The following is a 143,051-nucleotide window of genomic DNA, read 5'->3' as shown; positions in this document are numbered from 1 at the left end:
ATAGTAATGATATTTGTAAGTGCAGGAAGTGCATTTCGAGTGCAGAACCATCCAAGGAAAAATCTAGGCAAGGAAGAGTCTTGTTTAGATCTTTCATTGCCCATATATTTGGATGCAGGGTTAACAGAAGCAATTTTGTGAACCAACCTCCCTGGTCGAATACTCTGCTGCATGAGGGAGGAGCTGATGATGATTTCAAATGAGCCGTAAATAAACTGAAGGACATCAAACACGCAAGTCACACAGAATCACAGAATAGTTTGGGTTGGGAGGGACCTTTAAAAGTCATCTAGTCCAACCACCCTGCAATGGCCAGCAATATCTTCAATTAGATCAGGTTGCTCACAGTCACTTACAATCTGACCTTGAATATTTCCAGGAATGGGGCATCCACCACCTCTCTGGGCAACCTGTTCCACTATTTCACCACCCTCACTGTAAAGAGTCTTCCTCATATCTAATCTAAATCTACCTTCTTTTAATTCAAAACCACTACCTCTTGTCCTGTTCACAGCAGACCCTGCTAAAAAGTCCCTCTCCAGTCTTCTTGTAGGGCATTTTTAGTTACTGGAAGGCTACTATAAGGTCTCCCCAGAGCCTTCTCTTCTCCAGGCTGAACAACCCCAACTCCCTCAGCCTTTATCCATAGCAGAGGTGTCCCATCTCTCTGATTGTTTTTGTGGCCCTCCCCTGGACCTGTTCCAGCAGGTCCATGTCCTTGTTGTGTAGAGGATCCCAGACCTGGATGCAGTACTCCAGGTGGGGCTTCATGAGAATGGAGCAGAGGGGCAGAATCACCTCCTTCAACCTGCTGGCCACACTCCTTTTGATGCAACCCAGGATATGACTGGCTTTCTGGAGTGCAACCACACATTGCTGTGTGATGTCCAGCCTCTCACCCACCAGCACCTTCAAGTCCCTCATGGATGTGATTGAGTTTAGCAATGCTGAGGAACAATAAAAAGTCCTTGTGGAGAAAAAGTAGAGCCCACACAATAATGATTTTGCCAACAGGCCAGGCTTTGTATCAGGTGCAGAGAGCAGATGGCAACAGAAGGAAATCTGAGCTACATGTAGCTGTTGCCACAGGCACACTCTGAATGCAACAAGCCAAAACTGCCATAAGAGATAGGCCAAAAGCTGTTTACATAACTACATGGAGAAGAAGAAGGAAGCAAAATATGATCCAAACAGGATGTTGCATTTCAGGACATAAGGTGGGAAGTGTTAGTCACAGCATTAGGCATGCATGTCTTTAATCCAACAAGAGGAACTGTCTGTGTGAAGGCATTGGCTCTACTTTCCAAAACTGTCTGGTACAGTGTGTTTTGAAAGGGTGCAGCGAAAGTTCATGAAATGAGACTTTGAATGGTGGAGCATATCGTGTCAAATGGAAATGTTAATCTTCGCCTTTGCTATTGAATCACAATGAGCAATCTCTCTGAAGTTCTGAAGTCCATAAATTTCTACCCTCTTATGAAAGCAACATTCCATTCAATTCCATTCACCCAAAGTTAAGAAGCCACAGCTTTTCCTGGAAGCAATGTTACCAGAAGCTTGGAAACTGATGAGATTTCTAAGCACACAATAATAAAAGAAAAAAATCAGGTGACATGTAAATTCAGACAATCAAAGTAAGAGATTCATGGCTTTAAGCTATCTATTTCAAATATTTTATTTCCCAAAGTTCAGTATCATATCAAGATTTGCAGGCAAGAGCTACAGAAATTATTTGTAATCTGACAACTCTTACTACTCCTATTGCTAACAGAAATTTCAGCCCCAGGTGTATTTATAGATCAGTATTCTGAATCCAGTTACGACTGACTGATTATTCAGCTTTGTTTAGCTGATTTGGTAGAACTGGCAATGGTATATTAACAACCACTGTAAGCCATATTAAAAATATGACTTTGACCAGGATATCAGAACTCAAAAAGAAAATATTTTCTTCATCACACAAGGACAAACCTGATGTTTTTTGACTTCAAATTGTTGCAGAAGGATTCTTTGAGAATGCAAAAAGAGAGAAAAGCTCAGCACCTCTTCAGCTTCAGAAGTCCTGCTTAGGAAAAGTATGGCTTTAGTGAGTTTGTTTGTGGCTCGACTGATTTCCTCTGTTTTTAATAAAACTGAGATATAACTGCCTCTTCCAAAGCCAGTATGTCTTTTATATGTTTATATAACCCATGGTGCTAGGTTTGGCCGGGGTAGAATTAATTTTCTTCACAGTGTCTAGTACGGGGCTGTGTTTGGATTTGTGCTGAACACAGGGATGATAATATAGTGATGTTTTTATTATTGCTGAGCAGCGCTCACACAGAGGCAAGGCCTTTTCTGCTCCTTGAACTGCCACACTGGCAAGGATGTTGGAGGTGCATGGGAGGCTGGGAGGCAGCACAGCCAGGACAGGTGACCCAAACTGACCAAAGAGATGTTCCATGCCATAAGAAATCATGCTCACAATATAAAGTGGGGGGAAGAAGGAAGAAGTGGGGAGTATTTGGAATGATGCCTTTTGACTTCTCAAGTAACAGTCACACATGATGGGGCCCTGCTTTCCTGGGGATGGCTGAACTCCTGCCTGCCCTTGGGAAGCAGTGAATTAATTCCTTGTTTTGCTTTGCTTGCATGCACAGCTTTGGCTTTCCCTATCAAACTGTCATTATCTCAACCCAGGAGTTTTCTGGCTTTTACCCTTCCATTTCTCTCCCTGATCCTGCTGGTAGGGGAGGGACTGAGCGGCTGCATGGGACTTGGTGGCTGGCTGGGGTTAAACCACAGCATCAATAAACACTTCAGAGAAGTGAGGACTAGCCCCTAAAACCTTTGTGGCTTATCTCTGAGTTGTGTGCCTTGGACTGGTCCATCGGGCACTCTGTTCACTGGAAATGAGGTCTGAGTCTGTCATATGTTGTTTGGTTTCCTCAGAGGGTGCTGAAGCTAAGGGATGTCAGCAGCGTTTACAGAAGCAGGAATGATCCGTCTTTCACAACTAACCATGAGTGGGCATGAAGGATGAGCACAAGCCTCAGTGAACTTAGGCATACTGATGGCTGAGGAAAGGGATGGAGAGGCTCAGGGTAGGGTGACAGTTTTTACACAATTCATCCTTCTATACAGGAGACATGGGACCTGAGCCATTGACAGGTAAAGTCAGAAAGCACTTTTGGAGCACTGGTCTCAAAGCACAAAGGAACAGTCATCCTGTGAAGTTAACATTCAAAGCCTGGCTGCCTCCTCACCCAAAGACATGCCACTGCATTTGCAGCTCCCAACACTGCCTACAGCTGCCTCTTGCAAGGATCTGAATACCTGTAGAGGTTTAGTCTCTCCTCTTCATTACTGGCAAAGCTGCTCAACTTTGCTCTTTGCAGTTTCAGAAAAACAGATCTGATATACTGCACTGTCTTGCAAAATTGAGTTGTCACATCTCATCACAGAAACAGTGGTCTCTTAAAATGGATAGATCGCTTAATGAGGCTGAGGTTTCCAAGGACAGAGAACTGCTACTTAGGTTAAAGAAGCAGGTAGGGTTTTTTATTTGCTTATGTCAATAGCAACATATATAATAATCCATTAAAAAGGCTCTTCTGGACAGACTTGGTTTGTAAGATGCCATTCTGGAACTTACTGTTCCAGATGGTGAACATCAGAGAAAGCTTTCCTGGGGTTTCTTTTCTGTTATTGAGTATTTGGCTGGCTTTAAAAAAAAAAAAAAAAAAAAAAAGGATCTATTTGTGGCAGTCACCCAGCAAGGCATGTTTCATCCTAAGCAGCTAAAGAGTTATATAATTACAGTCAACAGAAAGCAGTCTTATCTGGAAAGTGTCAGGCAGGCTTACTTACAGGCTGTGATAGGAACTCAGTCCCTGCCACAATATGATCTTTCATGTTTCTTCTTCTTTTTATTGTTTCTTGTGTGTAACTTTTTGCCCTGATTTTACCTGGATTGTACTGGTTCAGTATTAGTAAAATCAATGGAGGCTCTGAATCAAAAAAATATAGACTAAAAGGGAAAAGAAAGGGTTTGCCAACATAATATTAATGACTTGTCAAGACAGCTAAGCTTGGCATATGAAAGCAGCTTTCTTTGGCTATCCAAAAACATTTCTACAGTAATTGGCTTCTTTCTCACATTTTTGAAGGTTGTATCCCTGGTACAGTAGTTTACAACTGATGGTTTATGCTTCTTATCAAAGTGAGGAAACTACAGGAAAAATAGTGCCTAAACCACACTTGGGAAAAAAAAAAATGGCTATAACACATCTACTAGAGCTTGCTTAAGCCACTTCATTAAAAATAAAGAGGTGAGGATACTGTAACAAATCTCAAATCAGGAAAGCCTGGGCTTCTCACAAACTGCAAAGTCATTGCAATAGTCAATGAATGGAGAAGCTTTTTCCCTTGATGACTATAAAATAACAAAACAATCTTTAGCAATTGTGGAGGAGGTTTTTTTAGCAACTGAGCTGCTTTGTCCTAAAGGGACACCGAAAAGCAGCAGCTCTGGATATTGGCATGCTACACTTTGATTTGGGCCTATATGTGCATTGACTTGGAAGGTGATGCCCCGTGCCCTTGAGAAAAGTAGAAAATTATAACAACCAGAACAAGGGCTCAGATATTTCTTAAGCTCTTCCTAGTGGCTTTGTGAGGGATTAATTGACCAGACAGGGCAGAGCATAGTTTCTGTAAGTGCTTGTGCAAGCAGACTCTACACAGCCAGTGCAACCTCTGCACACCTTTACCTGTCCAGTCCTGGGTACGGAGCATCCATTCAAGGCAGAAACACCCGCACACGCAAAAGTGATGCTCCTGCTCACCTCCCATGCAAGGAGAGGACTTTTGCAGATCCTAGGAAACAGAGGAACTATAAGGCAAAAAATCATACACCCTTCCCTCTCTGTAAAATGGAATGAAGTCCAGACTATTTTCTAGTCTGGTAGTCATCTGTAGGGACTGATAGCTGATGCACAGAATCTGCATGACAGATAAGGAGACACGGGTTTTCCATCAGCAACATAGTCCATCACATAAAAGAGAACAAAAAATAGAAGAAATAGTACTGGATAGTGACATCTTGTAGTAACAAAATTATGCTAATGCAATAAAAGATATAGGTGTAAGAAAGTGCTGTATTAGCAATGAATGGATGAATAATCCCCACAGTTATGCTGTTAAAAACTTCCTATCCAGTTATTTTTCAGAAGCTTCCAAGAACATAGAAACCTGCCCTGGGTGATCCTAGGGTAGAATGACAGCTTACAACAGCCACAGGACCAAAAAACCCACCAAAACAGCAAGCCAGTCACACTTATGTTGTCTTTGAAACACTCCTTGGGCCAGCATTGCGAGCCAGCTTTGCTGAACATCTATCTGCATTTGTGCTTTGTTATTCTGATCAGAGCTGCAAGTCATTCAGCCTTAGTTTAAGGAAAGGAGAGAGTGAAAGTTGGCCATGAACTTTATCATCCAGAGATGAACAGTGCTCTCCATGAAACAGCCTCATGCTGGGATTCAGTGAGAGGTTTAAGATGTTGAGGGATGTGGTGAAAAAAAGAGACTGAGAAAGAAGAGAACAACCTTGTGTTGACACCTCAGAGTGGTATCCTCCAATGCTCTGTTGTTGGTAGAGTTCTTCCTAGCTTGTTGAGTGGCTTCTACTTTGTGCTTTCTACAGCTTAATTGCATTCTGTCAGACACTAATGGGGGTGCTAGTTAACTAATTATCATTTATTGGTAGCTGATCTTCCTGAGAATGCAAGGGAAACTATTCTTCATATATGTCACTAGGACAGTCTTTGCTCCCAGCTTAATCAGAGATTTTTGCTTTGGTTTGTTGTGGGTTTTTTGCAAAAACAAAGCTGGGAATATATATACTACACAGTCTTTCTTGCATCACAGATCCCAAGAATGTGCACCCATCAGTGGGGTAGGCAGTGGTGAGGAAAAGGAACACTTCAACCACGAGGAACACAATCAGCCACTCGAGTACAGTCATGTGTATTCCACAAATCATCCTAAGAAATTAGGTTTGATCCCTGTGGTAGCAACTTTTAGAGGAATTTCTCTTGTCTCTTGGTCACAGCAAGAATAAGGGACTCAATGCCTGATACATTAGATACGATGGACAAATCAACTGAGTGGAAAATAACATCTTCAAAAATTGATTCCAGGTTTTAGGTAAGGCATAGCTTGTGCAAGAAAGCAAAAATTGTGATGGGCATTTTCTTCAAGGGGATACTGATACTGCTGTAATAAGACCTGTTTATGAGATAGTTTGGGTGTTACAATAAAAGAGCTCTGGCCAATTCAGAAATTAAGAAACATGCACAAGATCTACCAGTGGACTGTATTTCTGCTAAGTTAAAAACCCAGCATACGGGACAGAGCTGCCAAATTCCAATGTGTGATCTGTGCTGTGGAAGAAGGTAGCAGATATGCCAACCTCCAGTTCTTGGTATGCTATTTTTGTCTATAGCTGAAATGGAAAGATTTCCCTTGGTTAAAATGGATTTTAAATCTGATCCTGTATTCACAGGATCTGTTGGAATTTCTAGGATGTTCTCCTAAGAATGTTAAAGTGGAGAACTGGAATGGAAAAGTGGAGAGAAAAGGGAGATAAAACTGTTGGAAAATGCATAAGAGAGGGGGAAAATTAGACAATTAACACATCTCAATAGGTTTATAGGCAAGAGATACACTACATAAAATGAGTGGAAAAAGGCTACAAAATGAAAGAAGAGAACATTTCTATTCAACTGTCTCTCTGATTATAATTTGTGATAATGTCAGAGGGACAATCATTAGTCCTATTAAAATTGTCTTATGGTTGTAGAATGGAAGTATGTTGTGTGTATGTTCCCACTTCAGGGGATAATCAAAGAATGAGTGACTATATGGGCTTTACACAGTTTGAACAACTAATAGTTTGATAAGAAATACTGGAGATACCTATCCAGACACGTATTAGCTTTCAGGGCAGGAGACAGCAAAAAAAAGTGATGAGTTTTGGTGTAGTTGCGACTTCTTTTGAGTGTTATGCAGTTCTGATCCTAGATAGAACTGCAATTTGTTAAAAATGTGCTCCTGTCTCCTATGTCACAGTGCCCTATCAATCATCACAGCAGTGTTGGGATTTCTGTGCGCAGGTACAATGCTGCCATGTCACAGGTTTGCCTTATGACTTTGAGGAAAGGACAGTGCCAAAACAAGGATATTTTTAAAGAGATTATATATAAACTTCAGAAACAATTACTTTAGAATCAACCCTAGTTATCCTCAAGAAGGGATGTGAATTAAAAAAAAAAAAGTAAATAATATTTTAAACAGTAAATTTCAATATTAGTAAATAAAAATTCTATTTCGTTTTTCTTTGTGATTCAATTTTTTACTGGAATAAAGTGGAGGTATGGAATTGATAAAGCTGCATGACACTAGAAATCAGTTCTCCACACTACCACTTCTTTAATGCACAGCCATAGACAGATAACATAATTTCTGTGCCTTGGTTTCCCTATCAGATAAGGAATAGGTGTTCCCATTAATAACATCATGATTTCTTTAAAGGAGTGAAGTGAGACTTAAATAACACTAAGAACTTTCAGATCTACTGAGAATAAATGCTAAAAATATTTCAAGTGTTGTTGTTACAGCAAATGGGTTTCCACAGAAGACAAAAAAGAAGCTGAGAGAAAACCGTAAATGGTAAGCCTCTTGAATGAATGACCTGACTCATCTAAATACAATTCCATCCAAATAAGGTGGCACTGTTTTTTTGGTTTCTCTTGAGTTAGTATCACTTCTCATCTTTGCTGCTGCACACATTATATGCAGAGTTCATTAGCTACATCGCCAAAAAGGGGACGGGAGTGGGGGGAGCTGCACTGCCTCATCCCGTGTCACACAAGCCAACTACATGCCAACTGAGGCAACCTGAGCAGTCGATGTCCTTTTATCTGCAGTGATAAATCTGTGTTTTCTCTCTTTGCATTGAAGCAGTGGAGAGGCAGAAATAACTGGGGCAAAGTTCTAAAGGGCAGGATTGTGTAGCTTTTATTCCCTTGTTGCGTAACACGTTATGTGAGTGTCTGAAACACCAAGTTAAGACTTATCTTGAATTTAATGATGCAATTGCCCCATTCCATAGCAAACTGCAGGAATCACTAATTGCATCTCTTAGAGGCCAAGCTATTCAGCTTACATCAAATGAGAAACTGGAAAAAATAATTACTGTTAACAAGTGAACTGAGGCTATTATGCAAACTTCCCCAGTGTGCAGAAGCTGCAAGCCATAATCTGAATGAGGTGGAGGATAATAAACAGCAAATGTTGCTAGACGACGTGGGTTTTCCTGTGTCCTGTTTTAAAAAGAAAGCTAAATAAAACAAAAATAAAGTTAAAAAAATAAAAGGTCAATGCAAAAAATGCAAGCAAGTATTTCTGCCCTAGGGTCACAAAGACAAATTGGGATGCTGATGAGACATTGCTCTCTGCAAAGCCTCTGAGTTGAAGGAACAAATTACATTATTACCATCAACCAGGCCAGTTGAAGACCAGTTCAAAGTCTGCTTTCCCTTTTCCACTCTATCTGCTTCCAGCTGGCCCTGTCAGCTCAGATGTTGCAAAGAAAATTCTCTTCCTTCTCTGTTGAGGAGTGAATGCGTGCTACAAAGGCTAGCTTGAAATAAAACTAGGCCACCTGCCAAACTCAGATTCAGGCCTCCAAGCTGTCCTAAAATAAGCACATTTACCTTCCCCCCTACATGGTGAGAGCCTACCCCATGGTTGTTTTCATTCTCTCCACCTCTCACACGTTCTCCTTACTCACCTCCAGTGCCTCACCCCACAGTATAACCTTCTTCCCAAGCTTCACCAGGGCTTTTACAGGACAGTGCTGATCCTAACACTGGCTCAGCGTTTGCACAGGGTGCTGTAGAAGAGATCTGGGAGCTGCAAACCCATCACCTCCTAAAAGAACACATCTGTTGCTCCAGCATCACTGCTAACTTGTGCTGTGGTCCACAGCAAGCTGTCTTTCCTTCAGAGGGAAAGAGGCCTTCAATTATCTTGAGCTATCCTCCACAGCAGTGGTTCCTACAGACAGCTGGCTTGATAGGATGCGGGACTGGGCAGGGTTTGGGCAAAGTCCTTATAAGCACATGATTACAACAGTCATTGGACTATTTACGCCTGAAGGTGAATCTAACTGTAAGTCGAAGTCTTGGTCTTTTGTTTTATTAATGGAGACACTAGAATTACTGTTTGGTATAAGAAGAGATTTTTTTGACACTCAGGTTGTTAGTTTGCTTTGAGGCATCTGAGTCCTTTTATCTAGGGTGAGATTTCTGTAGAGTATCTCCCAGGGATTTAACAAATATTCCTATTTTTTTAGACACTGTGAAAGACAGAATGTAGGTCCAGCTGAGCTGGCAATCAGACTTTCTGTAGCTACTGCTATCATATTAAAACTTGAATTAGAAACATTTTTAATTTACAGAGGGGACTAGAGAAAACTATTTAGGACAGGGATGTTGCAGAATGGGAGAAAGCTGGAACAGCAGAGCAGAACTGAAACTTCACCTACCATATTTTATGAGACAATGGGAGAAAATAGCAGTGAGTTTTATTTGTAGCAAGGTGACCCACAGTGCTTTCATGGTTGAACTCACAACTTGCACAAAATAGTCATGTTTTAGGGCCTGTGAGTCAGAAATAAATTTAAACCCTGTATTTTTTACACTGCCAGAAGTACTCCTTTCTTTCTTCTCCTGTCCTTGCCAAGTGTGACACTTAGAGCCTGTGATCTCAGGACTGTTAGAGGCAGGTGTGATGATAGCTTTAGTCTATTTATATCTTCTCAAAATGTACCTCAACCTTGAAAATTCTCCCAGGCTCTTTTTTCTCTTTATCAAACAATGTCATTGCTGTGGATGGCTACATACTCAGTTGGGAATCACTTAATATGGCCACGTGAAATACAGCTTAAGAGACTTCAGATGGATACAAAACCCATCAGGCAATGGAGACAGATCTAGAGGTACCTGATCAACTGGAATCAAGCTGTGAACAACAAGGGAAATAGTCATCGCAGAAAACCAGATGACTCAGCACTGCCAAGAATTTCTAAGGCAACAATTTAGGGGTGAGCTTCAGAAAGGCTTAAAAATATTACAGCCTCGTTGTTTTTCTTATGAGTCTCTCCCATAATTGAGACAGGAACTTTTCCTTCCCTTGAGTTTGATGAACTTTCTATGGCATTCCCAGATGCCCTGTAACTCTTCCAGGTTCACTTCCTGTGAACCTGGAAGTTCCATTACTTCAAACGCTTCCCACAGCACTCTTGGGCATCTTAGCAGCACCAGTACATAGGTTTACTGAGTGAGATCAGATTGCTTGGGCTCCTTCATTATCCTTCTTACTCTCTTTTTGCTCTCTTGCTCTCCTTACCTGAGATGCAAATATACTAAAACGCAAAACAGTGCTCAGTATGCTCTGGGGCTTCTTCAATGCCACAACCTTTTAAAGAAACCAATCCAGAAAACACTCTCAAAAACACCCGTCAGCCCACCCTTGGATTGCACTCTGTATCCAGGAGTTGTGAAACTCTCACCTCAGCCTGAGAAGGTCTCCTAATTTCTCCAACTGTCAATCAAATACCTATGCCCAGTCCCCTGCATGTGCTGCCAAGGATTCATCCAACTACTGAAAATCGGTTGTTGTCCATTCTGTCATTTGGCTATGGTGAAGAGAAGTGAAATAGGAACTCCAGGAAACAAGTACTGTGTCATGAGAATTACAATAAAAATCACCAGCAAGCAGCATGTGTGAGAGCACTGAGAGCAGATGACGTAAATGTTTCCCTCACACAGGCAGTCACCCCACAATGGGGTGACTCCAGGGTAGTTGTCTCTATCAGTTTACAGAAAGGCCATGTGTAATGTTGTGTGCACTCCCCAGCACGCTGCCCTCCTTTCTAGGGTGACTCTGTGTAGGTGTGGCTACACCAGGTGCTGCTGAGGTATTCTGGGAATTGTAGTTCTAAAGGCTCTGTTGCACATGCTCAGTTGAATGCTTGCATGGGATTGGCTTAGGATGTTACCTGTGTGACGTGGGACCATTTGAAACGACTATTTAAAGCTGTGACTCTTTGAATAAACACGCTTTTCGTTACCCCACCACAGTGGTGTTTACCACGGTCCCCATGAGACTTATTTATTTATTGCATTAATAACGCTACAACTCTGAGGCACCACAGCAGAAAACTCCATATATGCAGTGCCCCTCACATGAGATTTACATAATAGAACCACACATATTTGCTCAGAAGGTAGAGAAGGGCCAGTAACCTTGATTAGTAAGGGAGGAATAGTTCTTCACAGCAAAAGATATTTAGCACTCCTGCTTCTAATCGATCTCCATTGTACATCTTTTCCATATCTTACAAGAACCATATACTCAAAGGCATCAGAAAATATGAAAACACAGTTTCTGCTTTTGAAGAACTGAATCAGGCTGGGCACAATGATTTTTTTTTTTCTTTAAATAAAAAATGCTGACCACTTCATCAAGTCAAGTCCTTTTAATCTGTATAAAGAAGTCATATCTTACTTTCAGTCTTCTTCATGACAAGTTTATGCTTATTTGAGCTATTTGTGTTCTTTATTGCACAGCAATTATCATGCTGGGAAGGGATAGATTTAATGACCAATCAGGTAATTTCTATTGCTAATTTCTTTGCTTATATCTCAGGAGGATGCATGCTAAAAATTGTTTTTAATAAAAAGAACTTTCTTAACCTAGTGCATATAATTAAACCACTGGAAAAGCACAGATAGTTCCTACTTTTTTAATAAACGACTCATGATTCTGCCTGCCTTGCTTTTCAGATGCTGAATGTGATCCATCTTGTAGGGATCTGATTCATAAGAATCCTCAAGCATGGCTTTTGAATACGCAGTCCCTTTGAAATGTTAAGAGCTGTCTAAACAAAAAGCACCATAAAACTAGTAGATCGAAAATTTCACCTGCAATCTTCCCAGAGCTGAGGCCAGTGGATTCTTTTTTTCTTTTTAAAGAGGCACGTGGCTGCACAGGTGTCCTGACAAGAGCCACTTGTTAAGTTTAGATGGCAGAGGACAAGCAGAAAACAGTGGAATCAACAGAAAATATGAGCTCGTGTCTGATCATTTATTGCCATGTGTAAATTGTTTGGTAGCCTCTGACAAAGCTGGCCTAAGGATGGAATGAGGATTGAAGATCCTAGCCTTGTGGATCTGGGTTTTTTTCCCAGCTCTAACTGTGCAGCACTAGATAAAATTTTGCTTGGGCAAAATGAGAGGATCTCTCACATTTGCCTATGATTTCTAGACAGCTGGTCTTATTTCTCACTAGTTCCAACCAAGCTATTGTATTCGTGGAATGCTGGTGTATTTCCTCAGAGCATCAGCAGACCAGATTTACGGTGTTTGACCTGAAGGACCAACATACGAACATGAGGATGGTTTAGCACATGTGCTCATGGCCCCTACCCTTCTCAGAAGCACCAGCTGATTAGCACACATGCACGCTCAGGAGAATGTAATGTATCAGAGAAGCACTGAATACTCTGCATGGCTCGTAGTAATTAGCTGAATCTTACAACTTACGGAGCGTCAGAAATGTTTATTTAACAAATCCAATACAACAACAGTAAAATTTTCTTAGCAGATTAAAAAAGGTTAGTTCTCAGTGAGTAATTATGCTAACACTCACCTACCTGTGTGTTAACCAGAAACCGTAGCATAAAAAATATACTAAAAAAGAATGACACACATTATTTCTATGATTTCTTGAAACTGTCAAGATGTGCAGATTTTTTCACGATATTTGAATAAAAAGCAGAGAGCACTTTCCCTTGGCAGTGAGTCAAATTCAAGTCCTTTACCTACATGTGTATTTTTGGTGATGTGAGGGCAAATATAGCATTTCCCTATATAATTGCCTCAGAAAGATGCTTTAAATGACTTCTGAAGACCATGAATTTCTATCTTCTGAGAGTGCACATGAATCTGCAATCTGCACAGCACTTGAATTATCAACTGCCTGAACTTGGTCAAGACCTTGTGGACTTTGCCAACAGAGAAAGCCAATCAGGCACTGTATAAAAGAATGGAAAAAACCCAGACCATTCTCTTTTAAAATCACCTTGTTGCAGTACAGGAGAGCTTTCTATGGAGAGATGCCATGCCAAGTTAATGACAAGCATCTGCTCAGACACCTGCTGTCCTAAACAAGTGACATGCTTTAATCATTGAGCAGTCCTGGGGTGGAGCTGGGGAGAAGAAGGCTGACGGCTGGCTGGGGAAGCAAATGGCACCCACAGGGCAGCCACACGTCAGGGAATGGGTTCTGCCAAGGGAAGCCAGGTAGCAATGGAGTGCCTCACTGAGCTCTGCCAGCAGCAAACAGCTTTAAATCCCCTCTCAAGTGATAGGTAGCCTTTCCCTGCTGATCCTATTTACTTTTTGGGATGGCTCCCAGCACCTAGCAGTCATGAGAGATTGCCACCGTTTCATGATGCTGCTCCCACTCCCCCAGGAGAAGCTAGGATACAGAGGAAGATGGGGTGAGGAGCAGATCTTGGCTTCTTTGGCATACAGCAATAAACCTGTGGGGTTGGCAGGGACAGGATGGATCTTGCCAGGATGGGAGTAAGAAAGATTTTTCATGTCTCATTTCCACTTTGTTTCTGATCACTTGCTCTGTTACAGGCTGAAGTGCCAGTGTATACTTCAGAGCAGAAAATAGGAGGCTCAGATGAAGCCTGAACTCACTCGTTGCTAAGAGAGTAACCTAATTTACAACAGATGGTGTTTATTGTTACTTCCCATCTGCATGAGGATTAAGAATTCTTCTCAGAAGAAAATTATGCAGCCTGACAGCACCCTGGTAAGAACAGGCAAACTTAATTCCAATCAAATATGGGTTTTCTCCTAAAAGACAGGTTTTTCTGAACTTTTGGGTAAGCTTAACTTACATGAAGTTCATGATTTTTTAAAAAATAGTATCACTCAAAGTTTGTAGCCTTGTAGATTTGTTTTAAAAAACGTACAGGAATGGAGTCAAGTAAAGTGAAGGTTAAGCACATTGTCTCTGATCAAAAAGGAACCTAATGTCAGAGCTGTGATTAAAGTTTCAGCTCTCCAAGGCCCTAGACCAGGATGGAGTCTCACAAAGGAACTGACAGCACATCTTGTAAGCATCTATCCTTGGCCTTAGCACTGATAAAGGAGAGCAGATATCTCTCTCATATTCAGCTCCCGTTGACCCATGGTGCCTCATGGCTCAGCATGTCTTTTTGTACATGTTAAAAAACTAAAATTTTATTCTATTCATATAATCCATCCAAAATCATAAGAGTTATACAAAGGTGGATAGTACGTTGAACCTCATTAAAGTCTGCCTGGGTTTTTTTTGTAATGCATACCCATAAAATTGACATACACCACTGCCACTATCATTTGCAGTTGTACCTGGGCTTTAATGAGCATACAAACATTAACATGACTACGACTTGGAAACCAGGATGAAACTTAAAAATGGAAATGGAAGGAACTGACAGTGGACAAAGCAAAATACAATAGCATTCAAAGCATAGATAGCAAAAAACACCAAAGACTGAAATGACAATTTGATCAAATATGTGTTTAGAAATAAGAACAACTTGCCTTAATATCTGGGCCAGTCCCCAGACTGCAATAGTTGTTCTGTATTCATAGTGTTGCTTTACTTCTGCTCTCTGCGTTCTTGCTTACAGATTCACTTTTTGGTCAGCATGCCCTCTTCTCTTTCCTTCAGTTTATGTCCTAGAAGAAAAAGTAGAGTCTGGTTATTTTTCTCCAGTTTCTAGAAATCAGGCATCCCCTGGCATGTGGCTGGTGGTGCATGAGAAGATTGACTGGGTATGCCAGAAAATTCATGGCATTTCAGGCAGCAGGAATGTGTCTGAGGCCAGTGGACCTGACCAAACACCTGTCTGAACTGCAGCAGACGGAGTGCCTTGCACGACGGCTGCACAGTTGATCTGCACATTCACAGCAAATCTGAAGCAGCTGGGGCATGTCTGATATCTGGCATATGTGCTGCATAAATAGAAATTGCTCTCTAGGATTTTGTGAACAGAAGTCTAGAAGTCCTACACACATCTGTAGCAGGTATTCTAATGGCTGCTAATTTAATGCAAAAATCATGACAAGAGTAAGTCATTTGGTATGTTCTCATCTTGAGACTTTCAGTGTAAAAGGCACAGGAGTGGTGACACCTATATGGAGATGTTGTCCAGAAGATGCTTTGCAATTTTAAATACATTTATTAAAATCCTCAGATATGTATTTGCCTCTTAATTGCTTTATACAATGATGGCACATCTGAACCTCTTCCGTTATTTTGTCTCTTGTGCTCTTATTATGTGGACTCCATGTGTGTGAGTGCACACTTATGTACAATACCCACTATATATACACTGCAACTCACACTTAGGGTTTCACATGCAGAGTTTCTTTTCCAGCTTGGTTATGCTCATGCTTCTTAACTGAGCTGTGCAAGAAACTTTGCTGTCTTTGTTCCCCAGAATCTTATAACAGAGGATCTGTTTACTACCTGAAAAGTCATCAAGTTCAACACAACTTGGCAAGGCCAACCAGATCCATGCTTACATCACCCTACTTAAAATTTGCTCCCATTTCAGATCGAAATGCTTCATGTTTAAACCTTGTGCTCTTCAAGTAATTTTTTACCCTTTGGAAAAAGTGCACATACTTCTATGTTTCTGTGAACCATTAGTGACATCCAGTGGCTAAAATGCAAAAAATCTATAATTCCTATTGTCTAGGGACACCTTCCACCTCTTTCTCTAACAGAAACATAGTACAAAAAGGAGAAAGATGAAAAATTGTGTTTTTTGTGGCTCTTCCACAACACATTCTTACTGTGGGTTTTACTAAACCTCACTGAACTTGCAAAGTACAGCTGTTATCTTTCCTTTGTGATGACTGTAAGTAACTATAGAGCTCCCTTAAGAAACCAAGTGGCTGAAACCATGCCATCTCCAATCAAAACACAGATACACATCGCCATACAAAACAAAACAAATACATGAAAACACTGAGAAATATAAACTAGATACATATAAGGGTTTCACTAGGTAGTAAATGTAATGTAAATGGCCAGTCTCTTCGCGAACGAAGAACCGGGGAAGGTCTTTCCACCTTCCAGCCTGCCAGGGAGGGATGTGCCTGTCAGAGTGAGACGCTTAAGAAACAGTACAGAATGAAAGAAAAGCAACAGAAGGGATCTTCTGGACAGCCACAGCACTGTAGAACCAGAGAACTAAAGAATGATTTGGGTTGGAAGGGACCTTTAAAGATCACCTAGTTCAACTCCCCTGCCATAGGCAGGGACATCTTCCACTAGATCAGGTTGCACATAGCTTGACTTTCAAACACTTCCAATGAAGAGGCATCCACAACTTCTCTGGACAACCTGTTCCTCTGTCCCACCACTCTCATAGTAAAAAATTTTCTTCCTAATATCCAATCTAAATCAACCTTCTTTCAGTTTAAAACTGTTGTTTCTTGTCCTGATGCTATAAGCCTTGATAAAAAGTCACTCTCCATCCTTCTTATAAGCCCCCAAGAAAGGCTGAAATAAGGTCTCACAGATAAACTCTTCTCCAGGCTGAAAATCCTCAACTCTGTCAGCCTTTCTTCATTAGAGAGGTGTTCCAGCCCTATGATGATTTCCTTGTGAATAATGAATGTAATCCTGAATCAAAAGCTTAACAGATGTTTTGGGCTAAGCACTGGCTAAAGGAGATCCAGTTCTACAAACCAGTCTATTGTGCTGTTGTTTGAATAGTCTTGTCATAAAAATGTAGGCTTTTGTAATTACTTGTAATAAGCACATCATCAAAGAAATAAACCACTCTGCCATTTGTTTTTCCTCCTAATGGAAATAAGTCGATAATCCCTGAATTTTGGGCAAGAGTCTGCTGAATCAGATATAGGCAGTTATCTCAGTTCCAGTTTTGCCACCTCTGTAATGCCTGGGGTATCACTGGACTCCAATTAGCCAGCTAATCACTCAATAACTGAGAAGAAATTTTTGGATTAACTCAAAATAATTAAGTTCAATTTTGAGAACTTTCCTCATTGTCATTGTGAGTATGTCAGGAGGAGCTGAAGGTGGCAACCCAGAGCCTTTTTTCATTTGTTTGGGGCTTTGAGGCAGGCTTGGAGTTATAAGTTAAGCAGCTCCTTTACGCTATGATGTTTTTGGGCATGGCAGTTTGAGCAAGAGAGAGCTGAAGCCTCCTCGTTCCCACTCCTCCCACCTCTCTTTTTCCTCTTGTATTCACACTCAACAGATCTTTGTTGTAAAGTATCAGTCTGCACTTACCCCATCAGGGAAAGGGGACAATTCTGCAACATGTTAACATGATATATGCTCAAAACAGTTTCAAATTGGTGGACTTTGCTACCGCAGTTCTACATTTTACGTACATTCACTACAGATCTTGTAAGTATGTATCACAGATTCATAGAATAGCCCAGGTAGGAAGAGACCTCCAGAGATCGTCTGGTCCAACTTCCCATGCGAAAGGGAGCCTACTAGGTGAGATTATCTAGTGCCCTGTCCAATTGCTTCTTGAAAACCTCCAGTGATGGGGACTACACTATGTCCCTGGGAAGGTTATTCCAGTGAATGACTGTTACAAAAATCTCTTTTTTATATGTCAAGATGTCTGTTTATATCATACATATAAATTAATATTTTGATATAACCACAAAACAATGACATTACTACAATATTATAGTTGTCTTCCAAGACCCATCACCTGAGGAATTTTCAAACTTCTTTAGTTTGTTTATTTAGGAACAAGATTTTTTTAAGCTATTTACTGAAATTAGCATGACTAGAGCCTCAATGGCTCGGTAGGATTATTTACATCTTTGGAGTTTGGTGACTGACAGTTGCCTACAGAAATCACTGACTTCAGTGTTCAGGGCTGGAGTCAGGTATATAAACTCTTCTACCTCTATTTATGTATTTAATTCCATTTCCAAAAGAAAAGAAAATAAAGGGACTCATTAATGTCAATATTAGGAAAATACTCTTTTCTGCCTTGAACTTCTGTTTATTAATTGATGTTCATTGTTTTGAACATCTACTATGAACAGTTAAAACAGAATTTTTCTTTCACAGTTTTGGTGGAGGGCCTAAAGATACACTGATGAAGATGTCATTTTAGGAAAGCAAGGTACACAAAATAACACATCAATGCCGGCACCTTAGTTTGCCTAATGCTGTCTACATTTTTTGCAGGTTCTCAGTACCTGGTGTGTTCTACCACAAATTAATCGTAGTACATCTGTCCCTACATTTGTACATGGTCACACTTTTCCTCTTTATCATCAATTGTGATGTCTCTAGCTTTTTTAAATAATGAAACCAGAGAGGACTTTTAAGAACATTGTAGAAGGTATAACTGAGTGCTTTCCTTCCCAATCTGTTATATACTGGTATTTCCAAGATAGTGGATTAGTCATTGGCAGCCCTCAGTAAAATGATGATACAATTATACTAAACATAATTTGTCATATCATTATGCCTCCCTTGAAATGTTCTTTATTTGAGAATAAGAAAGGATGCTGGAATCTTTAAAATTCAGCACCCACTCAACAGCTAAAAGTAGCTTTTCTACTCTCATGCACCTACATCATCTCTATTCAGATAATAGCAATAATACTGAGACAGACTTTCAGATGCTCTCTCTTCATTCATCTAATGGGTCCATTAATGATATGTTATCCAAAGCCTGCAGATTAAATAGTGATTAAAAGTTTTCACAAGAAATTATTAAGTGTCATGTCTTTGTGGTTGGGAAAAAGAGTTTAAAACCATGTTTTCTAAGCTGGGAAGTGTTGGAATGACAGTGATGAGTCAGGAAAGGGACAAAGGGGATTGTAGTAGAAATGAGCTAAGTAATCTTAGCACAAAAAAAATGGAAGTAGAGGGAGTTTTGTATGACTCTTTGGAATGGCTAACTCCTCAACTGCCTGTTTCTTCTGACTTGGAAAAACTTTGCTTTGTGCACCACTGCCTCACGAGAAGATGGCTGTTCTGGGAAAGCACGTGGAAATAACCAATGAGTCCTGGTTCTAGTTTTACCATTAACTTACTGTAAGTGCTATATGGCAGTTTCCACTGGTAAATTATTAAATTCCACAAACTTCATACTTGAATTTACAATTACATCAATGAATATGGAGAGTGTAAGAGCTCATCAATAAAAAAATTCAAGTAGAAGTATACTTTCTGTTTCCTCAAATTAATTTGTAATTAGAGCTTTGTAAGCAAAAACATAAATGGCAACAGCAGTTCTTTTTAGAGCAAGATTTGTCTTGGTTAATATGTAAGACTTTAGGAAAAGTAGGTGTAGCTCCTTGTTGAGAGGTTAACATTGAAAGCTGGTTAGAATTTTAATTTCAAGCATCCAGCTCATTAAAATAAAAAGATAGTTAAGCAGTAATGGGGCTTTGTTCCTGTACCAGAATATAGACATTTAAATACCACACCATAAGAAAACCTTTTTGATCTGATACACACAGTCATAGCTATTGCAACGAATTGCCAGTGTAGATTTGTGTGGTGGGCGTATCTTTTCTGCTCTCTAGCTGACAACACATGACAGCTATAAATCACACCTGCCATCATCTGAGATCTCTGAGAGAGTTGGAAACCATGAAATATGTCAGTCTTGAAGAGCTTTCTGAAGAGATAGGGTGAAAGCAAGCAGGGGCAATTAGCCCATAAGGAGCCAGCCAGCAGGTGCACATGCCCACCACATTCATCACTGAACTGCTTGGCTCTTCATATGTCTAGTAACTCAGGGAAGTCCTGACAAACTCAGTGCCAGCCATAAATCAGTGGCACAAATCCTTGCTGTTTACAGGCCAGCTGGGCTCTGCTGCAGCGCTGAAGGAGTTAGGAGGAGGTGTACGTGTTGGCCCTGTCAAAACGTTGCCTGCCTGAGAGGTCTGGGGGTCCCCAGCCCAGTGTACCACTGAGCTCACATTCATCATGCCTGAGGAGTCTTCTCTGCCCTTACCCACAGAGCAACTGGCAGAGCTACAGTGGATGCACCTTCACAACTTTTTGTTAAGGCGCTGGGATCACTCCTCATTTGAGCTCACTGAGACAAAATTAAATCCATAAAATGCTCGTGTGAGGAACAAGACTGTTTGCTGTCTTCCCTCCTGAGGCAGCAAGCAGAAATGCAAGTGAGAGTAGGGAGGCCTTTTAGAGCTATTTTTGTCTTTGTCAAGGCATAAGTGACCTTGAACAAAAGATTTTGAAGGAAACGAGCCTAAGAGAAGAGTCTGCTCAAAAGAAGACAGGTGGGGGAGGTAAATTGAGCTCTGACTCAGTTCCTGTTACTCAGGACTATGTGGGTACAAACTACAATAAATTTAAACATGAGAAAAAGCTTTTTTCACTGTTAAAGAGTGGTCAGACCCTGGTACTCCTTGCCTATAGAGGCTAGGGGCCTCCACCTCTGGTATTACCCAAACCTCTGTGTGCCATCAGATCTGGGTGACCCTGCTCAGGGCCAGGGAGCTGCACTGTCCCATCCACTAGAGTCCCTTCCTACCTCCGCAGCCCTGGGTCTCCATGGCTTGTGCCATGGGCTCTGATGGCTGGCCCCTCCAGCTTTACATGACTTGGGTTGGTTTCATGTACTTGGTGCCCACTGTGGGGGCACCAGGCATGTACCTCAGCAGCACAGCTCAGCTACCCTGACATCTCAGGGTGACAAGAACCATAGGTTTAGGTCAGATATCAGGAAGAAGTTCTTTACTGTGAAGGTGGTGAGGCACTGGAGCAGACTGCCCGGAGAAGTTGTGGGTGCCCTGTCCCTGGAAGTGTTCAAGGCCAGGTTGGATGGAGCTCTGAGCAACCTGGTCTAGTGGAAAGTGTCCCTGCCCATGGCAGAAGGGTTGAAACTTGGGGATCTTTAAGGTCCCTTCAACCCAAACCATTCAAGGATATGAATGTTCTAGAGTGCCCAGAGAAGGACAAGGCTCATGAAGGGTCTAGAAAACATCTCTTATGAAGAAGGATGGATTAGTTTAGCTTAGAGAGGAGGATGCTGAGGGGAAACCTCATTGCTTTCTACAACTACCTGAAAGGAGTTTTTAGTCTCTCCTACCACATCTGCAGTGAGAGGAGTAGAGGAAATAGCCTCAGGCTGAGACAGGGGAGATTCAGATTAGATATTAGAAAAAGATTTTTTACTATTAGGGTAGTCAGGCATTGCCCAGCAAGGTGATGGTGACCATTCCTGGAGGCATCCGGATCTGGTCCTTGGTGACACGGTTTGGTGGTTTATGGGTTACAGGGATAGTGCTACTGGATGATCTGGATGAGGGGATCAAGCCTACCCTTAGTAAACTCATGGGACACAAAATCAGGTGTGAATGTTGATCTGCTGGAGGGTAGGAAGGCTCTGCAAGGGGATCTGGGCAGGTTGAATAAATGGGCCAAGATCAACAGCATGAGGTTCAACAAAACCAAGTGCCGGGTCCTACTGGTTATAACAATCCCGTGCAGCGCTCCAGGCTAGGGGAAGAGTGGCTGGAAAGTGGCCCAGCAGGGAAGGACCCGGGGGTCCTGTTGACAGCAGCTGAATATGAGGCAGCAGCGTGCCCAAGTGACCAAGAAGGCATTGGCATCCTGGCCTGCATCAGCAATAGTGTGGCCAGCACAATCAGGGAAGGGATTCTGCCCCTGAGCTTGGCACTGGTGAGGCTGTGCTTTGAGTACTGTGTCCAGCTCTGAGCCCCTCAACTTAGGAAGCACATTGAGGTTTGGGAGCATGGCCAGAGAAGGGCAATGAAGCTTGTGAAAGGTCTGGAGCACGAGTCCTATCGGCTGAGGGAGCTGCGGTTGTTTAGCCTGGAGCAGAAAAGGTTCAGGGGGGATCTTATCACTCCCTAAAACTACCTGAAAGGAGGGTGTAGCCAGGTGGGCGTAGGTCTCTTCTCCCAGGCAACTAGTGACAGTGTGAGAGGACATAGTCTTAAACTGTGCCAGGGAGGTTTAGGCTGGACATTAAGAAGAGTTTCTTCACAGAGAGGGTGATCAGATATTGGAATGGCCTGCCCAGGGAGTTAGCGGAGCCACAGTCAACGAAGGTGATTACAGGAAGACTGGATGCGGCGCTTAGTGCTGTGGTCTAGTTGACAAGGCGGTGTTCGGTCACAGGTTGGACTCGATGACCTCAGAGATCTTTTCCAAGCTTTAGGATTCCGTGATCCTTTAACTTCCCCCCGAGGAGACTGGCTGGGCCGGCTTTAACCCGCCGTGCCTCACACGCCGCCCGCAGTGCCGCTCGGAGCCGCGCAGGGGGCGCTGCCGGTGGCACGGCGGATCGCTGGTGCCGCGCTGGCCGAGGGGGCGGTGCTGCCGCCCTGGGCCGGGCCGGGCCGGGCCGGGCATGGAGGCGAGAAAGATGAATCTGCCGCGGGGCCCCGAGAACCTGTGTTTTGACAAGGACGAGTTCATGAAGGTGGGTGGGGGCCGCCGAGGCTGACGGGTTGCGGAGGGACGTGGAGTGGCCTGAGGAGGGGGCTGGCGGGTCCCCTCCGGGTGGAGAGGGTCTCGGAGCCTTGGTCGGGATCTTGCAGCTCCGCCACGGCTCTTCCCCCGGCCTCGGGCCTCGGGAATGCCGACTGTGTCACTGACAAGGGATCCGGGATGCGGCCGTGTCCAGGCAGGGCTGGGCTCCGAGTCTGGCGGGACCGAAAGGCCTCACTGCTTGGGGAGCTTACAGCATTTCTTAATTCTGAATTTCCAGTTTTGGTTGGTCGTTGTTTTGTGGTTTGTTTGGGTTTTTAAAAGTCTATGTAGGGAATATACGCCCTGTATTTTGGTGAGCTCGTCTCTAGGTACTCTGTCCCAAGACCTTCTGTGCTTCTTAGCTTAAAGGCCGAGAATTTGGAACTTTGGAAACTACTGGGTTAAGAAGCCTTTTGCCCCCTAGAGCTTTAGTTCGGCAAACTCACTGGCACATGGAGCTGTGTTTATTTTGGGTGTGTTCCCCGTGTGAGCTGTTTACTTACATCCTTCTCTCTTTCCTGTTTGACTTTCAGGCGGATTTCGATGTTGATCATTTTGTGTCAGATTGCAGGAAACGTGTGCAGTTGGAAGAGCTCAGGGAGGATCTGGAGCTCTATTACAAACTCCTAAAAACTGCTATGGTAGAACTCATAAATAAGGACTATGCAGATTTTGTTAATCTCTCAACAAATCTAGTAAGTGTTATTAGTTGTACTGCATAGTTCGGACTTGATGTGGTTCAGTGGGATTTTTATTTTTCACACGGAGAGTATATGGCTTTTATTTTGGCATTGTTAGATTTAAGACATCTTAAACTGTGAGCGCTTCTACTGAGAGAAACTGACTGACTGTTCCTGTAACTACTGTACAAAATTGCTCTTGGCCTGTAATAAATGTTTTATATATATGCTTTTTGTCTTGAAAAACTGATTCATTAGGAAGTTAGATTCAGGGTAAACTTTGTTTCAAACTATCAGCAGTTCTAAAATTAAAGGAAATAAATTGTTAAAATAGTATAGTGGTGATACAAGGAAGGCTGTTCTGAAGGATCCTTTAAGAACCTTTAAATTTTTTTGTATAGCCAAAATATCTTAAAAGAACCCAAATCCAACCTACTTGACTGCAAATTTTAATTGTTCCAATTGTATAGGTTCAAAGACTGAGATATAACATTTTTTGAGGAGGAAAAATTTCTGTAGGTGGAAATTTTGTTTAACTTTTGTCTTTATGTGACAAGCAGCCTGATAGTTTTATGCCTGTATTTGAGATAACATATTTTTATGTTGAATTTAAAACTGAAGATTATAGGGAGAGGTGTGTTTTCCCAGTTCTCTTTCAGCATCTGTAAAATGACAGGCTTTGTCAGTAATTCATGTATGAACTTACTGAAAAAGTCATAAATGTGTTAATGGTAATTTCTTTAGGTTGGCATGGACAAGGCACTTCATCAGCTTTCTGTACCCTTGGGACAACTGAGGGAAGAAGTTATGGTATGTTCAAAACAATCATTGTAGACAGCTTGGCAAACTTCAACTCACTTTCATATGATGTACAGAACATATTTTACTCAAGTTAATACTTGTTATGATAAACTTCTTGAAAATTGATGACTGAGAGTGGTAGTAGGAGCAGCATTGTGTTTTCAAGCAATTGTTGTAGCAATAAATTTATGTTTTCAATAGCACATTTCATCCAAGGGATAAACGATTCCTTAAACATGACAAGTGAGTGGACTCTTGCAAGACAAGTCTATGGTGATATCTCGAAACTGTTTTAATATTTGAGTAACTTGAAGATGATAATAGATAATTCAGATGCGACGCAGTCCCTTTAAGGACTTTCTTTGCTCAGTCCTGTGGTTTAACTATAAAACGTCACCCTCTTGAAGGTGAGTCTTACTCTGGCTCTTCCACCAGTGACTTGGGCTTTATAGCAGGGGGCAATTTTTGATCATCTTGCCAGCCACTTCAAAGGGATGTTTGCTGCATAAATGTACCTTCAAAATACCACAGTCATGATGACTAAAACAGAAAAAAGGGTCAGTTAGGGTAGAGAATTCCTTATTATGTGAAAAAAGACTATTTGAAACTGATTTAAGTCTTCAGTTTCAAGACGTAATGCAGTGGGTTTATTTTCTGTTTTCCTAAAGTGAAAGGTCATTTTATCTCTCTAAGGTAGTAAAAAAAAAACTTCTGGAAGAAATAATTATACTTGTGGTGGCAATACCTTAATCTGTGTTCTGTTTCAAGTTTAGGTTTTTGAGTTAAGGTTTTCTTCAAGCCTTAAGTGGGAAGGCAGCTTTACATACTGACTTTTTCTCTCACAGAGTCTTAAGTCATGTGTCAGTGAAGGAATTCAAGCAGTAGATGACCGGATGACTAAACAAGAAGATATTAGAAGAAAAAAGGTACAGCAGATAAATTATTACCTTGAAAAGGTCATCCTTAGGATGAATTTGGTTTTGCCATTAACCCACAGAAAATGAAATTTATAAAGTTTTAGGCTATCTGGGTGCACACTGTGCAGGATTGTGTACTCCTAAAAATATATTGACATTTTTGAGGACAGACTTAATTTTTAACAGCACCTAATTGATCATGAGTCTTTATTTTACTTTAGTTTCCCAAAATAACGTTTGATTTAGTTGGATATTTTTTTTTAAATTACAATTGTTCTTGTTTCTGACTGTAGTAGTATATAAACTTATTATGAGTGGAATTGAAATACATCTGTTTAATTTTTATAGGGCAGGGGACACACTAACATTTGTCTCTGTGCTTAGCTTTGAAAAAAATCAGGGATAAGAAAAGTTTTCTTAGGTCCATGACAAACATTTGTTTTTGGGGTTTTATGGACTTATGTGAGCAATACTTCAGCTGAGACATGACTCAAGTATTAAGATGAAAGGAGAAAACTTACACCAGGAAAAAAACCCCAAAGAACTAAGAAACCATCCAAGATGTCTTCTTTAGGTGATGTCAGTTGGGACTGGTGTCAGACGTGAAAAATCTTTCTTTAATTACAGATGTGTGTCCTGAGACTTATTCATGTTATCCAGTCTGTTGAGAAAATTGAGAAGATTCTGCATTCCCAAGGCACTAAAGAATTGTCCTCATTAGAGGGAAACAGGTAAAAAATATGTAATGTTCAGTTTTATTTGTAATTGATGGGACTAACTGAATTTCATGGTGTTGCTGAAGGTGACTTTGCAGGCATTAGGCTATGTCTGTAGAAATGTAACTGATGGAATAAATGACTGTAATTTTCTAGGTTTTAGTCTTCTGCCAACTCATCGTTCACAGAACATGTAACTCAGACTCCAGAGTTCCAGTTGCTTTCAGTAAGCAACCTTTTTGAAGTTGGTGCAATAATTCTAGGTTTTTTCCTTGGATGTTACTAATTTTGTCATGTCTGAAATACTCTCTGCAGTACGGTTTATTCCAATATCATTTGGAAGTGAAACAGAAAATAGCTTTTTTTGTTTTCCCTTTTTATGTATAGCCAAAAGGACTGCTGCAAGAAAGCCAAAGGCAGGCAAGGCAAACGTGTAATACTTATGGTACAAGGAAGGTTTGTGACAAATTCCAGTCAGACCTCTCCCTCTGCTTTTGCTGAGGAATGGAAGATGTCTTTCAGCCAATTTGGAACTGATGTACCAGTCATGCCCTTGAAATGCTTGACTGGGATGCAAGTGCAACTTCAGCTAGAGGGAAGAGACAGTGTAAGACTGTCACTTCAGTTTATTGTGCTGGATCACATGGTGGGGGTGAGCTGTACAGAAAAATATATTGATACCTAGAGGGACAAAGCATAAGCAGATGTTTTCGGTCACAGTGAGGCATTTTGCAGAATCGTGTTTGCAAGCAAGATGGAACTCGAATGGCTGAAAATTTGGCTCGTTATTGGGGCTGTGTAGACTGTAGGACTGTTTCTCTGGAGATAACTGTCATTAGTTTTACTGTATGACAGAAAGGGGAAATAAGAAACAAATCTGGATGGTTAAAGTCACTTAATGCAGTTTGTGAGCTCTCTTAAGGCTGAGTTTCATGTGATAAACAAAACTGCCATTTAGAAAACAGTGCTTCTTACTGCTGAGGCAAGAGCTTATGTTCCTCTGTGCTTGTGCTTCACCCACTTCATATGTTGGTAGCTGGAAAACAACTTTAGTCATGTAGTGTGTTCCAGATCATTATTGCATGATCACAGTAAGTGTAGTAGTACCTATTAGAGTTCAAAATATTTAGATTAAACCACAAAAATTGAGGGAGAGTACTATCTGTCTGCTACAGGTGAAAGTGAGTTGATTTGAAAGGATCTAACTGTGTATTCTCGTTTTGTATCATGTGTCTTCTAGTCCGCTTTTAACTGGACAAGTTTTAGAGAGAATTGCCACAGAATTTAATCAACTACAATTTCATGCAGTACAAAGCAAAGGAATGCCCCTTTTGGACAAAGTGAGACCAGTAAGTATTACACAATAGCCAAGCTTAACACTTGTAGAGTCAAGCACAACGATATAATTGGAAGACAAATGCCTGTTTCCACAGAATTTTATTGAATTAATTTATGGGGAAAACAGGTTTCATGAGGTCATTTTTATCAGTTGACTAGAACTGTTGCTTTTCTCTGAGGATTTATGCCATGTTTGCTAACTTCTTTAGGATAAATTACTTAGAACAGGAGTAGGAAATACGGCAGAGATTTCTGTCAGCCTAATGTATCTTGCAGTTCTTCTGCTTACTGATATTGAGGCCTCATTCTGGAGATTTATGTTGGTTTTGTTAGCTGCAGCATACAGACCAGAATATAAATGGAATGTGCCTACAGAATGGAATATATTCAAGCTTGTCTTTTCATTTAATTACTCTGGCCATTCAGACCAGTATACTAATCTCCACAATATCCTGTTTGTAATAATTATCTAATGTAAAAAATTAATTGATGTTTTGGTGAGGTTTTTTCTTCTATCCATTCAACAGATTAAAACTGGTTATTAAAGGCAGGTAGGAATATGGAAATGGGGTAATGCTTTAAGCTGATTAGCATAGAGGTGTCATTTTTGATGGCTTTTGAGCTAGTAAGGTAGTTCATAGTTCCAGTTTTTCCACTATGTTCCTATTGGCAGTATGAACTTGTCTCAGCTCAAGATGTCCATTGGTACCATGTTGATTCATAGACAGTTTACAGGACTGTTCTGACCATTGAGTTACCAAACTTGGATAATAACACGAGTAAGGGCGAGCAGCAGAGTAGTGTACATGGTGGGAGAATATTTGTCATGTCACTTCCTTAATGATGCTGGTCAGGACTTTTGTCCTATACCTGTTAAGGGTCATCAGGATGTAGGTTTTACGACTAGTCAGTGATTGGATTACTGACTTTGCATGTTCAGTACAAATTCTTTGGAATCATTTCAGGACGGATGGACACAATACAGCATGTAAAAAGGCAGAGAAGAAATTCTTTTGATTAAATTGATAGTTCAGCTGAGACTATATTAATTTGCGTTGCTGAATTTGCATCAAATACGGAGTTGTAAGGACCATCTTGGGCCGGAGTGTATCTGCAGGTAGTGTAGCAATGAGTTGGATCTAGTGGGAAAGATGTATCAGGAGATCAGGAAAAATGCTTAGCAAAAGGGACACTGTATGTAGATTGAACCCTTCTAGTTTTAAGGTAGTGTCACTCAGTGTCTTTGGTTTGCAGTAATTTGACAAGTAATTTTGGGAACACACTATCTTTTTAGTCTCTGACAATGAGGGATAAACGCTACAGTTGTGATCTCTGGTCACTTATTGTAAGTCTTCTGTTTATTGTCACGCACAGTGGTTCAGTTGAACAAGGAACAATTATTCACCTATTTCCTCAGAATTAAACGGACCTTAGATAAGTTACCACGTAACTTACAACATATAGAGGAAAATAATTGCCTTTAACCTTATTATAATAAACACTGTTTTTAAATAGCATCAGTAATGCATTAAGCCTGTGTTAATGCTCATTAACTGGCAGTTGTAAAAACTTTGGCACCTTTCAAATGAAAGTGGAAAGCTGAGTTAGGTATTTCTAGACAAACTTACTTCAACAATGATGACAAAGCTTTGCTTTTGTTTTTTTATTGCTGTATTTTTTTTCCCTTCATAGCGTATAGCTGGAATAACAGCTATGTTGCAGCAGTCTCTGGAAGGGCTGCTCTTGGAAGGCCTTCAAACTTCAAATGTTGACATAATACGCCACTGTCTTCGCACTTATGCAACAATTGATAAAACACGAGATGCAGAGGCATTAGTTGGTCAAGTGCTTGTAAAGCCTTATGTAGATGAGGTAAGATAAGGTAAAAAATGCCAACTGATTTGTAAATGTGCTTATTTTTTGTGTTAACCTCCAACTTTCGTTAGCAGCTTCAAAATATCTTTGTGGACAGAGCAGGAGAACTGAGACCTGACAAAATGTCAATTTGTTGTTGCTATTTAAGAAAAAAAAGATGGAATAATTCTCTTACCTTCCTGTCACCAAATTCAGGTTTTATCCAGTTGGGATTTTTCTCCTTATCTAGTTTTTTTCTTGGGCTGAGGAATAAAAAAGCCAAACCCATCCCCTTAAGGACAGGCTTCCATTGGGTGCTTGCTAATGCTGTAGCAACTGCTACAGTGGAGGATAGGTCGTTTTCCCCTTGGTTTTCTCAGTGTCCGTTCTTTCACCACTTTTGCACCATTCTGCTTGTTTATGCAGCAGGAGGCAAAAGCGTTCAGACAGGTGGAAGAATACCAAGAAACAAGCTATTGTTCTTTTCCTTTGTTGTCCAACTACTGTCTGCCTTCTCTTTATGGCAGAGATTATCCCTTTTCACTGGACATGAGGTACTGTCCAGACAAACTGCTTTGCCAGCTGCATTAAAGGCTTAGCTTTGTCACGGAAGTTTTTTTGCTTTGGCTTGCCTATATTTGGGATTGGACCAACAACCTCTGCATTTAGAAGAAATTTTTTACTTTATTCTGAGGCTTGATTAGCTTTTGCCAGTCACCTGTTTAATTTCACAGTCTGCTTCAGGTGGCATTGATGTGGCAGGGGGTTGGGAGACAGACACGGTGACTAACATTCAAAAGCAAAGAGCACATCCCCGTTCTTGGGCCTAGTCTTGGCAGTAAGAGTGCTGCATTAAAGGAAGTAATAATTCAAGCTGGCAAGTTGTACTTGGAAACTATAACATTGAAAAGTAATATACTGATTACTATCTCCAAACATTTGAGTTTATAGTATTAGGAGTTTTGAGTAAGTAACCGTGAGTCTTGCATTACAGCATTCTATATTCACTTTTCTGATGTTTAACACTGAACTCTTCCCAACAGGTGATTGTGGAACAGTATGTGCAATCTCATCCTAACGGCCTTCAGGCTATGTACAATAGACTGCTGGAGTTTGTTCCTCATCATTGCCGTCTCTTGCGTGAAGTAACAGGGGGAGCTATTTCGAGGTGAATATCTTGGGGGTTTCTCTCAGTTGCACTGAAATTACAACAAGTAATTTTGAAATGCTTTGCATTATTAGCTCTCACGCACTAATGACTTATGTGGCCTTTTCTGAAGATTCATAGTCAAGGTTGATTTCTCTGTCATGTCTGTGTTTTTCGAAACAAAACAGTGAACACTTTCTTGGTGCTGTGGCCCAGACCTTCAGAGGGAGGAAACACAATCCGTATTTCAGTAGTAGAAGTGAGTCCAGTTCATAATGCAATGTGTCAAATAACTTCTTGTTTTGAACCCATTAAATATGATTGTTCAATTCATCCAAGAAGAGCATAATAAAGCTATTAAAAATATAGGTTCAAAAGTTATTGTTACTGCACATCAGAAAAGAGGGGATGATCCCCAAAGGCTTGACTGATTTATTGCATTTACTGAAACTATAGGTTTAATTGATTTGTGCTTACACAGTCTCCTCAAAAAGTGCTTAATTCCTTATGCAATTAAATTGCCCATTTTAAGTTTAAATAATTCAGATCTACTGAATTGTATCCATTTATTCATCTGTTTGCAGGCTGGTTAAATACTAGACTGCTAAAATTAGCAGAACTATGGATGTAGCCCCTAGGGACTGCAGAATTACTTTTCTAATTAGTCATCCATTGCTGGGCTTTTTATGACTGAAGTTTTAGTAACATTTCAATTCTTTTAATCCCTCAGCAAGTTTTAATCTTTCTTTTTAATAATGGAATGTTTCTATTTTGCACTATGGTGTACTGAACTGGAATTGAATGCTTTTATCTCTTTTGCTCTCAATTTATACGTTTTCATAATCAGGGTAACTTTTAATCTTTTGCTTTGAACACAAAACCACATATAAATACAGCCTGGAACAATGAGGAAAATGTTCTGGTTCTTTTCATTGCATTAGTCACATTACTTTTACTTGGTAGTTCTTAGCTGCAATGTCCTCACTTTCCAGAACACACTTGCAAGATATGTAATTGATAAATTTTTTAAAACACTTTGAGAGTTATAAAAAAATTACCTTGGATTTGATGAGACTATGGAATTGGATAAGAAAACTCACAGGAAGAATAGTTTAAGGGAATCTGCATAACTATGTAAAAAAATTTAATTACATTTTGTCTAGTGAGTGCATGTATTTTTTTAAATATCCCTACCTCCAAATAGAAACCTGGTGATAAAATACAACCATGGAATAATTGCAATTTGTTTTCAGTGCAAAAGCAGATATTGTTCCTGGATATGATTTCTTAGTGAATTCAGTGTGGCCAGAAATAGTACGCGGTTTGGAAGAGAAATTGCCATCACTCTTTAACCCTGGAAACCCAGATGTGTTTCATGAGGTAATTAATTTTATTTTTTTCCGTTTCTGATTTCTTTGACACACACAATAACTGAATGAGTCATGTTCTCTAGTTTTTTTCCCTCTGCTTTTTTTGTGTATGTTCATGTTGTTGCATGGCTTCAAAGAAGAGGTTATCTCAAATCACTTGATTCAGTTTTTACAGGAATTAATTCTCCCCTGAAGTTTGTCAGAAAAGCTCATGGAGAGGTTATTAGAAGCCGTTTAGTCATGTGAATTAATATTTGTTTTGGGAATAGATGTTCTTTCGTAATTGTAAAACTGCAGCATAACTGAAGGTGGGAGTGGACGACTCCAGTGTTCACCCAAGTCTGGGACTTCTGTATAGCAAGGACTATCATGTTAATTAAGTACCTGGGTTACAATTTTTTCTGTACTAGGGAAAGGTTAAAACATTTCCTTGTTTCGCTTGCTTGTTTTAGCTTTTGCTCTCCTACAGTACTGCAGATTATGTGATTAGAAACACAAGTCACCTAAAAGGTAGAGGTTTACAAGGCACGTGATTCTTCCTGTGTTCATGCAAAACCACTTTTACTAAATACTTACTTTTTTTCTTGGAATTTAAGACCTGTTTTTTACAGATAGATTGAATAATTGAAAGCAGGCAGACTTGACAGTAAATGTCTGCAGAGCTGGCTCTGAATAAGAAGCAAATTAAATGGATGTTGAAGAAAGTCGCCGTGCAAATGACATTATAGTGTGTTCTCCCTCCCTCATGACAATAGTTTACCATAAAGCTTCAGTTACTATTCAAGCTTTCACGTAATGCCCTGCATGCTGCAAGTCATGAGCCTTTTGGTGTTCTGTGCTGCATGGTTTACACAGGAATGTATTTTAGCTTCAGAAAAGCTGGGTTTGCTTGTAAGTCTGTCATCTTTTATTACTCTTATGTTGATGAAAAATGGCATTGTGTTATTTTAAAAAACAACCTGCTATCCAAAAAAAACCATAAAAAACCCAACATCCACCCATGACTTTCAGGTAAATCATGTAGTAATAAATCTAAAGTACTTCCAGACTGCTTTTGACTACTTAAGTGACTCAGAGGCATTAAAATAATTAAAATATTTTACCTAAAAATCAATATGAAGTTGAAATGCTCAGTGTAAAAATGCCATTATACCTATCTGAAAACTAATAGTTCTGAGTTAAGAGGGAGAAAAAAAAACCTTTAAAATTGTTTTTGCACTGCTCATGAGCCAAGTAATGCAACACAGATTTTAGACAGTTATCTATCTCTGTTTTCTAGGTTGATAGAAATACTGTCTTTCACCAGGTTTGTTTGTATATGTTTATGTGTATAGGTTCAATGCTGAAAAGTTTGAATATGCAGTATTACCTCTTAGGTTTTTAGATGTAGAGGAGAGAGGGGAGTGGACTGGCAGTGTTAAGTATGTATGTTAAAATAACTATATGTGCAGGGTTGAGATTTGGATTTTTTTAAATTGTTTCAGGTTGATGTGCCCTTATTTCTCAGTCAGATTTGTAGATTTACAGGCATTTGAAAAGAATACTTCTTTTATCCCTAAACATTCATTTGAGATTAAGTTTGGGTTCCTGTGTTTGAATATTGCTCCACTTTGGTTCCCAGTTTAAGTAACTGTGCAGTTAACAATCCAATCCTAGAAGCTGAAATGGGAACCAATCTCGCAGATCTCCTGGACATAATAGTATCAATAGCTAGAGTTGTCTTCTATTTTGAAAGTGCTAGGTCTTTACAGAGTGTTTGATTTATATCTCTGGTTTAAGATAGCAGAGCATTAACAGATTTTTTTACCTTTTTACAGTGCTGGGTTTGTTATCTAAAAAGGAGGCCTGAAAGAGCACTAATCTTGTCATTCATTCTGGATCTAACTCCCGAACCTTTTATAGGTCCACTGTGTTATAAATACAGCCAGGTTAGCAGTAAAGTACTTACCTAAAAGCTTTTGTGTGCATTTTTCAGAGTACTACTCCTTACAATGTTCTGCTGCTTCATAAGAGGCAAAATCACATCACTCCCATAGTGCTCTGGATCATGTAAAAGCCTTGCTGCTACAGCCCTGCTGCTGCTCTTACTGCAGTGAAGTCAGAAGCACTGAGAGATTCGGTCAGACTTATTTCATTAATTCAGCGGTGGCTTAATAAGAATGTGTGATAGGTTTTATGGCTGATTCCTATATTTTTAAATAGAAGAAACTTGCACAGAAACCAAACTGGTTTTCATTCCACAGAAGTAATTTTAACTGTAGCTGTATTTTGATTTGAAATTTATTTACATGAACTTTGTGTTCTCTTAGCAAGATCTATTTTATGTGAAATAACTTTGTTTTGTACTATTTTTGCTGCTAGTTTTCAGTCAAATATTTAGCTTTCTGCTTTGTGCATGGTTTAATTAATTATTCCATTATTTTCAGTGCATTAATAAGTTACTCTTGAGAGTAAGTCCACAGTGCATTTGGGGATTAACATAATTTTTTTTTCCTTGCAACCAACTTAATACTATTTGTAAATACGTTATTAGAAGTATACACTAGATGAAGTTCGTTTGTCTGAAATTGTTTGAAGTTCTTCTGCGCATATTTGGTATTTGCAAAACATTTTTAGGGAAACAGATCTAGAAATTCTTATAATACAGGTCCTGTATTATATGGAAGAGAATGCTTCCATTCTCATGTGTGTTTGGCTGTGTGTGCTTCTGAGTTTCATTCCTGATTATTTCTGTTTGTTGTATACCTTTGTCTCCTGCACCTGACTCTGTTCTTAGTTCTGTGCAGCACTGTTGTTCCATGCCAGTGACTGAGCTCAGAAGTACTGCGGCATCTCTCGGATCTGTTCTGCTTGTTCCTTGTGCTTGGACAGTTTTATGCTTTTTCGAAGTGTTCCATGCTAGCTTTCCTTACTGGAGAGAAACACCCACTAGTTTGCTGGTTTTGGTTTTGTTGCAATCCAGGGTTTTAGCCTTGTGTGATTAGGTGATGGGCTGTCAGCCCAGTCTGAACCTCGACCTTAACCGTAGCGTGATACAAGAGTTCTGCTGAGTGGGTGGTGGCCTTCCTTGGGTTGTTAGGACCCTGTGCATGATCAGAATGCACTTCCTCTTTCTGCAGAAATACACTACAAGTATGGATTTTGTACGGAAATTTGAACGACAGTGTGGTTCCCAGGCCAGTGTGAAACGGTTAAGATCTCATCCCTCTTACCACAGCTTTAACAACAAATGGAATTTGCCTGTATATTTTCAAATAAGGTTGGTATGCATTTTTTTGTTCACTCTTTTACAGTTTAGTCACAGCAAGATGATCTGGCTTAGGGTCAGATCTCCTCACTGTTCAAAGTTTCACTTGTCAACAAATCATAGTAGAAATCAAACCTAGAATTTAATTACTAAGTCATATAACTGGGTTTTATATCTTTCTGCAATTTAGGAAAGTCACAGCCAAGTATTCTTCGATAGGTACTGTGTTGTTACACCAGATTTGATACACTACTCATAAGGCTTTATAGAACAGATCTAAATAAGTCTTGAGCTCTCGTTTCAAATTCCTTTTTGCCAGTATCCCTGGAACTAAACTGTGTGTTGAAAGATGCTACTTGTGCAAATCTAGAGGAATACTTACTATGAGGGAAGAAGTCTTTCTTCTTAGAAGTACAGAATTAAAGGACTTGATAACTTGCACATTTTCCAGATCTAGCCATATTTCTGACATCCTTTTGGTCTCACAGGATGTACTCTCTAAAATGCTGGGGTTTGTAGCATTGCCTTCCAAAAATTGCCCTACTGTTCCCTGTTCCTGACAAACTAAATAATAACTTTTAGCTTATTTTTCCAGCAGGTCTGATGTAGCTGTAGCACTACCTTTTACGGACCTTGCAACCAGAAGAGAGCAGAGAGACACAAGAAAGCCTTGGTTTAATTCTAGTAATGTTAGAATTTTAATTAACAAAATAGAATGTAAAACTGTATTTTTAGAAAGTGTAGTCTATGTGTAGTCTGGATAGCAAGCCTTCAAGCAAGGAAGAGTGTTGCAGTTTTGGTTCGGGAAAAGGACCGAACCAGCACAGGGTTCTTGCCTAGCTTGTAGGTGATATTAACAGGCTCAAGGCAATGGCTGAGGGTTGAGTTCACCCTGAAGGCGCACCCAGAAAAGAGGCACACACAACAGTACTGAACACCCAAACAACCAAGGCTGATCTACTTTATTAACATAAAATGGTGGGTTTTATAGGGCTAGGTAGAGAAGGGTCTGGAAAGAGGGTGGAGACTGGGAGGAGCATGCAAATCGTCTAACAATCATTGGTTTGGGGCACATGAATAAACATAGGGAGGTGTTAACAGGGAGGGGATTAACAAGGGGAGAACATGATTGGTCAGTACCTCAGGGTACACAGACCTATGAGGGATTGTTTCCATGCCTGACAGGCAAAAGTCCATGAGGAGGAAAAATAAGGGAATCAACCTACTAATGGGTTTTATAACTTTAACAAGGCTACCACAATAAAGTCCTCAAATGTTGGTGTTATCACAGGTAGTGGTGTGGACAGGGCTGGTCTTCCAATCATCAAATGAAACCTCTCCTCTCCCTTGATCCTTCCACAGTGCAAATGCTGTTTCTGTTTTCTCATAGTCTTCCTCACCTCCAACAGAAGAGAACCATTTATGACTTGATTGTGCCATGTGTGACCTGTCTTGGTCCAAAGCATTCTGACAGCCTCTTTAAAAAAGAAAAAAAAAAAAAAAAAAGAAAAATTAAAAAGAAGGAAGTAGAATTTCCAAAGAAGAGGGAAGAGAAATTGATGCTTATTTTTAGCCTGGATCACTTGAGTGGCCCTGTTTATTGCATGGTTCTGTAATTGGCAGTAACCATACCGTAGTCATATTTATGCTGTTTCTTTAATCGAGGTTAAATCTACATTTCTGCTGAAAAATTCCATCCAAGAATCTTATGAGTGGTGGAGTTAAAGTAAGTGACAGGAGCATGGGGCTGGGAGCAGGGTCTTGGTGGTTCGTGGTGTTTTGTAAAATGGTAGTGACAGCACCTGGTATCCTGGTTTGGTTTTTTGCTTGCACATCTGTTCCCGTGGCTGTGAACTGATGAGGATCTGTTACTCTGGGCAAAAAAAGGCTGATGTTCAGCTCTAGCCAATTTCTCCAAACCATTAAATTGTACAAATGCTCTTGCTGGCCCAAGGGAAAGGGCAGGAGTACTTGCTACAGTAGTGGTGTGGAGTGCTCAGACTAAAAGTGTCCATGGAACTGTAGCCATTATAAACCTTTTAACAGATATGTCATTAATAGGTCTGTGTGTCTGCCCCTTTTGTCTGAAAGTGCAACTTTTCTAATAAGAGACCACTTGATCCAACTTTTATACTCTTGCTCATAAAATTGAAATGGAGCCACAGCATATTCTTTCTGTTCAAAAATGATTCCCATTAGGTCTTCTGAGCTCTGATTGATTAAAAAACTTTAAAAATCATTTTCCGCTAAGAATACTGTAAATCTAAATAGTGCACTATTTCGATAAATGGTTGGATAATAGCAACTGGTTCATCTTTCACCATATTATTGCTTTTTATTGGAATAATCTGATAATCTTTGGAAGTGCCCAGGACTTCTTTAGTGCAGAAGTTTGAAAATAATGTGACATATTGATTACATATATCAGGGACACTTTTTACTTGATGTATATTAACATCCTTTAAGTCATACAAGATTTTTATTGAAATATTATCTCACAATATGATATTTATAGTTAAGATTTGGGGGTTTTCTTCTTTTTTTTCAGTTACAGAAATTACCCAGAAAAATCAGCCACCACTAAAGCCTTTACAAATGATCTTTTGAGGAATAGATGGATGTTCAGGCATTTCTTCTTTAGCAGTGCTGGCACAAACAGCCCCAGTAACTCCTTCCTGTGCCATTCTTTCAGTTTTGTCAGTACAGCTGGTTGTGGAGCTGTAGTGAACCCCACATTGGGGAATTTTTTTCCCTGTGTCAGAAACATTCAGCAAAAATTCCATCATTGTTCAAAATCTTGTTCTGTTCCCTGATCCTTTTCAACATAAGACTGAAAGACACTGCTCTGGTGGTGGAGGCAGTGCATAGGCAGAAATGAGGTTTTGAAGCTGTTTCACAAATACGTTTAGTTGCTAAACATGCATCTTAGTCCATTAGGAGTTTGAATAAGGAAAGCCAGGTGGGCTCCTGTTCTGATCTGGAAATGACAGTTAAGAAGCTGTAAGAGAAGCCCTAGAGGTTCATAATTCGTAAGTTTGATAAAAAGGTTTACAGAGTTACTATGAAACCAATGGAAATAGAGCTTTCTGTAAGGGAGCTTAAAATGATGGAGTTATTTCAGTGCTTGGAGGGAAAACCTGGTTAAAGAATGATTTTTTGCAACTCTTACTTGGCAGTTTTTAGATGAGGTAAATGCTATGTTGTTTATCCAATATGTATTAAATATGGAAAAATCTCATAGGTTTTAATAATAACTTGTCCTCTTATAATTCACATGAAAAACTGTGAAGGTGTGATTTATTGTATTTTTTTTTCTTCTTCGAAGGGTGAATTTTTTTAAAAAGGAGGGTCAGGGTATCCTGCGAGGAACTATTGATTTTTATTAGGTACAGAATTGTTTGCAGAACCTTATGCTTCTGTTCTTTAACAAACATGTGGAAAGCTGAAGCCCCCAGTATCACATGACATATCTGAAGGCCAGCTAAAGCAAGTATGAGTCAATTTGCTCAGTTTTAGTTTAAAAACAGTAACAAAACAGAAAACGTCACTCATCAAAAAAGGTGAGGGCTTGTCTCTCTGTGAGCTGTCATTTTGATAACATTTGCAACCATGACTTTACCAATTTCCCAAAAGCATAAGCTTTCTATGTGTCTGTAAAAGGTCAAAGGTTCCCCTTCAACTGTTTGAATGCTGTTGTGGTTTATATCCCAATTTAAGTTGGGCAAAAATAACTCTTTATTTAAAAACTGTGTATGTGCATTTATAGCACAATGAAATAATACTGAAGTAAGCATTGAAAAATGTCTTGGCATCAATTTAAGCAACTGTTGAATTGTAATATTCAAAACTTTCCCTTCTCTTAGATTCAGAGAAATAGCAGGGGCCTTAGAAGAAGCACTTTCAGATACACTAAAGGAAGCACCAGGTAAACTTTTATTGCAAAATATACTTTCCCTATTGTAAAGGAATCAGTGGTATAAGTAGCAGTGGTTACTGTCTCTCTGTTGAGTATTTAGTAACATGCATCCTGTGGTTCACATGAGCATTCTGATTTCTGATTAACTGATTAAGTAATATAATACATTTTTATAGAGATAGCAAGGTGGGAGTACTGTTCAGTGATCACTCTCCTTACTAAAAACACCCCCTTTTGGCAGCAGTCGTTCACATCCTTATGGAACCATCCACTCAGTGCAAGAAGGAACTAAATTAGCATTTCACATCCTCTAAGTAACAACCAAAAGGCTGTGCTCTGTTTCTGGGGCATATTTTTCTTAATTGTTGCAGCAGTATGTAGAGGGAAAAAATGGCTGTCTGTTGGCAGCATTTGGGCTTGCTTTGGTTTATAGTGTTGCTATCTGGTCCGGAAACATACAGTGATTTATGAGCAGATGAGAAGGTATGCACAGGAAGAATTAGAATGGAAGGGGATATATTCATTAGAAGTATGTTTTAATCAGAAATACTAACTTCAGAGAAGGCAGCTAAGAGCCACATAAATATCTGTGTGTGTGTGTATATGCACACACACATGCATTCTGAAGAAAACAACCCTAATGGAGACAAAATGCATAAATCTTACCACTTCAAGGCGTAGGTGTGGAACTTGCAAACACATTCCTTACCTTTTAATTGTATTCTGTAAAATGTTACTGTGAATGGCTTTTAAAGTATTTTGTTTAAATGTGGATATTCCTACTGTGTTTTAAATAAATATTTATAGCAAATATCTCGTATAACTGTGAGAGGAGCATTAGTTTAGTGCTAAAGGAATATTATGTTGTGGCTGGCAGGCATATCTAACATAACTTCTTCATAAGATTGCCAAAAATTATCCTGGAAATGTTATCTCCTGAAGTGGATTATTTGGCCAAGCTGTTTCTGCCTTTATTGCATGCAAATTCTGATTTGTTGCTTTGGCCTGCACAGCTACAGCAAGACTTAGTGGAATTTGAAATATAAAGCATTGAGGAGCTAGTATTTTAAGGGTTTGTTTCAGGCAATGCTTAATAAATTTCTGTCTTTGTGTCTCTTCGGAGACTTCTGTTTGTTTGTTCGTTTTAGTCTTATATAATGCAGTTACACTGATGTTACATCTTTTAAAAATGTGCTTAGGAACTTGACCTATGTTCCCTAATTATTTCTAGCTGGCAGCTCATACTGTCTTTTGGCCACTCACATGGTCTGGATGAGCCTTCTGAGGTGCTGGTCAGATCAAATGTTTTTACCATTATTAGCACACCGTCTGTGGAAACTCAGTCTGCAGATTTTGGCACGCTACTCTGTGTTCATCAGTGAGGTAAGAGACCAGCATGCTTTTGCTTTTCGTGATTGGGTATGTCCATCAGTAAGAGACCTTTTGAAGCAAAGTGTGTGACCTCTTTTTAAGCTTTCTTTTTTTTTCCCTGTGATCTTAATATTCTTTAACCAGAACACTTTCAACCAGTTCATGAATTTGGTTTATAAAAAGTATCACTGCAAAATACATGATTACCATAAATATTAGTACTGTTGCAGTGTTACTGTCTGATGATTGCTAAGGCTGTACTTTCATGTTGCTTAATACTGCTTCTGCCAATGAAAGAAGTAGTCACAGTCTTGATTTTCTTCTGGTTTTGTGTTTACCTGTCGATACAGTGAATGAGGTTGTGAAACAGAGCCAGGCGAAAAGTAAACATGCATATAAAAAGGAGTAAAATAATCTGAATTAGTTGTTTAGTACTGAGAATGTAAAACCAGAAATTTCCTGGGCGACTGACTCAACATCAGTGATGCCCTGCTTCTGAGCAGGAGAAATTGTGCCTTGCTCTTTTACTCCTTGCTCCTGGCCATACAAGTTTTCCCCTCTTTCTGGTGTCATAGAAAGAGAGCATGATAGAGTAATTGAAATTTGAAGAGATTTCTGGGGGTCATCTTTTCCTAATTCCTGCTCAAATCAGGGCCAGCTTAGATGATGTTATCTAAAGCCTCAAGTTGAATCTCGAGTATATCCAAAGATGATGGTTTTGCTCCTTCCTGGGAACCCTAGCCCAGTGACTGATTGCTTTTTCCTCCTATTTGATCAGAATTTCCCTTGCTACAGTTCTTATCCATGGCCTCTTACGCTGTCACTGATCTGATTCTGTCTTCTCCATATAGGCCCCTTAGGTAGTTGAAGACAGCAGTAAGATCTGCCTTTATACTTTTTTTTTGCAACTCAGTCACTTAGTTCTCTCAGCCAAATTAGCTCATGAAAAGTACTGGTAAGTACCACAGTTAGAGCAATGAAGCACTTGCCTGACAGCAGAGAGCTTGAGGAGGTGGGAGGAAGGAGTTGTATGACAGCAGTGAGTGGTTATGACTTTGTACTCCAGCATATGTAAATAAACTGTGTTTCTGCAAGGCAGGTAATGATCAAATTCTTGGTCTTGCACATTCCCCAGTGCAATAGTTCGTTTGAACATCGTGCAGGTGAAAATTGCTGTAGGACTGGACTGCTCTCTTTTTTATAGTGACAAATTTGCTCCAAATCATCCAACTCTGTAGTGCGCCAAAATGTTTTTAAAATACAGTTTTGTACATAATTTGTGAATGGCAGTATCCCTTGAAAGTGTGTAATTCTAATGCTGAGAACTAACAAATCCTTTATATACTGTTCCAGTTTGTCCAACTTCAACTGCCTTCACTGTTCCTCAGGTTCACATTTCAGTTTGATGTTTCAGGTTTCTGTAAGGCCTATTTCCAGTGAGAATACAAGGGAAAGCAAAAAATCTATGCCAGTTGGTAGAAAAGAACCTTATGTAACCGTCAACCCTACTGAGGACCAAGGGAATGGGTCTTCTCCAGAAAGTCTACCAATGTCTTACATATCTAGTACTCAACTGGTATATGTTGCTGCAGATCTGGACAAACTCCAGGATCAGGTTAGTGCTTCACTTACAAAAGAGTCTTTGTTGATGTTTGGAATCTTGTTAAGGGCGTTAAATTGTTTAAAATAATGTACCATAAAGTTCTTTTTAAATCTTACATGCTAAAATTTGGGTGGTCTGACATAGAAGATACTACCTTGAATATATGGCCTACTCTTACTCGGAATGGCAGATTGCAGGGAAACCCCCTCAGATATTTAAACACTTTTTATCAGTAGCTTCTGGACTTTGCCCCTAAAATAATTTGTTTCTGCAGTTTTTTGGTGCAAAATGTCATTCTGCCAGTTCTACCGTTTCTAGCAAAGTCTCTGTTGCAGCTTGGAGTGTAGTGCAACATTCAGCTTTAATATTATGTTCTCTTTTAAATGTCTTCTAGTTTTAGTCTTTGAAGTTGAAAAAGCTTTTATCGTCATGATTATGCTTGATTAATGATCCAGAATCTTGAAGAGAGTTGTATTAGTTTTTGTCCAGTAGGGACAAATTCTGTGTATTTTTGATCAATAAGGCTGAAATTTCTGTAGTTTGTAAAGTTGTAAGTTGCAGGTAGATTTTGTTAATTCTAAATTATCTACTCTGAGTACAATAGTAAGGTAGAGGATTTAGTGTGTAGACCTTAATTCCTGTAACTGTTGTAAACTTCTACTACTAGCTTCTCAGAACTGCAGTAAAACTATAGAAATTGAAGATGTCTTTTGATGCTCTTTAAACTTGCAGGATGTAGAAAAAGTAATTGTTTATAACGTATCTCTCTTGATTTTTGGATTTTTTTTTTTCAGATTCCTGACATATTAGACATGATTAAACCAAAGCTTGAAATGATTGGCTTCAAGAATATGTCTTGTATTGCAGGTAAAACTTAGAGGTTCTTTCCCCTTTCTCCCACATCCCCTCTGCCAAACAAATGAAATCAACTCTTACACAGTTTCATTATTACAGTGAAAATTGGAAAAGACTAATGTGTTTATTACTTAATAAAACTTGCTTTATGTTTAAATTGTTAAATAGAAACAATCTTGAACAGACATGTTGAGTCTGGAAAATATTTAATGATTAAAATTGAGTGAGTCCAAAGTGCTTTTAGGATTCTTCCTCAGAAAGTGAGGACTTTATACCAGAAGATTCATTTCATATCTTGAAACTCCTACATTTAAAAGAATTGTGGAAGAAGTAAGGAGAAGCTTTCTGTTATCCAATCGGAACTAAAATATTTTTTTTAAGATGATAGTTCTCTATCAGGCCTGATATGTAAGGCAGAGAGTTATCAAAGTATCATAGTTAAACACCTTAACTTCAGAGGACAGAAAAATTCAGTCCTTTAGCCACTTCTTTTTCTGGGTTTTTGTTTTGGTTTGGTTTTTTGTTTGGGGGGTGTGTGTTTGTTTGTCTGTTTGTTTGTTTTTGGCTTGTTTCTGGTTTTGTTTTTTCTTCTTGGTTTGTTTCTTCATCTAATCATTCTTTATGTGAAATACAGAGTTTGATTTTAATTTAGTAATTAAAGCTAGGTGTGTAGCTGCATGAGTGAATTAGTCCCTGTCTTCAAGCAAAGCCAGAAGTTCTGTGTCGTGAATTCCACTTAAATCTCTAAATTAGAATTATTGGTAGATGTCCAAGTCTATAAGAGATGTAGGAGTTTGTGCACATCTCCTATTCAGTAAATGGTCTGTTGACAGTCGCAGCTCTGAGTTAACATAATCCAGTCATTCTGTAGAGAATTTAAAGAGAAAGAATTTCACAGCCACAATTTCTTTGGAAGCTCGGAGCCTTTTGATTCAAGCCCCTTGCTTCATTGGTAATACTGAAAAAACTTTTAACCTGGAGAATGTTACTTTACCCCTCTTTTCATTCCTTCCCTTTATCCGTGTTTCTGACCGAGGAATGGTTGGTGTTACAAGTAATGTTTTATAAATGACTGGTGTGTGTTTATTTTGGTAAGCGTATCCCGTATTTGACACTAGAGAGTGAGTGAGACTGGAAGGATGGCGGGGTTCACATAATTTGTGTTGTGATTGGGCAGGGTAGCTCAGTTTAAACTTTAGCATTTTTACTTGAATAGGAGCCTTGGAAGATTCAAAGGCTTCTCTATCAGCCTGTGTGCCTACCTTGAATAACAGGATTATCCAGGATCTCAGTGAGTCCTCCTTCGCGTACCTGAAGAGTGCATTGGAAGTTCCAAGATTATATAGGAGAACCAACAAGGTCAGTGATGGTTGCAGAGGAAAAAGTAAATCTCAGAAAGACCTTTGCTAGGACTGTTGTGAGTTCTTATCATCAGATATGCCTGTCCATATCTGCTTGACAGTCAAGAGCTCTATTAAATATCTTGAGATAATTTAGTCATTTATTGTTTACTTCATGGTGAAGGGGAAAAAAAAAAAGGATATTTTCAAAATTTAAGGTTGGGGTAACAATGACGAGAGCCTGGGCCTGAGGCAGAAGGAAGGGCAAGAAGTAGAACTGTGGATGTGCAGTTGCTTTCTCTTCCTACTGTACTCTGCATAGTGATTTAGTGGACTGCCATTGTCTCTGTTGTCCATTGGCTGTTGAAGCAGATGCTGTGCCAACACAAACACATAGGATCTGGCCACCCTCAAGTCAGGCGAGGTCCTGGCTTGAGCTCTGTACTCCAAGAGTGTGACTGCATTGCTGTCTTGGCCATCAGTGTAACCGGCTTTATGTGGTGCAAAACCTGAGCTGATAAACAGGAGACATATTGCTTGGGAAGAAAAGGTACATTATTACAGTTGTGTTAAGTTCTGGCAACTTCATTTTTCAGTGTTCTAATCCTTTGATTTTTTCTTTTTAGCAGAATTCTGAATTTGGTATGAGGATAGTCTTTTGCAGAAATTGTGCAAAGACTTTTGCTTGGCCAAGTTCTAAGTAAGAGGTTACTGAGATATTTTCAGGTGTCAAAGATTTTGTGTACCCTGAATATGTTCTGTAGGTTTGCAGTGCGTGAGGTTCACCTAAGCTATTTGTGGATCATCTCTGAAGAAATGATGCATTCTGCAACCAAAACTAGCTGAGAAGATAGTGAGGGGATATTAAGCATCCTTCTAGAAAACATAATGAGGGAGCAGAATGGTATAAGAACAGAAGGAAACATGTCTTCAATTTAGTGAAGTATAGTACAAAGCAGTAGGTATTTTAACAAAGTCTGTAAATAGTCTGTTTTGGGCACTGACCGTGCTCATCTTTCTCTGGAATCAGCATGAGCGGAAAGAGCATTCATGATCCTACCCTGATAATAGGAGTGTCTGGCACATGCATCTCCCAAAAAGCTTTGGTAATTTTGAACCTTGTTGTGTATTATATCAGACTGGGTAACACTACTAAATAACTGTGATGCTGTCTTTCCTGTGTATAATGATCTCTTCATTGACTTGTCCTGATTGGAGTATGTATCTCATTGCTCAGGCACAGCCTTAGCATTTTATATATCTGCTAGAATTGGATGCTGACACTTTAAATAAATTACTGGTTCTTTTTTCCCCAACTTGTTTCCATGTCATTTACCAGGAGGTGCCAACTAAAGCCTCACCTTATGTTGACAGTGCTCTTAAGCCCTTCTTCCGACTGCAAAATGAATACAAAGATACCTTGAAGCAGGCCATGATTCATCAGTGGTTGGAAGGTGCTCTCTCTGAAAGCACACAAAAGTAAGAGAATCATACATCTATCTAATCTCTATCTAATTATCCTTTTAAAAGTTTTGCGTGCTTTCTATTACCTTCTTGTTTAAAAGTAAGCATTGGAAAGATTCTTTCAGCTTTTGTTAACTCTTAACAGTAGTAGTTTTCTTAGGCTCTTTGAAAGTTATACATTTTAGGAAATTGTAGAACATTGCTCAGTCTGATCACTTCTCTTATGGATCCTCTGATTTCCCACTGTTGCTGTATTTTTTCCTTCTAGCTATTTTTATGACTTATTCTTAACAACTCACTGTCCTGGGCATCTCTTAATTTATATGATAATATGTCCTTCCCACTAAGGCATGGGATTTCAGTCCATAAGGCTTTTTGAACTTTTGTTACTTAGTCAGTTTGTTTACCTTCTTTGATTCTATGCTTTCTTTAATCAAGTATGTGGGAAGTGGTGTTTTATTTCATCTATACCATTTCTGATTTAGAATTAGTGTTCTTCTGACTTTTTCTGCCAGCTTCTTGAATCTCCTGCTTAGAGTAGTTTCTTCATTTTAGAAATAGGTATTTCTGACTGGTGTACACGTGCATGCTCTCATATACACTCCTGTAACTTCCTTAAAAATAGGACTGTTGGGATGTTATTCTTGTCCTGTTTGTAAAAACAATTTTAGTCAGTGTCAATAGAGGCTGATTTAGACTGTTGAAAATTGAACAGTTGCATTCCTTGGTCACTACTGAGTACAAACATCTTGAGCAGGTCAAAAACGTTATGATGAGAAGAGAGCTTCAAGATGGAATAGTAATCTTGAGATTGACCTCTAGAACTAACGATGGAAATACTGATTAATTGATAATCATGAAAACATAAGCAGCTTTTTTGCAAGGAAAACTATTCCTGCCAGCACTGTTCACCAGTTTTCTCAGTGACATAGTGCTGTGTACGAAGTAGGCTTTTCTGTAAAAGTGGACATTTTTTCTTTCTCTTTAATCTTCCTTAATTTAGGTATTATGAAACTGTATCTGATGTGCTCAGTTCTGTTAAGAAAATGGAAGAGAGCCTAAAAAGGTTGAAGCAAGCCAGAAGAACTGCAACTTCAAACCCTGTTGGTACGAATGGGGGCATGAGTGATGATAACAAAATCCGACTGCAGCTGGCCCTAGATGTTGAGTATTTTGGAGAACAAGTAAGTTATGAGAAAGAAGGGGGGTTTTTATTAATTCTACTGGTTTTGGAAGGTAATGAGATGGAAGAGGAAAGGGAAGCTAGGCTCGGATTCTGGTCTTGAAAGCTTTATTGGTGTGGATTTCTGTTTTGGGATTTTGCTTTGGTTTTTTTCACACTTGTTAAATGGAGGTGATTTGAGACCTTGGTGATTGTAGATACCACTTAAGCAGTGCATGCTTTCCTGTCCTTTCTTATACAAATACAAAGCTTGTAATTCTTGCTATTCAAAATTCAGATACTGCTTAGTGCTTGGAATCTGTAAGAAGAAACACTGTGTGGACAGATCGGAGGGTAGGGGCCTCCCTTAGATCTGATAGAAACTTCTTTATGGCCCTGCTTTTGTTTGCCTTCTCCCGGGGTGTTTCCAGCCTTGACTTTCTGCACAGTCAGGGTCTGTTCCCAAGAGCTGGGAAGATGTTGGCCGCACAACTGTAACTTCTTTTCAGCCAAATATGAAACCCTAAATAACAATGCACATAAAAAAAAGAAAATATTCTAGGAAGTGTGTGCAGTAGCTGCATCAAATTGTATAAGAATACTTTTTTGTACTCATTTATTTCTGAAAATCATACGTAGAAATAAACTTCCAAGTGCAAGTCCATATCATTAGTTGCCAAGGAGTTGTCATCAGTCTTGTATATGAGCAGATGCTGTTGATGCATTGTAACAGGTAGATTAAGTCTGCTTGTTTGTGAGCAGATGCTTTTCTCAGATATGAGACTTACCACAAAGACAATTTGGGTAGAAGTAGGGATATCTTAATAACAAGAACTAATATTTGTCAGCTTTTGCCTGAGGTTGAGCTTTTGTTCTTTTATTCCTGTTATGTGCACAAACGTCACTGCACTATGAATTTGAGCTGAACTGGAATAGATCATTCATAGTTGTTTAGGAGATCTCTTGATACATGTGAATATTACAAAGGGTTCCAGCAGCAAACACCTTTTGAGAACTGTTTCATTATGGTTTTAGTTAAATCCAGATTTTTGTTTCAGTGCACTCTTATTTTTCTCTTGGCCATATTTTTCTAATTGTCAGAGCAGTAGATTTCCTGGCAAAGAAATTACTTGCAGCAACCTCTGTATTTGTAGAGTTGTTTTCATCTCCCAGGAAGTTCAAGGCTAGAACCATAGGCTCTTGCAGCCTATTGAAATGCTTTCACCATCATACTGTTGGCTGTTCTTGGATGTATTCATGTTTATCTTTAAAGTTTTGCCCAGAAACCTCATTTGGAGTTTGAAAAAAAAAATCAGTTGAAATCAATGAATTAAAACCAACTACAGCCAAGTTTCTCTTTTTAAATACTTCACTGGAAAACTTCCAGCTGGCTTTAGTTACAAGTTGCCTAGAAGATGGTGAAATATTTCCTTGTAAGACACTACACTAACTGGATAGACTTATCTGAGCAAAGCTGAAGACAAATATTTGTATACGTTGCAGTTGTGAGCTTTTGCCTCATGTAGATGCAGAAGAAAATATGCTTGGCTAAATGTTTTAAGTAGAATAATTTGTGAGTTTTTCCATGTTTTACAGAAAATCAATGCTTTTTCTCTATCTTTTTAGATACAAAAGATGGGATTGGAAACAAGCAGCATAAGAAGCTTTTCAGCCCTTACAGAGCTGGTTTTAACTGCCAAGGACCAGGCTACAGCAGAACAATCCTAGATATTTTTGAAAGACTGGGATTGAAGATAAACAATGTCCCAAAAAAAAAAAGGCAGAGAATTTAACTCTGCTCTGTTTCACCAAATAAGTAGCAATGAAGTGCTTCCTAATGTATCTCGAGCAACAAATCAGTGTATCTGCTGTCAAGATAAACTTGTTTCACCAAAAGACTGAGAATTTATCATAGTTATCCATTATATGGAAAGCAATTAAAAGTTCTAAACTTTCTACTATAGAATAAAAGTAGAAGAATATGTTTTTCTTATTTTTGTTGTACAACTTAAAATGTAGAAGGATGAAGTTATATGTTGAAAATAATATGTAATAAATTGTCTTCCTAACTTTTGATGTCCCATACGTTTTTGAATCAAATGTATTGATTGATGGCTGTGTTACAACCCACCCCTGAGGTGGGATAACTGAGGTTCTTGTTAATAGATCCCTTGGGGTCGATTGGAGTGAAATGACACTGAATGACTGGTGTGTGTGTGTGTATGTGTGTATTGCAGATTTATTTTAGAACAGTCTGGTTACAATGGAGAGGAGGTATGTAGCCATTTCAGTTATTATCTATAGAAATATAACAATATAAAAGTATAAAGTTATCACTTAAGAAAATAAATAAGGGAAAGAAGGAGAGATAGAAAGGATATGAGTACATAGTGGGTAGGGGAGACATCACCACCCATGGGCCCAGCAACGAGACTTGTTGAAGCGATGGTCACAATCTTGATCCGCCAGGGGTGGGGAAAGCCCACAAAACAAAAAATGTAATGGGTACATATACATTCAGGCTCAGGTGGGAACTCCCCTGGGGGGTGAGGGTTTTACCACTGTCTGATGCAACACACGCACAGTTCTCTGGTGGAAGGCCCCGGAAATGATGCTGGGGGCACTTTGGGGGTCTTTGGTGCTGCCTGTCCTTAACTTGAGGTCATCTTTGCTTGACTGGTGATATGTGTGCGAGCAGTTGCGGAATTTCCCCCAGTTTGCCACAGTGGGAATTTTCGTCCAGACGCATTAACCAGGATGTGCTAACCAGATTTTGCCTCTGCCAGATCAGGGCCTTGGTGTCACAAATTCCTCCCTTCTGTGCTTATCTCAAGTTTCCACTTGGTGGCTTATCGTATGGCAAGTTCCTTCTGTGGCCTTTACAGTGTTTGAGACAGGCAACTGTGCTCTTTAACTCCTTACAGAGTGTCAAAAACTTTCAAACTTTACTCCAGCTCTTCTGGAGTAGAGTGCTCACAGGAACACGATTCTGCTGTTTCTCATTACTGCTTTGCGCTTACCTGCTTTCCCTCATCATGGGACATGGTTAGCTCTTGTTTGGTTTTTGAATGTTTTCCTTTTACTGGCTTGCCTTTTTCATGGATCACGTTGTTGAGAAGGCTTAACAAAGACCTCTCTTCAACCTGGAGTGATCTGCCTATTGATGCTTCTCTTTTATAGGTGAGGGACAGGTAACACAGTGTGGGAACAGTAGGGGGTGAATTTGAGGTTTTCAAATGAATGCCCCATATGAGTGAAGGAAGGTTTTGTTTGTGTTATTTGTTCTTTCATTGGTTTTTTTGTTGATTGTTTTGTTTGTTTGGTTTTTTTTTTACCTTGCGACAAGTTTAACATTGGACTTCTAGTTCGTGTTTCTTGATTAAAAATAACCATATTTAGAGAGCTTGGATGCAGGAGCTGAGATGATGGAAATTTTCTGAATACCCAGAGATATATAGCACATGGCTGTTGTGTAGCATTGAAGCTGCAGTGAGCAAACCTTTCACAGCATAAGGGCTTTTTATTCCTCAGTGTTGGAGAACTGACCATAGTTTAGTTGAGAAGACACAACTGTGTGATGATGGTGCTTTTGAAGCAATTAGGATAGGTGGCTATTATGACTTTTCTAAAATTAATTTTATAAGGAGGGCACTGGGGAAAATATCAGTGCTTAAAATTATGTGGTAGTACTTGGATTCGGTCCCAGTAATGGAGAGCAGGATTTGGCTCTTCTAATTTGCTTAGCATCTCTCATTTCATGGCAACATAAACATATGGGGGAGCATCCAAATTTATTGCTGAAGAAAAACAGCAAACTGAACCAACTTGTCAAATGACAGATCTGTTTGTTTCCTTCAGGGACACTGAGATCTTCAGCCTTAAGCACACTCTACTGAATGGACATAACTCTTACTGCTTATGAACAAGAATTTGTTGTCTATATTATATTTTTCCAGGTTTCTAATTGATGAACCCGGAAAGCTTGGTCTTCCCACTCCTCTTCATGTGCTTTTATTAAGAGTCAAAAGTAGAGACGTCTTCCTACCACTACCTACTGTTGTTTTCAGCAATGTTTTCTTCTTATAAAATGGATGTGCAAGTCGTAGGCTGAGACTAAGATTGTAGTATTGTAAATGCATTGTGCAACTTTTTATTTCAGAGTGTATCTATACATTTCAATTTCTGTAACATCTGTTACAAAAGTACCAGATTCTGAGATCTGTGCATACTAGGGAGCGAAGATACAAACAAAGCTGTCCTATCCTCCAAAATGAGGGAAAAGGATGCAGTCTGTGTACCAAACCAAAAAGGCATGAAGGGGTTACTTGCCCTTGAGTTGCATGAGATTTCCCACATCTTTGTGCAATAACAATGCTTCCTACACATCATTATCAGCTTGCTGAGGATATAGGCTGAATTCTGTTCTTTTTCATTGAAGGCCAGCTTTAGTTTCTGGGCAGGAAATAATAATGTCTAGCAAATCAAAATTATTGAATAGTCCTATGATTGCTGTAAACGTCTCCCTCACTGATTCTATGTCAGTTCCTCATCTTTTATTTTTGTTCACTTGAATAGCCATTTAATTTTCTTTCACTGGAATATGACATCAGTTAAGAATTTATGTGATACCTCTGTTGAAAGAAATAAGAGGTGTGAATTGGCTCTGTCTTCGGTAAAATGAATTTTAACATTTTCAGACACTGTGGATCAGTGAGGAGGAGAGGATTTACCATGTAAGTAAGTGTGTTCTAATGAAGGTGTCTTTTGCCACTAATCCTCTTTCTTCTATTCCTTGGGTAGTTTTTTAAGTGCACTTCACTTCATGACAGTAATGCAGCTTTGATTTTGTGCCTTATTCTTCTTCCATTCTAGGGCCTTTAGAAAACTTGATATATCTTTCTAATCCTGGAAGGGATTTAGCTGGAAAAGGTTTTGGATTATACTGGAGGGAGGGGGAGGGGGGGACAGGGGAGGACGGAGGGGAGATGCAGTGGCATGTTTTCCTCCAAAATGGTAACTGGATTCACAACTTTATAAGTTGTAGCAGAATTAGACCAGACTCTTTTAACTTCATCACCTAAAGATAATTAGCAATATGTATATTTGGCTGGATCACTCACTATGATGGAATATTTACTCTCCTTTTTCCATTAATAATAATGAGCTTGTTCTGTTCCACATTTTTAGTTCCCTGTTTCTGCCCTTTTCTCCTCTCTTTTCTTCTCCAGGGTGTCAGTGGGGAGGTGCTCTCCACAACAAAGTTTCTTTTCAGAAAAGTGCATTTGGTTTGGTAGATGGTGGGTTGGTTGGTTTGTTTTTCTGCCTGTAACCACAGAACAGGGCATGGAGTCCCCAGAGCATGCAGCCCACACCTGTGAGGAATGGCATTTTGTCCCAAACTTTCCAGCAGTGTTTTCAGGGGCTTCCTTTCATTATAATCCATCTTTATCATAGAAATGGAACATTTTGCGGTTTGAAATTTTATTTGTAGCTGATGCTACCTTGGGGTAACATTTATATTAGCATGAACTTTTTAATTTAATTGGAAGTGGGTTTATTTGCATCTATCCATCTCTGTATATTTGCAGTTAATTGCTTCTGTACATAATACAAGTACAATATTTAGATGTTAGAGCATCTGAAATACATACAGTGTAACTGGATAAATACGTGGATGCTATATCACAGCACTTGAAATCTAGTATTCTTGGGATTTGTGTTATTTTATTTACAATGTCATAGCATTTTCCATTAAGCTAGAAGGATCTGTCACATATGTACATCACTGATAGCAAGCTGCTGGCATTAGTGCATTTAGATTAGATAGACATTTGGAGCACTATGGATGATAATGAGCTGCTGTGCTCTTTAGGATGCATCTACCATCTTATGCCCAAGAGGTTTGCAGTTATTTTCTAAATGCCATCAGTACTAAAGACAAATCTAGAGATGAGAGGTGGAAATCCTTGTTTCACTGGGAGGCTTTCCTTAGTAACAAGGTTTATCTCCCAGTTCCTCACTCCCTAATTCAAGAGTCATCTAAAAAATCTGCTGTTCCACTTTAATGCTTCAAACTCTGTTAACAGTTGGACTGGACCACTGTAATCATTTTATTTGCAAGTGGCAGCACCACATCCACGATTTATACTAATATATATTACTGCCATTAATGCCGTTTTTAAAGAACATATGGTTTGTGTATGTTAGAGATTACAGAACTGGAATCTATCCAGTAGTGTCTTTTTTTACTACAAGGCTGTAATAAATGCCTCACAGGTTAGGAAGTAATCTAAGGAATGCAACTGTATTGGAATAGTAGGCCTTTTTTTTTTTCCCCTAAAAAAAAATCAGAGATAATTGTGTCCCACTCTGAGTATTTATCCATCACAGTTCATTAATGCTACCAAGCCCTATTTTTAGCATTTCCATGGGGTTAAGAAGTTAATGTATCCATCTGAGCTGCAGAAAGAAGAAACTTCCTCTGAGCGTGTTTTTGCTTTCAAGGCAAAAAATCTTGTCTCAGTGGGACAAGCAAAGGCTGCCCTGTGCTGTTGGCAGCTTTTTAAAGGAAAATGTTGCTGATGAAGCTAGAAATCTCTGTGAATAATTGCAAAATTTTCACCGTAATGTAAAACAGGGTGTCTCTTGCAAAACTGACCAAACAAAAAATTTTAAAAGCTTCTTTAAGAACAAAGAGGTCCCTTTCTATACCTTTCTATAGTAAATGCTGTTTGTGCTTATAAAACTATTTTTTTAAAGTCGATGCCTTGCATCGAAACACTGCCCTGTCCCACTGCATCAAAAAAGGGACCTGGGAGCAAAAGGGAGACAAAGTGAGAATAAAAAGAGAAGCTCGAAGAAGAGTGTGTCACCTCACATGAAACTTGTGAATGAGGATGAAATGTTGCAATGTGTTAGCTTTCAAAAAGCTGTATTTCAAACACTAACTGCTTCACCTCTAAGTAGAGCACTCAGCAACATCACAAAAACAGCTGATGAATAAGAAAACAGTGATGGGAAATGGTATCATTCCCTTCCTTTCTTATCCCCCGTGTTTGCATTTAAACCTCATGCAGAGGGTTTGCTACTCTGCCAAGGAGAAGCATTGCCCTTGACTTCTTTTCCAAAACAGCAAAAAGGAACGGCTTGTTCAGCTTTATATCCAGGTACACCCCATCTTCCTTCTGTGCTGCAGGATCTTCTGCCTGATCTGTTTCCTCACCAGTCAGTTTGAAAAAGGCGTTATTTAATACCTGTAAGGCAAAACGTACGAGTAACTCTGGAGTCATCAGAGCATGACAGTGAAGAGACAAATATGAGTCTGAGTGAATTATAAAGCACATGAAGCAATTGATAACTTAGATCAGCTGTAAGCAGCACATTACATTCCATGGATGCTTAAAAAAGATTCTGGAGTACTTGGGGAAAAGCTGTACAACTGCTTGTACACTTGGGTGGTGTGTAATCCTGTTACCCTTCTGTTGTGGTTTAACCCCAGCTGCCACATAAGTACCACACAGCTGCTCGCTCAATCCTCCCCTGACTCAGCAACAACTAAAACACCAGTGTATTATCAACACTTTCCTCATACTAAATCCAAAATATAGCACTAACCAGAAGAAAATTAACTCCCAGCCAAGACCAGGATATCTTGAAGCCCCTGATAGAACTTCCGAGGGTGGGGCACCTTCTAAAAATAAAACTAAGGCACACAAATTATATTTCTGGAATGTAGTATGCCCTCTTTTTATGAATTAAGCTCTCCTTTCTTCCCCTTGAGGCTGGAGCTCTGGAGCCGTCTTCAGGTGACGTTGTGGGCTGCATGCACCTCTGTGTGATTTCTGGGAGTAGTCTTTAAGTGATGGAGGATTATCCTCAATAGCCCAGTATCTGCAACCTCTACTACATGCTCCAGCTGTTTGAACTGGAGGTAGTACTGAATGCAGTACAATTTGTATGTACAGAGCCTAGCATACTCAAATCTTGAACATGCTATGTGCTGTAGTGATGAAATTTAAGTAGTTTACTAAGAGCAACCTCTTGTTGCTGATAAATTAATCCAAGGAATATTCACATTTTTCAGTCATGCTGTAAGTCCCCTACTAGATATGTCCCCCACATGGCTCTGACTGCTTTGTTCTAGGTACATTTATTCAGTTTATGAAGCTAAAACTGTGCAGGAAGCATGCTTTTTTTAATGCCAGTGACATGTACCGTACCTTTCCAATTGTTAGACTGGTGTTGCTTATTTTACTGAAATCTGCCCCCTTCCCCAGCAGTGCAGGCAGTTTCATATCTGCAAGAAGCTCCTGTAGATCAGTGCTGTCTTCTATTGTTAGCACCGGCAGCGTTAATTTAATTTCTCTGCAGAAAAGAGCGGGAAAGAGAGAGGCAAGTGAGTGCTTGTTCTCCACTGTGAAAGCATAGTGTTTGGGCAGTCCTGGGGAACGGGTGGAAGCTGTGAAAAGACCTTCCTGGGAATATCCCCAGGTAAAAGGCTGATCCCACCAAAGCTTCCTTGAAGTGAGGCCTCGGGGTCTGCAGGTGTTTCTCCTTGCGCTCGGTAGTAAACTCTCCCTGGCTGGATCCAACCCCTATCAGCAAGCAGGCAGGCCTGTGTGGTGCACCCCAAACCCATCCCTCCCTACCTTGGGGACAGCCGCTGAAGCCAGGCTGAGGACTGCCCCGTCAGCTCGGACTCCATGTGCTCCAAGTCACTGCCGTTGGTGGGCTGCAGCAGCACCAGCAGTGCCGTCTTGCCGATAGGGACTTCCACCACAGAGAAAGTCCCACTGGCATCAGTTTTGTACTGGAATGTCCCCGTGATGGACAACATAGGGACCATGACATTTGTGTTTGAATCCACCCAGAACTCCTGAGGCTCTTTGAGCTGGAAGGCTTGCTTAACATTCACTGAAAAACAGATTGAGAAAGAAGGAATTGATTCTTTTTTTTCTTCCTTCCTCCCCTCTTGCCCCTTAGCTGGTATATATGTTTGTTTAAAAACAATATGCTGTGCATTAGAGAAGACTGTGTGTATAAAATCACATTTAACTACTGTAAACATATGTATCCTCCCTTTAATATGCCTTCTGGTGCATCACAGCACAGGGACCACTGTGACCAAAGCTGCTCTATTTCTACTGGCTTTGTGGCCTTTCCTGGGCACAGTCTTTTTGCTTGCTTGGCTGTCTGCAGAGGGTCTGCTTGATTTCCTCTCCATCCCTCAAGCAGTGATGATGGCATGTTTGGAAGCATATCCATCCCTTACTGCAGGAGCACCCTCAGGCAGCCTGGTGGACTTGGGAGAGGGACAGCAGCACAAATTCTGCCTGAGGTCTCACCCTTCACAATCTTACAAACCAACGGGGAAGGTTGTAAGCATAACACCAAAGTGTTGGTTGAGCAAACAACAGGTTAAAAAAGGACATACTTGAACACTTGCTAAACCTTAACAGAAATTTCTTTCCTGGTTCACTAGTATGGGAAGCCTTGCTCTCGCCTCCCGCTACTTCTATGCAGCTTTGCATTTCAACATGTTATCTGCTCACTGCCATAGATCTGTGCTGCTGCCCAGTTAGGCAGATAATCCTGTTAGCATTGAAGAAACAACTGGTGTCAGCAAGGGAGCAAAGACCAGAAATCTCAGAATCGTTTGGTGGAATTAGGGAATTAGGAAAACAGATGTATATTTCGTAAAAAAGAAAGGAACTCCTTAAAGTAATTAATATTGGTATATTAATTAAAATAGGAGCTGGTCTAGCTGTACTGTTAACTAACCTGTTCTCCAATAAATCCAGATTAATGCTGGACCCTAACATATTTAATATGTAGTAAGTGGGTTTGCATAGGAACACTTGCCTCTTAAATGAGCTGCATTAAAAGAACAATTAGACATTTTTACCTACTCTAACTTCACCAAAAGAAGCAGCAGGTAGGAGGTGGGGAGGGTGTAAGCAAAACAAAGAATAAAGAAGTGGAGATGTTCACCTCTAATTGCTTTTAAGTAATCTTGGGAAAATATTGCAAAATTGAAAAGCTCTGCTACTGACTTTGGGACTGAGTCCATTAACACTGTGCCAGTTGTGAACAATGGATAATCAGCACCCCTGCTTTTGAAATGGCTCCCTGCTAGGTGAGGGTCTGGACATCTGTGCTCTCCAATGTGTAACTGGGTGGCGCAAACTCTCCTGAAAGTGCTCTAAAAGATGTTAAGATTTTAATATGGCTGTTTCCTTCTATAGAAGGTGATAGTTGACACATTGGAAGAAATGTTTTTTTACAGTGAGGTCTCTCGCATCAGGACATCAAAGAAGCCTTGGGTTTGGGAACCGTTTGGCAACCACATTGGAGCAGAAAAGAAATGTGTCTACAATGTAGGGAAGATAACTGAAGTGGAAAAGGCTGTCAGTCGCAGAGCAAAGATGCCTAAAATGCATGGTCTCTGATACTGCATTGAGTCACAAGGATGTTAGAAAGCATCTACACTCAGAAGAGAAGGCTCACTTGTAGTGCAGGGAAATTTTTGGGACAGCAGCATGGAATGACCCTAGGTGACAAATTTCTTCTAGATTTGTATATGCTCCCCTGCTTGTTTGGCTGCTTCCTGAGCCAGATGTTGCCTCCAGACTTCTATGTTTAATAGCCATTAGACAATTCATGTCCATTATATTTTTTAGCCTTTCTTGTATCTACCTCTGGCATGCTACCCCCAGCTCCCCTGCAGAAATACAGGTTCTAGGGAAAAGTATTTCTTTGCTTTCCTTTAAAGCTACTTCCTGATCATTCTTGCTGGAGGTCTCTCGTGACTTTTAGTTCCTTTGCAGTCAGAAATGCTGTGCCATTGTCTCTCATGCACCTTCCCATACCCTTCCTAATCCTTAGCTTCCTGGACCAGGAAGATTTCTTCAAGGCCATCTCCCTCCACCTCCTTCCCATTGCCCTTGCTGGCTTGTGGCAGAGTGCAAGCAGGACTCCCAACACAGTGGTGGGGAGCAGTAGTCCAGCCTTTCATCTGAGCTCTTCCCTTTCACCACTAGCTGGGAGTGACCTTGCTTCCTTCCCGGCAGCAGGGCCACTGCCTGTCCTTCACCCAGCCTGCTCCCAAAATAAGCAGTGCTGCCTCATACCTGCCAAGTGGACGTCCACCGCAAACAGCAGGTCTGCAGAGGGATCGATGTCTGTCAGTAAGCACTTGCTTTGGCCCTCGCTTTTGGCCTCCACAAAGGCACTTATTTGTTTCGCTGCCTCACTTGGATTTGTGAAGTCAACAGCTCGGGCGTAGAAAGCATCAGCAGAGTGGAGCAAGTCCTGCATGAACAGTTCAAATAGAGGTATTCCAGGGGCAGAGAACAGGCAGAGTGTCTTGGAAAAGAGCAGCTCCTCATCCTTGCTCTTCACGAGGCTTTCGATTGTCCTCAGGCTGGAAAGGAAATTGCTGCCGACTGCCCTGGAAGTGCAGTCAGGGTTTCCAGAGGGGGGAACAAGTCCCAGCAAACCCTGCAAATCAAGTGCTGTTTGGTTTGAGGCACCCAGGTAGAAAGACACCAAGGAGCTGTAAAGACTGGTTGGGGACAGAAGCACATTTTGGCCCTGCTGTGCTTTCCGCAGCACGTCGTAAAACCGCACCCCCAGGATGTACACCAAGTCCTTCAGGTAGCCCGGTTCCTCCTTCCCCCAGCCATTTAGGCTCGGGGTTTCCAACTTGTCCTTGTCACTCAGGTCATCTTCGTAGGCAGGTGTGGTTTGAGACTCAATGGAGACAGGGATAATAGTTTTCGTCTTTCCCTCCTGAACCAGTTTTTCCGGCTTGTCACAGTCACTTTCGTTGAAAGAAAACAAATTGAAAGGGTGGACATAGACCCTGTCACAAGTCACCAGGGCAAGGCAAGCCAACAAACAGAGAAGATCTGCTACCAGATTCATGTTGGAAAATTGCCTCCCCGGTGTCTGCTGAAAGAAAAAGTGGGGAGAAAAAAAGACTGGTCAGCCTGTTTTAAGTACAGTTTCTCTGAATCACAGGATGAGGTGTTAGTGCTGCACTGGAGATGCAAAGGCAGGAATTTCAGTATTTAGTCGTGACTAGTCTGACTCTGTTCTCGGCAAAGCCCAGGATCAGATGGACACCAGTTTCAATGGCAGGAGGTGGGGAAATGCTGAGCACAGATGTTACTCCGTTACCCATGGCAGTACCCCAGCGATTTAGCATGGGAAGCAATATGGTTGTTCAGGCTGGTTAGGCCTGCAGACAAGAGCATGCTAGTTCTGCAAAACATTATAATAATGCAACAGCATTTGTTCCTGGGACCTGGTCAGAGTTATCTCTGCAAACTGCCACGCTGAGTCTTGCTGACACACAGACGGGCTAAGCCATTCGCCTGCTGTTATGCAGGAAGTGGGTTTGGAAACCAGTTCTCTGTAGGGCCAAACATGGAACGATCCTGCTTAGTATGTCTAGTCAGCAAAATACTTGGCACTGGTAGAGCATGTTACGTTTTCATAGCCCAGTGCAAACATTCATTCTAACACCTAGGCAAACACACGCCAGGCTCCCTTGTACAAATGTGGTAACACTGAAACCATTTTCATAACACCACCTGTATCTGAATACAGAGTTAGAAGGGGTAGGCTGAATTTTACTTTTCTGTACAGGCAGTCTTCTCCTGCGGTAAAAGAGCACCTGCTGCTTGTTTTTCCTGATGAGAAGCAGAGATTTTTACTGTCTGTGGGTGTCACTGGTGTTTTGGCACAAAGGATATAGTGCATGTTGGGAATGAGAAAGTCAGGAACGTAAACAGACACAGACAGGTATACCCACTGACAAATTTTACATTTTTGGAATTCTCACTTTTCCTATATCCATATCCAATCTTTTGATAACTAATAGTTCTGCAGCAGCATTTTTGGATTTCCAGTATATGACTTTGAATTTATGTACTTGAAATCCAAATATGTTGAAAATTATGCATCTATAACACTTATTATTGGCCAAAAATTCTGTTATTCAGAGCTGTATTTTTATTCTGCTAGTAACTTCTTGTTCATTGCAGCTCTGTTCACCCTCTTCAGCCCTTTCCAAGTCCTGCAGAGCTCACTGGATGGACAAAATGCTGTAAGCCTTGTCAGCACCCAAGCTCTGCTTTCTGCTTGCTTTCTGCAAGACAATTCCAGTCACACCAGTCTGTCAGATATTGTAATTCCGGTAGCCTATTGAGTGGACTCAGAGCAATGTCTGTCTCACCAGCACTTGAATTTACACAAGGTGGAAGTGTTTGGGTTTAAACCCAGCCATTCAAGATCCAGCACTTTCCCAGCCTGATTTACAATGTATAAAAAATATTAACTCCCTTGAGGGGTCCCCAAGTGTTTCACACCTAACAATACTCCAGTTTGCAGTGTCACTACTCTCTTGCACCTCCAAAAACTGAGATGTGCAGATGCTTGACAACTAGACATACCTTGCAAAGTATGGATGTCTGTTCATGCGGACATCTACGTTCTCAGGATTTAAACTCTTCTAACAGCTTGGTTTGCTGCTAGAAATGGAGTTTCTGCTGCTGTGATGTATAAGCATCTTCCTAGAGAGTGCTTGCACATCAGGCCTGAAACTGCTCCCCAGCGGCATGAAGTGGAGGACCTGCTGTAGATCTCTGGCCCCGTGCCTTCACCCAAGGATTGTTGTACCCCACTGTGTCCCACCTCATCCTCTAAATTATTTTACATGCAGCACAGTTCTGCTGCTGTCCCCTCTTCGCCTCCCCAGCCCTGCTGGCACCAAGTGACATGTGTGACAGAGCTTCTTCATTGCTTATGACCAGTTAAAAAATTATCTTTGGAGTTGCCTTCCCAACTTCATCTCCACAGAGAGCCCAGCCACTCTGCTAGTGCATTTCTAGACCATGTGACGCATTTTTGATATTGGGACAGCTCAGGAAAATGAACCAAAAAGTCACAGATTAGAAGCACTGCCCACACTGTTCTCTCCATCATACAGTTCTTTCGAGGCATTTTCCTGATCCTTCCTGCAGCAGCAGGGAGGGTCACTCTGTGCCACCCAGGCAGGCTGTGCCATTACGAGCTGCTGGTGCCCAGCGGTTACTTCCCTATGGCCGCCAGCGCACCCAGTTCAGCTCTTTTCTCGTGAGCAGAAGCAAGAGGAGCAGTTCTCCCTGCCAGCACTTCCCCTAAGGCCCATCTGTGGAAAGTCTGCCTGGTTTATTTCCCTAAAGAAGACAGCCCTAAGCCCTTCAGAAAAGCATGAACACCTGAGTTGAAAACTACTATTCCAAGAAAATTCAGTAAGAGTGCTTACTTGCCTCTGTCCTGGTGTGTGTTGCCCTTCCGTTGCCCCGCTGACACTGTTACCTCTCAGGTGAGCTCCCCACTGTACCTCTTCCCTCTGAGGTGGTGTGACTGCAGGTGGATTTATGCCCTTTCTACCAGAGGACCCTTTCTACATGTCTGCAGCGGCATTGCGCAAAGCTACTTTACATCACAGGCTGGGGGGATGAAAAAAGTGAGCTCAGGCCAGACAGGGCCCAATGAAACCTGAGCCCAGCTTAACACCAGCTGCATAGAAAGTTCCAGGGACGGATACACAACCTTTAACCAGACCCAGCACACCTGGGTGGCCTGCAGTTACACATTTACTAAGACAGACAGGCGTTTTACTATGCAGAATAACTGATTATAGGAGCTGAAAATAGCTCATTTTATGCCAGACTGAAAGGAAGGCAGATTTCTTTGTATATATATTTGTTGTACAGTTGGACTAGATTTTTGTCTTCTCAGATAGATCACCTTTAATCTCTATCTTGCATCCTGGGTGCCCATCAGTGTGTGAGGCATGTATGTTATTACAGAGTAAAGTGATTAAGCCCTCAATTTTTACCCTTTCTTTCCCTCTTGATCTGTCCAAAATGTCAAGGCTTTGTTCTTTTTCCTCTTCAAAACAAAATGTGTTGGAAAGGAGAAGATGAAAGCCAGATGGACAAGGTTGCCAGTGCTGTATAACAGAGATTTCATACCTCTCAGTCTCCCAAGTCCTATTTGGCGAAAAGGGTGGGATTTAGAGATCTGTCTGCTGCTTTTGAAACTGTCTTCCAATTCTGGTGTGCCCCTTCTTCCTCTTTAAGCAAATTAACAGTGAATCAAAACTAGGGATAATGTTTAGATGGTTAGACTGGTCTTATTCAGTGCCCCTGTTATACTTAGTAATTAAAATCCCATGGCTCCAACAGGAGTAAGGCTGATTTGTCATCTGTGTTTTGATTACAGAGGGCCAGTCAGGCATGATTTGTACTGCAGTGCCCAGTTACATGCTGGGTTCAAGGAGAGAGGCTCTAGAGAAGGATGTTTTCAGTGCACCTGGCCAGTGGAGCTGGATGAAGGTGGAGACAGAGAGAGCTGAGTCTTGCCAGCCCAAGGGCTGTGTGCCAGGTGCCTAATGCCAAAGAGATGGGAAATCTCGGTCTCTGCAGTCTTGCTTTTCATTTAAATAAACTAACTAGCTTTGCTCCAATGAGATCTGAAAGTGGTTCCAAGCCCAGACCTGTATGACATGCTATCAGGCACTGAAGGTTTAAACAAACAGCTTGAAATATTCAAGGTGTTTTGTCCTCTTGCCGCCTGAGCATCTCAGTTGAGGAAGCTTCTGGCTGCAGAACAGTCCCTGAGCATTTGTACCTTCTCCAGACAGGTATGAAATGCATGCAGCTCATCTACAGATATAGGCAATGGGAGAAGTAGCTCCTCCATGAAAATGCATTTTGTTCAGCTAAATGCTAAGAGAACAAGATATGTTTCAAGTTGCAATCCCCCTTCTTTCCTCTCTCCCCTAGAGGCCTTCCTGCAGGCATGTTGGGGGAGACAGCTGGTCCCTTAGAGGCCAGGGGAGGTGTGGATGGGACATGAGCACAGCCCAAATCTGTATCTCCGGCACCACCACCCATGTGGGTTCCCATGAGGCCCTTGGCATCAGCAGCACGCACAGACGGCCAGACAACACCATGCCTGTGAGCTATAGCTGGTCTACTGTGTCCTCCTAGATGAGGCTTGAACACAGGGAAGAAGCAAACCCAGCCTGACTGAGGACACTGTACTAAGGATACTCTCTGTATTGAGGACACACAGATGAAGGCTGTTTCAGTGAAGGGCATTTTGCATTTTGTAAAATTCTGAAAAGTATCCTTATTAAAAAGAATTATTGCCTCTGGCTAATAAGCTACAAGTGAAGCTAATAACATATAGTACATATAGTGCCATGTTTGCTGTGGACAATAAGCCCTGGAAGGGGAAATCACAAAACATGCAGCCACTGTATTTTTTTTCCCCCGAAATCATTATTCCTCTGTGCTGTAGCACCCCTAGGGCAGTGTTGTTCAGGTATCCCCTACTTCCAGCTCCCCTGCAGGTCATGACCAAGCTGTTCTGCAGCTGGTGGTCTTGTTTTGCTATAGGTACCAGCCCTAAGTCAGGCATCCCTGGTTGCAGGTGATGCTGCCCTGAAGAAGAGGGGGAGCAGGAGGCACCTGAACAATAACTCCAGCATGGTGGTCTGGTGGCTCTGTCACATAAAACAAAGTTCAGTTTAATTGAACGTTCTCAGGGTTTTCAGATAAGCTGACATTTGGGTCTCTTCTGATGTTTGCAGACTTAGTTCTATTATTTTCTGTTGATAATGCCCTTGAGGAGCACAAAAGTTTATCATCTTCCCTGCTCCTCCCTAACCTCTCCCCCAGTCAATAAAGTCATCAAATTAAAATACCCAGCTTTCTCAAGAAAAAAAGTTTCATGAAGAAATGTTCAATGTCCTGGTTTCACCACAGTGCTACTCCTGCTGCAGACCACCGGGAATTTGGCTGGCCTCAGTAATGAGGGAGAACCTTTGATTTCACCTTATGTTCATGCTCTACTACAAAGCTCAGACACAGCTCTCCCCTCATTTGCCAATCAATCACTTATGTTCACTCAATTAATATTGCCCTATTAAGATGCATCACACACTAGTGCACTTCTTAGATCTTTGTCTTTTATCTTCTAACAGTTTCTGTCAAAGGAGAAGGTTTCAGACCTTGGAGAACATAGCCTGCCACACCTGCAACATATTTTATCCCAGTTGTACATAATTACAGTTAGTCTTTCATTTTACTTCTGAGACATTTTTAAGCAGGAGTGCATGAGCATTATTCCAATTACTAGATGCGGACTCTGCTGTGAGGCTTTTTTTCTTGTTGGATTGACATGGTTTTAGGAATGAGAGTGCGCTTAAAGATAGAGCTTCCACTTCAGAAAGAAGAGTCTCTATCCTGCCCTTTAGCTCTGCTGTCCAAGGATTTTGCCCCCTAAAGAGAGCTGTGCCAGAAAACCTGCTTTGGGTCAAACTTGGGCAAAAAGCTTTCTGGCAACAAGGAACTAAAGATGAAAGAAAGGCTGTTCCTACAGGCATCCCCTGTGCAAAACTAGCCCATGGCCCACACACATTTCCTAATCAATCTCTCCCTGCAACAGCCACAGTAAAGGTACAAAGAAACACAGACCTCTCAAACCTGTTCTTCAGCGATGAGGTTCGTGCTCTCCTTTTGCCCCACTCTTTGCAATTTTGGAGGGGTACTCTGCTCCCCCTTTTATATTCACTCTTGCATAAGATGGGCCCGCCTCCCTCCCCCCCTCCTCTGCCCTCATTTCTCTTCAAAACCTGCCTCTGTTTTTCCTGCTTGTTATTCATGGTTGCTGCTGAGAGCCAGCAAAGAGGGGTGGAAAAACACTGGTGCTGTGGTTATGGGTTTCCTCGCAACCATGCTCAAAGGGATCAGATCTCCTGGTCAGCCTTATTTTTCTGAAGTGCTAATGTGGAAGCATTCCCCTGCCTCATGAAAATTTCTCGTTTATGGTGCTCTAGCACTTCTTCTTGTAAATACTGCTAGATAGGCTTCAGAAATTTTACCCCTGGCAGAGGAACACTAACCCAACAGCCAGCAGCATGTAATTTGGTCTTGAATGGGAAAATTATTTTGTCCGAGCTGGAATTTCGATTGATTCTTTTGCCAAAGAACATTGCGTCTCCACTCTGTCAAAAAGTGTTTTCATTGATCCAGATTGTTCTGGGAAGAGCTATGTAAAATTCAGTGTGTGAAGACAATAGTAAATATTTTATTCCGGTTCATTTAGTTTGTTTTCCAGTTTTCCCAAGTTTTGCTTTGAGACCTAACTCAAAAGGGCCAGACATACTCCTGTGATGATGCTTTTGTCTCCTGCAAAGTGGGAGTCCTGGAGGAGGGATAATAAATTACTCTGCTCACAGCCTCAGGCTACAGACCTTCACATGGAGTCTTCTGACCTTGAGTTGACGTGTCTGACATACACAGATTATGAATTAATATATGGCTAACTTAGACATAGTGCTATGTATATGGTCACATATAATTAATTACTAAGTTTGAGGGTTCCTTTTATTAAGCCTAAAAGTTCCTTGAGTGAGGAATTGGCCACAGACAGTTTGTTTATACAACTTGTGGGTTGGCATTGGTAATCCTAAACCTCTACACCCCATCAACATCCATATAGTTTCCTCTCTCGACTGCTTTGGTAAGGGAACATAGCCTGGGGTCTGAACAAGGCTCCAAACGGAGAGAGCAAACAGGCAGTGGGAAAAGGACCTGGGAGAAGAGTTAAAAAGAGGATACCTGTGTGGGAGGATCTGACCAAGGGAAGACCAGGGACTATTGCTTCATTGGCTGGTACACCACACCCCAGGTGTTGCAGTCAGTTGTAACAGTGGAAGGACCATTGTTTGCGAGACCTCCAGGAAAAAACTATGTACAGCAGTAGAGTGCCTACAGAGATCAAGATGTTTCAATTTGGAAGAGATCTGTTATGGGAAGTATAAACGTAAAACGATGAAGGTGAACAGGAACTCCTGAATCAGTCTTTCATAACATTGCCAGAACCAGCGGGTTCCCAGTAAAAGCATCAGACAACAAATGTAAATGAAAGGAAGGGCTCTTTCATGCATGAAGTGCAGAAGGCGCTGCCATATGACGCCACAGAGACCAAAAGCCTTGGCACAAAAAGAGATTAAATGAAATAACAGAGGGCATGGTCACTGGCCTCTGCAGAACATGCCGGTCCAGGTGTGACTGCTGACTTGGGAAATCCCCAGACAGCCTGCTGTCATGAATTTTGCTTGATTCAAGAGCTCTCATGATCCTCTCTAAGGGCTTGTCTTCAGCTTATGATTGAAATAAAGATGTCTGAGCTCAGGCCAGCTTATGCTGGTTCATTTTGCAGCACAGACTAAAAATACTCTTTCAGTAGAGCTATACTAATGGAACATCACACTCAGCAAACCTGACCCTCAGCCTCAGCATTGCTGGGATCTGTTCCTGCGCACAGAGCATTTAAGAACATACTGCTATCTCTTCAAAATCAACATAAGCCCTGGAAAATACCTAATTTCAAAAAACTGTGGGTAGGCTCTTAATATTAATAGCCACTTTTCCTTTTTTTCTTCTTTTTATTGGTGTGCATGTACAAACTGGTGTCAGAATTACTGCATTGAGATCTGAAATGTTCTCTGTCTCCTGCCAGACTTATGGGCTCTGTTTTCACTTCAGCTGCACACAGAGGATTCGGTGGCTTATTCCAGACTGAATAAGCGAGGAAGGAGGAGTACGGCTCTGGCAAGAGGTCAGGCAAGTTTTTATACATTAGTAAACCAATTTTTCCCCCACTCTGTGAAAATTGTGGGAAGCTGTCATGGGCCTGATTTTGTTTGTTTATTTTTGCTATCTCTGGTGGGGAAAGGCTATGTGAAGTAATTTTTTTTTTCCTAACTGTTTTAATAAAGGAGGAATAGGTTTGTCTGTGATTTTTCCTATGTTTTCTCTGTATACCTGACCTCTGCCCTTGCTGGCTTAAACCACTTTTCTGTGAAAGCTGCTGGTGAGCATGAGGGATGTACTCAGCTTGCCCAATTTTTTGTGTAAAGAGGATTGCAAAAAAGCTTTTCAATAATAACATTCAAAGTACAGATGATGAAAGAGAGAGCTTATCCTGCTTTTGCCATGGGTTCTCAGAGCAAGGAGCAATGGAAAACTTGGTAAACATGGCTCCTATAAACCCCAAGGACCACATGTGCCATCCCTGTGCGACCCCACCCAAATTGTCCCCAGGGCACTATGCACCATAGTTGTCTCCTAGCCTGGAAATTCAAAACATAGCCACAGAAAGACCTTTGGAAGATGGGATATCTGTGTTCCCTGCACAAACTCAGGTTCCCTTCATCTTCTCCCCAGCCTGTCTCAGGACTCCTCCACCCCTCCTCCTGCTCCTCTGCCTGCAGCTTCTTGCCCTGAGTGGGCAAATAGTTGCAAACAGAAGGACTCCACTATTTTGGCTGCTATTTGGTGTTCTTCTGAGAAGACTGTCTGTGGTGGTCTCCTGCCTCACTCGAGGAGTGGTTTTAATCATATACAGTTTATGCATTCATTAACGAGAAACAGACTGGCTCCTTCCTTGCTGCAGGCATTATGGGACTCTTCCATTTTCCAGAGTCATAGAAGGTCCCACTTAGCCAGCCAGCCACAGGGGCAAAACTGCAACTCTCTTGGGCCAGCAGCAGCAATTTCCACTGCTCCAAATATATAGTTCAAAAAAAAAAAAAAAAAAAAAAAAAAAAAAAAAAAAAAAAAAAAAAAAAAAAAAAAAAAAAAAAAAAAAAGATAGACCCTTTTGCGACCTAAGAGTGGGGCTTTCAAATTTGCTTTAATTTGAGGGGTGCACAACTGATGTTAGCAAAGTGTTTGGCTACACTAGATTCACTCCTGCTCTCACATCCTGGTAGAAAGGAGACTGAGCCAGGCAGCCTTACGTTAAGGCAGCCCAGTTTTTAAGAGCCTCGCAGGACCTCTCCTCTCGGGGCTGCTATACAGACCCATCACCTCCTTCAGGACCAGCTCCGGCCCTGCCACACAGAAGTGGGAATCAATTTCCCACACCAGCGCCTATTTGGAACTATAGGTCGGTCTAAATTTTGCAGCGAAAAGGAGATCGGGGCGCAGCCAGGCGCTGGTCCAGGCTGCTGCAGCGCCTCAGGGACCGCGGCAATCCCCGTCTCCTTGGCCGAAGCTGCCGCCTTGCGGAGTCGGCTCCGCATCGCTGCTCCCGGCTCGGCTGGGGCTGTCTCAGCCAGTAACATTTGGAAATGCTATTACCTTACTGCCCTTTGGCAAACCAATAATTCTGAAAGCAAGAAGAGGAGAAAGTTAAATTTATACCCAGTGATGTGTTTCTTTTTTTTTTTTTTTACAGGAAATAATGAAAGAGCTCGTAATTGAAGTTTCTGGGGTTTCAGTAAGTGGCAAAAATCAAATTTCTTGCAGATCAGAATTTCCTGCTCTTTTGTTTTTACTGGATGATTTTTAAGCAAAGGCTCAAAGGTTTGCTGCAGTTTCGGGTTCATTTTATTTTTACTTTCCTTTATTTTTCTACATTTTCTATGCTAACTATAAACCCATGAAATAACAATTTAGCTTACTGCTTGAAGAATAAATCTGAGGAATGGTATGTTGAGTCTAGAATATTCCTAGTGAGAAAAGAATTAATATTGCCTCCTGGCAACACACCCTGATGAAAGCCTCTAAAAACCATAACTCCTCCCCTTAAAAAAAAAACCAAAACAAAACAAAAACCAAACAACAAAACCATATATATATCTCAATGAGTGCTCTTACAGCTATTCTCCCAGGAAAAGCTGAGCTCCCTTAGGGATTGCCTTGACTCAGGGAGTTGAAGACTGCTGCAACTTGGCTCCTCTCCCACACTGCCACTTTGTGTTTCACAGTCTAAAGAAAAAGAATAAAAATAATCTTAAAAGCCCTCTTTTGTTTGTAAAACTGCAACTCCTCCAAAGTAATGAATTAATGCAGCAGTCTGTGCTTAGCTCTGACAAAAGGCTGGAACAACAGCTCAGAAAGCTGTGCTGTTTGGCTGGGTAAAGTACTTAGATGTCTGCCTAATGACTTCAGCTGCCAGCACAGATAATGTTGGCATCACTTACCAAAGCACATAAGAAGACACGTTTCATATTTCTTTCTGGGTGCGCAAAAGGGGTTGTAGCCCATCGGAGATGCTGGGCAGAAAGAGGGCAGACAGAGCAGAGCTGCCTCCTGGGGCTGGAATGCTGTAAGCATCAGGGTAACTTGGGCAAGGCAGGCTGTGATGGGGGAGTTGCCTCATGGGATCGCTCCCACTCAAGGTGACAGCTCAGCACCTTCCTACCCTCGGCCCTGCAGCATGTCTGGGCCATGTCAGCATTTCATGGCTAGGCATGGCAGCGGGCAGTGATGGCAAAGCTGTAGGTAGTATGAGCACACATTAGTCCCAAGACTGCATTTGGGATTGGTGCCTCCTTAGGAGAAGAACCCATTGCTGTTGGACAGCACAATGAAAGCAGCCAGGCTGTGGCCTCTGGCCTCTCACTACCATGCAAAATGATAATGAAAGTTCACTGTAATTTTAAGATCCTCCTTTGAGTGAGATTTTGATATCCTGCAAATCACCCAAGATATTTTTTTCTTTAATCAGCAGGATTTTCAAAGAGCACTTCTTAAAAACCCTCCCCTTGATTTCCAGTCCCCTTTTTCTCACTGCTTTCTAGCATTTTTCACAAGGTTGTCCATAATATTTTGTAGGGCCATCCAGTCCTCTGACCATCCTGCTGACCTTTCTCACATCCCATCCCTTTGCCTCACTTCTGCCTTGGGAAATGAGGGAGAGAAGGATGCTCCAGCCCCCCTGTCAACTCCAGAGAAAGTGTGTATTACCTTATTGCTAGAAGATGACAGAAAAGTCCGTAAAAAACAAGCCCCGAGCTGGACTCAATTTTATCTAGTCTCGGCTGTTGGTAGAGCCATAGATCATGTCCCCAGTTAGCAAAGATGTGTGCAGGAGCATGTGCAAAGCCTACCAGGCTGCAAGCCACTGGGCAAAAGTCCATGCTCTGCCTTAGAGCCAAAGTAGTGGAAAGTATCAGAAATAGCATGGTTTCATGTGACTGGGACTGTGGCATTTGGATTCAAGTCAATGCAAGGTTCAGAGGGCGCCAAGCAGTATGAAATGAGACTAATCTCAGAGACAGAACAAAGATGTTTTATATAACTTCATACAGATTCAGAGGAGGAAAGAAGGAGAGAGAGCTGCTGAGCTTCACAGATGGTACCTCAGTCCACATAACATTTACCCTTAAATCTTTGCAAATACGAGAGAACAATAAAGGGACCTAGACAAAACCAGTCATGTCCCTCAAAACCCTGGAGAAAGAGCACAAAAATTAAATATTCTAACCTAAACCAGTCCCTTAGAGAAGGTCAGATGGCTCTGAAGGAGTGTAGCCAGCAGGCAACAAGCACTTGAGAATGTGGGGTCAGTCAGGTCAAAGGCTATAGATAAACCCTCCAATGTTAAACTGTTGACAGGGCATGAGGTTTAATGACAACAGGGTTATGAAAGACTTAATCAGGTTGTTGTCATTTGAATAACCAACTTTAAATCCTGAATGACCAGAGTCTACCTGATATTACTAGGGAAGGAATTATGTAAGTGTGACTCAGAAAAAGCACATGGCAGAGGCTGAACAGTGGGGGCTGAAAGTCAGAGCTGTAGCGTGGTGCTAAGCAAGGAGGCCAAGGAGAAGTGCAAATCACAACTTTCTACATTAAGCCTTTATGTCCCCTTCTATTCCATGAATTACACTGGAAAGTGAATAAAAGTCTCTCTTAGAGTAAAAGTGGTTCAAACCACCGAAAACCAAATCAGACTTTCTGCCTTCTTGAAGAAAATAAGAAGATCCAAGGAAGTCTGACCCAGTAGCAGACAGAAATTACTCTGTTGCTGTTTCTATCAGCAGTACATGTGCCTGAGGTTCTGTTCTTTGCAGAGGATGCTCACCCTCTGCCAGATCCACCAATTCTTCAGTACGATGCCCCCCTGGCCCCCTAGCAGTCTGGCTAGGCATGAGGGTGTTACCTGCAGGCAGCTGCGATTGCACTGGTGTTCGCACTCTCTGAGTGCTTTGGAGACATAGCTTAAAGAAATGGATAAAACTCCTAATATTTCAAGAACAGGCATTCAGTGACAGTATCTGGAATAAAACAGTGTTCAGCTTTAACATATGTCGCCAGCCTGTGCATCACTCATGCTGTTATGCTGTCACATTGAAGTCTTGCCTGGTGATGTGACCTGTAGAGAGATCTCTGCAGTCTGCAGGAGCCTAATGGTGTCCAGAGCTGGCCTGCTGGGAATTAATTGCATTCGATCTGACAGCTCTCTCTCAGCCAGCAGCACTTTCACACGCTGGCAGGCGCTCACTCACTGACTTCACAGACCAAGGACAGACCTGCGTTATTGCCTCTGCTGGGAGAGGGCCAGTGGGCTGGAAACCTACAGTTCCTGAGACAGTGTAAACATGGAGGAAGGACTTTATTACTCAGGGCTGTCTTGTATTGCTTAAATGTCACGATATGTCTGCTGCAACAGCGTGCCAAGTGAAAATGTACACAGGTTGGTGTTGCAGCCTCTCACTGTCTGTGTTCACCTGATATTCCAGAGAGTGTTAAAATACTCTCTGCTTTTACTCAGGAGACCACGATGCTTAAGGAGAAGAAGTGTTCTAAGTCAGTGGCTCAAATCCTGCCCACCACTCTCCTGAGCAAGTAGGGCTGTGTTGCTGGTGTGTCTACTTGTGACAATCACAGGACTTGTTCTGCACTTTCCTCCCACCCTGAGTAACTGCAGAGAGCACCAAGAGGCAGCATTAACAAAAGTCATCTTAGAGGAGAAATGCACTCTCACTGCTTTCAAAAGGGGATTTCATGGTAAAAGAGCAAATCTTCTTAAAGTCCTTGTAAAACTCTTGAGTGGGGTAAGTATGTAAGTTACATAGGTTTGCTGCTGCCCTTTCAGACCTGAAATCCTCAGAGATGAGCCCATGATTTGTAATATGTGACAGGTAAGGTATTGTATTTTCATGAGAAATGAGACATTTTATAAGTGTTTTCTGCTCATTCCTTTTTTTTCCTACTGCCCTCTCCAGGCACCGTCTCTCCTGGGCACTTTTGATGCCTTGACACCAAGGCTGAAATCTCAGAGACGTGAAGTTGCCCTGCAGTGCCATGACCTGAGGCAGCAGGGCAAGGAGAGGGAAAAGCTCCGCCTGCCCTCAGAGAGAAAGGCTACAGCATGAAAACATTCCTTATTGCACACCAGAGTGTTCACATAGGACAGAAACTGCATGAATTCCCCTGCAGCAGGACAAGCAACCCTACAGCTCAGCCCACATGTTTTCACATGCAACTGAACTCTGAAAAGAAGAAATTCCCTGAAGTGATATATGGTTACTCTGTTTGGGATGTAGCAGGTATGAAGGCTGCATGTCTAGGGTGCTGAACATCTCTTTCCCCAGTCAGCCTGTTACTCTGGTGTACGAGAATGTGCCCTGGCCCACACAGCGGTGGTGTGGATAAAGTAAGTTCCTGGTTTTGCCACTGGCTGAATGTGGGATGTTGGGTACTTCATGTCCCTGGGCTTGTGTTGTCACTAAAATGTCTTTTACCTGCCTTAGCCCCTTGGCTGGGGTTCCTCTCACTGGACTGTCTATATGCATTGAATAGCTGGGCATCTACTCCAAGCAAGTCCGTGAGGGTCTGTCTACAGGCAATGAGAGACTGGGATCTCCTCTATAGTGGGATCTTACATACGAGTATACAGTAAGTCACTTTTTATAGGTTCAGAACTTTTCACTGCAGAAAAAGCTGAGATGAGTAGCTTGGACTCTCTTCTCCAAACCTAAAGTTTTGTCAAATGATGGCCACGTTTGGAGCACCAGGCCTGCCTCTTCTCGCACATTTGGACAGCATCCATACATTCGAACAATGGGAACTTGGTGTCAGCAGGGAGCCTGCAGACATCAACAATGGATGCAATTATGGGGAATAAACATGGGAATATATGCTCTGGAAAAGAAAGCTTTCCTCACAGCACTGCTGTGAAAAATAACAGAACAGAAAGGAACTCATTTTGTTTCACCTAATTGCTCTCCATAAATCATCTCTTGGCAGCAAGCTCAACTGGTCCACCAAAGGACCAATTAAAGCAAAGGGAGGCTGAGCGCTGTTTGTACTCACTGCTGTGTTTTGCATTACAGGAACTCTAATTTGTTCCAAGAGGGTGGCACCTCCGCCTTTTCCAAGCAGAGAGGAATATCCATGTCTGTCTGACACCGAGCGTTATTCCTTTAGAGCATCCTCGGCGCATTGTCTGGCATCCTCTCCAGCACAGTGTTTTACTGTCTAATGTGAGTTATGATGCTGCAGGTAAACGCTGATTAGCAAAAGAATCACAGAATCCTTTAGGTTGGAAAAGACTTCTAATATCATCAAGTCCAATCACCAACCAAGCACTACCAAGTCCACAACTAAACCATATCTCTAAGTGACACATCTACATGTCTCTTAAATACCCCTGGGGATGGTGACAGCACCACTTCTTAGGGCAGCATGTTCCAATGCTTAACAACCGTTTCCATGAAGAAATGTTCTTAATATCTAATATAAACCTCCTCTAGTGCAACCTGAGGCCATTATTTCTTGCTCTATTGCTTGTTACTTGGGAGAAAAAACTGAACCCCCTGTCTGGCTACAACCTCCTTTCAGGCAGTTGTATAGAGTCTCTAGGTCCCCCTGATCTCCTTGCTCAACAACCCCAGCTCCCTCAGCCTCTCCTCATGAGACTTGTGCTCTCAGCCATTCACCGGTAATGGCGACAAATGAACAAAGTCGTGACACCTGGAAATCAGCAACGAGTACATATGCATTTGTCTTTAAAATCCCATGTTACACTGCTCACAGAACTCCTTCAGCCCATTAGAGTCCTTCCTCTAATTTTCTGACACTTTTCCTGTGTTTGCCCAGGACACACCTTGGTCTGAGCCCTCCCCACTAGCTTTCAACACCCCTCCCGCACACACCCAGCCCTTGCCCCACGCCCAGACTCCTGCCAGCAGAGTGGCTACGGCCACCTCTCGGCCCTGCTGTCCCTTCTGCATGTCATCTAATGGGGACAATACCTGCTCGACAAGGCAGCCCTGCCACCCGTAGGGCCAGGCTGCTCTCCCACCTGTGAGAAAACAGGCGAACTCGCACTGCAGCTACACCACACCCCGCCCCGCCGTGGTGCTCTGGCTTCCCTCTCAAGGCTCACCACCACCACACTGCTCAAGGGCTCTGGCTAGGCACTGCATACCTCGAAACCATCGCTGGACCTGTGACAATCCAGCCTGTGCTGGATGGGGAGTGGTGCCGGACCCCGTCCACACCCTGCCACGCCAGGCAAACACAGTGGCTCTGCCCTGGGGAGGACGGGGCACCTCCTGGCCGCTCCCAGGGTGGCCGGGACCAGTTGTTTTCCCTCCCTGTTTGCTTTCAGGGTGTTTGTCTCTGCTGCTGTGCAGAGAGAAGCCGAGAAGCCAGTCTCATACAGCAGCAATTCAAGGAGGCGCAGCGGAGGAGGGACTGGGGGATACTGCCGGCTCCCCCACCCCACAGTCCTTTCCTCCCACTGTCGCTTCACGAGGCAATTTAGGTATTTTTGCTCCCCTTTCTTTCTCCTCCTGCTCGCCTCCTCAGTCTCTCCCCACTACCAGCTAAGCCTTGGCTCCCCGGCAGCTAGGGGGGAGACATGCCCTACTTGTACCAGAGCTCGAAGCCCAGGCCATCTGCGCTACCCGGGGCTGCGCGTCCCACCCACAGCTCGGGGAAGAGCTATGAGGAGCTGAAGCAGGAGTGCCTGCGCAGGGGGATCCTCTTCGAGGACTCCGACTTCCCCGCCTGCAACTCCTCGCTCTTCTTCAGCGAAAACCCACCAATTCCCTTCGTCTGGAAGAGGCCTGGGGTGAGTATGCCGTGTTCTCTCCTTACACCTTGCCAGAAGTCGGGCACCGCTGTGCTTCAGGATTGCACCAAATATGTGGAAGGTTCAGGGAGATGTGGAGGTGAAGTGTTGGGGGGGAACCCTTCCCATCTCAGGGGCAGTGGCACAGCGTTGGGATATCACTCACAAGGACCTCAAGCTGCAGGATGAGAAGGCTAGAAAGCTTTTCCCCATTTTTCAGGTGTAGCTCTTTGTATAGACACACTTATACATGCATGTGTATTTATGTGCTTGCATAAACAACTCATAGTCAGCCTTCTCTCTTCCGTTATTGCCAAACAAAAGATGACAATAAGAGGACATGCAAGGAATTAAGGGTAAAATACGTTATGATGATGTTTTAACTTTAAAATTGAGTGTTGTTAATGTAGGAAATTCATAATTAAGGTTAAACTTCAAAAAATTCAAACCTTTTAATTTTTAGAGTATGAGTCTTAAACTTACTTACTCACTTTCATCAGGAAACACTGAGAGATTACAAATACATGCCATGGTTACTGAGCCATTCAGCAGTAGCCAAGGGCTCAATGAGTATCTCTTAATGCATCTTGCATAACAGTCATTAATAATACAGTGAGAGCCTGAAGCGTCACTAGTCCCATGCTCTCAGATCACAAACCCAGCATCATTCCAGGTTCCTTCTCCCCACTTCACTCTGTAACTAATAACCACAGAAAATCTGTGGCAACATTTCAATTTTTTGCTAATGACTGATGTTTATTCTCTCTTTTTTCATAATCTGAAAGGTTCTTCCTTAGTAGAAAACTTTCCTTTGGCGACACTGATGCCAAGAGAGAAAAAGAATAAAATAAGCTTAAAGAAGAGTTTAAATTTTGGCTTATCTTAATCCGCAGTGATAGACATTCAAATGCCTCAGCATTTGATAGTTAACACAGTGACACTATAGAGCGGAATTAAAGCTATTACTCCTGGACAAGTTTCAGTTATGAAAAAATACGAGATCCCTACACACAGCAAGTGCAGGCATTGCTGCCTGCTTTGCCTATCTGTGCTCTAAAAGCCAGGTGAGCTGTGGGGCTGCCCCTCCCAGCAGGAACACTGCTGTGAGGGTGAGATACTTTGGGTGTGGTAACTCGGGAGGGCTGTGGGGCATCAAAAATGCAAGTGCCTGCAACAGTAAATCATAAAGAATAGTTATCCTTTCGCCATCCGTTCTGGCCAGCTGCTAGTTTGTCTTTTTTTTTCCATTTTGGGCTTCACAATAGTTAAACTTTCATGTAAAATGTGACCAGGAGTGGTTGAGAGCTTGTGTGCCCATGGGTATGGTACCCAAGGATAGTGGAGAATGATCTGTCTTCAGGATCTCTGTATGCTGAACTGGAAGCATTTCCAGGATGCGTTAAGTTACCTGACGTGGCATCTGCCTTTACACTCCAGTTCCCACCACACACTTCTGTGAGCTGCACAGTGAGAAATAAAACTCAGGGGAGGCCGAGAGGATGTGTAAGGACAGGGTGTTAGTTATGCTCTTCTCTGGCTCCTCAGCATTTAAGCTAAATCAGTTTCATCTCTATTATCCATCAAGACCAGCACCAAAATAGAGGCACTGTAACACAATTTCAATTTAACACGTTTTACTCTGCAAGTGGGATATAGGCCTGGAGCTGGAGAGGGTGAGCACACAAGCATGGCCTCTGTGCAGGGTATCTGCATTCAAACTGCCTTTCATGGTGACTGGTTTTTACTGCCTCTCCTGCCAGTATTTTATAGCGGCTTGGGTGGAGCATAGCACAATACATGCAGGTAATTTCAGGGACAAGTAGCGTAAATCTTCTGATCTACAATCTTTAGTAATGAGAGTAGAGAAGGCTTTCTCGTTATTTTGACATGATTAAATCTAGGTATGCATGTTTGTATACAGCATGAACAAGACCCTCAGCTAGTCATAATCTGTGAATCTCCCACTGCAACCAGCAAAATGCAGGAATCTGTACCAGATGAATATTTGACTTTCTACATAAATCTTAAGTGCTCTAAGATTCAGAAATTCAGAAATTTAATGATTTCGTTTAGCAATCCCTTTTCATTACAAATTAAACCTTTGAAACTGTACCTTATCAAAATTTTGGAATAATTTGCAGAACAGAAGACCCTTTTCTTATTATATTTCCCCTTTCTCCTTCCCTTCCCTTTTTTTTCTCTTACTTTCTATCTAAATTCGGCTGCTGGGATGAATTCAACAGCTCAGTGTCTGGGAAAGTTAGACATATAAATTGAGGAATGAAAAAAACCCAACCCCAAAATAGAAAGGCAAATGGGTTTTACCCATATCAAATGAGTTTTTGGTCTACAGGAGGAAGTAAGGTAGAAATATTCCTAATATGAACAGCCATGGGCAACCGGTATGACATTTTAGAACCAGGCAGAGAAATGTAATCACAGAAACCACCTAAACAGCTTCACCCCCAGCCTGTTTTAGGTCTCTATGCACCCCAACTACCAATGTGAGATAGGACCAGGCAGTGCAGTTTGTTTTCTTTTGAGTTTAGAGGAAACACAGCTTTGATGTGGCATCAGGATAGTCTTGGGTCACTGTGTTGTATCTCTCTAACGACTGCATGTCCCTACTTTTAGGCAATATCCTTGTCCAAGTGAATCCTTGAATTACTGTATGCTCTGTGTGACTGTAAGATCCACCTCTGGGTTTTGTCCTTTAGCTTACTGAAAGCCCTGATACATTATTACACCATCCAGTCTGAAAATCCCTTCAAAATTAATGTTATTTTTCCAGTATCCACTCAAAAACTGTAGAGTATGTTTGCTTTTGTGTAGTAGAGAATGTGGCACGGGTCCAGTTAAAATCCTTCCAATTCCTTTGTATTGACTGTTTAAAATTATTTTTCTTTGCTCTAGACATATGAGGTTCAAAACATTTTTTCCATATGTCTGTTGCAGAGGTGTGTAGTGAGCAATGAGTCGTGAATCTAATGTTCAGACCTATGTCAGTGGAAAGGTTTTTTATCTTGTCCCTTGCTAACACACAGAGTTTCTTGGTAACAGTTAAATACATTACTTGCTGTGAGAATTACGTCTCTTGGGAGTAATGGTGCTAAAATAAGGTATGTTATTGAAGACCAGCTACTTTTTCAGGCAGTGCTATATCAACATCTAAAGGCAATGAGCTATGGTTTTTATTGTTCATGTGCAGTCTCAACAAGACTGAGTGTATTTAACAAGCAGGTGGGCCAGGTAAGGAGGAGCTGTTGTTTGATTTCCCTTTACTCCATCGTCTGAGGATATGACGTTCTGTAGTACCTCCTTCCTGGGGCACTTGTGGCCGGGGCACAACCTGGCCACCACCTCCTCCCCAGCAGCAAAGACAAACAAAAACTATGCAAACCAGCTTCCTCCTGAATATTGCCTCTGCACAGCGAGCTTCTCAGGAGCAGCGCTGCTTCACTATGGAGAATGCCCCATCTCCAGCAGTGGCTAGCAGGAGGTGCTTCAGCAAGAAGTGCAGGAAGCTGAACAAGACTATTAATATTCTGCCCTATAGACAGACAAAATACAGTGATGTGAACTAAAAGCAGTTCAGTTTCATCTAGGCAAATGCAGGGATTAAATGACTGAATGTGTCATTCTATTTTTCCCCTCTCATTAATGTGTTTTATTTGCTGCTTAGGCAGAAGGGTCTGCTTCATGCCAGAGGGTCTGCAAAAATGTATAGGCCAGACTGATTAACTGCAGGCATATTCCTCTAGTAATATAGTAGGTACTCTCCTCTACCATTTTCTATTCAGTTCAATCAATTAAATTCAATTTACAATTCATGGGAGAAGAGAGGAATGCCACATTTATTGGTTTATCACTGTAATTTTTCTATCCAGCTGTGGTGCTAGTAATTGAATTAAAATGGTTAAATGAGCGCTTGAGAATTCCTTTAGTGCAACCAGAGACTCCCTCTCTGACCTCTGAGCACACAAGGGTGGGTAGCGTTAGCTCCTCCTAAAAATTAACAAGGCTGAAGTCTGCCTTTGTAGTTTGCTTATTTGAGGAGGAAATTGTCTCATGGTTGTCAGACACTGTATGTTCCGGATATTATGTGCAAGTAAATAAAAGGCTTAATAATTTAATTAAAAGTAAATTGCCAGTTGTAGTTTTTCCAGCCACTGGGGGAAAGCAAGCTAACAAAAAGCCCTGTTAACCAGGGTTGTAGCCTAACATAAAGCTTATGGACCAGTTTGTGCTATGATATTTTAACAATTGCCTACAGATGAATAAAGAATGCCAGCCTTTCATTAGCAGCCAACTAATTATGAAAAAATTAGGATAATTGATTTTTTAATTGCTGTACACTGCAATTAATTAGCAAAGATTCCCCATCTAGTTCTTTGTAGTGGCTACACTGCTGCAGGATAATATAGTTCATGTGGCATGCAGGGTTTGTCAGCGCTGGTGCAAGTCTGGGCTTAGAGTGGTGGTGCTATTTTCCTGGCACGTTCTAAGCAATTTCTGCATCTCTCACTGTTGCAGGAAATTGTCAAAGACCCCAAGTTTATCCTTGGAGGAGCCACAAGAACTGACATTTGCCAAGGCGATCTTGGTGAGTGATTCCCCCTGGAATGTTTACCTGTCATGAGGAGCAGTAGGAATATCATCCCATATGAGGGCATGTTGTCCCTCCTGAACTGATGGGAGCAGTGAAGCTGAAGATCCTGCCCATGCTCACCTGGCCCACGGCTACCTTTTGATTGTTCTCTCCCATCCCTGCCAGGGATTGTCTTGGAGTAGCGGGATTCAAGATCAGGGAAGGATGTCCACTTGAGGGTACTGTGAGGCCAAGGGAGCCTTTTATCTACCAGCACCTCCAGACTGAAGCACAATCTGCCCTGACCAGGCAGGGACACCTTTCTGGGGGCAAGTGGGCTGTCTTTTGGATTTCAAGGGGGTGGTGGTTAACTGCCATAACATCTCCCCTTGCCCCTTCTCTTCTTGAAGGGAAGAAAATGAGGTTTGTTTTTTTTTTTTGCTTCTCAATTCACAGGTGACTGCTGGCTTTTAGCTGCCATAGCTTCTCTCACACTGAATGAAAAAACACTAGCAAGAGTGGTGCCACTGGATCAAAAATTTGGGCCAGATTATGCTGGAATATTTCACTTCCAGGTAGGATGAATATGTGGCACAGCATAAACACATTTCCATCATTACATGTCGTGGTTTATTTTGCAGTGGGTTTGCCAGATACTACAGAGGAGACATTGAAAAAGTATGGATTGCTGAGCTTATGCTGTTGTTCATGTTTCAAGAAACAACCTAAGGGATACATCAGCCTCCCACAGGCACACACACATACACTCCTGCTCTGTGAAGAGATACACGGCATTAGAAATCATTTCATGTTTCCTGGGCACACAAACCTCACTTAGGATATCAGTCCTTAAAGGAGTTGAATGGGGATCTGTAATATTGTATGTCTTAAAGGTGTCTTGAATCATGTGAGGAACACTTCTGTAGCTACATGAGTGATGTTAACCTGACAGGAAGCTTCAGTACAGGTCTACACTTCTAGTCTTAGTCTTTTCTTAAAATAGATTACCCTTCCTAGAGAGCAGCCTAGCCTAGTAGAGTGGGAACAGATGATTTACATATGTCTTCTAATCAAGCCTAACTTACGGTTAGAAATACTAGGACACCAGAATCCTATGCTCAAAAAATGACATATTTCAGCAAACTCATGCCCATCCTTTCTAAACAGTTTTGGCAGCACAACGAGTGGCTGGATGTTGTGATTGATGACCGATTACCCACCTTCAAAGGCCGCTTGGTTTTCCTGCACTCAGCTGATCTCAATGAATTTTGGAGTGCCTTGCTAGAGAAAGCCTATGCCAAGTAAGTCACACTGCACAAACAGATTTTGTTGTTTGTACATACATTATTCACAATCTGTTCATATGCTATTTGCAATTCTAGTGAACAGTTTCTAGCCAGCTTTTTATCATCATTATTATTATTATTATTATTATTTTGAAACGGATGGTTTACATTTGCTGCTGCCCTGATCTAAAGATGACCATCTCTTGTGAGCTGCTCCAGCTTCCTGCACATCATTAAATACAACCTAGCTGATAGCAATAGCATTGAATGAAAGCCTGAATCCTGCCATTTGAGTCTCTGCTGAGACCTCAATTGATTGTTCTGGCTAACTTTGCATTTTTAAATGCTTTGGCAGGTAGCAAGCCACTGACGCATCTGACACACAGTAATATTCAGTCCTTGCCAACCAGACAACTCACACTAAAGAAAGAAGAGCCCCAGACTTTAACAATGTGGAGAAATGGATGAATTAAAAATGCTTCTAAAAAGGAAAGCAGAATGATCCTGTTACTCCTCCCATGTATCCTGGGTGCCTTCGAGGGTACTTATTTTGACTTCAGTGCCATTGCTGCAATTTTACACACGTGCGAGAATGCTCTCAAGCATAGGTATCTTCAAGGTTTTGGAAGCAGTTGTCACAGTCAGCATGTGTTTTCCAGGTTGAATGGAAGCTATGAGGCTCTGAAAGGCGGCAGTACAATAGAAGCCATGGAGGATTTCACTGGAGGCATAGGAGAAATGTATGATGTTAAGGCGGCTCCTGACAATTTCTATGAAATCCTAGAAAAAGCCCTGAAAAGAGGCTCAATGGTGGGCTGCTCTATTGATGTAAGTAAGAAACAGTTTAGTTTTGAAGGTTTTGTGTTTAAAAGCTCTACTTTTTAAAGACTGTTTAAGTTAATGAAAAGTAGATGCATATGGACTTAACTCTTCCAATAATAGCTATGAACTGGTATATATGTAATATTAATGTAGTCCTTAGTACAAATTTTCAAAAGAAAAGAAAAAGCTAATCTCCTTTCAGTAGATGGTGTCCAGTATATTTAAGGCAATAATGACATGAGTATTAGCACTTGGTGGGAGTGAACTTTATTTTCTCACTGATTTGGTCACTTGGCATTAAATTTGCCATAGTTTTTTGAGGGCTAACTGGTTCCGGAAACAACAAAATTGGGGGGTTTTTCAGCCTTGAATTCTGCAACATTTGTCTTGAGTTCCCCCAAGTCCTCACGGCTTTTGGGATCAGTGTGCTTGTTTGCAAACAAAGTCTATGTCTTAGGGTATTTCAGTTTTATCACTCCAGTGACTAAACCCTCCAGTTTTCACGGAAAAAAGGTTGCTGGTGGGTGGTACCTGCATTGGTTACTTACACTGCTCTGCCGGCGTGACAGACCCAGGGTAAAAGGAGCTGTCTGCATGTCCTTGGCTTTCTGGTAAAACATGTTTGAGCTGCTCAACAGCAAGAGTTTCTGCTCCTTGCTGACTGTGCTCAGCAGGAAAGGCAGTTCAGCAACAAATGTGTGCCAGGTTTCTCCACCAGAATGAGCAACTGGAGAAAATGGTTTCAGAGCAAAGGCAAATTCCCACCAAGCACAAAATGTTTCATTTCCCTTGCAGATCCTTGCAACAAAGGCAAGGGAAGTGCTCAGGCTGGGGTAGAAGGAGAGAGGCTTTCATTTGCCCTCTGACCAAAAGCCTCATCACTGAAGTTATGGCCAGGCAGAAGGAGGCCTGTTGTCTCTCTCCCATTGTCTACCTGATTGAGAGGACAGCTTTTCCACAAGCTCACTCTTTCACTCAAGACTGTGCCCTCAACTTTGGGCTTCAGTGGTTTCTGATTTGAGTTTCACTTTTTCTCCCGAAGAAGCTTTGCTGCTTGCAAAGACTAGTTAAATATTTATTGGGCTAGACAGAGAGTGTGATACTCAGCAGGCTGATGGGACCCTTAACTATCATCACTGTCCATCAATGTCTTTTTACAAGAATTGAGACCAAATCAACACCTGATCTCAGTCTGAGAGCACTTTTTCCCATCCCTTAGCTGACACAAACTATATTTGAATGGGAGTTAAGATTGAGATCCTGGAAATGTAGATGATTCTGAAACAAAATCATGGGGCAGTGAAGGAATTCCACCCTGGAACCACTTAATTTTTGCTCTTGAGTAAACAATGCTTAAAAACCCCCATATCATTTCCTAAAAGGGCATCATTCTACCGTCACTGCCTGCACTGAGCAGAAAGACGGGTTTCCTGCTCCTAGTACTGGTTAGCCATTGACCTCCCACCTGCTGCTTGAAAAGGACCAGGTGGCACCAGTTGCGATCTCACTCTGAAGAGAGAGATTCACTTTTTTTTTCCTCGTATTTCAGACCAGCAGTGCTGCTGAGTCAGAAGCTCGAACCCCCTTTGGCCTCATAAAGGGCCACGCTTACTCTGTGACTGGCATCGAAGAGGTACGTTCAGCAGTGTGGGGGGCAAGGAGAGACCTAGGGAAAAGATAAGGGAGCGTCTCCCCAGCCTCAGGTGACAGGGGAAGTTATGCTGGGGAAGTTACCTAAATTTCCATCCAACTTTCCCTCCCACATCTCCTGTGGCAGTCTGCACCTTTTGCCCAGCTGTTAACACCAGCTTGCCCAGCCCTTGGAAGTCCTGCTCCCCAAATACTGACACTTGATATTTTCTCTATTTCCCTCTTCCTCAGGTGAGCTATCGGGGCCGGCCAGTGCAGCTCATAAGGATAAGGAACCCCTGGGGACAGGTCGAGTGGAACGGTCCTTGGAGTGACAAGTGCGTGTGCCGTCCCATACACTCCGGAATCACAAAGGCCAAATCCCAGCTTCTGCTCCACAGATAGTTTTCTGCAGCCCCAGCTATTCCACTGAAAATTAAATCAAGAGTTTCCACATGCATAACAGTATTACTGCCATTCTAACATGTCTCCGTCAGCATTTTCAAGGCAGTTCAACACAGGGATACTGGCAAGGTTGTGTAGCCCCAAAAACCTAGCATTAGCACAAATTGTGAATTAATACAAATGAGATAAGTTAATTTTAATAGACTCCCCATTGTAAGGTGAAATATATACCGTACTTTCCCCAAAAATGCCAAGGCAGGGCAAAGGATTTAGAAAGGTTAATTTTGGAGGCCAGGACACAAAGAACTTACAAAAATCTCACAGTGCTACAGACAGCACTGGGCCTCAATGGAAAGGCCAACCTCCTGTTTGCTGCCGGCTTTATCATCGCTAGCCCCCCCGACTCGCCCCAGGCCACAGCAACCCTGTTGCATTTCTGTAAACATTATCTCTGTCCTCTCGCATATCAGAGAGAGGGACTGAGAACTTCCCTTGGAATGCAGGGGAAGGGAAAGCATTGAAACTGCCTTTGAGAAAGTTATCTTTTAGGCAGGAAGCCTTTCTAAGTGAAACTCTATCTCCTTGTACCAAAATCTTCTGGAAAAAGAGTATTCTATCCTCACATCAATTCTAAAAGTTATACATTTGGAGTGATCTTTTTGTTCATTTTTTTACAAGCCTGCTGCTGTAGTACTCGTAACACAACATCCATACTTTGTGTACTATTGCAAATAACATGAAACTGATATTGTATTACCCCCTCTAAACAGCTTATGAGTCTCTAATTGCATTTATGGTTTGGGGTTTCTAAACACATCAGGAACAAGCAGAAACCTGCAAGGTTGCTACTTATATAAATAATAATGTATGACCATTAAATGAGACCCCCTCCACGTGGTACCCACGTGAAAGGACACAAAAACACACGGCAGGATTAGTCTGAAAACCAGTCTAGTTTTACTTCCAAAGCTAAACAAAGTGCAAACAATACAAAATTTAAAAAAAAAAGTAATAAAAACTGCACTAAATTCCTCCCCAACATACACTTCACAATACATACACTTACAATGTATTTTTGCATATATGCATGGCTTCATTTTAGTTTCATTTTCTTCTACTGAAGTTTGTTCTCTTCACACAGATGTAGAGGAGAGGAGCCATAACCTGTCTGGCCCTTTAATATTGCTGAGACGTATAGTCATCTGTGGGACTACTTTGAATGTCCCTGTCCTTAGCATGACTCAGAAATAAATTAAATATGTCCACATCAGCTCTGATTCTTTGTTATCCTGAAGAAAAATATGGATAATTGGCATATATAGTGACTGCTTAAATCTATAAGAGACATAGAGGTTATGATCAGGACAGGCATCTGGCAATTTGTGCTGTTTAGTGAAAAGGCTGTCTCTGCAAAGCAAAGCTCTGACTCTGCACTTGGGAGGCTTTCTGGAGCTTAAGATGCAGAGGGGCTTGCAGGTCAATACAGGAAAGTGTATTAACATTTTGCAGCGGTTGCTGGAATTAAAAACCTCAACACAAGGTGCCTGCTACTTACTGTTTGCTATGTCAGATTGGAAATGTAGTAGGGCACTTCTGTTTTTTTCAAAAAAGCTTTATCAGGTTTTTTTTTGTTTGTTTGTTTTGATCTGCCACAGCTGGTGTTGTAGGGGTGTTGGAGGGGCGTGGCTTACCAAAATCTTGAGATTTATGATTAGCCCTGTTATATCCAACCTGAACATCTGACAGCAGTCCCAGTTCTGAGAGCAGGCAGTAACCAATGTTACGACCGTTCTGGAGGAGCACTGGGATCTTTGACCTGGTCCTGCTTCCAGCTGTATTAGTTGTGTCTCTGTGACCATGAGTGCCAGCAGGATTGGGAAGCCTCATAAACACATCTACATCTGTGTAAGCCATACAAATAAAATACATTTGGAAGAAGAACAGCCTGCTTTTATGCCCAGTCATTCTGAGCCAGGGAAAACTAATTGCCACATACCTGTAGTAAAGCTTGGGTTTGTTTTCTTGCAGCTCTCCAGAGTGGCATTCAGTCAGCCCATCAGAGCAGAGACGCCTATCTCAGGCAGCACGGGATGATGGAGAGTTCTGGTAAGCCACGTATTTTTGAAGTGTGTGACTCTAGTCAGAAATCAAGGTGCAAGTGGCCAAAACAAACAATAAGGAAGAAGTCTCTGTGTGAGGAAAATTCTGCCTAAGTTTCTGTCTGAGAGAGGGCAGGTAGAATGCTCACTTTGTTTTCTGTGTGTTTCATGTGTGCCTGTATCTGTTTTAACAACAAAAGTCTTCTAAGCTCAGTTTAGTTAATGGCATTAGTATATTTCAAATACTGTGTGTCTCCCGTGAATGTAACACTCTTTAAATCCTTCCTATGAACAAAGTCAGGCTATAGGGAAGGAAGCATTGTATTGTATTGTATCAACTATGAAATGCCTTCAGGGTTGATGCTAGGCATACACTGGAAGAGAAGGGAGTCCTGAGAAGCAATACTACTCATTGCAGAAAGTAAAAGAACACCAAGATATGTGTGAAATTATGGAAAAATTGAAGAAAAGGTGAAATGAAAGGGAAAAAACCCTCACAACATGGTGGAAATTGCTTTAGAAGTGTGAAGTGTTCTTCATGCCAAATTCATGATCTCAGACAGAGCAGATGGCTGACTTGCACATGGTCCCCCACTATATCAGCCACACTGTGCACTACTGACAGTGTGTCTTATCACATTTTCTAGGACCACATGCTCATCTCATTTACACAGAAGTAAATCTAGAGAGGTATGCAGTGCTGCTATTCCAGATTTTTCCTGCAAGTTAAACCAAAGTTCAGCTTGAGGCCTGAAAAGTTACTTGAGATAGACAGTATAGCACATTAAGTCCTATACTGTAGCACATAAGAGCTATCCCAAACTTTGATAGGTCTGGAGGGAGGGAGGCCCAGTGGCTCCTCCATTACTATATTTTTATATAGGATATTTTGAGTCATTTTGTTACTGACGTTGCAAATGCAATAGGACATTTCCAGTCTTTCCAAAAAGCTTTTGGGTTTGTTCGGGTTTTGGGTTTTTTTCATCTGTTTTTGACCTGACTACAGCTGGAGCTTATGGGGTGAATGAAAAGGAGACAAAGACTTTACATGGAACCCAAATAATTCCTGCAAGTCGCTCGATACAGGGCATAATTTAAAGCTTGACTATCTAATGGAGGTAAAAGTGTGCAAGTAGGCATCAAATGGGCAATGAAATTCATTAGAAAGTCCTCTATTCAATGGAGCTAAGCTGATAGTTAAGTAAATCCTCAGAAGGCAAATAAAAATGTATGAGTTTGAGCTACCCAGACAAGTGCTGGCTTTCATCATCCTGCATCTCAGCCATTCAGATCAGAAACAAAAGCCATTGGGACTGAAATTTCCACTGAAGGGATTAAGTGGACAAAAATCATACGCAAAAGATAAGAAATGCTTCCAAAACCAGTCAGGCAAGTGCAGTACTAGCTAAACTCTCCACCCCATCCATCAGACTTATTTTTCTTAATGCTTTTTGACTTCTGTGTATTTCTCTAAGGAGTGTTTGCCTCTTTGCCCTCTCTAAGCCACACCTTGATGGTTTCCCCATCTGGCTTCCCATAAAGACTTTGGATAAGCAATAATGTGTGGTATCCCTAAAGACATTAAAACCATCAAGTGAGGAAAGAGAAGAACATGTATTCCTCTACAGCTGTGCTGCCTTGTTGTGTTGACTGACAGTACTCAGATGATGTGACACCTTACATGGGATAAGTCAGTCAAGGCAGGAAACATGGTCTGATAAGACCTTTTACTCCTTTTTTAGTTTGTATTTGAAAGGCCTTCTGACCTCATTAACTACCTTCTGACCTCATTAACTACCCCAAAGATATTTTGGCTACATATTGGCAGTTCAGATCAGTCTTGTCCTTCTGACCTCATTAACTACCCCAAAGATATTTTGGCTACATATTGGCAGTTCAGATCAGTCTTGTCCTTCTGACCTCATTAACTACCCCAAAGATATTTTGGCTACATATTGGCAGTTCAGATCAGTCTTGTCCAGGTGCTTGTAACAGACACAAAGAAGTATCTTGCTGTTGGCTAAGAAATCAGCTTCTCGCTCACCCTAGTCCCTTCCCTCCTGAAATCAGAGGGTCAGAGTCTTCCCTTCATAAGTATGAACCCAGAACAACTCTAGAGAAGTCAGAACAGGTCTTTTACCTCTTAGACAACTAATCTAATGTATAGAGTGCCACTCCTTCATCTGCTTTGCAGCACATTTCCAAAGAGCCCGGAACGGGAAATAGAGCGACTTACAGACAGATTTTGCCATGCTCCCCATGCTTTAGTCTACTGAGCATCAAAGTGAGAATTAGGTGTGCCTAAGGCAAGCAGTAAATGGGAATGATTGACAAGAAAGAGGACAGAGCTGAGGAAAGCAAACCCTGCTGTTTCTTCCCACACCAAAACAAAGTTGTAAAATGGTCCATAGCAAGTATAAATTAATACCACCACAGGCATCTGTTTCTTGTGAGGAAGAAAATGGAATGGGCCATGGTTGACGAGTCACACTGGGGGCTAGCTGAGTCATATCTGCCACTACTGTTGATAAACTCTGCTCTTGGGGGGCTTCTGCTCTCTTGCTACTTCATTTTGATGTTAGGCAACACCCACAGGACAAAAAATGTAGTTATAGATATTTGTTAATGGGGATATTGATTTCTGAATGTTATTTCTATAGTCCATGGAGATACGGGAGTTCTTATAGATAGCAATTCAGAGCAGAGAACACATCTGAATGCCAAATTGCCCTCAGGAAGGCCCAATACCTCTGCTCATTTACAAAGAGAAGTTCAGTCTAGCAAGGCTGCCCTCAGGCTTATGGCTTATGGTCCTCCTGTCCTTATAGTGCAAATCATGCAATCTGCTGTGTCTCAGATAGCTTCGCTGCTGTGTTCCTTTTGCCTCTGTTCCATGGCTGTACACTGTGCCCAGTGGTGCCTGTCTCTGGCTGTCCCTTCTCTTGGCTGTTTGCTCAGTCCTGAACCAGGCTCCTTGGCCAGCAGGACTTTTGGTATCGTTTTGCCCTTTTACCTGCTAGATAAAATCACGTGGCTTATCTGCTTCTCGGCATGCTGAACAGGATAGTTTCAACCAGCCCAGCCTAGCAGCTCAAAACTACCCATATTGTGACATTTGCTTCCTTCTTCCCATGACCATGTACATGTCTCCACCTTGGGTATAAAATATATGTAGTGTAATCTTCGTGACACAATAGCAGGCAGCAGTATCTATGCCACCTTCAAGGGCAGGTTGGAGCCATTTCTCAAGTCCAAACAAACTTTATCTGTCATATTTGGTGTATGTTTTTGCCTAGGACAGGGCCCTAGGCACCCATAAAGGAGGTGAGGGTGGACAGTTTGAACCTAGGAACCTTAGCAGAGACCCAAACATTACTTTAATTGCAGTGCAGACTGATAATCATACCATGGCTTGACTAATCCATCACATGTGACCCTTGCAGTGCTATCAGTTGTAACTGAATAAAATCAAAAGAGTTGTAGTGTAAAAAGAAAGGTGTAGGAGGTGCAGACAAAAAGGCTGCCTGTGCTTTACACCACAGTGAGTGAAAGCTAGTTTTTCTCCTGCTGTACACTGGCATATATCCATGGTCACCGCAACTACTCTCTACGAGCTGGTGATCTGGCCCTGGGACTCTGGGGAGTAAATATTTCTACCAACATCCTTCACTGAAATGAATGACTGCCTGTTCCTTTCCGTGTCTTTCGCTCAGGATGAAATTTGAAGACTTCAAAGTGCATTTTGATAAAGTTGAGATCTGCAACCTGACTCCAGATGCCCTGGAAGACAACACTGCCCACAAGTGGGAAGTGACCATCCACCAGGGGAGCTGGGTTCGGGGATCCACTGCAGGAGGATGTAGAAATTTTCTAGGTAGGTAGACAGTAGTTTGAAAATGAGAAGCAGGCACTGAAGTCTTTCCCCACCCTCAGCTACCTTTCCAGTTACACCATCACCAGAACTGTGGGTGCAGGGCAGTTCAGCTGAATTTTAACCAGCAGGATCCAGCCAAAGGGACAAATGAGGAAACTCAAACCATGGGCTTTAAGAGCACTGTACTTTAAAGATAAGACCATTCCACCTCCTGTGATTGGATGATTTGGATGAACAAACCAGGAATGAGGAGACTCAAACTGTGGGCTTTATGACTGGCTGATTTGAATGAGCAGACCAGCAATGAGCAGAGGGATAAACGTTCATATAGTCTCACTTGAGATTTTGCAGCACAAGAGTTGCTTTCTTTGCTCTCAAGTTCATTGGATCTGATTTACCTCTCATTGGCATTTGCATGAACAGGACTAGGTCCAAATAAGTCAGTTCAACTGCAGCAGTAAGTGTAAAATGAGACAAAAAATCCAGCTCTGCCAACACGTTTATGTGGCTCTAAAGCAGTGTCTTGGATCTGAACTGTGTTGCTGCAAACTGGCAACAGCACTGTGGAATCATTGTAGCTATATGCTTTTAACAAAATCCCATCTGACAATGTTATTTAAACCATAGTGACTTAATAAAGCACTTGGCGTAAAATCTTTTCTACACCTAGTTCAGTGAAGAACTTTGGGATTTGCCTTATTTTCTGCAAAGCTTAGTGGAAAGAAGCATGATAGCTAATGGAAAAACTAAGTTTGAATGAAACCTCAGCTTAATTATCTTTTTTCATCTTTTTTTGGTCCTTTTTTTTTTTTTTTTTTAGTCATGGTGGTTTATTATTCTTGAGGCAAAAAATAATCTCTGGTGTTCTTTACATTGGCAGAGACTTTCTGGACAAATCCACAAATCAAGCTACATTTGACAGAGAGAGACGATGGACAAGATGACTGCACATTCATTGCAGCCCTGATGCAAAAGGGGCGCCGCAAACTCAAGAAATTTGGTGCTGAAATGCTAACCATTGGCTACTCTATATATGAGGTGCTCTATTGCTTTTACAGTGCAGTAGCTACATTATTGGTATTCGAATCTTTCTCTGGGTTTTTATCCCTGCCAGTCATCATGTATTTTTAGGGTCCTTGCTCTTAAAATAATCTTCTCAGTGACATCAAGCCCCATGGAGGATGGAGTCCTCTCAGAGAAGGATTTAGGAGTCTGTATGGGGCCATGGGTTCCCAGGATAGACTCCTCAAGCCCATGATTCTGTTATCCCCTTGCCTGGCTCACAGAGAGAGGATGTTGCTGCTTCTGAGCCTCTTGGGGCACATCACACACAAGGATGCCTGTCACCGAGTGAGATTAAGGTTGACAAATCTGTTGTTACTGCTCTGTGACAACGTGTCTGAGATGGTGACGTTGAACGACAGGGAATGAATAAGTAGAAAGACAAAATCCCAAAGTCATCTGAGACTGCCTTCTGAGTGGCAAAGCACACTGGTAATAGGTCCTTGCCATAAGGTCAAATGAGCTACATTGCTACAGGGAGCTACATTGCTGTGAGCACCAGGGTGAGGGGATGAGAATCAGGATCACAGCGGGGAGTGAGTGTCAGGCAGTTTGGCTTTGTGATTAGGAAAGTGGCAAGTGTAGCCTCCAGCACACCCTTACCAGTGCAACACTGCCTGTTTTCTCCTCCTAGAGCCCTGGCAGAGACGGACACTTGGGCAAAGACTTCTTCAGGTACCACCCCTCCAAGGCCAGGAGCAAAACCTACATTAATTTAAGGGAAGTATCCAACCGATTCAAGCTGCCACCAGGTGATTACGTTCTTATTCCAACCACGTTTGAGCCACACCAGGAGGCGGATTTCTGCCTGAGGATTTTCTCTGAGAAGAAGGCCATCACTGAGTAAGTCAGCAGCAGGCCCTGGGCCCTCCAGTGCTCCCCTGCACATGGGATTGGTGGCTACTGGGGAGAGTCTGGCTGCTGGGCACGCAGCCCTACAGCAGAGACCTGGCATGGCAAGCTCCTGATGGCTTGGGGGTTTTCTGCGTTGGCCCATTTTTGCTAAACCCTACTTTTTTTTCAGAGAGGTTTAGGAGGTAGGGAAATAGGGCATGCCGTGGTGAATCTGCTGTAAGCTTGACAGGGAAGCATTGCTAGTTGCCTGCTTGGGAATTTGTGAATGCAGCAGGGTTTGCTTCCTCTTTGTCTTCTCCCAGAGCATGTCCAAAGGACAATTTTTTTATAAAAAAGGATGTTGAGGAAAAAGTGTGTTCACAATGAATAAAGAATGATATTAATTCTTTAGCAGACAACATGCACAGCTGTGCCTTCTCTGAGTCCTGCTTAAAGTCTGTTTCAAGGGTTTATACTAAAATTTGAAAAGTGCAAATGTCTGATTTTCTGATGACTTTTATCTAAACTGAACCTGTTCAGTAAAAGAAGCTGTTTTATCATTTACCTCTGGAAAATGTAATAAGCAAGCTTCCACCCAAGCAGATGTTGAATGTCTCCATATACCAAATAAGGTTTTGTTTTCTCCAGGGATCTAGATGAAAATGTTGCCATTGATCTCCCTGAGGTAAGTCCACAGACTGAAAATAGCAAGAGAATAGCTCAGCAGAAGCCGGCATACATTGCTTTTACTGTCTTAGGCTAAAACGCGTTCATTTCACAGAAATGTTACACAATTGCCAGCTTTGTGTATGTCACAGAAACATTCAGCTCTGCTGAGTATGGCAAAAGAGCTGTAACAATCAAAATCATAATTGTTAGCCTTCTGCATCCACTTCAAGGCAGTCGGCGTCAGCCAGCACTAGAGGTGGGTGTCAGCCACCACGTGTGCAGTGAAAGCACACCCGTTAGCACCGGGGAGGCGCATGGCTGTTCACATCTTTTAAAATTTTGTATATTATGAAAAAATAAGAAGCAAGAGAATGTCCACAGACCCACCTTCTTTTTGTATACAAATAACTTTATTTTACTTCTCCAGATCTTCAGGGCTTGAGAGGGAATGCTTATGAACGTGATGCACGTGAACGTGCCTACTGAAATGAATGAATTCTTTTTGGTTTTGAATGGCTTGGTCTGCCTCCTGAGCAGTAATTGCAGCTGAGTCTGAGTCAGCTCCTGTTTAAGACTATCCCTGCAAATAAGGCATTTATTGTGGTGTGCCTTTCCATGGAAACAAGCTAAGCCAAGATCACATTTGTCCTTCTTTAGTAAAACTCTCCTCCAGGGACCAGCTAAACAAGTGCATCTTCATTTCTGGGATCTCAGGTCTGTGTTCAGTGGCAAAATAATTCTGTTCACTCACCTCGGTGTCATTAAAAGACTGCGTCCTTGAGCATAATGAAGTGGGGGACATCCATACAGTCATAAAATGTGTGAGCATCCAAGCAGTGTCACCATGGCCATTCTAGAGTGCATTAAATAGCACCCATGTTATATCTTCTATGGATAGAGAAAACAAAGCTTGATTCTTTGCCTCCTGTGCTGTGCTGTTGCCTTCTTTTTCCTCCCTCTGTCCACATGGTCACCCCAACCATAGCAGTGACTGTACACTCACTATTCCATATCTGTGCTCGTTGGTGTGGACTGAAGCCTGGACTCCACAGTCTTGCAACTGCACTGAGGCACTCAGCTGGCAGCCAGATGAAAGCATTTCAAGGCTCAGGATGGTGCTGGGTTAATTGAAGTTCAGCCATCTCTGGCTGGTGCTCTCAAGAGGGGTGAGAGGTGCCAGGACAATGCCACTGGAGAGAACTCACTAGAGCTGTGGTTGTTGAAGGACCAGGGAAACAGAATGTGCAGGAGTGGGATGAGAGGAGAGTTGTTTTCCAGGATGGGTGCTCTTGTTTTGGATATGGCCAAGGCAATGTCACACTACACACTTGCCCAGGTGAAGGGAACAAGGGGGTGAGACTCTTCTTGGGCAACTAGATGGTTGGGAGGCCTCAGATCTAGAGACGTTCAGGAGCATAGGTACCCTTATTTTAAGATGTACTATAGTCCAATGCACAGAGAGGCTATGTGCAGGAGAAGTGTCATGTTTTATAATTCTGATAATAACCTGTGTGGTTGGTGTTGCAGCCTCTGCTCCCAACACCAAGCCCAGATGAAACTGAAGAAGAAAAACAGTTCCGGGCACTGTTTGAGCAGATTTCAGGAAAGGTGAGTGCACAGCCCTTGTGGGTCAGAACAAGATGTAGAAAGAAGGGAAACACTTCAGCTCCCACACAGCACCAGGTGAAAAAAAGTGACATTCTTTTGGGAGGAGTATGTTTAACTGTAGTGTGTTATTTGGGCACCAGATGTCACCATGCCTTATGTGTAGATGGAGAAGGGTGCAGTCCCTGGTGAGCAAGCAGGATGACCAAATCTAGAACTCAAAGTCTGAGGGAACCTACCTGGTTTAATGTTCAGCTGCAGTTGAGTTTTCTTTGAATCATCAGTTCTCGCTTGAGATCTCCTACAGACAGACATTATGAACAGCAGCACTCCATGGAATTTGCCAGTTCTTCAGTTTTTAGCCTTTTCTGGCTTTTGTATGGTTTTCTTTTCCTGAGTTACGATGAAGTACAGATGGGTGATGTTTATGTTTCTGAGGTTTTTGGTATGTCTGATTACAGAAACATTCAAGTAACAGACGCTTCACTTTTTTTTTTTTTTTTTTAATGTTAGGACATGGAGATATCTGCAGAAGAACTTGAGTATGTTCTGAATGCTGTACTAAAGAAAAGTAAGTGCTAATAATTTCTAAGTTAGGGGCTTAGAACTTTATAAAAGCTGCCATTAAATTCATTTGCAAATAGAAAAATAAAGGCTGTGTTACAACCCCTGCCTGATGTCCTTCATCCAGCCAGGGCAGAGCCAGGAAAACATCTGGTTCGTGATCTAACCACAAGCTTGCCCTGCCTCCAGGAAGATCCATGTCAGCTCAGCAAGGCCAGCTCTCTGCTGCACTACTGCTCTGCTGGGAAGAGACAGGCACTGACTGGGCTGCAACTTTTAAGACCTTTACGTAGTTCATGACCCTGCTACAGGTCCTTTGTACAACGGGAAATCTGTTACTCTCTAAACCTCACTTCCTGATTTATAGAACAAGGACAGTATTTCCTGTCATGTCTTCAGTAAATACATCTTCTATCTGGGCTGTGACTTGTCTGTAGTGAGAGCTGCCTTCATCTTCCAGTGCACAGGTCCTCCCACAATGAGGACTAATAGTCAGCTATCTCTGCTCATGAATCCTGTTTTCTACTTTCAGTTCATAAAAGACATCTTTTGCCCAATGACTTCTTTCCTATTATTGTTCTTTTTCAGCAAAGAACATCAAATTCAAGAACTTAAGTCTCATTTCATGCCGAAATATCATTTCTCTTATGGATGTATCCTTTCAAATAAGTGCTTGTAAGGCTAAATGAATACTGAATATAGTTGTCCATAGCATTACCTGGCATGCGTGTCAGAGACAAATTTGGTAATGTCATGGCAGAACATTACCCAAAGAAAAAGGAAACCTATGTGAAAGTTATATCTTGATTTCTATTTTGTAAATTTGGGGTTAGCAGTTTCAAGACAGACTGTTTCCTGCTGCAGACTTCGATGCAGGTGCTTTAATGTTGAGCACCTTCAGAAGTAGATCTCAAGCTACTTCTGTGTAGAACAGTGCACTTTTTCAAGCTGTGGTTTTTTGAAAAATGCATAGAAGACATAACTCAAGAAAAGTCTGTTGTCTGGACAGAGTTGTGCATGTAAGTTATGGGTCAGAAATTAAGGTTCAGCAGAGTGTTCAGAATTGCTGATACCAAAGCTGTGGCTTTTAGACAACCAGTCTAAAAACTGGAAAATCTGGTCTTTCAGCTAGATTCTGGGACTTCAGGAAACAGACATGTGGGCGAGAGTTATCTGTCCAAATTTAGGCACTTGTGGTGTAGGTGTCTACATCTAAGCTAGCTTTCTAGACTTCCTTTGTAGATATAGCAAAAAGGATGGTGTAATTAATTGTTCTGGGTGTACCTAACTGAGGGAAGCTAAATGACTGCTCAGACATTACATGAGATGAATCACAGCCCTGGTACTTCCCCATCAGAGTTGTCCTTTGTAATGTTCCGGTGCCTGTTGAGTTTGCTTAATGTGGCTTCTCCTCAGGTACAGCTATTTTTGCAGTATGCTTTCCTAATAAAAAATTTTGTTACATGGGAGACAAAACAGATACAGTCCTAACAAAGGGAGTGTCTTAATATTTGGTTTAGGTCTTGCTTGTTCAGCTGAGATGTTCTTATCTTTTGATTTTGTTGCTCCAGTCCGTGACAGAGGTAACATCCTCCGAACATTTCTAGTAGAAAATCAAAACAGACAAAACTTTATCCTCTTAAAGCTGTGTCCACAATATTAAAATTCAGTGCAGACCTGTCACCCTGCACATGCAGTGAGAAACAGGGGACCAGTCCTAAATTTCCTCCCTTAAAAACCAAACCTCAGTAGGGAGCTGGTCCATGTTCACATCTCATCCTTAAATGGTATTGGCACAGAGCCAGGGTCTGCACTTGACCCAGGAGCATGGCAGGAGTCCTAGGTTTACTATTTAGGATATAACTAAATAGTTTCCATGATTTGCAATGCTTCCAAGCAAATTTCTGCATAGTTTTGAACAAATGGGGAGGTATCTCTTCCTCTGCTTTAGAAGCACAAGGAACACAGACACAAGCACCCCATTCTGGACATGCTATTTGGAGCACAAGGACAAATGCAAACCCAAGTCAATGTTGGCAGAGTGTCCTCTGTGTCACACGCTACCAAATTCCTTGGCAACAGTCACCATGTTGCAGTGAGGAGCGGGGACAGAGTTCCACATGACTCCAAGAAGAAAAGCCTGGCTGGGTAAAAAGGCAGAGTCTTTGCAGAAGTGATAATGTTCTTGGGATCTGTAGGTGCCCTCAATAATGTCACCAGTGTAGATGCTTAAATAACAGCAGGCATTAGCTAGACACCGCTTGGTGTGCTTTGACTTTTGTGAATACTTGCTGAGCTAGTGTCCATCTGAGCAAGGGCTTTGTCCTGGCAAGATGGAAAAGGGAGGTGGAATGGGTCCATTCCTTATTTAGCATTTCAGAGCAGACGCCCCATCCTGCAAGTGAACTCTGCTTGGGGAATATCAGTAACTCAGTAAAATAAGTCACTCACACTTCTGGAAGGGGGAAGACCAGGCAGATCTAATCACTACCTCTCAGAATTGCTATACAGACATTTATTTCAGGTCATAAGGACTAGGTGTCACCAGCCTTACCCCACTACTCCCATTAATTTTTGGTTGAGCCGTTGCAACAGAGCCTGGTTTCTAGATAAAAATACTGAATAGCACATTGATTGACTAACCCCTTTGGGTACAGTAGCAATTTGTTTTAATCAGGTAATTTAATTCTCTGAATCATTTATATCCCATTTACATCCAAAGCTGTTCTTGCCTTGGAACAATCTGTCTTTCTTCCTCCTGTGAAGTCTGAATTACTCAGCTGTGTTTTTATATCACATAATGTTTCTCAAGTATCACAGCCACAGCCATGACTGAAACTGCTGGAGCTGTACCTCATGAGAAATCCCAGTTTCAGCAGCACCATAGGCTTTCCAGTCAATGTTTTTGGCTTGAAGGGACAACTTGCTGACAAGTTCAGACAGAATTTGGACCTTCATATAACAAGTCTTTTTCCTTAGTTTAGATTACCAGACCAATGGCAATGGGAAACTGGAATTCAGTGAGTTCAAAGTTTTCTGGGAAAAAATGAAGAAATGGATAGTAGGTGACATTATTCATTGTATTTGTTTCTCCATTTTATGAGTTACTTCCTGAATAGTCTATTATGTATGTGCAGGCAAAAATGGAGACAGGAGTGTTTACAAGCCATGAATTTTAACACAAATGTTTTAAAAGCATGGGGGCTTGTTTTGGATAGTCAAAGACATTCTTAGCTTTCTCTGATGCTAAACCATAATGGTTTTCTGGAAATAACAAAGATTTTTGTAAGCAAATCAACTATGTTTGGGATAAAGAATGCAATGGACACTAATAAGCAAGCCAGTCAAAATGAAACTTAAGGAGTTTCCATTACTGTTGTTGTACAGAAGAAGAAAGTGATGATTCATGACTAGTGGAAACAGTAATTTCCTAAGTCACTGCATTTTCGTTACTGATCTCTCAGGAGTAAACTGTACCGAAGTCTGGGCAAGTGTTGATTGTAATTTTAAACACATTTTCACTGTATATGGCAGAGAGAATAAGTAGGCCTGCAGAATCAGGCCACAGACTGAATATTCAAATAAAGACATCATAATTGCTTCCTTATGGCCATGAATAGGTTTTTCTGAATTCGTGCTTCACCAAAGCATTCAAAATATGCAGTTCTTTACTTCTTGTCTAGCCCATCAGAGAAGGCAAACACTTTTTCTGGGTACTAATGCCACATGTCTTTCAACAAAGGACATACTGTTTTTTTAACAAGGGGGCTTGAGAAATCCTTGGGTCCTGTAGGAAGATTTGAAAGTATATTTGCTGGAAAATTTTAGTCTGAATGTGACAACAGCTCTAAATAACTCATATTCCAAAGGAGAGTCATATTTGTTGTCTCATTGAAAGGATGTAATTTAACTCCAGCTTAAAAATCTTTTAAAATGTAGATCAAAATTCAAACTGTTTGACTAGTTGTCTTGGTAGTACCATGAATGTGGCTATTCATATCTTTTATACCTAGAAGCAGATGAGTAAGTGACAATCTTAACTTCATGGTAAACAGTTTATCTCCAGTGTTCAGAATTATGGAGAAAAACTTCGAAGGAGATTAAGAGGCTTTGTCAGAAAAATATGTTCTTTCCAGATAACATCACTTTTTTTAAAATCATGGAATTTTTAATGAAGAGGAACTCATTATTTTTCAGCACTTGAATTTGGCAGAACTTTTTTAAGACACAACAACCTATTCATATGACAAAGAGAACTGGGACTGAGATTTGCTCCTCAGTTATAAAATCAGACTGGATCTAGACCAAACTCGTCAGCTTTCTTAAATGCTTATACTATGCAGTAAGAGAGAAACACCTTGCCTTTCCATGCCATACCTGTGCTCCCTTTCATATTCTAATACTGAGCTTCCCATGTGCTCATTTCATAACAGAGTATCTTTCTTCAGTTTGACTTTGATAAATCTGGCTCCATGTCCTCTTATGAGCTTCGTGGTGCTCTTAAAGCTGCAGGTAAGACAAGCACTGCATTTTATCTGGCAGATCAGATGTAGGTGAAGGGAACAGAATTCCATTACAAGGCAAGGTGCTCCTGAACACGGGAGTTTTAAACCCCAGAGAGGACCTGGGCACATTGAGCAGACTAATCTTAGCCCAGGTATCCCCAATCCTGCAGGGCAGTAAGTCAGGGCAATCTTGAGTTCTGTTAAACTCAACGCATGTGCAGGGTTATACTCTGAAACAAGCCACTTTGCAGTCCATCTACCCTCAAGGGCTGAAGGAATAGTGAGTAAGATGCTTGTTATGAAGAGCACTTACTGAATTAGTATTTCATCCCAAGTTATTTTTATTAAAGCACATAGTTTTGCAGAAATCCCTCCCAATTTCAAGAAGACAGAATGGTCTCTTATACATCACAGCATGAACGGTCAAGAAACTGCGCTGATTGCAAAATTTCTTGTTCAGAGTTTATTACTCATTGCAGGCTTAAAGATCTTTGTGGTCAGATTGTTTTCCGGATGGATGTGTGCCGCAAAGTATTCTCCCACTAACTGATTTTCAAGATTAGTTAACAGAGATCTGTAGATTCCCCCGAGCCTACAAGGTCGCTCACTTTTTCTCTGTGCGTGTGTCTTTGGGAAGGATACCAACTCAACAACTACCTGCTGCAGCTCATTGTCCTCCGGTACTCAGATGAACAGTTCCAGATTGAATTTGATGATTTTCTGAACTGCTTAATTCGCCTAGAGAATGCAAGTCGTGAGTATCTTCTTCCTCTGGAATTCTTTCCCCTTTGAAAGAAAAAAATTTCCACTTTCAGCTGTTGTTGAGCATGTTGCAAAATATCCAAGATGAAGTGTGTACATGACTAAGAGAAAGGAGCTCTGTTTAGCATTTACTTTTAGAATGGCTTTTCTCCCGTGAAGTGAAAAATGTTCTGCTGCTAATGAAAAATTTCCCCATGTGAATAGAGCTTCCTTCACAAACTGCAGTAATGTAGAAGGCATGTGAAGAATGCCAGTAAAGTCCATGTTATAGCCCTTCTTGTGGCTCACTCGAGAGCTTAATTTGGGATTGCAGAAGTTCAAGGTTCAAATATTTCTTGTGCCTCATGCAAAGAGACAATTGGCATGCACTTGGGCGGGTCTCTTCTGTGCCCTTTAGGTAACTTGTCCCCTTTTGGCTGCAGATATGTTTCCCTGTACATCAAGGCACTCTAGGTCTCAGTTCATTTGTGCACAGGGTCACTCTCATTCCAGAGCAGCAGTAGTAGAGATAGGTAAAATGGCTGGATGTATGCTGAAGTGGTCATTATTGCGGCTCCAAATTCAAATAAAACACAACTCACTCTATGAAAAGCAAAGTCAACTTTCTTGACTGATTCTTTTTTTATTTTGTTCTTCTCTTTACTTTCTGATTCAGTCTGTAGCAATAGAAGTATTAGGCTACTGAGAGATAAAAGTTAAATAAGATATATAAAGAAATGCAATTGCTTGGCTTCATTTTGGAGAATCATCTAAATCTGACTGTTTAGCAAATTCAGGACACCACTTCCAGAAAAGTCCTGAGGTGAGACTTGCTCAAAGGCCTTAAGTAAGCAAGACATTTCCTCTTGCAAGGACTTGCTTTGTCAGAGCAGCTACCAGCACCAAGCAATCCTCAGCAATCTGCCTTTGTGCCAGGCCTTTCCTCTCCTTGGCATGGCCACTCGTCATTGTGGGATGGAGAGCTCGTGTATGAATATGAATGAGGTGTATTTATAGCACTGGTGTCCTGTTTTTCATTTCAGGAGTATTCCAGGCACTGAGTGTGAAAAACAAGGAGTTCATTAACCTGAATATAGGCGAGGTATGAGCACAGATTCATAAACACTGACAAAATGATGGGGTTTCTCTAGATCTTTGTCCTCTTGAAAGAACTGGAGTATTTCTGCATGACACTCCAGGTGGCATCTGTGTCTGTGGAAGTGGAGGGGGTATCAGCCATAGATTTCAGCAGGGCTGGAATTTTACCTCCCACACACTGATTACATCTCCTCCATGCTATTTCCTTTCTTCCTTGCCCTGTGGCATATTGACAGCTTCCCGTGTCCCTTTCTAGATTCTCTGCTTTTTTTACTTCCTTAGCTGTCAGGTTTCAGTGGGGGAAAAGGGAAGGAGCAGATGGGGAAGGGGGGTCTTTCACTCTCCCTGAATCCCCGAGGACTTCAGATCAGCCTGTCCTGTGCATATCCATCATCTGCTTCTTGTACAGCTCAGCACAGGTTTCTTATTGTCTTGTGCTCTCTTTGTCTCCCTGTTGCGTGTGACCCATCTCTCATTTTACTAACTCAGAGCTTCCTGGGGTGAGACACTATAAATTTCCAGGCAAAAGAAATGTGGGAGCCTGTGTGGACTGCTGGAATGCAAACAAAATCACTGCTGTTACCAGCATCTAGTACTTGGAGAGATCTGCCTCCTTCCTTCTAAACACAGAAGTAAATGCTGGCTGAGGTGTCTCCTTTTCCCTGCATGGGGTCAATTCAGAGAAAGGCACTGCTTTTGAATGTCTCTAATTTGGTGAAAGAGATGGGGAGAGAGAAGGGCCTGAAATAATTTATTGTAAAATTGATCTTTCTTCTGATATTAGTTTATCAATCTGGCAATGAACATCTGAAGAAGTCTGACTTGGATGCCAGGAGTTTCTTGCAACGTTGCTGCTGAGACTTCTGCCCCAACAACTGAGGTCCCCATTGTATGCAAACTTTACCAGGAGATTTCATGCAGAGGAACATGCATGCTGCCCACCCTTTCTGATCTCCAGCCCTGTTGATGAGTTCAACAGATCACATGGTTTTGTTTTTGGTAGAGCCTGATACTGGATTTGTCACTGGGATGGGGCACACATGCTTCTCAAGCTGACTGAAACTGATATTCCTGAGTGACCACTGGTTTTTATAAAATAGGATTGTATTCAGTTTCAGCACAGCACAGACTACAGTGATTAAATGTCTTTATTGCTGCTTGGCTACAGTTTGCTGTAAGGTTCTTTTGAAAATAAAAGCTGCACAAAACTTTGTTCAGTTTGGAATTTATTTCCAGGCATACTGTGTGGCTGCATAACGAGTACCCTGTTGTAGCTGTATGAATTTCAGCAAACAGTACAGAGTGGTGAAGTGTGTGCAAAGGAAGATAAGGGAATGTATGGATGAAAACTCACCTTTGAATAGTTCTGACAAAAGTCCCTGATCCACACTTCCTTAGAAGGATGCTGGAGCTAAGATTTGACATTTATCACAATTTAGGGACAAGTTGTTGCATCTCACCTTTCCTTAGTCCTTCCTCTGCTAACAACAAAGTTACTCTGCTTCATACTTTGCTCTGTGGCCAGAGTGTGTCCCATAGGCACAACTATGTCCAGAGTTGCACGTACATTGTCTTCATCTTCAGAGAAACACGTGGCCGCTGAGACAGTGAGCGCTTGCATGGGGCCATTTTCCTCCAGACAGTCTGAGACTGTGTCCCGCATCAATCATGTGCCAGAAGAGGAACTATAATCATTATAGATTAATTAAATGTACCCATTGTTAAGGTCCTGATCTCTGCAGCTATTGCTGTTTTGCATCTGTAACTTATGCAGTGTCATTCATGTGATGCAGGTAGCCAATGCTGACTTAAAAAATAACAGTAATTGCAACTAGGGACTCAAGAAGTCTTTGTAGGATTTGTTTCCATGATTATCTTCGTAACTTATGTCTATTTTATAATGAATCAGCTGTTTGGATCTGTCTTCTAAAACCTTTCTTGCAGTGAAACAGATGGCCCTGGGCTAGCCTTGCATTCCCTACTGTCCAGGATCACTGAGACAGACAGGGTTTTGTTTTCTCTACATTTAGACCTTATAAGCAATTCTGGAACAAAAATCAAGCTGCTGTTGAGGTGAAGTTCAAACAGTGAAAAAACATAGGGATCATTTTCTTTTTTCTATTAATTATAATCTTGTAACTATGCAGAAAATACTCTGGAAGCTGATCAAAAGCTGATGGTTGCAGTATTTCATTAACCGAGGTACTCAGCCCCATGAGGTGTATTGATTTTCAGATGTGCTGATTTCATGCCCTTTTGACAGCACCAGAGACAGCTGTCTAAATTTGCGAAAGTTTGGATTAAAATTTAGACTATAAACATTCAACCACATACTTGAAACAAAATCACAGATCCTTAATTGGTTCATTGTGCAAGCTTAGATGTGGATAGAAATTTGTTGTAATATAGCATCGTTCACAAGCTATGCAGAAAAAGAGGTGTCTCAATACCTGGCATCACCACTGTAGCTTTCTGGTCCTCTCCACAGAACTGGGATTGTCTTGTGGAATCAGAATTGCTATAAGAATGTGATAAATACTGAGGTTAGAGCAACGAGGCACAGGCATAATTTTCCTCTGGATTTAAAAGAAAACTCACGCATTTAAGAACAAAAACACACCAGAGGGTTTTCTGCCCACTTGGAGTAGTTGACTGCTGACTGTATCACAAGGAACTTGAAAGCTAGCATCTGAGTCCTGTCAGAATCAAGTGTCTTTCCTGGCCAGCCAGCTCTTTGCAGAGAACCAAGTCCCTGTCCTACCCTGGGGCTTACGCAGCAGCCATAACCACAGCAGAGTTAATGTAAGGGAGTTATCAGATTAAAACCTGTACATACAACTTCACTGTCCCGTGGCCACTCAGAGTCTGTTGCAGCACAGTCCCTCTCCCACAACTGTAGGCTGTAAGGATATTATGGATGCTCTGTGCTGAAACCCTTGCTAACACCAAGGTGAAGGACAGCAACTGCTCCCCCTTGTCCTGTGTGCCTGACCATTTTCTCTCTGCATTGGAATGATGCCCACCTTAAAAAGTAACCTTAGAAGTAAGTGCATGTGAAGATGGAGGATTACATAATCCCTGGTAAGGTGTTTTTTTAAATCTGCTATTATACTGTTCATGTGAGTGACTGAGTGGGCGAGCGAGACATTTGACTTCACAGCCCTATCTGAACAAGATGGTCCTTTTCAGCACAGCACCCACCCAGTGTTTGAGCAGGAGCACAACTCATTGCCCAGAAGCAGGAGTTTTGGCTTGCAGTTCTTCTTTTCTTTTAATAAAGGATCTTGAACTTAAAGCTAGATCTTGTTGCCATCTCTGATGTGAGATGTTTGGCTCTGTACCATTATAGGAGCTATGGCAAATCACTTACGGTGCTCTGAAAGCTGAGTGAGTGGTACCTTGCCTAATCTGGTACAAACAGACCTTGTTAGCATGAACTGGCTCATGCTGGGAAGGCCTGCCTGTCTGCTAATAGCAACATTAATGGGGAACATGAGAGTCATTTATCATAATTACACTACTGGAAAAAACTAGGAATCACATAATTACAGGGTTGCAATCTGAGCGTGCTCTCCCATTACCTCACAGAATGAAAAATTTTGCTCTAAACCTGCTGCTGAAGCCTCAGGTCAGATGTTAGCAGAGGCTGGCTGCTGCCTTGAAACTGGTTGTCCCTCCGCTGCTTCCCTGTGCCCTCTCAGATACCTCAGCTCCCCAAAATGTTGGGCAGTGCTCATGGCATGTTTCTGAGTTTAAAGGAATAACATCAACTCAAGCCTTTTGGAAGGGTATTCATTTGGAGTTTGCCCCAATCTCTGCCACCTCCACTACCCTAACCACCCTGATGGTAGATTTGTCAATGGCATTTTCTTCTCTTGAAGTAGATTTTCTTCCCAACCTGTTGCTGAGGCCGGAAGAGATCTAGTTAGTGAAAACTACCATGAAGAACAGCCATAAAAATATAAAGAAACTGAAAAACAGAGAAATTGCATTCTGCCATTTCTCCATGCAGAGACGGAAACTGTCAAGAAATGTTTTAGGCAGAAGCAACCCCATGCTTCCTCAAAAAACTCCTAGGGAGTGGTTCAGCAATGCTGCATCTTCAGCAGCAATGTTTGCCTTAGAAAATAATTTTATTTCTTTTTACAAGTCTGTTTTAAGCCTCACTAGGTCTTTTGGGGGCCTGCAACCTCATGTGTCAGCACAGAGGGTGTATGAGGCATTGTGGGGGGCCAAGAGGGTGAGAGGGGAAAAAAGGTGAAGTCTAGGCATCCCTCTGCAGCAAATCCTTTATGTTGAGGTGCTGTGGCATCAGGAAAGGGAGATCCTAGAAGTCATGTGGCAGTTCATCCCGTTTACAACAGTTGTGGTTGCTTCCAGTCATGAAAATTAAATATTTGTGAATAGATACCAAGTTATCTAAATCATTTTCATTTCAAATGCATTATCTCCCCACTGCCCTCCCCCCCTCTGCCTCCTCACTCTGAAATATTTGAGTCTTTGAGCTCTTTGACTTGGGGCAGTATATGTTTTGGAAGCACATCAGAGTGCTGAGGGCAGTTTGTAATGTTCCCAGCAAGGCTGGAACTTCAACATTTTTAAAATTAATTATAAATACTTGCTGATTGAGGTAAACACACACTCTGTCAGCAATTGCCAGCAACTATCTTCTGCATGTCAGCCACTTATAAGGGCAAGAGTGTATCAACTGCTGTCCTAAAATCTCTAATTTTCATCCCTTGCCGTTTGCATGACCCTTCAAGGGAAGTGAGCTCTGCTGAGCAGGGTTTGGCCTCCTGGGCAGCCTGGATACCTCTTTGAGTATTATCTGCAGAGGCAGAGGACTCAAACAGGGCAAGGACAGCAGCAGGCATCAGAGACGTTCTTCTTCTGGTCCAAAGAATACATATAGCCATAAGTCTTCGTTGCCATTTTTCTGGTTTTTTTTCTAGTTAAAATGCCCTGAACCAAAGTGAGATGGTGTATTCATCCCCATCTTCTCCAAATATACAATCGGAAATGGTGAATATTTTCCTTTTCAGATACTTCAGGAGAATATTTCAAGTATGCTTTTTTCCCTGGTCCTTCAGAGAGGAAAAGTATTTATCCACTCGGATCTGAAGAGCGTCCATATTTCATCTGTCCCTGGGTTGCAAGCAGCCAGGGCAGGCAGAGCTGCCTGCCTGCCTTGCCTGCAGTGTGGCATTTGCCATGCATGAGGGCTAAATGCCCTCGCACCTTGAGAGAGCCCACTGGGGAACAAGGACAGGGATGGGGTCTCCCCTTGAGTGCTATGTGGTCACCTTGCCTGGCAGACAGCCCCACCAAGGACACAGTCTAGTCCCTGCCCTGGAAGGAGGGCAGTGCCAGCATTTTGTGACAATTTTATCCAGTTGCTAAGCAGCTAGGTCCCAGGGACGCAAATAAAGTGAAAACAAAATGTCCCAGGGGAAAACGGCTGCTTTGGAAGGGCACTCCATGCTTCAGACCCACATCTTCCACTCCCCTCCTCGCTCAGACGTGCATGGTTTTGTGGGACTGTGCCAGGGGCTGTCTCAGGGCCTGACCGAGGGTGATGGCATGTGCAAGGCTTTGGGAAGGGATTCTGGCAGACAGGGTCCAATCTGAGCTGGTCTCTGCTCAAGGGAGTGGCAGTCCACGCTTGCCAGGAGAAGAATGAGGGTGCAGCCCTGGCTCTTCCAGCCCCTCAGCTGCAGCTGTGTCTGCACAGGGCAGCATTAAGCACTGCTGGGGCTAGAGAGCAAAGCTGTGTCCAGCTTACATGCTCTTTTCACCATCCTTGATCTCTCAAAGAATTGCTTTGTTTCAGCACAAACCAGAATAGCTCCAGCACAGGGAGCTGAGAAGACCCCTACCACCGCACCACAATGTCTCCTATCTAGTGGTTAGAGCAGAAACTGGAGATCAGGCCTCAAAAACCCTTGAGCAATTTAGATAGCATTTACCTTTCTCCAGTCTACTCTGGTTGTTAGATACTAAGCTTTCTGCATCAGTTTAGCACCCAAATACAAGGCTGTTAGCCATTCAGGAATTAATGTGTGGGACCTTCCTGCTCAGATTGGTTTTAGAGTCTCCCTCACTGGAGATACTCAAGAACCGTCTGGACACAATACTGTGCTCTGGGATGAACCTGCTTGAGCAGGGAGGCTGGACCAGATGACCGACTGTAGTCCCTTCCAAGCTGACTCATTCTGTGATGTATCAGCAGGAATATTAGGACACAATACAATATAGAAGAACCACTTATTGCACAAGGGGGAACCAACACAAGTCTTCAGGGATGCAGTCACAGTGCACTACAACCCCCTTGATCATCCAGCAGCAGGCTGCCAGTGTGGACATCTCAGCATCTGCTCCAGCTTAGAAACAGATTATCTGGTGCCACAGAGAATAGATTTATCATGACTGATCTCATTCATTTCCTAGAGGACATGCCAAGTGACTGAAATAGAAATGGGGTCAGCAATTAATAGGGTAGCTCTCAGTCACTGTCACCATATGTTGATATGATGATGGCTGGTTTATCTGTTTACCTGATAAATAGCTTACTGCAATTTTTATCAGGATACAGGTCAAGGACAGTGGAGACAAAACCCGCCAGGCCATCATACAGAAACTGACATCCTCACATGTTCCTTCTCCACGTTGAAGCTTGCATAAATATTTCTCCCATTTTGGGGGGGGGTTTCTTCATGTCCCTGGGGAAAGGGGAGTGGATGAGCCACAATCAGCTGCAGCCTCAGTTTAGCCTTCTGCCCCACCAGGTTCAGCTGGAGACTCTCTGACTTTATTCCTTACAGGGACCTCATATATGCTATATTTTCTTGAACTGGAGTAGGCAAACTTTGGAGCACAAGAAAAAAAGGTTGAGAAGTGTCTTAAGGAAGCTGCCACAATGGCAGTGGCCAAGTTGTGTCTTATGTTGGAGACAGGAGCTCTCGGACATCTTTAGTCCTGCCACAACAAAGGCTGTTTAAGTTCCTGATCCTTATAATAAGTCCAGCCTTCTCTGCAGCTCAGGGTTAATACCTCTCCAACAGAACCCAAGGCACTCTTTTAGAGAGATGTTATTCCTTCCTGAAGCAGGAAATTTCAAGCTTGTCAAAGCACTTTTCTGAGCCAGAAAGAGCTACAGTAGAATAATTTTGATCGAAAACAGGTGCATAGCTGGCTGGACAGCTGAAAAAGTTTTACTATGCAGTTTGCATAACCCCTGGGGAAAAGATATGTAATTCAGTGTGAGGAAAAGACACTGAGTGTGGGATGGTAAGTCTGCAAGGAGACAGAGAGCGATGGCTCCCTCAGCAGCTCACACTGCAGTCCGCAAACATCTCATTGCAAGTCTGGCTTAACTGGGTGGAATACAGCTTGCCTAGCCTACTAGGGAGCAAATGTGCTGCTCCCTTCTGCTGGCATCCTATACATCCTATACAGTTGTGCTGCCAGTGCCATAGAATTTCATCTTTTCCAGAAGCCTCTGAGAAAGTGAGAATTGTCAGCTTTTTTACTGGAAGTTTCAGCTTTTATGATTACAGAGAATATCTATAAAATGGCATTTGAGCAGGCCTTAAGGCTTCAGAAAACTGAATACAAATAAAGATCAATCCCAATTTATCATTTTTGAAGTCTAAACCCTGTTGGTAATTTTAGTGGCTGTAACTCATGGTTTGTGAATGTCTTGATGTGTTGTTACTGCTCCTGACATGAAATAACCCTATGCTGGCTTTGTTTACAGGCAGGGGCTTCCTTCCCTAATAAATGATTGAAAGTGTTTGGTCAATTAACTCTGCAAAGTTGTTAATTTAGTAGTTTCCTGATCAGTAACAACCAGGTCTTGAAAAGCATTAACACCAAACTACCCCAGAGAGTGGGAATTTGTCATTGAGAGCTTTGAAGAACTAACATTGGTTTTCTAATGCTGCATTGTTTAACTGAGCAGATTTCTTTCCCCCCTGTAGCCTCTTTGCTCTTGGGCATCTCTCAGATGCACAAACAAGGGAGGGAGATATCAAAATCTACTGCTTCAGAGGCATATCAGTATGTATGTTAAGTTAGGTTTATATACATTTTATAAAATATGTAATATAAATATTTGTATATGCACACATACACACATGTATTTTCATCTACATATGGGACAGCTTCTATACAAGGCTTCAGTAACAAACCCCCGCAGTGAGGCAGCTCGTCCCCTGAAGGAACTGACAGCCAACTTTTGGTTCTCCGTGCATGGATTATCCAATTTCCCACTTAACTAGGAAACCGTACCAAACCCCCAAGCCTGCTCTGCACAGACAGCTGCCTGTAGTCACAGACTCACCTCTGTCCCAAGGGCAAAATTCTGTTTCTCCAGTTACTCAGTAACATGGCAGGCAACAAATTTCCCGTGTGTTTCATAGACCTCTGAAGGGAAAGACACAGGCATGTGCATGTGTACCCATGTGGGAACTCTGGTGAGGTGGCTGTAAGGACCTGTGGCCAGTGCAACAAACCCTGTCATGACAAAGACCTATCAATCTTGCACCACTTGTTTTGCCTCTAAATGGGAGCCTGACTTCAAAACTCTGAATATTGGCCAAGTGACTGGGCCAAGCAGGCAACAGTGAATACAAAACTCACAGTAAGATGCTTTTTTTTTTTTCGGTTGGTCCCTCTTGCTGTATAAGTGGTGAACGCCTCAACAAGGTTCTTGGTCTTCTTGAAACAAGGAATAGCTTTCCTGGTGTCCATCCATAGACCTGGAATGCTCTGCACCCTGCAGGTATTTGTTACTTATTTCCATGCTTTTAGCTTTCACCCTGCATATACATTGCACATGTAGATTTCTTCTCAGTCAGGTTTGCATCAGACAGCAAAACAAAAATATCCCAGGCATTTTTGCCTCTTCTTTTTATCTCCCTTAATTCCCAGTCCCTACAAGGGACAGACACCCTGAGTAACTGCTGAGAGCAGACACCTTCAGCTCCAGTAAAAAATGTTAAAAATGTTAACAATTCCTTTTAACATTCAGCAGTAAGCCTTTCCCATCTGAAAGCCACCTTTAGGCCAAGCAGCATTGACCGAAATGATTTATCAAGGTATGAGGCAACTCAAGAGGACTTTCAGGGCTCTGGAGGCTAAAATTAGATGTGCCAGTTAGTTACACTTCGGTGTTGTCAGTGCACAATGCCCTCCTCTGCTCCAGCTGGCCCTGCCGGCTGTCACACCAGGGTGACATGCTCTGCAGTGGAGTGACTCCCAGAGCCCAGCAGTGCTCCCCTGAGCCAAGGGGATCTGCTCTGTAGATTGCTGTGAAAGCTGCAGAACTGACCTTTCGTGGGACATTATTAGCGGAGAAACCTTGTTAGTGTCTCCGGGCAAGGGGCAGGATATTTAGCTGTGTTTGCAAAGGAGGTTAAAAATAAACAAAAAGCTATAGATCCATCAGTAGGAAGTGCATCCAACAGTGGCTCCAAAGCTGGACCGTGTGCACACAATGTCAGACATTTTTTGGAAGTGATAATTCTCTTTATGTCAGCCATCAGCACAAGCATGGGTGAAATGCCGGGTCTGCCTTCCCTTGGAGGTACAATAAGACCCGTGTTCCAAGCAAGAACACATTTCTGTTTCAGGACAGCAACCACCTGCCAGAAACACAGTGCTTAGAGATACCAGGGAGAGAGGGTCCCTGTTCCCTTGCTGAGAGCTTGGAAGCCCTCCTTAAGAAAGGGTCACCACATATACACAGACGGGATGTGCCAGATCCCTCATTAGCGCTGTTCCCAATATGTGTGAGAGTCCTGAAACACCCAAGAGCTATAGGAAGATCTTTCTCAGGTATGTTTGGCAACTGGGGCCACCTTTTCTGTTTGTAAGTGTATTTTGAATTTAAGTTTCTCCATAAACTGTACTGAGAATGAATTCCTCCAGCAAAGACTTGCCGTTATTGCATACCAGTGGGTGCCACCTCTGCAGGACACCTCAGTGTGGGAAATGCTTTCGGGTTGCTCGTGGTAAACTGGCCAGCCACAATTTCACAGCACAGCAGCATTCCTGTGCAGGTCCCAGCATGGAGCCTATCACTGCGTGGGGACATTTATTTCGCCTGTGCGTTGATCTAGCGTCCAGAAAGACATCTTTGCCACCACCTCAAGTGACTTACAAAGGTCTGTTTCTTACACTTCCCACCCTGAGGCTGCTCCAGCTGATGTTTTTTGCAGCTTTTCAGAAAACTAAAATGATGCTTTGAGCTGTGTGCTGGCATACAGTTGGAGGTGATGCCAGGATCAGAGCCCACTGCTTTCACTGGAAGTCTCAGAACACGAGTCTTGATGTACTTTGCATTATCAAGAGAATATCTGAAGGATTTCAGTGCAGAAAAGTTCTCTGGAACTCACTGGAACAAATGATGTCCTGTAATAATAAAATTGGCAAGTTCACTTATTGGGCTACACCTCATACAGTCAGCTGAGGCAGGGCTCTTCACAGCAAAGAACTGTGGCTGTGAGTAATTTGGGAAGGGGAACACTCACATCACTAGTCACACTGAGGCTGAGATGGGCCATGAGGGCCATGAGCACGTGTTCTTTATCATGTTTATTAGCAATTGCTTTGGCCAGGAAGTTTTCATATTCTGATTTAATTTTCTATTTCATATGTAAAAAGTCTAATTCACAGGCCTTTATCTAGCTGGTCCTCAAAAGATGACAACAGATGTCAGTGTTACTGCACATACACACACGACCAGCATCCCTTCAGGACAACCTGTAAGGGCTTCTCTAAGAGTAGCTAGCATTCTGAGGTCATGCCGAGCTTGCAGACAAAGGTTTGAGCAGAGGTGTCCCACAGCATTGCCTCAATCCCTGCAGCTTGGCTGTCCATGGCTTCCATTCCCAATCACCCCTTTGGCACTGGAGCAAGAGGAGGCGCTTCAGGGTGGAAGCCCAGCACTACTGCCAAAAGGGACAGTAAAGAGCTGGACTATGCCACAATCTGCTTTGGAAACAACGTGACAGATGGAGCTGACTGATTCTTGGAGTTTTGCTGAAGGCAGAACTGCTGGCAGATTTTCAATGTTTCAGTTGCTGTTATTAAGAGTGAGCATTTCTAAGCCCCAGTTTTTTGAGTTTAGAAATATATGTATACACTAGTTCCCATCCTGTTGACACTTGGTGTCCTTCAGGAGTGTGAATGCACCTTCCCTACAACCACCACTGATTCTGAGTTGTGCTGTCTCCTGCAATGACAAGGCATGGAAGGAGAACACGTTACACAAAAATGGATCACCTGCTCATGAGGGGTTTTGAACTGACCACATTTTGCGGGTAGCTGGTTGAAAGTGCTGAGGCTGTTAAACTCAAAAGCAATTTTAAGTGTGGCAAGAGTAACTTGAAGCCTATGAATTTTTAAACAGAGAAGCTCTGGATCAATTAAAAATCTTTCAGTGCACCTCTCCAGTAACAACTTATGTGCTATGTGCTTTCCCTCTCTCTTTAACTGTGTTATAATCACTCTTCTTACAAAACTATGTGTGGTGAATGCACTTGCACATCTTGCCTACTCTTTTTGAGCCAGTCTGAGAGCAGGGATCTGGTCCTCTTGTTTCAGGAGAGTCACTGCCCTCACTGGGGTGGTTTTGGAGTGTCAGCCTTGAAAAGGTGACTCAGCTGCAAGAGCAGAGCATAGACTAACTACATCACCTGAGTGCCAGGAGGATGCTGGAGCAGTTGCGTCCTTTTTTTTTTCATTCAAACTATGAAATATTTCAGCCCTATCTTGAGGCAGTGGGAAGCTCTGAGATGCTGGATCTTCCCCTTTTGTGAGGCGGGAACCTGTTTTGCTCCCCCACCAGTTCAGTGCTAGACCTTCATCTCTCTGAGCTGGGCGAGGATGTGGGGGAGTGCTGGTTTGGAAGCCGAGACACCGTGGGTAGTGGCAATCACCTCTAACAGCTCCGTGGAAGCCACTGGCAAATGCAACTTCCCTGAAGTCAGGGTGGTTTGGCTGAGTGTTGATCAGGCTGGGCTGCATGTCCTAGGTGTACCCGGAGAGACTGAGCTCTGGCCCATCATGGTCTGTGGGCTGGTGGTGTTACAGGGACAGGGAGAAGCTGCAGAAGGGACAGGATGGATGGGCGCTGCTGGCTGGGTGCAACAGCGTAGCTGAGTAGCCGCTCCAGAGCCCCTGTGATGGATGTAAGTGTGGAGGCTGCTTCTGAAACACTGGGTGCAATGTATCCTACAAAAACATTTTTTTAATTGAAAATTTAATAATTTCTTCTCTAAGTATTTCTACTGCTTGGCAAAAAAAAAAAAAAAGTGTCTAAAATTAGCTTCCACAGATAAAGACATTTTTGTCATATTTGGTGCATTCCTATCTGGACACTGAAAGACAGCTGTTTGGGCTGGGTTACAGAGAGAAATCTGTTTGTAACTATACTGATCTGGCATTGTTAGCCCTGAAATTAATAGCTTTTTTATCTTTCTACATCCTAGGCTCATTTTTTCCATACTAAGAGAGTGCCAGAGGAAGCATTATAAGGGCTATATAATTAAAACCAGAAGTGCCTCCCAGTGAACTTAACTGTAAATGCTAATGGCATTTCTAGCAAAAGTAATGCCCTGGGGGACTCATTGCTAATGAAATAAAAAGGACTCAGTGCTGTTACTTTTATAGATTTTAACTGAATCTGTACAGTTGAAAGGAGTCCGGATTCGGATTTTTTTCATGTCAGTTGAAGTCCTCTGTAACTGAGGTCACCAACTGCTTGGGTAAAACCTGTGAGACCAGAGTCAGAAGCCACCCCTGATGGTTTTTATCATCATGTAACTTCCCTTACCAGGACATTACCATCACAACCCAGTTTTTCCATCTACTCTTCCGGCTCTACACTGGTGAAAGTTATTTGGCTTCAGTGAATGGTGCTGGAGTGAAGAAAAGAGCTGGGCTTCGGTGTGAGGAAAAGGTGGAGGGAAGCTGGTGACCTGGCAGTTGGGCTGATGCCAGCAGAGGGATTGAGAGCTAGCTCTGAACATCTTAGGGCTCTGCACCCTTTAGGGAGAAAAAAAAGATGGAGAGACAGACAAAAAGAACATATTTGAAGAATGCCCACAAAAATCCAGTGGTCTCTTAATGTCCATACTTTGCAAATACTTCTGCGCCTGATTTTCCAGGCATGTGTGAGAAGCTTGCACAGGAGGGTTTAAACTGAGAGTTTTAGGGGACTTTGCTGTAACTGGTGAAGCCTTCCTGTGGCATCTGCACTGTGGTGGTGGAGGGGTGCAGGGGTGAGGGCTTTGGTAGGAAGACAGAAAACTGGGGAGCCAGTAACAGCAAAAGATGAAAAGTTTTTCTGCACTTAAGGTCAAGGATGGCACCAGTGGGCTGCAGGTGGGCTCTGGTGCCTGGCTTATGATCTTCTGACAGCCAAATGCCTTAAAGAAAAAGTGTCCTGCCCTGGCACGGGGCATTTTGCTAAGCTGCTGCAATAGCAATCCGTGCTCCTGGGAAGTCAGCTGGCAGCCTGGGAGGGGAAAACCTCCTTTAAAAGGGCAAGCCCAGTGCTGGAGCAGGCTGGGCTGGAGGCTGGCAAGCTAGTGCCCACCTTGCCAACTCTTGGTTCCTGCTTCATCCATCAACATCAACCCTCTCCTTGAGCCCTGGAGAGCCTGGACAGCCCAAAATGGACAGCCGTGTACTAGGAGTGACCTAGAGCAGTGACTGTCTGGGCAGGGAGAGGTCTCCATCACTGGCTGTAGGTCTGAGGGACCTGGCTTGGTGCTTTGGCACGTTCATGCCATGCTGGGAATGAGAAGAATGAATGTCAGTCCTGGAAAAGAGGTGCCAGATGCAGCAAGGAACTGCATGTGGTTACAGGGTAGAAGCTGGTTCATCTAACTGATAAGCAAGCTTTGCTTGCTCCCAGCCAGGACTGGTTTTGAACCGGCAGGTGGAAAGAACACACAGGAGGGTACTTTGCTCCTCACTAAGCTTGTTCTTAGTCACTGGTGCTCCTGAGATGCTACTGGTGAAATCCTAGTGATGAGAAGCTTCCTTGGGACTATTGTGGGATTTCCATAGAGTCAGTTGATTTGACACCAAAGTTAGTGGGTCAAGGCTGGTGGTAGAGATATGGTACAACTTGACCAAAGATTGGGCACTCAGAATTGTTTGATCTGGGAATTTTTTGCCCCATTTCTCAACTCTTTTTGAGGTTTCTGGAGGAAAAGCAGCCAAGATTTTAATGAAATTGAACATGCCAGGTATGCCCCAGTGAAAGCAAGTCCCTGCTGCCTAGCTATGTTATTAAAATGTCTTGCAACTTCACATTTTCTCACTGATAAAACACTGCATGACATTCCACGACAGCAAAACTACTGTATTGGTGAGATGAGAGCCAGACAGAATGAAACAGAGGACAAGCAAGAAGCAGTACTCCTGTGCAGGGCAGTGGGCCAAGAAATTCTCATCTCTTGGTACTTTTGCAGTAACTTTGGCCAGACAGTTTCTGGAGCCAGCTCAGTGTCTCAGACTGCAGGGCACTGGTCATTGCCTGCACTGCTGCCAGCCTGGTGGGAGCTCCTAGGTGTCCTCCTAGGTGCCCTAAATCACTCACAGCAGCTCAGTTTCTCCAGGATGGAGAAGTTAAAAAAAAAAAAAAAAAAAAAAAAAAAAAAAAAAAAAAAAAAAAAAAAAAAAAAAAAAAAAAAAAAAAAAAAAAAAAGCTGCAATTACTGACCACAAACATTTGCAGAATTCTGTGCCTTGGAGGAGCTGAGCTGCAGCCAAACAGGGGTGGAACCCAAAGGGATCAGTACAACACTTGGGCCAGAGCAGGGTTTTTAAACATAAGCTTATAGGCACACATTAGAAGTTTCTTTCTTGGCAGATGTAAGCTCTGAAAAATGTGGCAAAGAGAGCAGGATGTTCAGTCAAGCCTTTAATAAGAAACAGCTGTAATAAAGTCCGGGCTTCCTCCAAGTCAGAATAAATTTTGCCACCAAGCTTAGTGGAGCCAGTGCTTCGGCTCACATAGCTTGGAAATGTCAGGGTGGAGAGGACCCAGATGGTGAATTTTCTCCTCCCATCTGAACTTTGTTCCTTCTTCTGTCACCTTTTCTTCTTCTCCCATCACCCTGCTACCACATCTTTTCACAGCAGCTGTCATTTTACAGCAACAAAAACAATCCTCATAACATAATTAGCACCCACTGCAAGTGGGAGATTTTCAAAGACTGCCTTCAACTCTGGTTATTGGGCTTCAGAAAACAAGCTCGAGACAAATGACCCACCGAACTTCATGGTCACTGGCACACTTTACACTTCTGGTAAGAGGAGAAACTAGGGCTGAGGTCAGGCCCCTATGGAAACCTCTGGTTGATCACTGAAGTTGAACTGTCCAAAAATCACAGAAGACTCTTTCCTTCCCCCATCGATTTTTTTGTTCCATTCCCTTGTCCGTTTTGGAGACAGGCATTATAGGAAAGCTACAGTAAGCTATTTTCAGGGCAGCTACATGCTTTTTGGTTTGTTGCCATCCCAGTAAGGTCCTGACCTGCCAAGAGCATTTAACCCTGTATCTTGGTCCTGTATGAGGTCCAAGTTTCGCAGCCATTAGGCAGCAGAGCTCATAAATGCTGTGGTTTAGAGGTTGCCTAATGGAATCTTTCACATCAGAAGATATTCAGAGTAAAATACGCACTGATGCTTACAGAAAAATGGTGAGCTTTAAAAGTAAAGTGTTGGGTTGAAGGTGAGTAGAGATGGCTGCCATTCTTCAGCTAGGCCTGGCTGTCCATCCCAGTAGCTGCCCTAGTAAAATGTACCTTTACTGTGCTAAGCCCATGAACTTGTCCTGGAAAGAAAATCAGGCTGCTGGTGAGAAGCAAGATGAGCTGCACCCTCTCCCTCGTCATCTTCACTATGAACAGCAAAAACAACAGGAAGCAGCAATAACCCTGGTAAGGAAATCTTAGGGGACCAAAGGGTCTGTCGAAGGAGTAGGATGAAACAGTGAGGTTTTCTCCTCTGCTCCATTTATGGAATAAACTTGGTCTCAGATCAGCATCTTTTGGGTTCAGTTCAGTACCACTGGGGAACTGCAAATTAGGGATTCAAACAAATCTCGTGATCACCTCCCAACCCACATTCATTGACTTGTGGTGCTGTCAAGGCTCCTCAGATGGTGGGAGGTCAGATGAAGATGTAGGTCTTTGTGGTGGACTACTTGGTTACATTATATGTTGAGGGGTAAAGCCACTTGTGAAAAGGGGACAGTAACTGAGACCTCCAAGAGAAACATAGAAAGTGCTCTATTGAGAACTGGCTGTGCCTGGCTTACCTGCTCTGTAGAGGCATTTGCTCATTAACTCACATGTAGGACAGCCAAATTATAGTTTTATCCTCATGGTAACATGAACATACTGAATTAAGTGGGTCACGAGCACACCTGGACAGCACAGCCTGGGGCCCTGCCTGTAAGTAACACCTACAAAGTCAGGTTTGCATCTCAGGGAAATGACTTGCAGGCTCTTTGGGGGATGCTGTTGCCGAGTTATCAACAGGACTCTGCCTGCTGGATGCTACTTCAGTACCCACAGCCATGACCTGGAAGGCAGCCCTGGGCTGTCTGAACCTCAGCAACGACAGCTGAAGTCACCAATAAATAAAACAATCGCTATCCTTCGACAGGCGGCCACAGCGTCTTTTCCACTCTGCCTTTACAAGTCTTCACTCAGTAATGAGACCTGCTGGCTCCTCGTGCCAAGACAGTGCCCAGATGCTGTGGATTTGCCTTTATTAGAGAGAGCTTCTAAAAGTTGAGATGGAGCTTAGACAAGATTGAAGCAAACTATGTGTAGGCCAAATCCTAAATATAGTTGGAATACCACCCCTTAATTGGCTGTCGAGTCTTTCCAAACCAAATTCTTCTTCAAATGCCTTTTTAGTTGTTGTTGGAAATTCAGCCCAAGTATAAACCAAATTGTTTTTCAAAATACATTTTTGTAGATATGAGCAAGCAAAAGAAAAACTATTCTTGTCGCTGCACATTTGATTCGCTTTCTTACACTTTGAGAACTTGCTGCATAGGACAAAAGGCAGAAAGTGAGACTACCCAGTGGCCTCTGCTAGCACCTTTCTTTTTTGTGACGTGCTTTTAAAACCCACACATAACCCATTCTCTCCCCCATCCTGCTTGGAGGAAGTGAACAAACAGCTGTGTGGTGTTTAGTTGACAGCTGGGGCTAACCAACAAAATGAGTTTTCAAATTGCACCTGCAATAATCATCCAGATGCTGCTTTGGATTACCTGAAGATATTGAGGGGAGAGTGTGTGTTAGATTTAAGTCTGTTACAGTGAAATACAAATAGATTTTAGTCTTTCCAAATTCTCATCCTGTCCCCAGCTGTCAGATGAAATAATAAAGCAAGGATACTTTCCCAAAAGATTTACTTAACACCTTGAAAAAATAGCTGAAGTGTGTTGATTTCTTTTATCCTGATCTAAAAAATTCAGTTTATAAGTTCTAGATCAAATGATTCTTGGCTGCCCCTCAGGAAGATTCAAGAGGCCCCAAAGAACTCCAATGGCACTGAGGCAAGCAGAGTATAAAGGACAACACACAAAGCACCACAACAGCCTTGAACGTTTTATTTAAAGTGACTTTATTAAAACATTGTTAATATAAAATGTGACCAAGTACAATTTTTTTTGTAAGAATGTTTAATAAAAACATATTCAAGAAAGGAGGAGCATCAACTCTTGTTAAGCACAGGAAAAACCTACCAGGATAAGTAAAAAGTTCTGCAGCATGTTCTACCAGCTGGTCCCAGTGTGTATTAGGGTCGAGTTAGCCAATGGAAGATACAGGCAGCCCAGGTTCTTCTCTAAGAAGCTTTAAGGTATTTAGCATAGATTTAATGTAACACTCCTCAACAGTAGAAGACTGTTTTCAGATCTCCCCAAATCACAAGATTAGAATGTGCATCTTCATTTTGGATTTAGAACTTTTCAGCAGCTCAGTGTACAGAAAACTAGATTCACTGGTAACTGTAAACCCCAAGATTAACATTTGTCAGCTTTGAAAAAAGGTGCGAGTCAGTGCTAATTATACACCTAAAGAATTTGTGCTGAAGTTGTTCTAAGCTATATTAGTGCTGGATGCTTGTAGCAAACGCTAAAAAAGTGCAGCTAATTAAAAAGCAGCAGAAAAGTCCAGGATGGTAACAAGTACTTTCTGAACTGCTGAATGCAGAGATAATATCCAGGAATTACAGGAGTTTGTACACCTCAGGAAGAATGTAAATATGCTTTCAGAAGTCTGCAAATAAGACTATGCAATGACTTCCACTCTGTCAATCTTGCCCTTTAGCTAAGAAACCTCTTAACAAAACACTAGGAAAATTGGAGGGTTTGGGCTTGGTGGTTCAATTTTTGAGGGGAGCAGAGGGGGTGGGGAGGAGTGGAAGGAGTGCAAGGAAGCATTTTCCTTGATCAGCAAGTAAGTTTTAATGCTCTATCAGCACACTCTGCTTGTTCAGAGAAAGCAGCACACGAATTAGAGGTAAGGATTCTTCCAGGACGTTTCAAACTCTTCCTGTAACAGGTAGAAAAAAGTCCTGCTGCATCCAATTCTGCACATTTAACTGCCCCTGGCACCAAACCAAATGCCAAGTGCTAATCCATGAGAAGCCTAGCACAATTATGGTCTAGGAGATGGTGACCTTCTTACAGCCTTGGCTGGGACCCATTAGAGCCCTCTGTTTTGCCTTCTACCCCAAACAAATGCTATGGGACTATTGCTGAGGTAAAGGGAAAAGTCAAACCTTTGGCATTGGAGCAGACCAGTCACTGGCTGTGCGTAGGGGAATTAAGGCTTCAAGGTGAGGTAAACACAGTGAGAATCAGTGTGTAAATCATGCTGCATTTCAGAGACGACAGATTCAAACGACAGCTACTCTTGTTCTCTACATTTTAAACACCAAAGATCATTCAAAAGCAGAACTGGAGGCAAGACTGCCGAGGGCCACCTTGAGATGCCTCTCTGCACCTCAGGAACAAATGTAACCCAGATGTTGAACACTAAAGAGAATGTACCCACAAGGAGGAAAAAGCACCAAAGTTGATGAGTCCTTGAGACGATAAGCTGCTTAAAAAACAAAAAAGCCTTACGCTGCTATGACCTCCCATAAACATAGTGGTTTCCTGACATAAAGGTAATCTACGCTCCAGAAATTCTCAGTGCTGTAGTTCCAGCACTAGCATTATGAAGAGTTATGCTCTAGTAAGGAGGCAGTGAAATTGTTAGGCTTGTGTTCCCTGAAGAATTTCGCCAGTTTATTAGGTGTTGTTCCATTCCCCTCTACCCCCCCACCAAGTCTTTAATCCAGAGAGCAGAAACACCTGTCATTTCCACATGTCATTTTTCTAACACTCTTATGTTATTGTAGCAGATTTGTAGGGTACAAACACAGTGCCTCTTTGGATCCATCATTTTGGCAATGCCATTGCCCTCTTCAGAAGAAAAGTGTTTTCAATAAGTGGTACAAAAGTAACTTTCAAACAAAACAAAATCCATAAATCAATGCAATTCTGTACGTTTGGTTTTCATACTACTTTTGCTAGCTATGAAGTATGGAATGATTTTCTTACTTGGAACCACTGCATGTGCAACGCTATTTCTTACAAGCCATGTTTCGACTGAAAACAGCAATCCGGTCCTGTAGGTTCCATTTGTAGGATACAGAGACTCTCATTTGTGTTTCTTTAACATGTGTACGGTAACTTCTCCCATCCTCTCAATACAGTAGCTACCAAAAATTTTAACAGATATTAAAAAAATATTCAAATGAAACAACACTTCTATCACTGTTTAAAAAACAAAAATGCATACGGTGTTACAAAAGTTTATACAAAGGCAACATTTAAGAGTTTGAAAGTTACTTCTAGAAAAAGACACAAATTCTAGCAAATTAACATACAAGGAGAAAGGTATTCCACTCCTCCCTCAAAATTGGTTTGCTCTGTTTTGAAGTATCTTTTACCAGTTGTCCAGAAAATCAAAGCCAGTCTTCAAGATAACATTGCTTGTACTAGTCTGCAAGGGAGAAAAAGAAGAAATAATATGTAGTTGTTAATTGGGGTATTAGAAACTCAGTATATGACTGCCTATCTACAAAATAAAATTTAAAATGTTGTCTGCCAGTATTTCAAGATCTTCACCTTGCTCTAGGAGACCTAAATACCTACAACATAAAATGCTAGACCTGGAAAAATACTCACAATGGCCAAAAAGGCAATTGCAGACAAAAATAAAATTCTTTTCATGGGCTGCAGGTAAAAATTTATTTTTTTTTCCTCATGGAAAAATTCATAAAGATCAATCTTTTAGACTAGAGTGGGAACTGCAGAGAATGAAACAAACACAGAAGACAAGCATCACTAATTCAACAGATTGTCTGTTGCAATTATAGTCAGTTGTTTCCACGAAACTACACAGTTTAAACTTTGATGACAAGTTATTTACCAGGCTATCAAGAACATGCTCACTCCTGCAGTGTTGAACTTTTAGCCATGACATTTGAAGTGATTTTAGTGTTCAGGAAAAGTATTTAAGAAGCACAGGTGAGTCTCTGGATTATCTTCTTAGAGCATGGCTTCCCAGAACAGGGAAGATAATCCAGAAAAGAAGAAACGAAGAAAATTCTATAATACGTAAAATTCTCTGCTACTCTGTTCACATTTTGATATGGGGGAGTTGTTTTTCCACAGAGAGAAAAATCAGGCTTTTCAAACTATTTCAGTTAGCTTGAAAAAATTCCCAAAGGAATTGAAACTAGCAAATCATTAATTTGTAGGAAAACTCGAGAAAGCCTTTAATTAAATTAGAGGACTACCGTGGTCACAATTTTCAGCAGAACAGCTCAATAAGCATTATCTCTTAGCTTCAGAAAAAAATAACTAATCATAGAGCTTCAAATACTGAAGTGTCTTAAGTATTATTTTCTCCTAAGTGCTGCCACTTCTCTTGCAACGAGCTACCTCATTCTGTATCTTTCTGACATTACATCATCTTGTTCAGAATTTAAACAATCACAGTTGGGGAAATACAGTAGAGAAAAAGCCATGCCATGTGCTGAAGATGTACATTAATGTGTCAGGCTATTGCCAGAGTGATGCCATAGATTACAAACAGAACTGCACAGCTCTGTTTGAAGATCCACTCCTCTTCTCTACTTCACACTTTTCAGGACCCAGATCTCTTTCTTTTCTTTCCTTCATTATGTCAAGGGAACTGCTGTTCCCTTTCTTTTCTCACAGATCAGCATCTCAGCATCTGCTTTTAAAATAGCTTCAACTGGCTATTGAGCTGCTTAAGGTTATTTTTTTGTTGTTGGGTTGTTTGGGTTTTTTTATTAAAAAAAAACATTCAGGAAGCTAATTCTGGAAGCTCATTCTATTTCTATTTTGGACTTTAAGAGAAAACACATTTGAAAGCAGCCCAGCTGCCTGGGACAAAGCACTGGGAAGTGGCTGTCAGGCTACTGCCTGAAACAGCTGAGAAACTAGTTCACCATTCACCATATTCTGTGTGTGCCAATAAAGTATCCTAGCCTAGACTCCAGTTTATCTACTTTTCAAGTTAAAAAATTTATTCTTTCCTTTAAGTGTTTTGCTGTTTCAAAAACAAAACAAAACAAAACAAAACAAAAAAAACAAAAAACAAAAAACAAATGAACTAAACAAAAAAACCCCCACTTTCAACTAGAAAAAAACTGCACAACCTCTTTTACTTTATATAGCAAGTTACTAGGTAGCTTGCTGTCAATTAGCCACTGGGTGCCTTGTCAGCATTTCTGGTGTTATATTTAAATTATGCCTTTACCCTATGTGTTAAAAAATATTTAATTGAAAATAATGTGGTAAACAGACTTCTAAATAAAAGGTTAAATAGACTCCTTCACATTTGAAAGATAAAAAACCAGCAAGCTTTATGGAGTCCCTGATCTTTGAGAGTGGCCTTCTCAGATTTTAATGTACTATACAGTTTTTAAGTCTAAGGACAGTGGATATAGCAGTGCTTACCTGTCCAGGCATTTGTGGATCTGTAAGTATAGTGCCATCAGTATCTTCCTTGTTTGTCCTAGATGATGCCAGATCCTGTGGTGGGTCAGGAAGAAAGAAGTCATCTAGAGAACTAGTAGGGAGTTGAGTAGGTCGAGGTTTCTCCCATTCGAGAGATACAGAAGGTAGGCTGGGGGCAACAGACTTCTCTGGTTTAGTTATGCTGGGCTTCTCAGCTTTTGTCATCTCCTTTGGAGTAGACTCTTGTCTGTAAAAAGAGGGAAGGGGTTTCTCTCCTTTCTCCATGGACTTGATCTGGCTGGGGGTCAGGGACTGGAACTCAGACTTGTCTCCTTCAAACTTTGAGCGCTCCGCATTTATCTTCCAGAAAGAGGACTCCTCTTCCTTTCTTGGTGCTATCAACCCATCAGAGCCAGGGGTCTTATTGGCCTGAGAAGATTTAGGGACTTGGACGCCAGGTGCTGCTTTGACAGGCTGCCTCTGTTCATTTTGCAACTGGGCACCACCTTGTTCTTGTATGGATAGAGATGCAACGCTGAACTCCATCTGACTCTGTTCAGGGTTAAAGAAAAACAGTATTTCAAAGCCCCTCACAAAGATAGTTTTGACCGTCCAACCTTGATGCATATAGTTAACACCTTTGCCCACGGTGAGGCAACTCCCAGACAACAGATACACAGCAAAGCTAACTTATTTTCTCAATAAATGTCTATTTTTGTAGTTTCATAAAAATAATAACTTTTAAAAGTCTGAACTGCAAGCAAATGTAAGAGTCCTAGATCTGCTGCAGATTAGTCAGAGAAAGCAATCAAGCAATTGTATTCGAGTTACTCAGTGCGTGCAAAGCACTAAAACATTAGAAGAGCAACACTAAAACATCAGAACAGCTGCAGATGTATTTTGAAAGTCATAGATGTTTTACATGAAAATATTAAGCAAAAAAAGCTTTACAGTGTAGTTTAAAAGACAATTTTGCACTACAGCCTTTGAAGTAGTTGGCTACAATTCCACCTACTTCCAAGACAAAGATTAGATGTAGTGGGTATGCACAGGTAAGTAATTTTACAATTCTAATGCTCCTCTGAAGGAAAAAAAACAACTCCAGCAGGACCAATTCTTCACCTGTTCCAGAACCTTGTTTTGTTTTTAGTTGCAGTGCAAATAGCTGTAGTAATTTCTGATAGGTAACACTGGGTAAAGGAAGCAAGTAGCCACAGTTAATGCATGATACAGATCTTGCAAAAGTCACCCAAAAGCTAACAGTACTTTAGAATGTTCCTTTTACTTACCACCACTTCAGTGACATGAATGTCAACTAGTTGCACACTCCTTAGGCTAATAAAAGTTAAGTTTTATTTCACTCTGGGAAACAGGTAAGCATCTTTAGGAGCCCAGGCAGCACCACAGCAAGTGTCAGGAAAGAACAACCTAATATCTAGACTTTTGTTTGTAAAGTGGAACAAATAATGCAAAAAAAAAATAAAAATATGCAACTACTGTTGTCATCATGGGCTTGACGGGGTTTGAAAAAACTCAAGATGAGTTGTAGCTTTGCCTACAAATGGTTAATAGATACTTCAGAAGTTCATTACAGATTTGTGATGTTTTTTCCCCTTCTACTTCTTTACCCAGCCTTTTTGAATAAAACTGCATTAGTATCTATGGGCCTGATTCTAAAACAAGTCCTAGTTGCATATCATTTTCACTAGAAGTGTTTGATCTTGAGTCCTACATTATTGTGCGTGTCAAGTTCAAAGGGACTCTAATTCTAGCAGGTCTCACACGACTAGTAGTTAATATTCTGAAACTTCTCATCAAAGAGCAACTGTTAACCCAGCAACTGATTCTTTATAAAACAATTTTTTTTAAACAGTCAGCAGCTGCCTACACATAATTTGACTCATGGACTTACATCTGACCTTTCTAAAGAATTAGATATGTTATTTTTCCAAGGTTATGGGCAAGGAAGCACCAAGCTCCATATTTTTCATTAAGAATATACTGTTATCAAAAGATGCAGAACATAAACAAGCTGAAAGTAATTATAGCTCAGATAGAGTAAGGTGAGTGCAAGGATACACACAACTCCTACCAAACAGCTCAACACCCCATGCTGCCTGCAAAAAACTAAGAGAAAAGCCTTGGTGCTCCGATTTTTTTTTTTAAACAAAAGTCATGACGTAAACCTAAGTGCAGAAGATTTATCCTTAGATAAATTTTGCATAAGCAAACTATAGATGTGCTGGTGTTGAGGATTATTTACAGTGACTGCCATTCCCTACATTAAAATATAGGGATTTATTTCCCTAAGCTCATTTGGCAGCACTACTGAATAGCGATTTATCACCCTGAAGTTAAGACGCTTTACGACTTTAGAACTGATAAAATCCCAGCTTAAAAACCCCATAACACAATATAAAATAGACCTGCACTTCCCTACTATCCAAAAGAAAGAATAAAAGACAGATTAAAAAAAAAAATTCCATCTTGGAAGGCTTAAATTGTGTAAGACTTGTCGGGTAGGAATTAAAACAGGGCTACTTTTTATCCTTCAACAGTCAGCCGTCTTCTGAGTAGACTGTCCCAGGGCTCACATTAGGGGTGACAGTAGCTAAAGGCCACCACAGCACGAGTCACTTTCAGTAGAATGATTCCTTCACCCCCCAGCCCAAGAGAGAGGGAAGGTCAGTGCCCAGAGGGCAGAGAGGCTATCACAACCCCAGATCCCCCAGGACAGTGTTGGAAATAAAACCCAGTAAAAACACTGATGGAAGGGAATCAGGGGCCTGTTAGAACAAAAATTAGAAAAAGTAAACCAATGAGATGGCTCTGCATTTCAATGTCAGCAAGACAGACAAGCAAAGCCAGACCTCCTGAGAAATTCTTAGGGTGCGGAGCTAAAGACACTAACTGTGGTCATATTTTATGGGTTTTTTTATGGGTCCAAATATCAACATAGAGGTCTTGGTTTGGAAGTGGCACATTGCTTCTAGAGTAGAGAAGAGCGTGGCACTGCAGCACAACTTCAGGCAGTTGTGCCTTTCCAACCTGCTCGTAAATGCAAGTTCTGAAGAACATCTTCTTCAGACGTCTGAAGTCTTTTTGTCCTCTTAGTATGGAGATCATGGGTGTACCTTTCCATTTCAGAAGACAGGGCCACCTGACATTTAAGACTGCATATTTGTATCATGGCATGCTTTGGAGATCAAACAGTTCATAACCTGACATGGAATATTTCAAATGAAAATATTTCTTTTGGAGTTTGTGTTCTCCCACAAGGAAGGGAAAGAAGATAAGACTACCCTGACGGGTTCTGAAAGCACTGTGCCTCAGCATGATGTAAATACAGCTCTGCGAGGTCAGATGTCTAATTCTGCTTCTAGCATTTAGCTGAAGAAGCCAAGAACTTCTGTAGACCAGCCACAAGATATTCTGTATTCCTTGAAATATATAATGCTTCTATGTGACTTTTGAGGTTACTTAATGCAACTAAGCCGCTAAGAAATGTAGCTGATGAAAGAAAATGATTAATAGGCAGTATCTTTCAAGTAAAAAAATTGGCAATAAAACACTCTCCCCCGCAAGATAAAACAAACCAAACAACAGAACAGCATCATAAGTAGGAAGATAATTTCACACAGAGATGGAGAAGACCCATGTGTGAAACACCCTATACTGACATCTAAGTAATGAATAGTGCTGTACACTCTAATGAGTCACTAGATACTACAAATCTGATTTTAATTAGTGCTCTTGCTCTCAATTTCTTACATCAGATTGCAAATTGGCAATTGGTTGCGTCAGTAGGAGTAAAAAGGAAGCGATATTTAAAAGACAGTTACCCCCTGAGAAAAACATTTCCTTTTCCGTAAGGTTTGCCAGCCACGAGAACAGCATCTCTCCTGGCCCCAGCCAGTATTAGGGTAGCAGCTCGCCTGTCAAGGGCCACACTTTGCGCTCGCTTTCCTCAGGCTGAGGCAGAGTTGCTGTGAGCTGCACTGGCACACGTAGCATTCAGCAGCAGAAGGGTGCCTGTGGCACTCTACCAGCTGCCACCTTGGGGAAGCAAACACTCAACACTGGGGTATGATTTCATGGTCAAAAGTAAATTGTCATTTGGGCACAGTTTGGGATTCTAGAGACGGGGTTTCAGTCCCCGCTGCTTTCATAGATTTTGTATGACTTTAAATGAGCTGCAGTTTCTGTACCTATAATTCCCTATCTAAGGAATAAAATAAAAATATTTTCTTTTTCCTACCCTTTGTCCAAGTTGTATTTCTGGGAACTATTCAGCCCAGAAAGTCTCAAGAGTTTACAGACAGGCTAGTGAGGTTCCAACTGCAATTTCTAGAAGTTATTGGAATTCAAATAAAAACTATTAACAGCAGTAGTATTTTCAAGATGTTGCAAGAGCAAATCTTTCTCAACACATTAAGAGAGAAGGGGGAGAGAGAGCATGTGAGAGCATGCAGTAAGAAGTATTTTGAGGCAGAGTGAACCTGGAAGTCTGTGTTCTTTTCAGTCTTATCCCTCTGGTCCCAAACCACTGCAAGGGTTTAAATAAAGGATGCCCTGTCTTAATCATTTTTCTGAATAATAAATATGAATAATATTACAAATTGCAGTTTTTAGGAAGCTGTATGTTGATCTTTCCTTAAAAAGATGATATTAAGGTATTTAGGAATTTTGTTTATTGGATTAAAAATTCTAGACCAAGCTTCAGTCTCAAGGCAGCAATAATCCACCAAATTGTAATAGTGGCTGTATACACTCATGGGAAACAATGTATTCTGAAAGACATCACATGCTGAGAATGTCATGATTTAATAATACAGTATAAAATCAGGTCTCAGTTCATAAGTCTACATTAAAAACAAGATGACCACAGAGAACCCAGGAACTTTTTAAGTGTCTTATTCACTCATCAGGAATGTGTAGTATTTTACTAAGCAGTCACGCAAATACAGCCAAAACAAATTGTTTTCCTTGGCAGGCCGAAAAATCCAAACTGTTGAGAAAAAACTGCAGAAACACTGTCAAAAGCAACTTGTTTTAAGCACAGCCTGATAAATGCAGAGGTAAGAAAGCCAACTTTAAAAAGATTTAGAAGATGACTTTGCTTTGCTGAATGGACAAAACCAAAATAAATATGGGACTCAAAGTAGTTGCAGTTTTTGCTTTATTTCCTGTGCACATCGTGGGTGTTTTCAGGGTCTTTTCAGAGTTAGAAAGAAATCGTTAGGTCAGCAGAGGCAAATTGCAAGGGCAAAAAAATAGAGCAAAGTACTCAAAACTAATCTAAGTAATTTTAGGCCATACAGAAAGACAATGCCGAAGATATATTGCATGGATCTTTGGAGGAAATGACATTATATACTCTTCGGTGATACGAACTGCATTCTAGTCTGCCACTGCTACCAGTTAGCTTGAGCAAGCTGATACTGACAGTATCTGGTACATGCCTTGTTTTATGCCCAAAAACAACCGTCTAAAGATTGATGCAGGTAACGGAATCCTTAGTTGAGAACACTTAGCCACGCAGAATAAAGTAAACATCGAGCACAGCTTCTATTACCACGAGTTGGGTTGGGTTTTTTTGCTCAAGAACTAATAGTCAACAGTGGTTTTACAGCACCGTGTTTTAAATATGTTTCAAAGGGAAGGCTAATCCCAAAACCTCAGAGATCATGCTTCTTTCCTTCCAAGGAAGCATTGCCATTTATGCCAGCTTGGTAAAAATAATTACACTAAATTATAGTTTGTAACAAACAATTATAATCTCAGGCTGCTAAGGAAGGAAGAAAAAACTTTTTTATTAAACTTTTCTCCTATTTAAAACAAAACAAAATCCTCAACAACTAGGACTTGTACAAAGAAGGACACTAAAGACTGTCTTTTGGTTTTAGATAAAGGAAAGAGTGGAAACAGTTTGCAAACCGTGTTTCTTTATAAGTGCAACATAATTTTTTTCTTCTTAAATCATTGCTGGGATTAGAACACTTCTGTAGCAATATAATCAGGGAATTCTGACAGGGAGGCAGCAAACAGACTATTGAAGGGATTGAAGCTTGACACTTCCTTGGTTTGCTTTTTTTGGTTTGTTTGTTTTAAATCTTGAAGGCTTTTCTTTTCAACAAATAGCTGATGGTTTGTTGAAAACAGAAGAGAGCTGGCAACTATTCTATCTGTATCAAGAAAAACAAATCTTTAGATATACATGTGTCAATTTCAACAATTTGGAATAAAATCTATTTTCATTAATACCATGAATTAGAACTAGATTCCGACTTATTCCCATGCTGCTCAGTGCAATCAATGTGTTAACTGAGGTGGTAGACTGAAATTATATTTTCTGCTTACTGTTAAATTAATTTAAAAAAAAAAAAAAAGAAAATACAAAGCACAAAACCCATCAAATTCTCAGTTTAGGAAGAGCTGCAGATAAATTTTCTTTCCAAACGCAGGCATGATTCTTGTTTTCTATTTATATCTTGAGGTCCACGCTGAGTTTCACTGAATTTTTACTTCAAACAAACCAAAAAACCTCAAAGGCTAAACTCAGCCAAAATGTCATCTTTCATCTCACATAAACCTGAAGCCATAAACAGAATGCCCTGAATTCATAAACCTGGCTACAGCACCATTTAAAAATGTAACCCACATTTCAAGACCTTGTGTCCATAAGGGCTCCACCCATGAACCAAATCACTCCCTCCAATTCAAGCTCTGGTTTTAAAATGTCAGTCTATTTGCAGTGCCAAGAGAACTCCTTGCTTCCTGAGTAGTTTTCCTTCTGAGAAGTGATATCATTATCTACTAAAAATATTAATTTAATGGTGTTAAACAGCTAGCTCAGCAATTTACATGATATTTCTACTTTGCTTTGTTTGAGGATTTAAAAATAAAGAAGAAAAGAAATACAGATCAAACAGCTAAAAATAGTGGCGACACTCATGCAAGTGTTTGCTGTGATATGATGACTTAAGCCATATCTCACATTTGTGTTTAAAATGAGAACACAGAAAGCTTATTTTTGACGCAAGTGAAGTTATCAAGCCCTTCAACGATGTTTTGCCTAAAATGACCGCAATTTAGTATACTGTTCTCTGGGTAAGTTTGACAGCCATGGAATTAGGGAATCCATTGCACTAGCTCCCGTAAGAAAAATTTATCTGTACTTAATCAGCTAGAATCCCCACTGGCATCACTGTAACACCTGAGAGGCTTCATCTTGGGAGAATACATGCTCTCTGCTCTTCTCACTACCCTCTCAGTTTCCCTTATTGTTAGCTACAGATAAATACTGATTTTGATTTTGCTGCTTTATTTTTCTGAGTCTCAATGTTAAAAAAAAAAAAAAAAAAAAAAAGTCTAGTGGTTTTACTGATTTACATCTTTATTTTGCTCTGCAAAAGCCACATTCCCTTCCTTGGGTAAACCAGAGCACATTCATGCACATTCAGGCATTAAAGTGAGATCAGGAGAAAGAATATTGTGGAAAGAATAACCCTTCATGGGATAGAATTCATGGAATGGAAAGAGCCTGATGGCCTTAAATAACAAGAGGAACAGATTTGGCTCACAAGACATTGCACGTGCATTACAACACATCAGCCTAACTGAACAGCTCATTCAGGTTTCCTCACGTGGGACCAGTTTAGTAAGGATACTTTTCCCTCAGCTGGTACCTCATGGAAAAGTTGCCTCCCAGTATCACCTTGTTAAAGTACTGGTTAGGGAAGAGATCTGAGAGTAAGCGTGAAGCAAGATCTCCACCTTTAGAAAAAGAAGACTCAGCAGTTGAAGGATTTGGCTGAAAGACTGATACATTATGAGGCACCGAATTAAAACCAAAAGGAAGAACCCACAGAAACCAACCAACCCCACACCCTGTAAAGCCAGACAAAATGGATTTCCCAGAGTTTTGCTAGAGAAAAAGGTCAGGCAACTTTTCAACCTACAGCTGAGGCACAGCTTTTATCCCTGGTCAGCAAGCAGGGAGCGGGGGAGAAGGAAGCACAGCTTCCTCAACCATGACAATTACTTCTAAAGCAACCTCCTCCCCACCTCACTCCTCTTCAGCAGCCACATGGGTATTCCCATATCATTCCATGATCCTCCATTCAATACAGTAAAGGATGAAACTAGCACATCTATCCACTTTGGTTCCTCATTTTGAGACAGCAGGAGGACAGTGGAAATAGCCTTAATCAGAAAGTGATAAACCACAGGCTGGGTTCAAAAAGGCTTCACTAGACATACACTCATTAAAAAGAAAAAGAGGAGTATCAATTAAAGAGAAAAACCATTCAAGTGCAGATGCATCTCAATTTGGATCACCAGTCAGCGCATCACACGAAGCATCATCCTCCAGAAAGTTCAAGTGTTCAGAACTTACAAAGTATTATCAAGACACAGCATAAAAATGTGATTACAGCTGCCATGTTCCCAAACCCAAGTTTTTGGATTCATATCAAAAAATAGAGGAGACACAATGGTGCTGTCTCCATCATATGATTTATTTCACCATATTGTCCACATTTTCTCACAACTTTTCCTTTCTTGGCAGCTTCACCCCAATACACCCATTTAAAAAGCCTCTTTAATATTATACTAAAAGCCAGTGGCTGCTTCTTCTAAAGGTTCTGAAAGACAGAAGGGCTTGCCTGAGCTACCAGGCTTCCACTGCAGGAAATCTTCCACTGGTTCCTGAACCATCACAGCTTATAAGGGAATTTTAAGGCAAGTGAAGACTGGAATTGGTTTCTCTTAAACCACGGCCCTGTAGGCTGCTGGGACCCAGGAGTCACATCAAGTTAGAGGTTAATCAGCTTCTGCAAAGCACAGATGGGGCGCTAGCTACAGGCAGTGACCTTGAGCAGGGAGGGTGAGAGTCAACCAAATTAATTTAGTGTTCACTGGCATTTCCAAATAATTACTCTGCATTAGGCTAAGATTATATTCATAAGCTCATACATGATTATCTACATAGTTCAAGGGCAAAAAAAAACCCAAGCCAAAACAAAATAAAAACAGGGAATAGGGCAGAAGCAGCTTTCTCTGACAGATAAAGCCAGAAAACACAAAGTCTGAAATGTATGATTAAATTAATATGTCCCCCCTACAGAGCTGAGAAAGGCAATGAGCTGCCTATTTGCTCCCAGAATTTCTTCAGTAAGAAGAATGAAGCTTGATTTCCCAGCACAAATATGGTGAAACCATATTTCCTCAAACTGCATGTTCAGAAAGATGGAGAACTCTGGCTCCATGTTAGGCATGAGAATCCCATCATAAATAATACCTTAACATAATACCAGCTGTAAAGTGAGGGGTGAAAAACAGCAACACAACTCCCAAACCAACCCACCACAGAAAAAAAAGGAAAAAAACCTCCCACCACATTCTTTTTTGAAGGAGATGCCTTTTGGGGATGTAGTAATATAATGCATGTATCATAGCCCCAGGTTAACAAGTTTCATTACATTTGTTGTAGGACAACATTCTAATTCGTAATAAAAAGAAGAAGCATAAGACAGGCCTTAAGAAAAAAATCCAATCAAGTTATTAGATACCTGCACCTTTCTCACCCCATTTCCTAGCTAGTTTACTCCTGACTGCCAAAGTGAAATATGGTTATGTTTATACAATATCTGATAAACATGTAAAGTTGATTAAAAAGTTTGCAATGAAAAATCAAATAGTTTGTAATTAATCAGTTTTACACCTGCACTCGGAGCCAGAAGCTTAGTTCATGAAGTCCATTTTGTGTTTCTGTTGATATAAATTAAAGTATACCAGTCCTGTATCATTTGCACGATAGTCACTTGACGCAGTTCTCATAAAATAAAGGTGACATTAGTCTATCGAATATCAAAATGAAGACAATAAATGCACAAGGAGAAGTATAAAATGACAGACCAACATTAAAAGTAAAATTGCTGCATATTTACCTTCGTTTCCCAGGAGAATGGAGCTGAGTGTTCATCTTGCCAAGTTATGTCCTGAAATAAAATTCAAGAATGACTAAAAATCAGAAGAACAACTTTACCTGCTGAGAAGCATCATACAGACGGCATTACATTATGCTGCTGGAACTGTAACAACCCCTACCACACAACTTGCTAAAAAGTGAAAGCCCTACTTGTAGATGGCACTGATTACATTTTAAGACTGGTCTACTTGAAATGGCTTCTCTACAAATAGCTTTAAGATGTATTATATTTCCAGTTTTCTACTCGGCATTTCTTTGGTGGCCACTAGCAACACACAGGGACAGAAAAAACAAAAGGAGAAAGGGCTTTAGGGAAATAAAGTCCCATTTCCTCCCCTTGGCAAGCCAAAGAGCACGTGCACAGCCAGGCAGTCGTGGCAGTGAAACAGCTGTGCAGCCATCAGGACAAGCCACAGCTGGATCCAGCCCTGACAAGACACATCATCAAGCCACTTCAATGATGGCTGGTCTGAAGTAAGAATTCAGTGGCGTTGTAAGAGCCACACGACATCCACAGAGTAAAATCCCAATCTGAAATCAATTCTTTTAAGAAGCTATATTTCTGAAAATAATCTTAATTTGAGAAATCTAAATAACCTGTTCATACACAGCATGCCCTCCAGAAATACATGTGATCCACATCGAAAAAGGAGTGAAAAAAATAAAAAAAATACTGCATTTCATATTTGTTGAAGACTTTTACAACAAAACTACTGTATTTCTATTCCTAGTCGAGGCTGGGTCTCATTGGTATGCTGGATGGTCATGCTAGTAGAGGTGGTGAGTTGCACCCTCCATACTGAGTATATCCCTGCTTGGCCACCTCAGAATATAATAAAGGAGCGGGAGTTGGAATACCACATGGAAAGAAAAAGGCCAGGAGTAACCATGCAGGACTTTCACACTCCTGCTGTCAGAGCATAACAGAACTAGACCATGTTTTAAGACAACACAGGAACCCCCATCTCACAATGACTGCTCTTTTCTTCTTATTTGTGATCTCTGTTTTTATATAAATGTATTTTTCAGACATCTGATAGCATTCTCTTGATTTGCCATCTCTTATTTCACCCTAGGCAGATTTTGCTGGCCAAGAGCTATGAGATCACAATAAAAATGTCTGAAACCATCTTCTAAACACAAAAACATGTCATTCTCCAACTATTACTCATCTGTGAAGCACAGGGTTTCTAGCAGTAAAGCATTTGTAGTATATATAAGGATGATCCCAAGCTCTTAGAAAGAACTGGGCTAATAGAGACCATCTAAGAGGAAAAGACTGGACTCTGCTGGATCACACATTCTAGCCAAAAAGGAAATCTGGTAGAGGAAATTTTTGCCAAGAACTCAAATGTAGTACCAGTTTCTCTCATTCCAGGAAACAGATACTCAGATGTAGTAACATTTAAAGGAAAAAAAGGCAGTAAAAGTCTGCTTTTTAGTATCAGTATTTGCACTGTGCTGATTACTGCATCGGCACACTCAATGTGTGATGCTTTACAGAGGTTGTATAAAATTATTTCAAACCCATTTTAGGACTATATCATTTGCCTCTGAAGTACATATGACAAGAATCACAGTTCAGAAGGTAAGAGAGTTGGGAGAACCCAACCACTGCATTGAGTCGCACACACAAGGCAGGACTGTAACCATTCTGTCTACATGGACTCTGGGTAAATCAGTACTTGATTTCAACACAGCAGTAAAGGACACAAATGAAGTTCAGAGAACACTGTAACATTCCTACATGCTGTCCCAGCACCTTAAAGCTCCAGACATGTAGGCATAGCTGCCAGTGAGTTTTACCTTGGTTTAAAGGAATCTCTGTATTCTTGCCATTTACAGGACAAGCAAACCAGCTGTGGACCAGTTTTAAACTTGGGAGCAAGCCAAGACCATCCTTGTCCTTGATCCAAGACATCCAGTTCTTTATTTTCCTGTATCTGAGGAGAGTGTAGACAGCACTGGGAGGGACCTCTTCATCCAATCCTCCCTGCACACCCTCAACTCAGCTATGACACCCCTGTTTTGAGGCCGACCACAGAGAGATAGAAAAGCAGCATGGAGAAGGCAGAGTGAAGGTGTGAGGTCATCATGCAGCAGGATACATCATTCCCTACAGGGCAGAGCAGGTCAGCCTCCCATTTCATAGAATCTGATGTCTCCTCAACCATCGTTGCACCTGTTGGAACCTCAACTTGTAACGTCAATCTCCAGCACAGACAAGCAAAAAGCTCTTGACATGAATTAACACGATTTTGGTACCAGTTGTTAAAAGGTTTGGGTTAGAGATAAAATCTAAGACTTTCATAGACTATTTCAAGACAGAATTAGTAGACACTTGTTAGGCACGGGCAGTTCCCTGAAAGAAAAGGACCTTGGTTTTTTTTTTTTTTTTCTTAAAAGGATGGCTCATTGTATCTTGGACTGCACAGCACACCTCAAGAGTCAATACGTCCGAGGAGCTCTGTCTTTCTCAAGTGACCTTCCAGAGCATACAGCAAAGAATAACATAGGATGGTTTGAGGATACAAACCTTCAAGGAGATGATGTTTGTAGTTATTTGAAGTGTACTTGAGGGTAAGATGAATGAGACAGTTGACGAGTTCTGTCCATTGCCAGGGAATGGAAGGAAGTTTGTGGCCTCCACCTCTTGTGCCCTCACACAGAGGACATGAAGAGGACCAAGTGAGAAGCCAGAGATTACACTTCACTAGTTGCCTACCTGAAGTGCCTGATTCATGTTTGTCATCAACAAAATATGAGAAATAACTTTGTTTGCTGTAGAATAAACAACTTCTTACACACTTGAAGAAACTGGGAGCAAAATAATCAACTATTTCAATATCAACAAAAGAGAATTATGAGTGAGAATTCTAGATAAAAAGGCCTCAAGGCTATTTATCATCAACATAGATTAGGAAAGATCCATATCTGATCAGCTTTTGTTTCAAGCACACAACAAAGCCTTCTTCCAGAAAGAAGGCAAATAAATAAACTTTTGTTCACCAGTGTTAAAGAAACTATTTGTAAGAAATGGGGCCTCATGCAACATATTTCAGAGCTGAAAAAGACAAGCGAAAAAGAAAGAGAGAGGCAAAAATCTGGCCATACACTTGACTTCAACAACCAGCTGCAAAATATATAAAGAATCACGAACTACACTCGCTGTATGCAGGCAGCTTGTTGCAAAACAGCATCTGAATTTCAAAATGGAAGACACTGGTAGAAACGTGCCTGCGTATTTGACATGAGCTTTGCTCAGCACAGCTGTCAGTAACTGGGAAAGTCACAAACCCACCAACAAATGCATATTGGGAGTATTATCAGAACAGGACTTGCTGGTTTTCGGGATTTAACTGCACTCAAAAGCTGCCCTGCATTTTTCGTTTTTTAAAAAGCTCAAGTCTCTAACAGGCCCAACATAAAGGTTTTTGCTATATTGACTATTTGTTGGTTTAAGGCATTTTTAAGTAGGGAGGTAAAGGGGTTGATCCTTTTTACCTTTGGCACCTTTGGTCGGTGCCAAAGTTCTTAAGGCTAAGCAAAACAAAATACCATATCTGCCTTCAGGTAGGTAAGTCAAGCTTCCCTATTAAAAGACAATGAATGAAGCTAACCGAACTCTCCTACCTGTCTTTGCTCCACATAAAATGCTTACTACTTCTTGAAGCACATCACATTTTCTTCAATGAAAAATTTAGTTATTTCAAGTCCAACTCTTTGAGCTACAGAATACTGCTCAAATATTGAATATCCATTTAAAGAGAAAAAAAACTAAAAAAGAAAAAGAAAAATCAGGCCTTGGATCCATGTGTATGTCACAGACTTATGGATAAACAGGGACAGTATTAAGAGAACAGTGAGAACCTGTTGTAAACTGGCTATCTAAACTTTCACGGAATCAAACAGAGGATCCAGTGGCACCAACTAACATCAAATCAGCCGCTTAACAAAGGCTGACTGCTACAGCAGGCAAAGCGTCTTATACACTCTGGTTTTCCACCTATTCCTCTCATAACTTATGACACATTTCAAAACTAATCAATTTATATTACATTCACATTCAATTCTGGCTTCTATTTCCAGATTTTCCTCTGTTCAGTTAGCCTTCTTTTCTACTGCTGCAGGCATTATACATGAATGGAGAAATGCCAGTAACTGGAGGCTTGTTAGGAAAGAGGAAGCTCTGTTTGAAGGTCGCAGTCTCCAAAAGCCCTCAGACAGGAGGTCTAGACTGTCTAGATACAGAAATTATGGTGAAGCAACAAATAGTATCCTTACGCTGGGCTCATGTGTGATGGTAGCGAGTCAACCTTCAGTAAATGGGACAAAATTTATTTCATGGGGGCGTTAAATAACCCTGCCAGCCTAGAAGAGATGAAATATATGACCTAGACCAGCTGACTCCAGAAAACAGAACAAGACAGAGAGGTAAGAGATGTTGGGTTTTTCTAGCAGGAGGTGTTAGAAAATACACCCTCACCACCATAGCACGGTGCCCACAGGTACAACTGCCAAGCAGCACTGGGTGCCACCCAATCCAATGCTGAGCTTGAGAGAAACGCTGCTCGGGGAATCAGGGAGCCTATCTCCTGCACTTCAGCTTCTTGCATCAAGGTTTTTTTGAGACTTTTAAAAATACCTTCAGGTCTTTGACAGCAAGATGGGAGATTAAAAGAGCAGTGCTGGTGTCCTGGCACAAATAGTCTTTGGGACTTTTGTTCACAGTGCCTGCACAGCTTCAGTTATTAGCTCCATGACTGGTGATGCTGCAGTGAGTATAAGACAATGGAAGAGAAGAAGCAGTGGCATTCAGCTGACTCTGGCCATTTGCTAAGAGTCACACACGGTGCTGCAGCACTCTAACATTATGAAATGACTGGATCATGGCTACAGGCTGCCATGGTCCTGTTCCCGCACACGTATTTTCTGTAACACCCTTCCCACACAGTCAACGTACTGAAAGGTGTTTTGAAAATATAAGAGATGTTTATAGTTTCAGAACTTACAGTCCTGGGCTATGAGTTCAGCAGATAAAACTGGCATTAGAAAAGATATATATGAAATGGTGGGGGCGAGAAAGAGGGAACCAACTGTCCAGAGATACAAGACCACTACATATATCCTCTGTACCACCTTATGAAAGTGGTCAAATGCATGAAAGTGGGACTGAAACAGTGAGAGGTCTGGACGGGTAAATCAGTATCTTCAGCATCCATCCTTGGTTTGCTTTCTCCCTAGACCTCCAAAGAACATGAGGTGAAAGAGATAAAATTTCCATGCTTAAGCAAGCACAGGTAGATCACTACAGATTTCAACATCAGTTAACAGGGAAGATGAGCTGTGGCTGGAAACTTGAAACCTTTGGAGCAGGAGTCAGCAAGAGCATCATCAGATCAAAACACTCTCACTGCAAGCGCTGCAACATCAACAAGTGATTCTGAGGTATGCAGACTACTCTCCATTTTCCTTGCCTTGGCATGCCATACATCAATAGACAGGGGACAGCAACCAGGACCAATCTAATTGCCCTGAGCAAGGGCTGGGCGATCACAGTACGTGTAACAGTTACGTCTTACAAAGACAGTGGGAGCACAACTCAGTATGCTGTTAGACCAGAAGACAATAAGATAATAAAGCTCTGTAGACCAAGCACTTGCAAGCCTGGAAAGCTGAACTGAAATGGCAACTGAAATGGCCACAGTAGCTCTGCAACAGCAGGACAAGGAGGAACAATTAGTGAGCCAGGGCAAACGTCCAACAATCAGGTCGAATGCCAGCAAGGGAGCCAGAGGAGAGGAAGCTATCAGATGAAGAGCCAGGAAAGGTTCCAGGGCTCAATAGTGCAGTTGGAAGAACTAAAATGGAAATCAAGGATGCCAAAACGAGTGGAATCTCTGTTCTTCAGAGAAACGATTTATATTAACTTCTGCTTAGAAGTCAAGGAGGAAGTCAGTTGAGGCGGATGCTTCCAAAATTAAACACTTTGTATCAAGTATTTTGATGAACCATGCCTTCTTTGGTAAACGGCTACAGAAATGCTAACACTATGCATTTTGTAACTGCATTTTGGGAAAAGAGGGGAAAAAAACACAACTCTCTGAATTTCAGATGGACTCTCTAGCTGTTTTATCAAGCGGGAAATTATTATTTCCATACAGTAGAGCACAACAGCCTACAACACGCTTGCTTTCCTTCCAGATCCACATAATTCAAAGCAGAAAGCACACCAGAGCTGAGACTGGGAAAGCTAAACATATTTACTTTCCACAGTCATTAACCTAAATTCTTCCACAACTAACTTCAGATTTAAGTTTCCTTTCAAAGTTTGTTTGCACAATCAAATTTGTTGTCTTGTGTTCTTCTACGCCTCTCTTTCACCATTACTATTAAATATTTACCTAGAATTTTGGGTATCACAGACTAAACAAAACTGAGCTCGACCCTGTGTTCTCTAACTTTAGATACGGTGTGCGTGCAGCACAACATCACACCTTCCTGACAGGTGAAACATGGGCAGCAGTCTTCTAGCACAAAGCTCCTTGGGAGCCATGATACCCAGAATCAATGTGCCTCATACGCTTCCTAGAGATCCTATTGCAAGGGATATTGGAGAGGAGGCTAAAAGTAGCACTGTTCTGTTTAAATTGGATTGATGGTTACAAATGCAGAAGCAGATTATGTTTTTTTTTTTTTTCTGGTAGAAGCCACTTAAGTTAATTAACAATAGGTCAGTTTAAGTTATTATCCAAACACAGGGAAAGAGATTGGCTCTGTAATCATACAGAAATGTAAAATAAAACAAAACAATACAATACACAGAATAAGAGACACATTATCTGAAGAGCACTGTCAGGTCTCTTCAAGCATTGTTAGACCTTCCTCATTAAGGGATCACAGTCGGTAACATGACCCACTGCTCTACACCGGGTACCCTTATACCTATGGATTTCCAGAAGGGCTGCCACGCTTTGCCATTAGATAGATGGTTCAAAATCCATACTTTGTGCCATCTATCTTTCCACACCCTTGTTTTTCCTGGCATGTGACATGGAGCAGGCTGCATTTTTTTAAGGTGTCAAACATGCCAAGAGCTGGAATGTTTTCAGTGTTGTATTTTTAACTGTGTCTATAACTGGAAACAAAAAGGAAGAGATTTAATTCAGTGTAAACATTCCCTACAGCCTATTTTCAGCAAGGGACTATGCCCCAGCGCCAGCCACGGCCATGCCCCGCAGTCGGGGAAGCTGGGACTGGCCTCTTCTCCAAGTCTCCCTTCTACAAAACCCACTCCAGCGTTACCGCCGCTGGCGCCTTCCCTGCTTTGACGGTGTGACCGAGTCCCCCCGTGCGCGGTGTAACATCCCGCCCTCCCGCACAGCCGGAGAGCGGGGAAAGGAATAAACCTCATCACCGGGGCAACTCCCCGCGGTGAGGAGGGGATGATGCCGACGGCGAGGAACGCCCGCGACCCTCCGCAGCCCAGCGAGGCGGCGGCACCGGCGAGCAGGAGCAGCGGCAGCCGGGGCAAGGCTGCGGCCGCCCCGCCCGGGCGGCGGTGCCGGGGGTGGGGAGCGCCGCTCGCCCCAGACCCGCCGGCGCCCCCTCCCCTGGGTGCCCCCTCGCCGCGGTACCTCGTCTCCGAAGCGCACCACCTTCTGCCCGGTGTTGAGGCGCAGGCTGGGGTAGGAGGCGGGCGGCGCGGGCGGGCGGGCGGCGCCGCGGTGCGCGGCGTAGCGGGCCTGGACGTGCGGCTCCACCAGGCACTTGTCGATGATCTCGTCCTGCTGCCGGGGCGGCAGCCGCTCCCACTCGGGCCCGTAGCGCTCGCGGATCCGCTCCTTCTCCGCCATGATCTTGCGCGCCATGGGGCTCAGCGAGGAGAAGTAGCTGAACCGCTTGCGCTCCCGCTCGTCCAGCGGCCGGTTCCCGTTCATCACCGCCGTGCGGGAGGCGGCGATCGCCGCCGCCATGGACGCCATGGCCACCCCGCCGCCGCCGCCAGACCCGCACTCGCACGGCGGGAACGGGAATGGGAACGGGAAAGGGAAAAGAACCGCCTCCTCCGCTCCCCTCCTGCAGACGCCGCCTCCCCTCGCTCCCTATAAAGCCGGTCCGGCCGCCGCCCCGCGCTCCCCGCCCCCTGCACGCCCGTCGCCCGTGGCATTCCCTGCCCGCCTCCCCCTCGGCGCCGCACGCCGCTCCCGGCTGGGGGGAGCCGACCTTCCTGCCTCTGCCTCGCAGCCGGCCGGGCACGGAGGGAAGCGGGGAAGCCGCCTCTGGGGCTTGCTTCGGTCTCGTTACCGTCGGGAGCCTGGGGCTGACCGGGCCCCGCGGCCCTCAACTGCTCCTACCCGTAGCGCTCGTCTCTCACAGCCTTTCCCCTTCTTTCCAGAGGAGACAAGTTGTAGTGTTCCCACGCTGCCGGGGCCAGGAGCATCAGGAAACGAATTGCCTCAGCTGGCAGAGTGGGCCAGAACCAAGAACCTGCCTTTCCTAACTCCGAAATAAGTCTTACATGTTTCTTGACACGATAGAAGGGGGACCAGCTGCTGACAGAAGAGACATGATGCCTGGGATGGGCTATTTTATCCAACTCAACAGGTTTAGGGAGCAAGATGGTCCAAAGCTTCTGTATTATTTTGATAATACAAAAAATTGCAGCCTAAGTGTAACAAGTCCATGCAGTAGGCATTAGTTACAGTGGTAAAAGAGATTTCCTAAAGGCTGAAGTAACTAGGTTTTCTGGTCTCTTCCTTCACTGTACAAATGCTCTCTTTTCCTGTAACAAGTCCTAACTTTGGCAAAGCCTTCACTGAGGTACCACAAAAACTCGCAAAAGATGCCTGAAGTCTCTGGGGGTGGGGATACATAGTTCCTCCTTCCACAAAAACAAAGCAAGCTTACCTAAAACAGGCAAATATGCCAGAAGAATTATGCGAGGCTAAATCTATTTTGATTTTTGGCCTAAGTACTTTTTACTATCTTCAAAATATATTACAAAGTCACACAAATATTGAGATTCAGATTAGTAGTTTTTCATTGCTTAGCCAATTTTTTTTTCCTCATTCAGCTTTCTTTAATATTACTCTTAATAGATAAATGGTTGAGGCTGCAATACATTAATGTTCCATTTTAAGAGTTCAAATGATATCGCAAGACTAGCTAAGATGACACAGAAGAGGACGGAAAATTATAATTAGATTTTCCACATATTTGGTTCTTAGGAGGTAATTACAGTTCCTCAAGTCATCACATACCAGCCTAGTTATATAATCCTGTTTTGTTTGTTAAACTTGTTTGAGAGTACTTGACTTGAGCTCGCTTTCTTAGTCATCTGTATCACGCCCAAAGAAACAAGCCTTCGAAACACATATGTACACACACACGCACACTCACAGAGGTGTAATCCATGTTACACCTACCCTCCCTTGATATCCCATCAACCTTTTCCTCTGGCATCAGGGGGTGGGTGTGAAGTCAGTCACAGGAGTAAGAAATGAGAAGAAGGAAACCCAGACATTGGTACATGCTTTGTTTGCCCAGGCAATTTTTTTCTTTCCCACCATCCCTTCTCCACTTCCTCTGCTCTAATCCCTAAAACAAGAAGCCTCCTATTTTACGGTTCCAAGGACTGTCTGGTCAAGTGCCAATGCTGACTTCCCCTTTCTGAATGAGTAACACAAGGTGTAAGAAAACTTACAAGCTTAAGGGAAAGATCACACCATTAGAATACAATCAAGGCATAAAGTTTGGCATCTCTTCCAAGCTACTGTACCTATTTCTCCATTAGGTAGGCAGAAAATAACATTTCCTTTCCTCCATAATGAAATCTAATGGAGGTTTCTGAAACTTCTGGACTTTTAAACAGAAACAGCAAATACTGCTTATTTCTAGTGGGATAGAGGAAGGTACTCAAGCAACAAAATGGAGGGAAAATACCTTTGTCACATTTGGACAGCAACCCAATACTTTCAATCAAAACTGACAAGCCTCCTTTGGAATGAAACACCTACTTTTGTCCTTTACAGAAATTATGATCAGGAAAGTTTAAAATGCATATTCATTAGCACCACCCAGACATGTGGTCAAATTTGCCTTTATTATGGCTTGGCTAATAATCCTTAGGTCTGCATAGGAAATTCTGCCTTTTTTTTTTTTTTTTCCTGATGAGTTTTACTTATTCAAAATTACACCTATCCTTCCAAACGCACAGCAACGTTACAAAGTGCATTAGCGCTCACCAATGGCAAACAACTCGGATTCCAAACAGGTGTTTCCCCAGTTTTCTAGATTTCCTTGTGTTTTGGGCACTCATCTGTTACACATCCCTGATCAGATATATGTACCTGAACTTAACAAGCAAACAAGCAGGAGAAGAGAAAAAGAGGCTTTAGGAAAAATGCATTTAGACATGGGCACACCATCTGCTTTCTGATATTTACAAAGCAAATGTTGATTTCTACACTTCAAGATATTGCACATTAGATCATTCTACTCTTGGCTGGAAGTTGGGTCACTATTTTCTAATCATATCTAACCATCAGTGCAGCTCTGGGACATTCCATGCAAATTTTGAAATAGAATCTAGAGCTACTCTCAGACATACCAGAATTGGGACTAAAAACATTGAACAAAATATCTGCTTCATACAATGTTACTTCTGCTGTGCTTAAAAGTCTGGTAACACTACTGTACCAGCATGGCAAGAAGTTAATACTCTAGGAGTCTGTTCTTAGAGAGGAAGAGTTACTACACAGCAACATTTGTTTCAAGTGGAAGGAAAGCACATTATTTCCCTACC

The 143,051-nt window shown here is 41.8% G+C and overlaps 4 protein-coding genes and 1 long non-coding RNA gene across 9 annotated transcripts; 2 read left to right on the top strand and 3 right to left on the bottom strand.

Moving 5' to 3' along the window:
* Positions 1-22,488: 22,488 nt before the first annotated feature.
* On the top strand, positions 22,489-48,519 carry COG2 (component of oligomeric golgi complex 2). 2 transcript variants are annotated; one of them, XM_027897541.1, is made up of 18 exons: positions 22,489-22,612; positions 23,196-23,357; positions 24,087-24,152; positions 24,989-25,069; positions 25,688-25,791; positions 27,017-27,125; positions 28,807-28,986; positions 30,012-30,136; positions 31,369-31,495; positions 34,605-34,744; positions 38,596-38,657; positions 39,880-40,031; positions 41,434-41,634; positions 42,417-42,489; positions 43,694-43,836; positions 45,157-45,296; positions 46,285-46,465; positions 48,070-48,519. In XM_027897541.1, the coding sequence occupies exons 1-18, from the start codon at positions 22,541-22,543 to the stop codon at positions 48,169-48,171; spliced, it is 2,220 nt and encodes a 739-aa protein (XP_027753342.1). In that variant the 5' UTR covers positions 22,489-22,540; the 3' UTR covers positions 48,172-48,519. The 2 variants fall into 2 exon arrangements, with proteins under 2 accessions (XP_027753342.1, XP_027753343.1); XM_027897542.1 differs by lacking the exons at positions 22,489-22,612; positions 23,196-23,357; positions 24,087-24,152 and having other exon boundaries at positions 24,989-25,068; positions 25,686-25,791.
* Positions 48,520-51,762: 3,243 nt separating this feature from the next.
* Positions 51,763-75,848, bottom strand: LOC114064471. Its single transcript, XR_003572759.1, has 3 exons — positions 75,838-75,848; positions 59,123-59,128; positions 51,763-51,944 (listed from the first exon to the last, which is right to left on the bottom strand). It is a non-coding gene; the product is annotated as an uncharacterized LOC114064471 (long non-coding RNA).
* AGT (angiotensinogen) lies at positions 52,684-64,083 on the bottom strand. Of its 4 annotated transcripts, none has more exons than XM_027897545.1 (5): positions 63,990-64,083; positions 57,573-58,407; positions 55,092-55,356; positions 54,663-54,807; positions 52,684-53,696 (listed from the first exon to the last, which is right to left on the bottom strand). In XM_027897545.1, exons 2-5 carry the CDS (start codon positions 58,366-58,368, stop codon positions 53,505-53,507), a joined length of 1,398 nt encoding a protein of 465 aa, XP_027753346.1. In that variant the 5' UTR covers positions 58,369-58,407; positions 63,990-64,083; the 3' UTR covers positions 52,684-53,504. The 4 variants fall into 4 exon arrangements, with proteins under 4 accessions (XP_027753346.1, XP_027753347.1, XP_027753345.1 ...); XM_027897546.1 differs by having other exon boundaries at positions 63,981-64,024; XM_027897544.1 differs by lacking the exon at positions 63,990-64,083 and adding an exon at positions 60,755-61,018.
* Positions 74,176-101,293, top strand: CAPN9 (calpain 9). The gene is made up of 20 exons (XM_027897547.1): positions 74,176-74,388; positions 78,922-78,991; positions 79,433-79,551; positions 80,144-80,277; positions 80,922-81,090; positions 82,634-82,717; positions 82,966-83,051; positions 85,147-85,224; positions 88,931-89,091; positions 89,972-90,129; positions 90,788-90,996; positions 91,636-91,672; positions 93,184-93,264; positions 93,775-93,832; positions 94,414-94,478; positions 96,818-96,886; positions 98,259-98,337; positions 98,968-99,084; positions 100,115-100,173; positions 100,954-101,293. Exons 1-20 carry the CDS (start codon positions 74,176-74,178, stop codon positions 100,978-100,980), a joined length of 2,073 nt encoding a protein of 690 aa, XP_027753348.1. The 3' UTR covers positions 100,981-101,293.
* A 16,523-nt stretch (positions 101,294-117,816) lies between these two features.
* On the bottom strand, positions 117,817-140,318 carry CUNH1orf198 (chromosome unknown C1orf198 homolog). Its single transcript, XM_027897540.1, has 4 exons — positions 139,882-140,318; positions 132,204-132,254; positions 122,254-122,805; positions 117,817-120,265 (listed from the first exon to the last, which is right to left on the bottom strand). Exons 1-4 carry the CDS (start codon positions 140,227-140,229, stop codon positions 120,209-120,211), a joined length of 1,008 nt encoding a protein of 335 aa, XP_027753341.1. The 5' UTR covers positions 140,230-140,318; the 3' UTR covers positions 117,817-120,208.
* Positions 140,319-143,051: the final 2,733 nt, after the last annotated feature.

The sequence above is a fragment of the Empidonax traillii genome, unplaced genomic scaffold (assembly GCF_003031625.1).
Source record: "Empidonax traillii isolate 1590-97213 ecotype Southwest subspecies unplaced genomic scaffold, ASM303162v1 scaffold547:size421747, whole genome shotgun sequence".
Taxonomy (NCBI): Eukaryota; Metazoa; Chordata; class Aves; order Passeriformes; family Tyrannidae; genus Empidonax; species Empidonax traillii.
Note: the sequence above shows the minus strand (reverse complement) of the source record. Positions and strands in the feature narration are given on the sequence as shown.

Coding starts and splice junctions, on each gene's coding strand:
- COG2 (XM_027897541.1), top strand. CDS start 22,541: ATGGAGGCGAGAAAGATGAATCTGCCGCGGGGCCCCGAGAACCTGTGT. Junction 28,987..30,011: donor TAAAGCCTTATGTAGATGAG/GTAAGATAAGGT, acceptor TCTTCCCAACAG/GTGATTGTGGAACAGTATGT. Junction 42,490..43,693: donor GAATATGTCTTGTATTGCAG/GTAAAACTTAGA, acceptor TTACTTGAATAG/GAGCCTTGGAAGATTCAAAG.
- AGT (XM_027897545.1), bottom strand. CDS start 58,368: ATGAATCTGGTAGCAGATCTTCTCTGTTTGTTGGCTTGCCTTGCCCTG. Junction 55,357..57,572: donor GGTGGACGTCCACTTGGCAG/GTATGAGGCAGC, acceptor TCTGTTTTTCAG/TGAATGTTAAGCAAGCCTTC. Junction 53,697..54,662: donor CCAGTCTAACAATTGGAAAG/GTACGGTACATG, acceptor TTTGCCTTACAG/GTATTAAATAACGCCTTTTT.
- CAPN9 (XM_027897547.1), top strand. CDS start 74,176: ATGCCCTACTTGTACCAGAGCTCGAAGCCCAGGCCATCTGCGCTACCC. Junction 80,278..80,921: donor CTAGAGAAAGCCTATGCCAA/GTAAGTCACACT, acceptor TGTGTTTTCCAG/GTTGAATGGAAGCTATGAGG. Junction 81,091..82,633: donor TGGTGGGCTGCTCTATTGAT/GTAAGTAAGAAA, acceptor CTCGTATTTCAG/ACCAGCAGTGCTGCTGAGTC.
- CUNH1orf198 (XM_027897540.1), bottom strand. CDS start 140,229: ATGGCGTCCATGGCGGCGGCGATCGCCGCCTCCCGCACGGCGGTGATG. Junction 122,806..132,203: donor CATTCTCCTGGGAAACGAAG/GTAAATATGCAG, acceptor AACCCTGAACAG/AGTCAGATGGAGTTCAGCGT. Junction 120,266..122,253: donor ATCCACAAATGCCTGGACAG/GTAAGCACTGCT, acceptor TCTCCCTTGCAG/ACTAGTACAAGCAATGTTAT.